This window comes from Corythoichthys intestinalis, chromosome 3, assembly GCF_030265065.1.
Source record: "Corythoichthys intestinalis isolate RoL2023-P3 chromosome 3, ASM3026506v1, whole genome shotgun sequence".
NCBI classification, from domain to species: Eukaryota; Metazoa; Chordata; class Actinopteri; order Syngnathiformes; family Syngnathidae; genus Corythoichthys; species Corythoichthys intestinalis.
This window is the reverse complement of record NC_080397.1, coordinates 5847064-5991242: the sequence shown is the minus strand read 5'-3', so window position 1 is coordinate 5991242 and position 144179 is coordinate 5847064. Positions and strand designations below refer to the sequence as shown.

At 39.4% G+C, this 144179-nt stretch overlaps 4 protein-coding genes, 1 long non-coding RNA gene and 2 other non-coding genes across 12 annotated transcripts; 3 read left to right on the top strand and 4 right to left on the bottom strand.

The window, feature by feature from the left end:
• Positions 1 to 8456: 8456 nt before the first annotated feature.
• Positions 8457 to 8528, bottom strand: trnac-gca (transfer RNA cysteine (anticodon GCA)). Its single transcript has one exon. It is a non-coding gene; the product is annotated as a tRNA-Cys (tRNA).
• Positions 8529 to 14697: 6169 nt separating this feature from the next.
• trnaw-cca (transfer RNA tryptophan (anticodon CCA)) lies at positions 14698 to 14769 on the bottom strand. Its single transcript has one exon. It is a non-coding gene; the product is annotated as a tRNA-Trp (tRNA).
• Positions 14770 to 25877: 11108 nt separating this feature from the next.
• Positions 25878 to 26498, bottom strand: LOC130913572 (uncharacterized). Its single transcript, XR_009062782.1, has 2 exons — positions 26209 to 26498; positions 25878 to 26084 (listed from the first exon to the last, which is right to left on the bottom strand). It is a non-coding gene; the product is annotated as an uncharacterized LOC130913572 (long non-coding RNA).
• A 445-nt stretch (positions 26499 to 26943) lies between these two features.
• LOC130913571 (uncharacterized) lies at positions 26944 to 33092 on the top strand. Of its 4 annotated transcripts, none has more exons than XM_057832267.1 (3): positions 26944 to 27068; positions 27870 to 28430; positions 32311 to 33091. In XM_057832267.1, exons 1-3 carry the CDS (start codon positions 27020 to 27022, stop codon positions 32787 to 32789), a joined length of 1089 nt encoding a protein of 362 aa, XP_057688250.1. In that variant the 5' UTR covers positions 26944 to 27019; the 3' UTR covers positions 32790 to 33091. The 4 variants fall into 4 exon arrangements, with proteins under 4 accessions (XP_057688250.1, XP_057688251.1, XP_057688252.1 ...); XM_057832268.1 differs by having other exon boundaries at positions 32335 to 33083; XM_057832269.1 differs by lacking the exon at positions 26944 to 27068 and adding an exon at positions 27289 to 27410.
• A 1907-nt stretch (positions 33093 to 34999) lies between these two features.
• On the top strand, positions 35000 to 70524 carry rasgef1ba (RasGEF domain family, member 1Ba). The gene is made up of 14 exons (XM_057832477.1): positions 35000 to 35235; positions 41375 to 41548; positions 43506 to 43628; positions 43712 to 43849; positions 52936 to 53151; positions 59037 to 59111; positions 59727 to 59822; positions 60727 to 60829; positions 62855 to 62934; positions 63036 to 63131; positions 65363 to 65458; positions 69332 to 69455; positions 69629 to 69701; positions 69856 to 70524. Exons 2-14 carry the CDS (start codon positions 41387 to 41389, stop codon positions 69878 to 69880), a joined length of 1407 nt encoding a protein of 468 aa, XP_057688460.1. The 5' UTR covers positions 35000 to 35235; positions 41375 to 41386; the 3' UTR covers positions 69881 to 70524.
• Positions 70525 to 74831: 4307 nt separating this feature from the next.
• On the top strand, positions 74832 to 105715 carry prkg2 (protein kinase cGMP-dependent 2). Of its 3 annotated transcripts, none has more exons than XR_009062830.1 (19): positions 74832 to 74975; positions 83664 to 84029; positions 87038 to 87204; positions 89167 to 89280; positions 90376 to 90484; positions 91276 to 91339; positions 91471 to 91548; positions 91623 to 91717; positions 91773 to 91844; positions 94246 to 94344; positions 94408 to 94558; positions 96180 to 96316; positions 101967 to 102056; positions 102130 to 102271; positions 102331 to 102494; positions 102573 to 102681; positions 102760 to 102822; positions 104663 to 104729; positions 104805 to 104883. XR_009062830.1 is itself a non-coding variant. In XM_057832894.1 (19 exons), exons 2-19 carry the CDS (start codon positions 83665 to 83667, stop codon positions 104898 to 104900), a joined length of 2193 nt encoding a protein of 730 aa, XP_057688877.1. In that variant the 5' UTR covers positions 74832 to 74975; position 83664; the 3' UTR covers positions 104901 to 105715. The 3 variants fall into 3 exon arrangements, 2 of the variants coding, with proteins under 2 accessions (XP_057688877.1, XP_057688876.1); XM_057832894.1 differs by having other exon boundaries at positions 90379 to 90484; positions 102559 to 102681; positions 104805 to 105715; XM_057832893.1 differs by having other exon boundaries at positions 102559 to 102681; positions 104805 to 105714.
• A 1151-nt stretch (positions 105716 to 106866) lies between these two features.
• On the bottom strand, positions 106867 to 124937 carry bmp3 (bone morphogenetic protein 3). The gene is made up of 3 exons (XM_057830946.1): positions 124416 to 124937; positions 121536 to 122440; positions 106867 to 111163 (listed from the first exon to the last, which is right to left on the bottom strand). Exons 1-3 carry the CDS (start codon positions 124771 to 124773, stop codon positions 110972 to 110974), a joined length of 1455 nt encoding a protein of 484 aa, XP_057686929.1. The 5' UTR covers positions 124774 to 124937; the 3' UTR covers positions 106867 to 110971.
• Between the last annotated feature and the right edge of the window lie 19242 nt (positions 124938 to 144179).

Below are 144179 nucleotides of genomic sequence, written 5' to 3'. Positions count from 1 at the left end.
TTGATGATATGGGGCTGCATGTCAGGCAAAGGCACTGGGGAGATACGTAGTTAAGTCTTTAATAAATCCACAAGTTTACATTGAAATTTAGACAGCTTTCTTATCCCTTCAATTGAAAATATGTTTGTCATTTTCCAAATGATGTGGCACGGTGGCTGAGTGGTTAGCACATCCGGATCACAGTTCTGAGATCAAAGGTTCAATCCCGGCCTTCCTGTGTGGAGTTTGCATGTTCTCCCCGTGCCTGCGTGGGTTTCCTCCGGGAACTCCGGTTTCCTCCCACATCCCAAAAACATGCATGGTAGGCTAATTGAACACTCAAAATTGTCCGTAGGTATGAGTGCGTGCATGAATGGTTGTATGTCTCGTTGTGCCCTGCGACTGGCTGGCAACCAGTTCAGGGTGTACCCTGCCATCTGCCCGTAGTTAGCTGGGATAGGCTCCAGCACCTCCGCGACCCTCGTGGGGAAAAGCGGCATGGAAAATGAATGAATTAATTTTCCAAATGACAATGCATCATGCCACAGACCTAAAACTGTTAAAGCATTCCTTGGAGAAAGACTCATCCAGTCAATGTCATGGCCTGCAAATAGCCCAGATCTCAACCCCATTGATGACCTATGGTGGAAATGGAAAAAAATGGTCCACAGCAAGGCTCTGACCTGCAAGGATGATCTGGCAACTGCAATCAAAGAGAGTTGGCACCAAATTGATGAAGAATACTCATCAAGTCCATGCCTTAGAGACTGCAAGCTGTCATAAAAGCCAGAGGTGGTGCTACTAAGTACTAGAGATGTATTTGGATTGTTATTTCTTTGTTTGTTTCTCATGATTCCATAATTTTTTCCTCAGAATGGAGTGATTCCATGTATACTGTATTTCCCTGCACTTGCTCTATAAAAGTAACATTTACTGACCACCACAATGTTTTTTTATTCATTTCTTTTAGTGTTCCTGAATGCTAAAGAGTTGCACTTTTGAACTAATTCATTATTTTTTCAAACTTTTTATCTGAGTTTGTTCTACATGATAAAATGTCCGAGTGAGTGCTTGTCTGAGACTGGTGATTCCATAATTTTTGCTAGGAGTTGAAGCTATTCTATTCTGTATGATTGTCTCCAGCACTTTAGAAAGCACACTGGCCAAAGCAATTGGTCTGTAGTTATCTTTACTATTGATTTTACCCGTCTTATCTTTTATAATAGGCACAAGTTGTACTGCCATCATAGAATCGGGTAGAATGCCATGTTTAAAGAAACCATAAAACACAAGGCAAGGAGACGAATTACCTTCCGACTGGCATGTTTTAAATGCTCAGCGGTAATGCAACCGACACCAAAGGTCTTATTATTCTCTGGATCAATAATGGCTTTATGGATTTCAGCCGGTGTTATCACTAAAATCTCATTGAGGTCACCATTATCGAGTATGAATATTACTCTTAATACAGTTGAACAGCTTGTAGTCCTGCTCTCTCCATAATTCCGCAATGTTATTCGGGCCACACACTCCATTGATATTAAATCACAAGGGTGCTTTACAATTATTTAATGCTTTCACCTCCTTCCAAACGTCACAGTAGATATGATTAATAAGTTTGCCAGCAAGGGAGTCTGCCCTCAAGGGATTCTGCCCTCATACTGGCTTCATTTCTACGGCCCTTTGTGGAATAGTTTGCCCACCCTTGACATAGACCAATGTTTAGATCAGGACTGGAGTCTACTGTATACACAGACCGGGGTTAGACCAAAACAAGGGCGTACCTCAGGACCAAGACTTATACCAGAGGCTAAGGTGCTGGGCCCTAACATGCTTTGTAGGTTTACTTCCCTGGATTTCATCTATACAGTGGTGCCTGGACGTACGATCGCTTCGACACACAATTTTTTTGACATCTGAAAATTTGACTCACCATTTGTTTCAACATCTGATGAGATGCTCGAAATACGACGATTTACGACAACACCGCAGTTTCTTTGTTTTCCCGCAAGACGAACGTACAGCCAGGGGTGAAAGTGGGCCAGAACGATCAGGAATGCAGTTCCGGTATATGATTCAGGGCCGGAATGCTGTTCCAGTACATGGTGCTTTGATTCCAAAAATATGATGGCAACTGTCAAAACGCTAAAAAAAAAAAAAAAAAAAAAAAAATGCTAAGCTGCCACACATGCATTTCATCTCCAAGAAGAAAACAATCTACCAACATCAGATTCACATATACAAGTGTTAACAACAAGCATAATAAAAGTCCTTGTGTAGTGTAATCCGTTTCTACCAATATTTATTATTTATATTATTCCACGGATGGCATGTAGGTTTCCCCAGTTGCAACAGTTATCTGAGTCTGACGATGATGAGTCACATCAATGCGCGAATGCACGCAGAAAAGCAAAACGCCTGGACTCATTTATCCATTCAATTGGCTGACATACTGACATGTGATCAGCAGAAATAGTTAGCTCTGATTGGTTCAAATGTGCATGTTTTCTAGAACAGCAAAAAAAAAAAAGTTTGTTGAATTGATGCGACAGAAAAGGGCAATGCAACAGAAAATGGATCAGATCTTTAAGAGCAAGGAAAAAGTTGAGGAGGCTTATTTTTCATATTTAGATTAATTTGCCCTGATGGGGAGGTTCAGAACATCTTAGCTGTCAGTGTGCACTTTGGACCTATATTTGTTCATTTATGTTAGGCTACTTATTCATTTCCTTATGAGTTAAAAAAAAGTCAATGTTTGCGCGATCTTCAAAATATATTCTATTTCTCCCTGCATAATATGTCTTTTGTACTTATTTTTCTGAATGTATGTTACTTATCTTTATTATTTTAAAAACCCAAAAAACAAAAGTAAATATTTACATTAACTTCAATTTTAATATGCATCCTATGTTCTGAAGTAGTTAAAATTGAGATTTGGCATTTAGTATGTGAGGAAATGAGGAAAAATAAAAAATTAGGAGATGGAAGTTGGGATTATTGCTGTTTTTGTTAACTTTTTTTTGCAAATCATTGCAAAATTTTGAATGAAAATCATTTTTTGTATGTGTTATAGAAATAACTGTGCCAAAAGAGTTTTCTTTGCATTTCAGTAGTTTTAGGAAAAAGGAAAATAAATAAATAAATAAATAAATAAATATATAAATAACATTTCTGGCTCTGTTGCGACTTTCACGTCGGGGAGTTCCGGCAAGAAATTCTAGCCGCTTTCACCCTTGCGTACAGCGGATTTTCTTCTGAGAGAAATCAACATGGGTTCCAAAAATGTTAATGCAGGTGGTGGAAAAAGGAAAAAGGTGAGGCTTACCATTGAAATGAAGATGAAAATGATAGAAAAATATGAGCCTGGTGTGCGCGTCCTTGAACTGGCTCAACCATATGACCGTGGAATGTCTACGATCTCGACGGTCCTCCTCCGACCTCCATTCGCTAGCCTTTAGTAGTTCAGGTGACAATTATTATTGTGGTAACATCGCCCAAAAATCGCCAGCTTCGTCAGGTTTTTAATTATTTATTTCAGAACTTCTGCAACGCAACATGCCTGTCTGCCGCAGCTGAACATGAAAAGTGAAAGTAAAAAGTCCTCTCTCACTCTGTCAAGTCAGCCATGCGGTGCGGTAAGGTACACTGAGTAAAACACATCCGCCACATTAGAATCCAATTCGTTACATAACGTAATTACAGGTATTATTATTAGTATTATTATATTATATCATTATTCCGATTTTTATTCATAATTTATCTGTTTTGCTCAGTGTAATTGCTATTTGCAATAGCACCAGCAGCATTTATTAAGGATTTAGTGTAGGTTTTTGGGCTGTGGAACGAATTCATGGAATTATAATGTATTCTTATGGGAAACTCCTGCTCGACATTAGACCATTTCGACTTACAAACAAGGTCCTGGAACGAATAACCTTCGTATGTAGAGGTACGATTGTACCTTGTTTCTGGTCTAGGTCCAGGTTTAGACACTGTCCCTGGTGCAATGCTGCTCTAAGGTCCTTTTCAAGGGTCTATTCCTGATTTTTTTTTTTTTAATGGTGTACTCTTGATCAATGTACAACAGGTCATTCCACATAGTATAACATTATGAACAGAGACTGTGTCTATGGTTTGACCTACATTCATTTATGTAAAGTTCTTATGTAAGAAATCACTGTGTTTTTTCCCTCTCAAAGCAAAGACCAAACATAGTGTGTGTTTGTCCTCTGTGTAAATTTAGAACTTTTCTTTCCACTTTTAGCAGCTCACTTCCTGTTTTCAGCACAGTAGGAAGGGAGACGTCAAGGTGGAAATTCCTGTACCTAGTGTTCTAGACGTTGTGCAAGATGGAATGCCTTTTTCGTGGGTATCACTGATACGAATTGAGGGTTTGAAGTGCGCCTGGCAGTTTTCCCTTCTTTTGGGGTTGTAATAAGGCCTTAAAAGAGGCAGGACAAAGTTTGACCAATCAATATTAGAATAGATCAGAATGTAGGTTCTGTTTGTTGGTTAAACAGAGAGATCAGTAGATGAGAACCTGAAGGTAGATAACGTTGGCAGATCGATGTATTAAATATTTTTGGTCGATAATAATTGGATTTGATTATTAAGTAGATTTGGCAAATACTTCAATGATGATAAATATATGGGTAGATTAGAATTGTTTTTAGCTGGATAGATGAATAAGCAATGTAGGCAAGTAAATATTGGGTAATAGGTTGGTTGGTAAGATTTGATAGGTAGGTTTACAAATGAGACAAACAGGCTTGCTATTTGAAGTGTACTGTATTTGAAACAGCTGTGTTTTGTCCACTTGATCTTTAAAAGAAGGTGCGCGACTGCCAAGTTATTTAGGAAGTGTTTCGCTTTGAAGGCAGCATACCACGTGTGTGTTTAAGGCCTAATTCACCACAAGTCTCCCCAGATGGGTCTTCATCTCCAGACGGCTGACCGCTACATAGCCATGTGTTTTATTTTTCACCGGAAGATGTTAGAAGGCAAAATCTTGAGTTAAGCATCTGGATAAGTTGCCCCTGCAAATTGGCGGCTGCTATAAAGAATGGCAGGCAAATTAGAGGAGGGCCGGATTCTTCTGAGGAGGTCTCTCAGTCGGGCATCCCTGGTGCTACAGCACATGTTTGGCAGCTGGAAAGAGGATGTTATTAGCAGGAAGGTAGGGGGGCACAAAAGGACAGGACGTTTCCTCAAAATGTTGCTTTGGAGATAACATCGGAGGTGGGACAGTGAGCAGGTGAAAGGGGGAACGGAAAGCTAGATCGTGGGTGTGAAGTTTAACACCTGACATCCAGTTCTCCCGGTTTGGTGGGGCACTGCTTCAGAACCCAACCACTGCATGTGGTACATCGACTGAATACTCGTTTTGCATCCAGAACAAAAGATTGTGTGCTTGACTTATTTCAGTCATTTCTTTTGGTGCTCAGAAATCTGATTGTGATAAAGTTACAACAACTGGTAACATAGCAAACACACTAGTGACAAAAATTGACCAGTGGTCACGTTTCTGCCTGCTACCTTGAAGATTTGCTTTCCTTAAAAACCTCTAAACCAGGGGTCGGGGACCCTTTTGATCGGGAGAGCCAAAACACCCAACATATTTTAAAATATGATTCCATGAGAGCCATACAGTCTGTGGGTGTCTATATACCGCATGTATACAGTGTATCACAAAAGTGAGTAAACCCCTCGCATTTCTGCAGATATTTAAGTATATCTTTTCATGGACAACACTGACAAAATGACACTTTGACACCATGAAAAATAGTCTGTGTGCAGCTTATATAATTGGGTTAATTTATTTTCCCCTCAAAATAACTCAAAATATAGCCATTAATATCTAAACCCCTGCCAACAAAAGTGAGTACACCCCTTAGAAACTACGTACATCCTTAAATGTCCAAATTGAGTACTGCTTGTCATTTTCCCTCCAAAATGTCATGTGACTCATTGCAGGAGTGCTGCAGCATTGCTGCAGATTGAAGAGGTGGTGGTGGTGGTGGTGGTGGTGGGGGGGGGGGTCAGCCTGTTAGTGCTCAGACTATACACCGCACTCTACACCAAATTGATGTGCATGGCTGTCACCCTAGGAGGAAGCCTCTTCTGAAGACAGTACACAAGAAAGCCCGTCCGTCTCATCAGGCCATAGGACATGGTTCCAGTAATCCATGTGCTTCGTTGACATGTCTTCAGCAAACTGTTTGCGGGGTTACTTGTGTATCATCTTCAGAAGAGGCTTCCTCCAGGGGTGACAGCCATGCACACCAATTTGATGTAGAGTGCGGCATATGGTCTGAGCACTAACAGGCTGACCCCCACCTCTTCAATCTCTGCAGCAATGCTGACAGCACTCCTGTATGTATATATATATATATATATATATATATATATATATATATATATACATATACATACAGTGGGAAAACCCATTGGCAGTGTATCAAAAACTTGTTCTCCCCACAATGTATATACATGTGTATATATATATATATATATATATATATATATATATATATATATATATATATATATATATATATATATATATTAGGGCTGTCAAAATCATCGCGTTAACGGGCGGTAGTTAATTTTTAAAATTAATCACGTTAAAATATTTGACGCAATTAACGCACATGGCCCGCTCAGACAGATTTAAATGACAGTAAAGTGAAATGCACCCATGTTAATTGTGTTATATGGAGTTTTGCCGCCCTCTGCTGGCGCTTGGGTGCGACTGATTTTATAGGTTTCAGCACCCATGAGCATTGTGTAAGTAATTATTGACATAGACAATGGCGGGCTACTAGTTTATTTTTTGATTGAAATTTTTACAAATTTTATTAAAACGAAAACATTAAGAGGGGTTTTAATATAAAATTTCTATAACTTGTACTAACATTTATCTTTAAAGAACTACAAGTCTTTCTATTCATGGATCGCTTTAACAGAATGTTGATAATATTAATGCCATCTTGTTGATTTATTGTTATAATAGACAAATACGGTCCCTATGTACCGTATGTTGAATGTATATATCCATCTTGTGTCTTATCTTTCCATTCCAACAATAATTAACAGAAAAATATGGCATATTTCATAGATGGTTTGAATTGCGATTAATTGCGATTAATTACGATGAATTAATTTTTGTAATGTAATTAACTGTAATTAACTCGATTAAAAATGTTAATCGTTTGACAGCCCTAATATATATATATATATATATATATATATATATATATATATATATATATATATATATATTTACTTATTCTGTTGCTAGCTTGTCCGAGTCGGCTTTGTGATCACTGTTTTTTTTTTCGTGAGCACATTTGAACGCATCATGCGGGGAGTAAGAGTGAGGGATCACTTGGCTTTTACGAGCAGTCGCCGAGTTGTGATTGAAATAAATCTTTAGAAGAAAACAACAAAAGCCAGACATCGTTACTTGGTATGTTACAATCGTTGCGCACTCACCACTTGGAAAATAACAAATAGAATCATGGTGTGGCACTGCATATATTTCTTGGAAATGGAAATCGCAACCAGAGAACTTGTAAATAACAGTGGCCGAGACAGGTGGAGCCTCTCGGAGCAGCTATTTCGTGAGTCTCGCTCTCCTGGAAGAGGCAACAATTTTGGTAGGCGAAAATGTCATGGAAGTCAAACCGATTGTGCACCACTATGACTTGAGGGACCATTCGGCTTACTTTCGTGGTTTAATTTTCCCTCATGGCCTCTTATATACTCCAGATCGCTCAGCATTGAGTTGGGTGGGGACAACCCCGCTGCTGGCTGAGCGGAGACTTAAAGCGCGAGACAAGCTCTGTACTAATGCTCACCTCCATGCAATCCGCGACGGGAAAACCACCAATGGAAGCATATTATTGCGACGTATGTTTGAAGGTCCAAAAAAATGTGTGAATGTACCATCAGCTCATCACAGCTCGTTCAAGTCAAACGAGATGGCCGATTCCACATTTAAAATTACGGGTTGGCGGAGAGCCAGATGCACTCATCAAAAGAGCCAGATATGGCTTACAAGACCTAGGTTCTGGATCTCTGCTCTAAACAGTGGAACAAATACTAGGAATAACGCTCCTCAAGTAGGGCATTTTCAACAGAGAGCGTCTGGTTTACATCCAATGAAGGAAAAAGTAACCCTCACTTGGTTTGAAGACACAACCTTCTTATCTGGAGTCAGACACACTACCATTTCAGAGATATCTTTCTCTGGAAATGCTGTATGATTGCACTGTCGGATACCTAGGAAGAAGGGTTCCTTTTTTCATGGATCAGACAACCAGAGCATCTAATCTGCTGATAGAAAATACCTACGCTGTGATATAATTGAGAAGTGGACAACATTTTTCCAACTCTCAAGGGTGGGAGGTCCTGTATTGATTGTAACAAACCAGATGAGTGACAAGCTTTGCTAATTTAGAACAAAATTCAATTGAAGGGGGCATCCGGATTTGAACCGGAGACCTCTTGATCTGCAGTCAAATGCTCTACCGCTGAGCTATACCCCCATGCAACAAATTGTTAACTGGTTGTCCAATCATTGTTCAAACAGCTCTTGTCTAGAATTTAGAAATCATTTACACTATGGAGTCAAATTTCCAAATCAGAAGTTTTTTTTTCTTTAACTCCAGAGAACATTAACACTGATAATGTGCTATTTTCATGGAAATGAAGACTCTTAAACAAGCTGTGATTTAAAAATGCAACCTTCTAATCCAGTGACGGAGAACTGCTTTGCTTTATTTTGGAAGAATGACTGTTGGAGGTAACAAAACTGAAAGGTATCAAGGTAACCAAAAAACTGGCTAGTGATTTCTCCTCAGAAGAGACTAGATTGTGTACGGACGTAATATAAGGGTACCTATGCAGGCAAGGTGTCATCTTATCACATTTGAATAGAGCAAACATGATATTTGATAAAATTCTGCTGCAGTGAAATTTCTCAGTACACAAATCAGACAAAAGTCCTGTTCATTCAAATAATCCAAAAAAGTGCTGCTGATTGCTGATTTTTTTTTCTTGTGGGCAAAGCGCTGATATAAATTTTGTGAATGACTCATTCATTTCTTTAAACAAACTAAACAACAAAATCGAACGAGGATGTCAGTTGTCAGTTGATATCAGTTGTTTTTTTTCATCAGTTGTTCATCAATACAATCCAAATCCAATTTCAAAGCACGTATGACAATTTACAATTTGAATGAGAGTTTGTGTTGAGTGGAGACTCTAAGCTGTTATATGAATGTGGTTTCATAATAAAAATAAATGAGCACCACAGACAGTTTAACCAATGAAGGAGAGCTGCAACTAACGATTATTTTTTTATAAACGACTAATCGGGCGATTAATTAAACAATTATTTCCCTTCACTGTCACTGTCACTTTTTTGATTACCTTCAGAATTTAACATGTTTTAGGTATGTTGTTAGTTGCAATGAAGACAAAATGAATGACTATTTAATATTTTATGACAGCTTCCTGACTTAACCGTTAGTCTACAACTGTACTGTTTTAAGCAATTAAAGTTTTTAATAAAGGTTTTGAGTATAAAACATTAAAATAATTACTCAGTACACAAATCAGACAAAAGTCCTGATCATTTTCTTATGGGCAAAGCGCTGATATAAATTGTGTCAATGACTCATTTATTTCTTCATACAAACTAAACAACAAAATTGAATAAGGAGGCAGACAAATGAATGTCTTCTTTCTTCAATTTCAAAGCACACTCTTGTATGACAATTTATGAGTTTGTTTTGAAAGGTGACCCCAAGCTGTTATATGAAGTGGTTATTTGTGTGGTTTCTTTATAAAAAGAAATGAGACAACTTAATAATTCCAGTTCTAATTTGCTTCTCCGAAACACAATACAAACAGACACTTAAGACACTGATTAGCATCATCACTAACTGGCTTAGCACTCGGTGCTCAGTCGTAACGTCTCATCAACAAAGAATATAAACAACTTGGGCTGTCAAAATTATCGCGTTAACGGGCTGTAATAAATTTTTTTAATTAATCACGTTAAAATTAGGGCTGTCAAAATTATCGCGTTAACGCGCGTTAATTAATTTTTTAAATTAATCATGTTAAAATATTTGACGCAATTAACGCACTAGGCCCGCTCAGACAGATTTAAATGTCAGTACAGTGAAAGGCCAACTTGTTAATTGTGTTTTATGGAGTTTTTCCGCCCTCTGCTGGCGCTTGGGTGTGACTTGCATATGTTATCTGGAGTAATGTCGCCCTCTGCTGGCGATTCAGTGCAGCTGATTATTTGGGTTTCGGCGTGCTTTTCTGACGTGATTATATGTCGACGCGAACTCACACTAATAGACAGTGCTATTCAGACCAGCTAACGTCCGCATCCAGTATTCAGTGGCAGTTCTCATAGCCCCATCACACTGTTTGTGTCTAATACATGCATCGCTTGTGAGTTATATTCCTCCTTTGTTAATATTCATGAGCATTAGATAGTTATTGATGATGTGTATTTGAATTTGTTCACATATATGGTGAAATGCAGTTACATTGTTAGATGCTTGTGAGCTAATTGGCTAGTGCTACTGCTCAAATGGACACGTGCGTGTACATTTTATGTTATTTTGTGATTTATGCAAGTTATTGACACATTGCCTTGTTATTTTCAGTTTTACAAAAATACAAGAAACATGCTCCTGTCAAAAAGAGATGACTTCAGTAAAGCCCATGCAACTTTGCCACACCGTCTGATTTCTTTTTGGAATTTATGTTCGCTATCTGTCAATTTGTGTACTCACACACATTGAGGACAGAATAGGGCTACTAGTTTATTTTTTGATTGAAAATTTTACAAATTTTATTAAAACGAAAACATTAAGAGGCGTTTTAATATAACATTTCTATAACGTGTACTAATATTAATCTTTTAAGAACTACAAGTCTTTCTATCCATGGATCACTTTAACAGAATGTTAATAATCTTAATGCCATCTTGTTGATTTATTGTTATAATTAACAAATGCAGTCCTTATGTACCGTATGTTGAATGTATATATCCATCTTGTCTTATCTTTCCATTCCAACAATAATTTACAGAAAAATATGGCATATTTTATAGATGGTTTGAATTGCGATTAATTGCGATAAATTACGATTAATTAATTTTTAAGCTGTAATTAACTCGATTAAAAATTTTAATCGTTTGACAGCCCTAGTTAAAATATTTGACGCATTTAACGCACATGCCCCGCTCAAACAGATTGAAATGACAGCACAGTGTCATGTGCACTTGTTACTTGGGTTTTTTTGTGTTTTGTCGCCCTCTGCCGACGCTTGGGTGCAACTGGAGTAATTATTGACATCAACAATGGCGAGCTACTAGTTTATTTTTCGATTGAAAGTTTTACCAATTTTATTAAAACGAAAACATTAAGAGGGGTTTTAATACAACATTTCTATAACTTGTACTAACATTTATCTTTTAAGAACGACAAGTCTTTCTGTGCATGGATCAATTTAACAGAATGTTAATAATGTTAATGCCATCTTGTTGATTTATTGTTATAATAAACAAATACAGTACTTATGTACAGTATGTTGAATGTATATATCTGTCTTGTGTCTTATCTTTCCATTCCAACAATAATTTACTGAAAAATAGGGCATATATTATAGATGGTTTGAATTGCGATTAATTACGATTAATTAATTTTAAAGCTGTGATTAACTCGATTAAAAATTTTAATCGTTTGACAGCCCTACAAACAATACAATTGGCTTAATTTATTCACGTTTGACGAGGCTCACTGGACCTAACAACACACACGCCTCCAGACAATCTCTCACGTAAATAACTGAACTATACCTGAGTGTAGCAGTGAACTCTCTCTCTTGCTCTAATCACTGGTGTGCACACGCAGCTTCATGTTACACAAAAACAAGGACCCAAACGGGACTGCTCATAGCGACAGGCAAAAATCGATCATCAAATTCATTGGGAACTAATTTATTAATCAATTTTAATTGTGCATTCTTGCATAATTTCTCGATAAGGCATATACAGTCATGTGAAAAAATTAGGACACCCTATGTAAGCCTGTGTGTTTTCTAACATTTTTGGTCATATGGATATTTAATATCAATTTTAACAATCTTGAAAGATTCAAGTAAAAGAACTAAAGAATTAAAACTGAAAAAAAAAATACATATATATTTAACTTTCGGTAACGTGATTTTAAATAAATGCCATTTCTGTTCAGGAATAAATTAGGACACCCCCACATTCAATCCCACTTAAAATGGCTAAAATCACACACAGGGGTATCACATCAGGTGCACATGATTAGAACATCATGACCCAGTGTTTTGAAGGAGGCTTGCCTTACTTAAACCTCACATTTAGTTTGGTGTGCCACTGATGGTTGAAGTGAGAGAAAACACCATGGGGTGATCAAAGGAGCTGTCTGAGGCCTTCAGAAAGAAGATTGTAGACACTTATGAGTCTGGTAAGGGATTTCATAAGCTCTCAAAAGAATATAAAATCAGCCATTCCACTGTCCAGAATATAATCTACACGTGGAGGACATTCAAAACAACTGCCAACATGCCCGGGTCTGGCTGTCCAAGCAAGTTCACTCCGAGAGCAGACCGCAAGATGCTAAAAGAAGTCTCCAAAAACCCTAAAATGTCATCATGCGACCTACAGCAGGCTCGTGCTGCTGTTGATGTGAAAGTGCATGTCTCAACAATCAGAAAGAGACTTCACAAGTTTAACCTTCATGGGAGGTGAGCAAGGAGGACATTTGCTCTCCAAGAAATACATGAAGGCCAGATTGAAGTTTGCCAGAGTGAATGTAGACAGATACCAGGATTTCTGGAAAAATGTTCTTTAGACAGATGAATCTAAAATTGAATTATTTAGACACCAGAACAGGGGACATGTTTGGCGTAAACCCAATATAGCATTCCAGGAAAAGAACCTCATACCAACTATGAAGCATGGAGGTGGAAGTATCAGGCTTTGCTGCAGCAGGACCTGGCCAGCTAATCATCATAGAATCCACCATGAATTCTATTGTGTATCAGAAGGTGCTTGAGGAACATGTGAGATCATCAGTGAAAAAATGTAAAGCTGAAGTGAAACTGGACCCTGCAACATGACAATAACCCAAACATACCAGTAAATCAACCAAGGACTGGAGAAAAGTCCTGGAATGGCTGAGTCAAAGCCCAGATCTTATTCCCATTGAGATAATGTGGGGTGACTTGAAATGGGCTGTACATGCAAGAAACCCCTTAAACGTCTCACAGCTGAAAGTCTTCTGGGTTGAGGAGTGAGCAAACTTTTTTCAGACCGATGTCAAAGACTGGTAGATGGCTACAAAAAGCGTATCGCTGAAGTTATTTCAGCCAAAGGGGGTAACTAGCTATTAGGCGGTAGGGTGTCCTAACTTTTTCCTCAGTTAGAATATGCATTTTTGTTGATATATTTGGTTTAATGAGTAAAACAATGTTAATTTTTGTTGTTTACCAGCAATTAAATCGCTTCCTTTTCCAAAGATAAAGAAAAACAAAATCAGACATTGATATGTGAACATTTCTTAACAAACTGAATATTTCATGGGGGTCCTAATTTTTACACATGACTGTAGATTTGAAGCGGAGAGCTCTTATTTTCCCCCCAGTGACAAGAGAAACAACTCTGTCATGATCTGAACACCCAATATTCTGAACTGGAATCGAACACTACTGCAGTAGGGCAATTAGTGATTTGGCACTCTTGACTAACAGAGCTGCACATCACAGACAGAAACCATTTTAGCACCACAGCATGGGAAAAAAAGCCAACTAATTTAATAATAAAAGTAAGCAGAGGACTTTCTGTGGTAGGGTCTTGATAGTGTTATAGCCATTCTGTCCTGATCTTTTCAAATTTCCGTCAACTTGCAGGGAAGAAAGAGGGTGGTTAACACTGAGACCTCACATGTTGCATTCAGACTAGTTGGTGCCTCTGGTCAAAATTGTACTTTCCATTTTTCTAGGCCTAACCTGCTTTCTGTAAATTATAAATGGACTTACATTACAATTCTCTATCACTGAGCTATACCCCCTTGAACATACTGTAGGATATTTTTCATTTGTCTTGTGATCTGGCTCTCAGGTTCAGTTAAAGTGCTCTGCAACACAGTAAATTTGGTATAGTTTGTAAGCTTTAGAACATCTTGATCTTTTGCCGTAAGCTTCATTTATCTGTAAGAATTCCATGGAGGTCTGCTGGTCATGGTCTGTGTCTGCGGTGGACACTTTATCCAAACAAGGCTTCTGAAAATTGGACCGAGCATCAGAAACAGCAGAAGGAATCCGTCCGGCATCCCCGGGTTATTTAACAGACCTCGTCCTGACTTGCTGACCTCCTTTTCTTATGCAAGAGTGACTTGGAAAGGACAAAATTTCCACTAGCTGAGCAATTAGCTATTTATTGTCTCCAGCAATGGAACACAATTTCATGTAGCATGAAACAGGCAGCTGACTGTCAACAAGAAATGTATAGCATTTTGTGCTGAAAAAAAAAAAACAGCCACAGATTGATTCGCATCTGTTGCTACTTTTGTACACAAGGCAAAATATTCAGCACACAGTCCAATGTATGGAAGCGATGCAAGAAATCCACTGTTTGTTGGCTATACACAAAAGAATTGACCCTGACGTGATTTGAACACGCAACCTTCTGATCTGGAGTCAGACGCGCTACCGTTGCGCCACAGAGTCTATTTTAAGTGCTAGCAGTTTCCCACACTTTCCCAGCAAGTCTATCAGTCTTATCGACTGTTTTCGCAAGTCTGACCGCAAATATGCTCCCTGGTTAGCGCCAGAAGTGAGATGAAGGAAAGATACTGGGGATAAAATGTCACTTTAAACCTGTAATCTCAAAGCTCAATAAGTGTCATCTTCCCACTGCAAGAAAGAATGAGTGAGGACGGAGCTCCATTACATCATCCGTCATCCTGCTGCTCGGCCCAGTTCGAATCCAGTTTCAACAGCAAACACACTAAGACCTCAAGACATTCTTGGAATTATTTCAGAGCTTACAGCTAATTGCCGAAGCTCCTGCAGAACATCAATGAAATCTAATCTAAAGAATCTACACAGAATGGTTGAACCTGATTTATTCGTTTGAATCGAGGTCAAGTTTGATTAGAATATTGACCAATCTGTGTTGCTTCACGAAATACGGATGTGCATGAATTATGTAACTTCTGACCGAAATGTTGGATGACAGGGCATTCAGATTTAAACTGGAGACCTCCTAAGCTGCAGTCAAATGCTCTGCCACTGAGCTACAACCCCAACACAGAGTTTCAGAGATGACAATTGTTCAAGTAGTGTTTCAAAGTAAAGATTCTCATGCAGATTGACATCCAATATGCTATCAGCACAAAAGCTAATGAACATGCAAATGTTGTGACAGGACATCAGACATACCCACACCTCCCACTGTTTGTGGAAAGAGGAGTTTGCTGTGGGGGGTATAAAGCGGCAAGTGGGGGTTGCAGTCGGGAAGTGCACCAGAAATGGAGGGACATGTCACAGACATCCAGAGATGAGGTGTTAACGCCCCAGGTGAGGTATTTCCTCTGCATCTCTTCTTGTTTTTTGTTCAAAATACACATTTTCTAGTGTCTGAAGACATTAGCTTCACACTTTGTAACACAATGCAAATACACAATGCTGGCATTCTTGTGGTTCTACATTTCAAAGAAACTTTCTTCCTGAGTACGGCTTCTAATATTTGGACCTAATTGTGTAAATCAGGCAAAATTTTAAAAAGGCTGAATTTTCTGTTTCTGTTTGTTATTTAACCCTTAGATGCACAAGTGACTGGACCCTACTGTTCCATAAGTGGGTCAAAAATGACCTATATTTGAATCAATGTGTTTTATGACATTTTGGCGAAGAGAAGTCACTTGTATAATATTTAGTAGGGCCACAAAAGAATGATTTAATGTTTGAAATCTTTATTTTTCACTTAACATTTTTGAAAAAAAATTACCCGAAAGAGCAATAGACTTTATCCCCTCTTATACTGTATTATATCATCAGTGATGAAGAGCTCCCATGAATCTTTTTGGTGAGACAGTGGTGCTCAGCCCTTGTGTAGGCCCTGACTGACTTTTGAGGATATTGTGGCTCTGTGTTCTGCCCTGGGTATGGGGTAACTCGCTCCAGTAAGAGCCCTACCAACTCATTCTGTTGGCCATGATTTGGTACTTTCTTTTTCAGAGGACACATGCAGTGGGGGCAAATAAGTATTTTGTCAACCACCAATTGTGTAAGTTCTCCTACTTACAAAGATTAGAGAGGCCTGTAATTGTCAACACGGGTAAACCTCAAGCATGAGAGACAGAATGTGGAAAAAAAAAACATTGTTTGATTTTTAAAGAATTTATTCGTAAATCACGGTGGAAAATAAGTATTTGGTCAATACCAAAAGTTCATCTCAATACTTTGTTATGTACCCTTTGTTGGCAATAACGGAGGCCAAACGTTTTCTGTAACTCTTCACACAATGTGCAGAAAAAAAAAAACTGAAAATCACATTGTTTGATTTTTAAAGAATTTATTTCCAAATTAGGGGAAAATAAGTATTTGGTCACTGACAAACAAGCAAGATTTCTGGCTGTCAAAGAAGTCTAACTTCTTCTAACAAGGTCTAACAAGGCTCCACTCTTTACCTGTATTAATGGCACCTGTTTTAACTCATTATCGGTATAAAAGACACCTGTCCACAATCTCCCTCGATCTGGGGCTCCATGCAAGATCTCACCCCGTGGCGTCAAAATGATAACAAGAACGGTGAGCAAAAATCCCAGAACCACACGGGGGGACGTAGTGAATGACCTACAGAAAGCTGGGACCAAAGGAACAAAGGCTACTATCAGTAACACAATGCACCGCCAGGGACTCAAATCCTGCACTGCCAGACGTGTCCCTGTGCTGAAGCCAGTACACATCCAGGCCCGTCTGCGGTTCGCTAGAGAGCATTTTGGATGATCCAGAAGAGGACTGGGAGAATGTGTTATGGCCAAATGAAACCAAAATAGAACTTTTTGGTAGAAACACAGGTTCTTGTGTTTGGAGGAGAAAGAATACTGAATCGCATCCGAAGAACACAATACCCACTGTGAAGCATGGGGGTGGAAACATCATGCTCTGGGGCTGTTTTACTGCAAAGGGATCAGGACGACTGATCTGTGTAAAGGAAAGAATGAATGGGGCCATGTATCGAGAGATTTTGAGTGAAAATCTCCTTCCATCAGCAATGGCATTGAAGATGAGACGTGGCTGGGTCTTTCAGCATGACAATGATCCCAAACACAAAGCCAGGGCAACAAAGGAGTGGCTTCGTAAGAAGCATTTCAAGGTCCTGGAGTGGCCTAGCCAGTCTCCAGATCTCAACCCCATAGAAAATCTGTGGTGGGGAGGGAGTTGAAAGTCCATGTTGCCCAATGACAGCCCCAAAACATCAATGCTCTAGAGGAGATCTGTATGGAGGAATGGTACAAAATACCAGCAACAGTGTGTGAAAAGCTTGTGAACAGTTACAGAAAACGTTTGACCTCCGTTATTGCCAACAAAGGGTACAGAACAAAGTATTGAGATGAACTTTTGGTATTGACCAAATACATACTGTGATTTTCTCGTTTTTTTTCCACATTCTGTCTCTCATGGTTGAGGTTTACCCATGTTGACAATTACAGGCCTCTCTAATATTTTCAAGTGGGAGAACTTGCACAATTAGTGGTTGACTAAATACTTTTTTGCCCCACTGTAAGTGGAATCTTTTGAGTCAGATTGATCCTGTTCAGTTTGAATTCCAGGTGGACGACTGCCACTGCCACCCGGACAATAGTCTGGGTCCTCATCATCAAAAATCAGACTCTTGGGTCCAACCCTGTTAATGCCTGTAGGACCATTTCACCTGTGTATTTAGCAGCCATGACATATTGGATAAGCAATAGATCAATATGTAGCTATATAAATAAACACATGCTAAATATACAGTAATCTCAGCTAATTTAATTATCTAGCTACCGTAATTTTCGCACCATAAGCCGCACCTGACTATAAGCCGCCACCCACCAAACGACATTTGTTTATAGATAGGCCGCACTGGACTATAAACCGCAGCAGTCCTCACTGTATTATGAGATATTTAAACCCAAAGATATTAACCGGTAACACTTTATTTGACAGCGGCATCATATGACTGTCATAAGACCCAATGAACCACAATGAAGCTTTGAACCAATTGGCTGCCAATCTTCATTGCTTCAAGAAGCTTTATTTGGCCATCACTGCTCCCTTGGGGGAGACAGTCAAACTCTTCTGCCACCTGCTGTCAACACTGTTGTTGTCCAACATGCCTCCTAGCATTCATTGTAGTGCTACAGATGTAAATGACAATCAGAATTCATGTTTTGTGCTAATTTTTTCTTCAGTTGCTGTTCCAGTTGTTTCATTAATTGCTAGTTATGGTGTTTGGTAACACTTTGACAATGGCGCCATAAGACTGTCATTAGACATTCATAGTTATGAAATGACACTGTCATGAGCATTAATGAATGCTTATAACAGATGTCATTTAGTGTTATCCAGCAAATTACTTCACTATTGATTGGATTTAAAAGATCCGAGCTGGACATAACTGGAGTAAGTGACATAATTTGCCTGATAACACTCAATGACATCCGTCATAAGCATTTAGTAATGCCAATGATGGTGTCATGTCATAATTATGACTGTCTTATGACACCACAGTGAAAAACATTCTTACCTATTAACCCAAATAAATCAACAAATAAGCTGCACTGGACTATAAGGCGCACGATGCAAAATGAGGGGGCAAAGTAGCGGCTTATAGTCCGAAAATTACGGTAGTTATGAAGTACGCTAATTTGTTGATCAATGATAGCAACAGTCATGAAAGACACACGCAAAATTCTATATTAGGATAATACAGGAATAATTTCTTGCTGTGTAAAATACTATTCCTGAGGGGTGACACTTATTATATACCTAGTCTGTGTGGTCCATAGTTAATTTCTTCCTGAGAGCCCAAGTAGATAAGAATCACAGGTTCACATTGGATTCCATTGAAAATTATGTGGGTCATTTTTGACCCACTTGTGGAAGCTTGGGGTAGTAATAAAAAAATTACAATTTCTACAAATGTATAAAAAAATCTTGAAAAAATTGAATGACCTTATATCAAAAAACTGTTGTTTGAGGATAGCATTTTTTCATTACCAAGATATTTAAAAAAAAAAAAAAAAAAAAACAATCTCACCAGGTCATTTTTGACCCACGGATGCATCTAAGGGTATTAAAAAAAAGATTGGTCTTCGATTGCACTTTTCATTATACTCAAAGATGCTTGTCAGAAGTGCAATAATAAAAAACATCTTAAAACTCAAACTGTAAGTGTATGATTGTAAACAAAGATCTGAATGAAATGGGAAAAGAAATAAGAAATATTAATCATAGTTTGAAGCAAGAATGGAAGAATGAAATATGGTCTCATTTCTTGCATTCGGATAAAAACAACAAAAACCTTTGTACTTAATTCAAACTTGTATGCATACAAACATCTGCTTCACAAAGCAGTTGACAAAAAATTGACACATACAGATGCAATCAACACTGTTACGTTATCATTGCAAAATACAGTGATAAAATAAAAGAACATAGTTTAACATGTAAAAACAATATAGAAATTTTATCCAGAGGCTTCAGGGAAAACCCCATCACATATTCTTATCAGTTTACATTATTACTTTTTTTTTTTTTTTTTTTTTTTTAATTGCTAATTAGTCTTATTGAGTCCTGTGTATAAGCTATTTCTGATTGGAGAAAAAGCAAATATCGGAGGTTTCTTTGCAAACATTTGTTCATGAATAACAAATTTAACATACAGAATCAAATGCATTAAATATTCAAAACTATTATCTTTTGGGTAAGTAGTAACAAATAAATAATGTCTCTTAAATTCCAATTTTAGGGGCCAGTGGAATCATGACAAAAAGTTTTCAAAAGCAGTCCAAATTGTTTTGATTTCACACCTTCAAAAAAATGAATGCATTATTGTTTCCTTGTCATTCCACAGAAAACCCACAAATCATTAATACCAAGAAATTTAGCAAGGGAAAGATTAGTTGTATATATTTTATGTAAAATATATAAATGTACCACCTTTCTTTTATAGGATATACAGTATTTGTATGGTAACAGCCAAGCTTTTCTCCAGTTTCAACATTCAATTTGGGAAAACACTGCTTTTTTTAAAAAACTAAAAACAAATTTTTAAAAAACTTTATTAACTACAAATACAACTATACAAAAATAGGACATGACAATTCACATACAATCAACAATTTACAACCACCAGCTAAAACAGTCATCTACTGCAGGCTTTATTGCAGCAATTAAAGATGAACAAGGGCGTATATTAACAGACCAAAAAGCCATCAATACAGAATTTAAATCATTTTATGAAAAGCTCTACTCCTCCACAGTATTTGACCAAACTTCAACTGAATCTTTTTTTAATGACATTAACTTACCCACGCTACAGGAGGTGGATAAAAAATCACTTGAATCTGATATTACACAGTCCGAAATTAGTGATGCCATCAGAAAAATGAAACCTGGGACTGCTCCTGGCCCGGATGGTTTTCCTATAAGCTTCTTTAAAAAATTTAAAACCAAACTAGTTCCACTCTTGTTTAAGGTTTGCGAAGAGATTCTTGATAAAAAAGTCCTTCCGGAAACTATGACACAAGCAACAATTTCTCTCCTATTAAAAAAGGAGAGAGACCCTTTGCTCTGCGAATCATACCGCCCAATTAGCCTCCTGAACTGTGATTATAAAATAATATCAAAAGTGTTAGCAAGTAGGTTAGAAAAAGTATTATCAAAACTAATACACCCCGATCAGACAGGATTTATGACTGGTAGGCAAATTTCTGACAATCTGTGTCGTGTCTTGAATGTAACTTATCAACGAAACGACGCCTCACCACAAGTTGTCATCTCTCTAGATGCGCAAAAAGCATTTGACAGAATTGAATACAATTTCCTATTTGCTGCACTTAAGGAATTTGGATTTGGCCCAGTATTTCGGTCTTGGATTTGTATTTTATATGCGACACCGCAGGCTTCAATACGAACAAACAAAACCGCGTCAGATTTCTTCCCTCTTTTCCGTGGGACAAGGCAGGGCTGCCCATTAAGTCCCTTGCTTTTTAATATCGCTATTGAACCTTTGGCAATTATGCTTAGAGAAACTGCCCAGTTGACTGGAATACAAAGAGGAGGACAAATCAACAAATTATCTTTATATGCAGATGATCTTCTTCTCTTTCTTTTCTAATCCACTCAACACTATCCCTTTAGCTCTTGCTGTTATTACTAAATATGGACTATTGTCCGGCTATAAGTTAAATCTGTCCAAAAGCGTACTATTTCCAATTAACGAAAAAGCCCAACAATTGAATTTCCAAGGCTTCCCATTTAAGGTAAATAAAGACCACTTTACTTACCTAGGTGTGGAGGTTACTTATAACTATAAAAGATTATTTGAGAATAATTTCACTAAAGTACTTAATAAGGTCAAACAAGATTTAAAGAGATGGTCAAATCTGCCTCTGTCCCTGGTGGGAAGGATTAATTCGGTAAAAATGTATATATTGCCCAAATTTCTTTATCTGTTTAAAATTATTCCAGTTTTCATCCCTAAAGCCTATTTTAAAGAATTGGATAAACACCTGTCAATGTTCATTTGGAATAAAACTACACCTCGAATTAGGAGAGAGTTCCTGGAAAGAAAAAAAGAACATGGTGGCCTTGCGTTACCAAATTTCCTCTACTACTACTGGGCTGCAAACATTCAAATGCTATTATTCTGGCTTGAAGATGGCTCAGAGCCTGATTCCCCACCATGGGTCATGATGGAAAAACATTCCAGCGAGCCAGTCTCTCTTGGTTCCCTAATATGTAGCTCTTTGCCACTGAGTAAAAATAATTGGACAAACAATGAAATTGTACGTGGCTCCTTAAAAATCTGGTTTCAGTTTAGAAGACATTTTCAATTCAGGTGCGCTTTAACTGCAACACCCATTACTTCCAATGTCCACTTCGCACCATCACTTATTGATCAGTCTTTTCAGCGATGGAAAAAGGGAGGTCTATCGTGCATAAAAGATCTCTTTAGAAATGACAAATTTGTTGCTTTTAACCAACTAAGAGAAGATTTCGGCCTGTCACAATCAGATTTCTTTAGATATGTACAAGTTCGTAGTTATGTGAAAGAAACATTCTCACTTACTTTACCACCGAAAACCTGGCTTGACGACTGTTTAGAATTGGACCCCTCCATTAAAGGTGTCGTCTCAGCTCTTTACGACAGGATTCAGAGTGCGGCATCTCCATCATTAAATCATTTGAAACTCAAATGGGAGGAAGAGTTGGGCGAGCAGCTTACTGATAACACCTGGCAAGCTGCTATTAGTTCAATCCATTCATCATCTATATGTATAAGACATGGTTTAATCCAGTTCAAGATTCTTCATAGGTTACACTGGCCACCAAGTAAAATTTCAAAACTGCATACAGGTGCCGATCCAGCATGTCCAAGATGTGGCCTTACCCCAGCTAATTTGAGCCATATGTTTTGGTTGTGTCCCAAGCTTTATGCATTCTGGAGAGAGATTTTCAATGCACTGTCCTCCTTATGCAACAAGGATATTGCGCCAAACTGCACAACAGCGTTGTTTGGGATTGTCCCATCAAATATGTTAGTTTCATTTCACCAGGCCAGTGCAATAGCTTTTATTACTTTACTCGCTAGGCGCATGATTTTATTTAATTGGAAAAAAACTGAGCCTCCATATTTTAAGAGCTTGATTGAAGACGTCATGGCCAACCTAAAATTGGAACACTTGAGACATGTTTCTAATGGCTCTCTCCAGACCTATGGAAAAACATGGCATCCATTTATAACCTTTTTTCAGACTGAATTTAAAACCTAGCTTTAGCGACCACCCAATGTGTAACAACCTTGCTTCCCCTTTATTTATTTATTTACTCATTCTATAATGAGTTCTCGGCTTTATATTCCAAGGTATTCAGATTCCCATATATTGTTTTGAAAATAATGCTGAACTTATGTGCCCCTCATGAAATACTCTTGGGTGCTGCCCAGTTCTTCCTACCTACCCATAGAGCCTGTGCTCCCCCTGAATCTTTGGAGTGGAATCATCAAATTAAGTAGCCGTATCTGATATCCCAGACTATGTACTTGTGTATGGTTAGTCTATGTTGTTTGAGTGTGTGCACTGATTGCTGCTTCAGTGTCAGTTTTTGGATAGCATTAATAGTCTGTTTTTGTTTATTCTATGTTGTTCTATATTGTTTATTATATGTTGCTTTGTTATGGAAAAACCATTAAAAAAGATTTGAAACAACAAACAATTTACAACAACAAAAATAATAAATAAAAGAGTCAGCGTTATTTCCACCACAAGCTGTATAGTTTGCAAAGTCCTTATAGCCTTGGGGTTCAAAGAGGAACTTAAATCGTTCAAATTTAAAGAAAACATTTTCCCCAAAAATATGAAAATTTGGTCCTTAATTCGCATATTTTACACAGTGAACATGAAATTTTGCCAAAATTAAAATAAGAATTTATAACATATCTTTTATCTATTATTGGTTCTTCAATATTGGATAGGCCAACCAAAATATGTCTAAAAACTATTTTCAATGATGGCTCAACTTTTGAGTTGATGAAGTTGTTCAGGTCAATCCAAAAGATGTAAGAGTACATTCCCAAGACAAATGGGAATGTTTCCTCTGCATTTGCACAAAAAGAACATAACGTATCAATATTAATTTTAAATTTCACCATTGTTGTCTTTACAGGATAACACCTGTGAAGTATTTTGGGTGTGATTTCTTTAACTTTATTTCTTAATATGTATTTTCTAGGCAGAAGTTTCCATTCAATATTTTCGTATAAATTATTCCAATAATAAATCGCTGCAGGTTTGGAGACTATCTCTCTTTGAAGAAGTCCTCTCAAACATTGGTTTGAGGCTTCAGATCTTAATAATGCACATTTATAACCAATGAAGAGAGACTTTGTATCAAAGATTGGAATGTTACAATTTCTACCTTTAGAATTTTGTAATAATCTTCCAGAGAGCCCTCTGGTATAGCATCAAACACAATAGAATATTCACGAGGTGTAACAGCAATAGGGAATGGGACATACTACGTCATTGTTTGGACCCGCCTCCATGCTGGCAATATAATTCACTTCCGGGCCGGCAGAGTCAATGCGGATTGTAACGTGTGATAGTGCTAAGCTAACTCTTTCGGTGTTTTAGAAAGAAAATATGGGTGCTTTATTGTTGCGTTACCGGGTGCAACAGCGTCTCCTACGACAAAAAAAGGGGTGAGGAAAAATGGACTCACTTTTCACCGTTTTCCTGCATGGAGGACCAAATATCAGATCACGAAGGTACGACGGATGGCTGGATTGCAGCGGTTCGTCGGAAAAGCATTTCTTATGATCATATTTCTGCTGGAATGAGAGTGTGTTCCTGTCATCTCTACTCTTGTAAATTGAACGATTTATCCACTTTTGGTTTCAATACGTTTTTGTTTTTTTACACCGTTGTGTAAATCTGCCTCGGTAGCAATGCTCGCCTACTACGACTCACCTACCTGTTGTGTTCCTAGGTAAACCTGCTGACAACACATCCCGATTGGTCACCATCTCTCTTCTTGGATCATTTGACAAAGAAAATTTGTTCAATGGAGTGGTTCCATTTGTCCTGTGTCGGACTCAAACAAGCCCCTGCAGCAGACGCCATCTGGGTCTGCCCTTCTCGTCGATGAACTGCGGGCTTTTAACTTAGTGAAAATGCAAGAACTTTAATGCACATATTTATTCTGCCTGGCTATTTAACTATGGCCAGTGACGTTTTTTTTAACCACTTTGACAAAGACACGTTTCATTGTAATGTTGAATTTATATATTCTATTATTTTTTTTAATTTATAATATTCTTATTTGCAATAATGTAGACTTTAGACTGTCAATTCAAATAGTGTTGGAAAAGTTGCAATACCTAAAATAGAAATGCAAGAACTGTAAAGTACATATTTATACACGTTTATTTACCTAAGGCCACTGGATGTTTTTTAACTGCTTTGAAAAATACAGGTTTTGTTGTGATCTTGTATTTATATAGTATATAGCTTTTTATAATGTATTATGTATTATAATATTTGCTGCCCCCTGCAAGAGTGTGGGCCATTTTGTACTAAAAGGATTTTAAACTGTCAGTTCAAATACTGTGTTGGAGACTAGTACTTGCAATACTTAAAATGGAAATGCAAGAACTTTAAAGCACATATTTATCCTGTCTGGCAATTTACCCAAGGCCAGTAAATAGTGTTTTAAACTGCTTTGACAAAGACACGTTTATTGTGATCTTGTATTTGTGTATTACTTATAATTATATAATATTTGCTGCCACCGTCAGAGGGTGGGCCTTGTTTGCACTAATTTAAAGATTTTAAACTGTCAATTCAAATATCGTATTGGAGAAATTGCATTACTTGAAATAAATCTATTGCAACTTATCAGTCCCAGTTCTTGTCTACAACACTGTCCAAAAATTGTCAATGCATATTCCAAATAGAATAACAAAATTAAGTCACCTGACTTTGTAATTATTACACCTGTTTATTATGAAGACCTGAAGTAAACAACAAGCAGTTACAGTTTGTCAAGAAGTTGTTCAAGTCATGTTTTGGTATTCATATTTTATTGACTTTTCATAACAACACTTGGGATTGTGTTTGTAAGAGCAGAGCAAACTGAAGTTTCAGCGTGCACTCTTCGCCTTTCCAACCTCTCATAACGCTCCGATGTGGTGCGCTTGACCTCAGAATAACCCAAGAAGAGATATGGTGACCAATCGGGATGTGTTGTCAGCATTTCATATGCAGGTTTTCCTAGTAACACAACAGGTAGGTGAGGAGGAGTAGGTTAGCATTGCTACCGAGGCAGATTTACACAACAGTAAAGAAAAAAACAAAAAACGTATTGAAACCAAAACGGATAAATCGTTCAATTTACAAGAGTAGAGATGAGGGGAATACACTCTCATTCCAGCAGAAATATGATCATAAGAAATGCTTTTCCGACGAACCGCTGCAATCCAGCCATCCGTCGTACCTTCGTGATCTGATATTTGGTCCTCCATGCAGGAAAACGGTGAAAAGTGAGTCCATTTTTCCTAACCCCTTTTTTTGTCGTAGGAGACGCTGTTGCACCCGGTAACGCAACAATAAGCACCCATATTTTCTTTCTAAAACACCGAAAGAGTTAGCTTAGCACTACCACACGTTACAATCCGCATTGACTCTGCCGGCCCGGAAGTGAATTATATTGCCAGCATGGAGGCGGGTCCAAACAATGACGTAGTACGTCCCATTCCCTATACTATAAATTGAACAAAATTCTTGATAAGTGAAAAGTTGACCTTCATCGTTCAATCATTGACTAAGCAAATGTTATTTTTGACCCATCTTTCAACATATAAAGATTTATTTCGATATTGTATATTTTGATTGTTCCAAATGTAATATCTACGTGGTGAAAAATTGTTTTTTTGTGTTTCATTGACCAAGACATAAGAAATTTAGTGTGGAATTTGGCTAATTGAACTGGTAATTTAGAAATGTAATTACACCTCAACAGAAAATCTATACCTACAGATTTAAACATATGTGTAGTGATGAAATTCAATATTGAGTTTTTCCAAATATAATCAAAAAAACATTTGTATTTCTTAATCCCGTCGAAAAGACGATGACGTCATGCTCACCTCCCTCACCCGGAAGTGGCGGCGTTATTGTTTACATTACCGCAACTTTGTCGTCAAAAAATGAATCTACCGATCATCAACTCAACCACTTCTGAGCCCACCACAAGGCGTAAGATTTTTAAAAAAATAAATTGAATTATGAAACACATCTTGTGTCTGTTATACCGATGTATATATACTGCAGGCTATCTATGCTAACAGCAAACAAACACTGCTACTTCCCGTTTCGTTTTTCACAATTTATCATTAATCTATCGATCCACCCAGGCTGCTTGATTAGGGTTGATCTCTATGTGATTTTACATTGTTTTTAATTGGTTTTGAAACGGGCCGAATTCCTGTGAGAAACAGGTGTACTCTTTTAAGATAATTGGCTAGCAGCTGTCAACAGCTTGTTATGGAAGCTGTTATGGTAGAATTCCTCTAAATTGCCATTAATCTATGATGAAAAGTAAGTAAAGTACGTTTAAATAGCACTTTTGACATTCAGGTTCACATTTCAGCACATACCGGAGTAAATAAGGTATTTCAAAACCTTTTTTTGGTGTCAGTTTTAGTTAGATTTTTGGCACACTATGAAATTAATACCTTACAAAATTCTCCTGCTTGTGCATAAAATATGGTTTCCCTCAGAGTGTTTTTTAGGTGAGAATGCAACACAAGGAAAGTTTTGACATCACAAGAAAGTAACTTTAAACGTTTCACTTGGAAACCTATTTAAAAACTTGATTTAGAGTACAGAGATTTGAATTCATGGCTTCATCGACTTGTACTATACTGTTGTAGTTGACATCATTCTGAAAATTCCTGGTGTATCCTGTTCATTTCCATTCGTTCCCATGCAAACTCTTAAATTTGTAGGGAATTTTGGAAGTCTACTCTGAACACTTGTTGTTTTTCTTCGTTGAAGGTAAACGTGAGGCTGAGCGCTCTGTCAACTGGACGGTAGAGGAGACACAGGTGCTGCTTTGTGCTTGGAGCGACCGGCGCGTTCAGAAGAGTTTGTCGGAAAACCTGCGCAATCGGCATGTTTTTAAGCACCTCTCTGCCCGGATGAGTGACATGGGCTTCTCCCGGAGTCCGCACCAATGTCGACTTCGCGTCAAAACCCTCAAGGCTAACTACACTCGAGCCAAACTGCAAAAGAGCTTGGACACATCTCAGGGATGCACCTTTAAGTACTTTGAAGAGATGGACCGGGTGTTGGGGCGGCCAACGGACAGTTTGGGAGCGGGTCCTCACTTCCGAGCCCCTGTCGCAAATTTCGACGATCGTTCTTTTAGCTCCCCTAGAAGAGACCACCTGAGCTCTTCTGAGGAGCAGGGAAGCAAAGCCCCTTGGCAGTTGGACTTGCATCTCAAGATGGAGAACGATGAAGATTCAAATTGTAGCGATGCCAGATTTCCCGCACCGCCGCAAAAGAGACGCGAGGAGGTTTGCTCAGCATCACCTGTCCATCCTGAACCTGCTGGTACGTTTGCTGTGATTTTAGGAAAACTAAAACACATTTTGAAATTGAAAGAAAGTTGTAATGAAGTCAGTGGCACTGAAACAATTATGCACTACAAGCCCCTCCCAGTTCAAATTGTGGAAAATCCGATTTCTCATTTTCTTATTTAAAATCAGATTATTTAAAAAAAAAATTTTTTTTAGGAGGTTTACTTTTTTCTGTAATAGTGAAAGATAGTTAGAGTGTTACGAGTGCTTCAAATTCCGAACGAAGTCATGGAAAAAATAAACATGAAACCTCAATAAAACCATAGACTTAACAATGTATTGACGGGGTACGGGAAAATCGTAAAATCCAAACGTTTTAGTCCAAAAATAAATGAAGGTTTCCAATAATTTCGAATGAACATTAGACAAGCACATATTGTAGCGTCTACAAGGACAATGCCATTTTGGTGTTGATAATAAACACTCAGCGGGAAAAGCAGTACATTTTCAATTAAACCCACCTAGAAGCCATGTAAAAAAAGCCTGTATGTAAAAATATTTTGTCCAAGCGTTTAACACTGGGAAGTCTGGGATTTTTTTTTTCTATTCTTCGAGTCTAGCCAGAAATTGCAAGCAATCAGTAATTCCCAGTAATTGATCATTTACCTAAAGAAACAGCTAAAATGGGCTAATAGCTGAATGCCATTTCGCCAAATGGCTCTCCTCTAGACTTACTGACTTACTGACCACAATACGAGACAATAAGCTACAGTTTTTGTGGGTCTGTTTCCTGTAATTTCTGCCATTGATATCAAAAACACAGTTTAACCAAGAAAATTGAGGACATAGTCTGTATTGTGGAGTATACCACTGCAATGCGTGGATGCAAGAAAAGGAAGAAAATCTCCCATATTTACTTCTGAAATTTACCTTCTCCATGGCAGGAGTGCACATTTTATCCAAGTAGAGACTATGCGAATAAGAAATCGGGGAAATGGATGCGGCACAGAAAAAAATTCTAGCACAAAAAGCATTATGGTCAATAGGCGGGCTCTACCATTTTTAAGTGGAAAATAACGGCGCTGGGTTGTTTGAAATGGTCTCTTTAAATGATAGTAACTGTCACAAGGCTTTGTTGTTAATGACAAAATGAATATTAAATGATGTCACATGATTTGTCAGCAATGATATGTCTGAAGGAAAGAGTTAGAGAACGCATCATCCGTATAAATACCATCGCCTGTCCAAAATAAGTTTGATTACAACATGAACACTGAAATGATTAGGGCTAAAGCCAAGAAGCTTGCAAACAGCACTGGTACGTTTGTTCTGTGATATTTATTGAGTCTTTGTTTTGTAGATGTCATGTGTTGTTGAGTGGTTGTTTTGAAAAAGCTGTAGATTGACCTGTATTTCCATATGCTCACGAGCTGTGGGTCGTGACCGACGAGGCGACTTCATAGATACAAAATTAGAAAACATAGTCTGCTGTTTGTCTTTCTTGGTTGGGAATGGGCTAACTGGGTATTTTTTATTTGTGTAGATATGCCTGGACTCAGAGTAGAGCCAGTGCGCCTCTGCAATAAGCTAAACCTATTTAGGATGCATCTAGAATCCGAGTGATTCTGATGATTTTGGACAGCTCCCTGGTAAGATGTTCCGCAAAGGTGCTACCAGGAGATCCTCCAACTATCAACCTGCGCCATCTACCGCTAAACAGCCGTATCATCTATTTAGCCTTGCTAGCCCCAAGGAAGACCCGTGAATGCCGGAAAGAATGTCTTGGCCACCTTGGGAACTGCTTGGGATCAGCCCTGCACAGTGACCGAGGACCGGGAAATCTTGCACAAGAAAAAGTGAACCCCTGAATTACGACTTAGATTACACTTGAATTACCCTGCTAGCATTGCCGGTTCTTGCCCGCTTGGCCTGATTGTGTGTGAACCTTGGTCACTACAAATAGAAGTCAGTGGCACTTCGCAGAAAAGTAGAGGTCGACTGATATGGGATTTTCAGATGCCGATTGGCGAATCCTAAGCCGATATTTGAGGCTGATACACTTTTATTTATTTATTTTTATTATGCACGTAGATTATGAAAAGCAAAAAAAAAAAAAAAATACATCAACAGCTTCAAATTTAAAATGAAGCCCTGAGACTTAAAGGATTAATTTGATCTAGCTCTAGCAGCTCTATTTGTGGTTATACACTTTCAGCAAGAACAGTATATTATTTTCAAATAATTAAACTCACAAGGATGTCACGACGAGATGTAAACAAGTGAGAGTTGAAGATGATGTTCAACATGCTAAACTAATTTCAACTTGAATGCTACGCTAACACTACGAGTTACATTTAGAGTGTAAGGATCACCCAGTAAACACCTTAAAAGGCTAAAGCAACATTGCATATTCTTTCATGCAAGATAAAAAAAAAATCTTAGAATATTTACAAAACAGGCAAGCCTGAAGCTTCCTGTAGCAGCCTGCCTTCAAGCGAGAAGGATCTGACTGCAGCCCAGAGTGTAGCGACCGACAGCTGCTACAAACCACACCTCATACAAGCCACGCCTGCTGTTGGTTCAGTGACGCGAAGAATGCATTTACAATGTGAAGTATAAAGAGTTTTTGGGACAATAGGCCGTAGCCCAATTCCTTACCCTAAACTTAACTAGATATTGGCATGCGTAAATATACCTACTCTAGATTGTAACCTTTGCTATGTTTGAAAGTCATTTAATGTTGTGAATCAACTGTTAAAATTGGTAAAATTGCTCCCGTTATTGCATTCTTGCTTTATTTCCCTTCCGTCTACTTTCAACATGTGAAAGTATTAGAACTGTTTAAGCATTTAAAGATAGATTCAAGTCAAGATTTTGCCGATTTAGGTGTACAGTATTTTAGATAAAAAATTACTCACCTTTGGTTCGCTACAACAGAGCCTGCCTGAGAAGTCTACTGTTACTGTTGTTGTCTACTGTTTACGAACGCCACAGTCTTTCATTTCGCATCTAGTTCTATATACATGTGATATCTATGAGAAGCTTTAGACGCTACCACCGTAGCATCATGTGGGTGTAGTTTTTAGGGAAGTGGTTTGTACAAGGTGGTGTTGGCAGCGGCTGTTGCTTGGCTCTGGGCTGCAGTGAGGTATGATTGTTTCAAGCTGCTGCAGGGTCCTACCGTCAGTCAGCGACGGCCACAGTTGCCCACACAGATGCCTGATAAAATCCTTTTTTATCAGCTTTTTTCTTTGTTAATTGGCGGATATTGGAAAAAAGTCCATATATTGGTCAACCTCTACAGGGAAGCGCTGACAGTAACAGAGTAGTAGAAGTCTCAATAAAACTTGATGTTCATATACCTTGTTTTTGGCTGTGTACAAAGAGCATATGCCTCTGAGTGTTATTATTTGTTCTATGAACGGTCTTGTGTATGAATTGTCTTTCTTTTGAGAGTACTGCAACACCATGCTAATTCATGCTAATATAGTTAGCGTGTGAATGTTGTGAATTGTCTTCCCATGTACATTAGCATTTAGCTAACAGTTTTTGGGAAGAAAAGTAAGCTAGGCGTTGTCATATTTAATGCACCGGATGTGTAATTTTCTTTGTTTAGTTTTACAGTTGACCTTCAAGTGTACAGTAATAAATGGTTTCAAAACCATGTTTTCTCCAAAGTGTAGTCAGACTGCTTTTGCACCATGTTTTTTTTTTTAAATTATGAATTTTTGAAATTATGAATTTGCCCAGGCCCACCGTGGATAGACAAGAGACAGAACTGAACAAAGTGCCTTTTTTTCGAAGTCACAAAGGTCAAAACAGCCAGAACTTGACAACCCATATTTACGTTTGTTTGCAGTTGTAAAATACCAAACGAATACTTCAATTTTGAATTTGATTCATTCTAACCTTAGCATCCCTGGCCTGTATCATCACAGCACCGTCTCTGGAAAAGCCCTGCTCTCCTCCCCAACCCTGTGTCGTGGCCAGCGCCCCAGTGACTGCACCTGAAGAGGGGGTGCCGATCAAGCCATTTCCCGACAATGCCTCCCTCCGCATGGAACCGGCCCTCCAGCACCTGGCGCAGTGCTACCAGCAACTCCTGACGGAAACACGGGTCCTCCTGGCGCAACTGGAGCGCCAACGGCAGGAGCAGGCCACGTGGCACCAGGAGCTCCTGGGTCAGTGGGTCCAGAGACAGCGGGAGTCAGCGGAGAGGGAAGAGAGACGCGAGAAAGCTCACATGGAGCACCAGATTCAAGTGCTAGAACTCCTCACCTGTCTGGTCAGGGAGCAGTCGTCGTGCAAGTGCGGAGCTGGGATGACCACAACCGCGCGAGCTGCGGAGGTCTCACGTGAACTCCATCACATATTCACCAAAGGAGAAAATTGAGACTGGAGGTGTAATTTATTTCTTGTAAAACCTCACTTCAATGTCGTTTCAAGACATTAAAAAAAACAAAAAACACGCCAAACTATTTGCTTATGCTGTTTTGTTGCTGTTCATAACTCAATTGATTCATTGAGTGTTTGAGTTGTTGGAGGTCACGAAAAAGTTAGTTTCCTTGAGCAGCTTGAAATATGGGCAACACTGTATGGTGGTATGGATTTCTATGAGGTATATTAAAAAAGAACTTTCTGGCTCCCATTGATGGCAATTAAGGAATTATGAGAACTGGGCAGGATGTCAATAAATGATCATGTTTTAGTGCCATTGATGGCAATAAAAGTCCAATCCATTTGAACTGAGATCGGTACCTGACCCCTCCCAGTTCAAGTGGTTTGGATGTCGATTGCCATCAAGAGTTAAAAAGGCACAGAAAATTGTCATTGTTTATTTGTAATTGGCAATTTAGGCTCACTTTGGTTGTTTTTTTTTTGGGGGGGGGGGGCTGTAATTTTTCAAAATATACTATTTGACTTATTGAAAATTTGTCAGCCATGTCTAATTTGAAGAGCAGAACCATAACCATGCCACCAAAGACACATGAAGTGACTCAGTCTCTGTCATTTCCAGGTCTCATCGCTGACAGCAGGAACATAATGTGTGTTTATGTCTAGCCCACATCATTCTGAGAAAACAGATTATAGAGAAAATTTAAATCTGCATTCATGCGTAATCCCACTTTACATAACATGGAAACTTGAATGACAGGCTGCCCTGCTTAGTATGAATGCGATGTATCAAAATGAGATTTTAATAGCGTACCGCACGAATGCTATTTATAGACCGTTACGTCGCCATCATAACGCGGAAGTGGGTCATTATAGACATGTCCTCGCATACAATCCATGTTATTTCTGCTTGTTTTCTCCGGTAATCTTTCAAGAAAGAACATGCAGATCAAACACTGCTGCTATGGAACTTGAAATGACTCTAGACATTACAACATATGAAGGATGTTTTCTTCATAAGTTTCCCGAAACCAAAAACTTGGAGGAAAAATGTGAAGAATGGATCAACATGCGCGGACGTCCAAAAGACCAGTTTAACGCCGGCAAGGTGACGGCATTCACATTTCATAAGAACTAAACATTTTTACAAAGGACGAAGAGGTAAGCCATTTTGATGTTTTAACTATTTTTTAGCGTGGCGTTTTGCCGTGCTGCTTCTGTTTGACAATGAATGACCTGAAAAAAATTTAAATGGTGTCTGACACTGTTACATTTTCTGTTGTAAAAAAAAACAACTTTAGTAAGGGGGAAGTGTAAAGAACTTATATAGAATTAAGATTTGTTATTAATGATATTGTTATTATGAATGTATAATAATGTTATTAATGAAAAAAAATTAAGTTCGTTGGCTGTCACTGAGTAGCATTTGCGATCGCTACACAAAAATAGCAATGTAAATTGCCTACAAGAACGGTCAGAGACGTAGGACAACCAGAGGATATAATATATAAAAAAGACAGGGCATATGGTGGTAAAGGATACATTGTTGTAACAGGAGAATGTCATTGTCAGTGGCGTAAGGCAATGCACACAAGAAAAAGGTGTAGATAAAAAAGCCAACTCTGGATCAGTCTTTTTCAGCCCTCGACACTCAAGCCAACGTTTGTATGTTCTTCCACATCTTTACCAGTGAATTTTGCACCAGGGACATAATTTGCGGACAGAATTGGCATGTTTAGCTCAGTAAACATCTCGTTCGTACACTAGTTCCATGCATTTACTATTAGGGACAAACGGGAGGTTGACCCGTCTAGCAACAATCTCTAACGTCATGAATATTAATGAGCAAAAGTAACGTGTTGCTTGCGGTACGCCATTCTCTTTTCCCCTCAGGAAATAATGAAGATCACACATTTTCTTTACATGACTTTTAGCAAAGCCAAAAAACTCAAACGCCCCTCCCAATTTGTAATTCAGATTTTATTTTCTGTGAAAACCGTAACGAGTAAGTGGTATGTAAGGAAAAAATGATGTGAAAGTAGTAAGTACGTACATGAAAACTCAACGGCGTGGGAGGGAAACCAGAAACTAGAAAGAGAAACCAAATTGAGCTAAGAGGGGCGTGGCTAGTGGCGCAACTCTCCTCTGATTGGCTGCTCGCCTCAAATTTAACAGCGGGCACCCCCAACTCTCAACTCCGAGCTCACATTGAGTCAGCGAACCAAACGGTAAACGTCAGTCATTCACGCCGGAGATCACGCGCCTTCACGCGGCTTCCACTGCGCGGCCAACCCACCAACTGGTCTGGATCTTTTTTTGAGTTTTTCTTTTTTGGCGTCCTCGGCCTCGCTGTTGATTTGAGTCGGACGGGAGGTGGACAAAAGTATTGGGACATTAGGAGAGATTGTTTTTAAGAGGGGAAAGGACGCGCACCTGGAACTGAGGTAACCTAAATACACTTTGTCCGTGCGTATGTGCGCGTCAAAGCACTTTGCGGTTTGACACTATTGTGTATCATCATATAACTAATGTCACGCAGCATCCAGACGGGTTGTGTGGGGTTCTGTATCCTCCTCAAAGATACCTATACGAGGTCACCAGAGCATCTGGGTTGGGGAACGACAACTCTACCACTGAGCTACGCCCCCCCCCCCCCCCCCCCCCCCCCAATAAATGAATTAAAAAGACATTGCAATAGTAGTCGAGAGGGAAAAAAGAGAGAATGTAGTGGAGAAAAAATAAGGAAAATGGATTTTAAAGTTAAAAAACATAATTTAAAAAAATGCTACAGAAAGGGAAAATAATAATTGAATAAAATATGGCAAACGTGCTTAAGGAAAATGTGACAAATTTATAAAAAGAACAACTAATAAAGTAAATTGAAAATAAACAACCAACACAAATATTATTTTTTAAATTAAAAAAATAGTGAGGGTGGAAGAGAAAAGTATCCATTATAAACAATTGACAGTATCCAGTACCAAATGGGGGAAAATACAAAAATTCAGTAAATCTTGCTGGTGGAAGTGGTGGTGATTGATTAATTGCCTGTAGTAAAATTGCGCTAACTAACCGCAGCTCACTTGTGATTCAAATTTCACACTGATTTGAATCAATGGTTGTGCGTTTGTTTGGAGGGCACGCACGCACACCTTCTGGCTAAGAGGATTTCCGCCGCCTCTCCTGCAAGATCAACTTAATCCCTAACGTCCTTTTGACTTGCACACATTTCATTTTGACCACTGGTGGCTTGCAAATGAAGAGAACAGATGATTTCATGTGTTGGGGGTGCAGGTGACTTTGATGTCAAATTCCAATTTCAGTATTGGATGTCATTGCTGTGCCTAATGCAGTTGTGGAATTTAACGAAGTAAAAGTACTTCGTTGCCGTACTTAAGTGCTGTACGTTATTTGAGTTCAAACATAAAGTGGTACTTTCTACTTCTCTACATTTTACAGCAGGTATCCGTACTTTTTACTCCACTACTTCCCAAATGGTCGCCTGCGTTACACGTTGCTTTTGTTTGTGTTCTTTTTTCTCATTGTGAATTGATAGTTTTGTTTTCACGCCTCCGGCGCCATCGATAAGCCCCGTGCAACTATACCGTAATTGAGTACTAGAGGCAAGTAAGAGTAGAGTACAAGTAAGATTAGGCAGGTGAACAAGATATTGATCAATAAAAACCAGCAGTGAGAGCAGCGCGCCTTTAGATTGGTGCTGCACACACTTGTCGAGTAGGTGGCGGTATGCACCTGATAGTTGCTTGCAATCCACCATTAAGCTAAATTTAGGAGTTTTTGAGCTTGTGAAGTTTCTGTTTACAGTGCAGTCAATTTTATTGCTTTCCCCCCCCATTATGCACAGTTTTAAATAAAACTGAGCAGTCAATGAATTCTCTGGTTCTTTCTTTGAATATTGACTTAGATCTCTGTGTATATTAAAAAAATATAATATTTTTGCATCGGGAGAAAATATTTTTACTTTTTCCGCATAAAGTAAATTTGAAATCAAGTACTTTTTTACTCAAGTCATTTTTATCTTTGATACCAGTTCTTAAGTCATTTTTGCACTTCTAGTTGCACTTTTACTTAAGTAAAAAAAAAATTGAGTACGTCATCCACCACTGGCCTAATGGTGTGGTCCAAGTGGAGGATGCCTGCCTGCCTAGTGGGCTCTATTGTAGTCAGTGATGGCGATAGACGTCCAATCCATTTAAACTCCAGTTAAAATGGATTGGACTTCTACTAGTGGTGACAAACTAATTTATATGCATTGGAAATGGATGAAAAGAACCACAGGATTGGATGTCTGTCATTGTCAATTGCACTGAAAGAGCTAATATCTATTACAGTATATCATTTTCAATTTCTTTTTTAATATTGGAATGCACATTTCCATAAAAACATGCGAACTGTTTCTACCAGTCCTATTTTACTACAATTTTAATTAACAAAGTTTTTATAACTAAACATTTTTCATTTGAATTCAAATGTTAAGTATATATTTCCAGTAAAATTGTCATTTTATTCATATTTTAAATCAAGTTAAATGTATATAATTTACACTTTATAAATGTTTAACCTCAGTACTTAATTTTTTAACTTTTCATTTTAATTGTAATATTCAATTTTTTGTTGTATTTTTTTTTTTATTATGAAATGCTTTTTAAAATTTCAGTGAAATTTTCTATGTATATTTTAGATAAAAAATATTTTAAATTTAACCTTAGCTACATCATTCACACTTGTATTAAATTGTAATTGGAAAATTAAAAAATAAAATAATTTTCATTTTAAGTATAATATACGGTACATTTATTTTTAATATATTTTTGAAATATTGTATGTGGTTACAGGACACATTATAGATACAGTATACTCAATATAAGTTTTTCCCTTATAGTTCTATGTCTCATGTTCCTCAGTTTCTTCAAATTTCAAATGAAGTCAGTTTTTTAGTGTGTGTATAAATGGATTGTTGACGCTAGTGTAACACTTTAATCTTGTTTTCAATCAGATGTTCTCTTTGCTAGCGCAATGTTGTTGCTTAGTTTGTTTGTTTGTGTGCAGCAGAAATGTGACTGTGAGTCACCACAGCAGTGTCCCATGTTGTCTGGCTACCTGCGGGGGGCGACAGCATCAACGTCCCTCTGTGCATGCAAAATACTTACTTCAGGATGAAAAATAAATCTGTATTTTAGAATTATGTAATTATGTATTCTCAATTGAAAGTAAATTCGCTTCACATCTGAATCTGTTTGGTCAATCAGTAAAAGTTATAGCCACATATAATTTGAAGTGTTCACATACACATGAAAAGTTCGACTTGGCCATCTCGCCAATGTCTTCAATCACTTGGAAACGGTGCCACTGCATGCAAGATTTACGTGTCACTCCTATTCTGACATCCCTCCACTGTCTGTCGGTGCATTTGAGTTTTATTGTAAAAGGTTTTATATTCTTTTCATTTGTAAAAAAGCGCCATCAGATACAATGGAATAAATAATATAGACTTATTTTTTGTGCAGCACGAGGCCTTCCTTCATTGACATGTGGTCTGTGATGCATTTGATCAAAGTACGACACCTGATCCAATACAAGGAGGGTCGTGTCGTGTGTCTTCAGAAGTACTTTTATCTAGACGTGAGCTCATCCCGCCTTGGGCATTTTGGGTATGTTCCTGTTTGATCTGCAGACTGATCTCACACATCACGTTCCCTTTTGGGGTTTTTATACTTGGCACGATCAAACAATTAGACAACAATGCGACTCCTGATACCATGTCATAAGAACCATTCATGTCTAAGAAAATTCAGCCCCTGAATTCAGTTTCACTTGGCATGCTTATGACCAGAAAGTAGTCATAAGAAACCTTTGAAGCGCTCGTTAAGAGTCCTTTTTGAAGGGTTGAAAATTCAGCTACTGAATACTAGGGATGTCCCGACCTGATCATGTGATCGTAAATCCGGCCGATCGCGCCATTTTTTTTGGAGGGCCGGAATCTGGTGAAAAGGATCGGGTTTTTAATTAGGAAAAATATCCAGTGGTACCTTAACATACGATCGCATCGACATCCGACGTAAAGTTTGACTCGTCATTTGTCTCGACATATGATGACATGCTCGAAATACGATGATTTATGACAGTGTCGCAAGTTCATTGTTTTCCCGCAAAACGAACGCAGAGGTTTTCCTGAGAGAAATCAAAATAGGTCTCAAGAAGGTTGGTGCTGCATAGTGCAGGTGGTGAAAAAAGGAAAAAGGGGACGCTTACCATTGAAATGAAGAAGGAAATGGTAGAAAATTATGAGCGTGCACAACCGCTGTCTCCTCCCTCGGACCTCTGTTCACCAGTATGTTAAGAGGACAATGAAAGCGCTTTTGTTATACCTTGTTTTTTCATAATGTTTGTTTTACATGTGTTTTATTTGATGCATTTGTTAAATTAGAACATGGATCACTGTATCCGCATGTACCCGCCGTCTCCTCCCACTTCTGTTCGCCAGTCTCTATAAGTTAAAGTGACAATAAAAACGCTTTTTTATATTTTCATTTATGATTATTATTCCGATTTGTATTAATAATTCAATTGTTTTGCTATGTGTAATTACTATTAGAAATTGTAGCGGCAGTATTTATTAAGCATTTAGCGTAGGTTTTTGGGCTGTGGAACGAATGAGTTGAATTATAATGTACTCTTATGGTAAAATCCCGCTCGACATGCGACCATTTTAACTTCCAAACAAGGTCCTGGAACAAATTAAAGTCATATGTAGAGGTACCACTTTATTTGTTTTTCTGCTTCATGCTCATACAGCCTCACTCTCCTTCCTGCTGCCCTTCATTTTGCCAGAGAAGCTAGGCAGCTCTCCCATCAAAGCATCACATGTGTCAATCATCATTTAGCTTGTTAAACACTAGCGGGAGTGTGCTGTGGAAACTCATTGCATAAGTGAGAGGCTTTTCTCAGCAGCGTGAGTGTCAAAGTGTGAGTTTATTTGAGTGGACTCACTCAATGAAGCATTTGATAAAGACAAGCATTTTTCTACGTTATTCTTGTTTAAAAATAATTCACATTATGAAGGCGACACGGTGGGACAGTAACATGTTTAAAACTTTTTTTTTTTTTTTTCCCGATATCTAATTGGGACTCTCTACGGGCATATTTCGAAAATCAGGTGACTTGGACTCTGGTGCAAAAATATGCGATTAGGACATCTCTACTGAATGCAATCCCACTTAACAACATGAAGTTTGGTAGGTGTCTCAACCACAAGTAAACCCCAAAAAAAGTCTCAGAAAGCCCTGATCTAAATTGAACAGAAAGTCTACCATTTTGGTTTGAAGCGTCCACTGTTGTGAATTTGATCATATTCGGGACGCGTATAAAAACTCATGAATCAATTTTCACTTTGGTCCGTGTTTGGTAAACATGTCTACCTTGAGTAAACCCACCAAATAAGTCTGACTTGGCACTGGGGACGTTGATTGTCTCTCTTGCCACAAATCAATTCTCAAGAAGGTATACTCAAAAACACTTGGAAAGAGTGACCACTTTGGGGCCATTTTGCTTCGAAAGCCAACTCCTGCATGTCTAAAACGGAACACCTCATTTCAACAAATTCAAAAACAACGTGAGGAAACACATGCGTTACACCCACATCTTTTTAATTTCACACACACGCCCTCATATTAAGTCCACGTGCATCTCCACTATTCATGAACACAAGGGCGGGACATTTCCATGAGAAAAGAGAACCGGGTGGCGGGAACATCTGCTGCGCCATGTGGCATTCACGCTACGCAGACTGATAAAAACACTTCATGCAAAAAAGACTAGCTTTGTTTACATTCTAGCCTTTAGCTTGTTAGCCAAATTATTGACACGGTTTATTATTACTGCTGACAAAGAGCATTATTTATGTTCAGTCTAAATTTTCTGTCCTGATTGTCTTCCAAAGTATGAAACGGAAAAAACTGATTTCTTGCATTTATCCATATAAAATGTCTTTGTTTAAAAGACCTTTGTTGTAAAATGCCATTTTTATTCTTTTTAACACTAAAACATACTTTTAAATATTAATTCTTATCTCATTGTTCATTGTTTGATGCCTAGCAGGATTGAAGTTTTGGGATTAATTGAAGCAAAAAAAAAAAATCCTTAAGTCATTTTCTAGGTTCCAGTGTCACAAAGGACAAACAATGTCTAAAAGCAGCACTGTGGTCTCTCACCATTTTCTATCTTAAGTCATATTTCATTTTCTTTAGCCTCTGCATTTGTTTTTCTTTTTCGGGGTGTCGGCCAACGCTTGCTCTGTGGCTCTCGGTGAGGTCGTCGAGGGTTCAGTGTCATGGGATGTCTCTGAGGCATAATAGGGCTAATCTCTAATCTGGTGTGGTGTTGCTGCTCTTGTGGACTGTGGTTTCCTTTACAGCGCTCGCGTCCAAACAAAGCAAAGCCAAACAGTAGTTTGCTTTAAAATGGTCCACTGTCCATTCTAAACAGAAACGTCTACGCTGACTGCTCATTTTTTGACCGTCCTGCGTCAGCGTCTGCGGTCCTAACTCGTCTTGCTTTTTGCAGGGCAACAACACCATGCCTCAGACACCACACAGCACCGGAGGCTACAACAAAAACCTCTATCAGGCCAAGGATGAAGTCTACTCTGGACTCTACTACCATGACAATAACCTGGTGTCCGGATCCTTGGAGGCCCTTATTCGACACCTACTCCCCACAGTCGACTATTATCCTGATGTGAGTATCATCCGACTGCAAGTTTTCTTCTGTGATTCAGCCCTAGAAGCTTATTTGACTTGGAAGCAGGAAATTTATAGAGGAGACTTACAAATACAGTCTCAAGGAGCAATACCTAAGAAGACACTTGGTTGGAAGCAGCTTTTTCGAAACTCGAAATTTCAATAATTATTTTGAAAAGGCCCCAAATTTAGTTTCACTAAGCAAAATGAAATTTGATTGCATGTCTATCATGAATACTCACAAAAAAGTATCTTGTAGCCATAACCCACAAGTATTTTGGTTTGAAGTGGCGATGCCAATCCTTTGGAGTTTTTGACAATTCAGACCTTCAAAGTCAGTATGAATCTGCCTCAGAAAAGCCATGACCCAAAACTAATGTTCCCTCTAATTTTTCATGTGTCTGTGTAGACACACAAGCTCCCTGAGCACACTGAGGACCATTGTGAGCAACATCAAATGTCTAAGCTGTGGTCACACACTAGTATCACACCTGTTCAAAACCTTGGATCATTGCAAGTTACATGGCTTACTAGAAGAATGAAATTACAGCTGCAACTTTCATTAGTTTACTTTTAATATAATTGATTTGGCCCTCTTAAAATGAAAAAGACAAAAATCTTGTTCATGAGATGTGTACTATGTTATATGTGAGAGTCCTGCTTTAACCATAGGAAGAGTCCTGCTTTGGCCTGAGTAAGGTCCAGTTGTGCCATGGGTGAGTTGATAAATAAAACATACTGAACAGCCACAATGGGAGTACAGTGATCCCTCGTTTTTTGCGGTTAATGGGGACCAGAACCCGCCGCTATACGTAAAAAACTGCGAAGTAGAGCAACCAAAAAAATTATTTTTATTTGTGTGTGTGTTCAGTGTATTTATTCAGATTTAGCATTATAAATAGATACATATAAGACATGTTTTTTCATTTTTTTCCCGCAAAGTACAGTATATTAAAAAAAATATGTATACATATATTTTAATAAATGGTTTTTAAGCACTTCAAATGTAATAATTATGATGTTTTAAACATGTTAATGTCCCACCGAATTACTTTTAAACAAGAATAAAGTAGTAGAAAAATGCTTGTCTTTATTAAATGCTTCATTGAGTGAGTCCACTCAAATCTGCTCAAACGGCTAACTTACAGTGAGTTGCCACAGCAACTGTTTAACAAGTTAAACGATGATTGATGCATGCAGCGCTTTGAAGTTCGTGTCTCTGGCAACGTCAAACCCAAACATCTGTCAATGGCTATTTGTTAGCTTTAATAAGTAACTCCAGTCCACTGACACCAACAAAGAGCAGGGAGAGGGAGAGTGAGACTACGAGATCTGCTCGGGACAGCTCATCTGTATATATTTATTTTTTAATTGGAAAATAAATCTGTGATAGACTGAGGGCGCGAAGTTTGAAGCGCGAAGTAGTGAGGGATCACTGTATATCAAACTCCCACATTAAAACTGTTCGGACAATAAGGGCTCTCAAGATTCCTATTCCCCGTGTCTAAGCATGCGTGTGTCGAGGATCCCCCATATTAAAAAAACAAACAAACAAAAAAAAAACGCCGGTTTTGCTAGCAGATGGAAACCATTCCCTTCAAACATGCAAGAATTGCTGCTGGATCCTTGATGGTCTCCATTTCGTGGTTTATCGTTCAGCTTAGTTTTCACTGTTTTATTTTGCCCGAGGTGGGTGTGGCAAGTAAATAATGCGTTACTGGCGCAGACTACAGCATCACAGCAGTTCGTATCAGGTGCATTACCATGTGCGAACATGACTGCCTGGTGTAGGATCGGTCCTCTAACTACTGGAGAGGTCTGTAGTTATAGGAACTAAGTACTCAGGTTCCTACAGTCCTAAATCGGCTATACTTGTATCTATTTATTCCAAAACCTACTATAAGTTTGTTGTCAAGTGGCCTCTTCAAATTTCTCCATTTCTATCTCTTCCACAGAGAACATACATCTTCACATTCCTGTTGAGCTCGCGCCTCTTCATCCACCCGTACGAGCTCATGTCCAAAGTGTGCCACCTGTGCGTGGAACAGCAACGACTCGGCGATCACCAAGCAGATAAGGTGGGCGTTGCACTCCTGACCTTGGACTTAAAACACTTCCCGTTTAGCCATTCTGTTACTCACAGAATTTGGTACCTTCACAGACACGACTGAGGAAGATTGCACCAAAGATTCTTCAACTGTTGACAGAGTGGGCGGAAACCTTTCCGTATGACTTCCGGGACGAGCGGATGATGCGCAGCCTGAAGGAGCTAACGCATCGGCTTTCCACAGGAGACGAGGTGGGAAACCTGCAAAACCTGACGCTAATGCTAATCTTGCTTGCTTATTTAATGTAATTGCAGGGTTAAATTGTAAAACAAAATGTAGACCCATTCATCTGTTAGCGTAGTAATGTCAATTGTAGCCTAGTACAAGAAATTACTCTATTTTGGGATTAGCATAGCACACCGGTTAACATGTGCTACTAGTCAGCAAAACATACACTAGTCTGACTTGCACTGTTTTTGTATCATGGGAACTTTTTGTTTTTGCTGTCAACAATAAAGAAGCAGAAGGAGCTTGTAAAGAGCAGACAGAGAAGGCAACCATCCATCTGTCCCCATGAGAGAATCCCCTACCCCACCATTTGCACCACTAAACCAGCCCCCCTTCCTACCTCATTGTTTGCCATGTCGGTTTCACGTGACTCATCATTAGCGTGAAACTCTTTTAATCTGAAAATCGATACGTGACACCATGACACATTAACAGCAATGTCATTCGATGGACTTTCATTCCCTTAACATGCCAGTATTGTGTTTCACATGTGCATACTTTTTTTTAATGTTTAAAAAAATTTAATTAATTATTTGAAAAATTCATATTTGAAATATGCAATTTTTCCAAATTTTAGAAGGGCGGTTCGTTCATTATATGTATTTAAGTTAATTAAATATAATCACGTTAAATATACAAATTTGAACAATTGTATTTGTATATAATATTGGCATGTTTGCCATCTTGTAATATTATATTATAAATGTGTAAGTTCTCTAAAAAGTTTTTTTTTTTTTTTTTTTTTTTTTTTTTTTTTTTTGGGTTTGGATTTATAGTTTTACAAAATAAAGTTTACATTAATACAATCATAAAAATCTTTTTTAAAATCACTATTGGTAATTATTAAAAAAAAACCTTTTAAAACAACTTTAAAAATGTAATCATTTAATTTTAGTTTTTATATATATGAAAATGTAAACATGCAATTTCCTTTTAGTTATACAGTGGTATCTCTAATTACGAACATCTCTACAGAATTTCTAGGTTAGGACACGCCTCAACTTGGAAAATATTGCTTCTTGTTATGAAAGAAATAAAATACGGAATGACTAGTACTCAGAGCTCCCAGAGTTTACTGAACGTAACCTACTTATAGCTGCTTTGCTATTGGCTATTGCCTAGCATTCCTGGCATTCAACTGGCTCAGAGGGATCGCTACTGTATGTGTATGTGTGTATCCCAGCGTCCTCTTCATTCTCTCCTCGTGTTCCGACAGCTTTACATGAGTGAATTAACTTTTATTCTTTATATTTGTTTTTTTTTTAACATGATGCAGAACTGATTTTATGTTTATTGTGCAATAATCTTATTGTAAAAATGCACTTGTTACATGTTTTGATGCATGTCTGAATTTGGGGGGTCTTGGAACGGATTAGGGCATTTACATGAATAACGAGTCTCTACTTATGAAATTTTCAGGTTGCTCCTTCTACAACCAATTAATTTCGCAAGTAGAAGTACCACTGTAATAATTTTCAGTAAGGCTGAACGATATTAGAAAAAACTGACATTGTGACTTTTGCGGACTTTGCGGTATATTGAGATATTAAAACTACTATAATTTTCACCAAATGACTTGAATAGATTTGTATGGGAAGACTTTGGTTGACTCGCCATGATCACTATGTATTCATATAATACTGTTTCTTCCAGGCTAAGGGCGTTCATTAGTGAATGATGCCATACTGTCCAGCTTGCGTTTGGTACTTAAAGTAAACGATGATTGACAGGTTTATATCTTTGATCTTGCCAGAGAAGCTTGGTAGCTCTACGATCAAAGGCACACATTTGTCAATCATTGTTAAACTTGCATGAGTGTGCTGTGTAGGCATGCGAACCTTAGGGCACCTCACGATACAATACGATTCGCGATACAAGGCTCACTATAATGATTATCTCACTATATCTCGATACAGTGATTATCGATATATTGGTCAGAAAATCGATATATGATATTGTACGATACAACTGTTGAAACGAAAAACAGAATAGACAACAAAATGGAAAAATATACTGTTTAACTCCTTTTTTAAACCGTGACACCTTTTCTGTGCAACATTGCTGTAAAATATAAATCTACTCCAAATTTTGAACCTGCACATATAGAGGGAACTAACCACAACCACTGATATCTCGTGGAGAGATCGTGATGAATGGCACCCTTTTAAATTCTTTTTATATTTCTAACAGTGCTGTAGGTGTCAGTTAGCAGTTGAGCTGCTGGGCAATGATAGAATTGGTGGGTCTTTTTTCTTCATATATGACCTGTGTTGCCACAAGCATTGGTTTGAGGACTTCCACCATCTGCGTCAGCATTTGAGATGTTGGACTCAGTCAATCACATTCTTCCTCACCTTTAAAACCACAAAATAAAACAAAAAATATTGGCTACTTAATAGCTTTTGAGTTGAAATCCTGATTTTTTTTGTGTTGGAAATATTGAGTGAATTAAAAAAAAATGAATTAAATGTATAGAAATTAAAAATGCAATAATTACAATTTTTTAATTTGGAGGCTACATCATTCAACATGCACATTATATATCCTGAAAGCTGTTCAAACCATTTTTTAATAGCTTATTGTTGTATCAAAATGGCAGTAATAACAGTTTGTGTAGTAAACTAGATGAAAAGTGGTTCTCAAATAATATCAAATAAATCAGTGAATTAATGTAGGCTTGTTTGATATCCATGTTCATCCAATTTAGGGTCCTGGTTTATATCAAAACTTTCCTATCTCAGAAAGCGAAGCAGTGATGGCAGTGAAGAAATCCGGTGACGACTTGCGCGCACTTTACCTTCACCGCCACTCTTGAGCGCCCCTAATGGACTGCCAAGGAATTGCTCAACAAACATTGAATGAGCAGTTCACTGCATCCATCCTCCATTGTATGGCCAATATGTCAAATAAAAGTATCGATACTTGGCGGGAGCATATCAATAACCGATTGGGTTGCAAAATATTGGATATATCGCCATATCGAGATATTGTCACACGGTTAGTGCTGTGGCAACTCATTGTCTAAGTGAGAGGCTGTTCTCAGCAGCGTGAGCGTCAAAGCGTGAGTGGATTTTAGTGGACTCACTCAATGAAGCATTTAATAAAGAAAAGCATTTTCCTATGTTATTCTGGTTTAAAAATAATTCGCATTATGAATGTTGCACAGTGGAACAGTAACATGTTTAGAACTTTTTTTTTTGAACAAATAACTTTTTTTTTTTTTCCCCCTGGTGTTGCATCAGGTCTCAGTATCTGCAGATTGTCAAAATCAGGTGACTGTGACTCTGGTGCAAAAATAATGCGATCGGGACATCTCTAAAAGATTGCTGTATATAAAAGGGATCCAGGAGGCCTTGTCTCTGCACACTTTCTGGACTATCGCACATGCGCACATTGCGATGGCAATGTTCAAACGATATATTGTGCAGGCCTAATTACAGAATTAAAAAAAAAAACACACAAATTCAATTTAATGCACTGATAGCAATATTAAAAAAGGTAAGAATACAAATTATAATGAATCGGATAACTCGATAGTATTAGGTTTTGTCATATGAAAATGGGGACGGTCACTTTTTTGTGGAAGCAAAGTCTGGAAATCATATGAAAAGTGTAATTGGAATCATACAAAGCAGCCTTTCAGATGCTAGTTATTTGTTTCCCCGTCTAACCACGTAAGCATGAAGTTCTCACCAAAGTTCAAAGATAGCCTGGAGCTAATCCAGCTCATCACATTTGTCCTTGTTGTCTCTTTAGAACATTTTGTGCATCTTGTTGAGGTGAAAGACAAATTTGGAAAATGACATCTGCGGCAAAGTGGATCCAGAACACTCTGCTTGCATTCTGGTCCTTTCAAACTTTAGTCATAATAGATGTGGTTGCACAAATAAAGAAAGAAACGAATGAAACACCTATAAAATATACAAAACAGAGGCTTCTTATTTCAAGCCAAGCAAACAACAAATAGGTGGTTTTATAGATATTGTGAAAAAAAAATGACTTTGGCAATTATTGTTAGTTCAATATACAATGGTATGAAAAAGTATCTAAACCTTCTTGGAATTTCTCAGATTTTTGCATAAAATCTCCATCAAATGTGATCTGATCTTTGTCAAAATCACACAGATGAAAAAACAGAGCCTGCTTTTCCTAAAACCACCCAAAATTGATAGATTTTCATATATTAATGAGGATAGTATGCAAACAATGACAGAAGGGGAAAAAATAAGTAAGTGAACCATCACATTTAATATTTTGTGCTCCCTACCCCCCCTTTGGCAGCATTGACTTCAACCGGACGCTTCCTGTAGCTGCAGATCAGTCTGGCACACCTATCAGGACTAATCTTGGCCCATTCTTCTCTATATAACTGCTGTAGTTCAGTCAGATTCCTGGGATGTTTGGCATGAATCGCTGTCTTTAGGACATGCCACAGCATCTCAATGGGGTTCAAGTCTGGACTTTGACTTGGCCACTGCAGAACGTGTATTTTGTTCGTCTGAAACCATTCTGAAGGGGATTTACTTCTGTGTTTTGGATCATTGTCTTGTTGCAGCATCCATTCTCTTTTTAGCTTCAATTGTCTGACAGACGGCCTTAGGTTTTGCTGCAAAATATCCTGATAAACTTTTGAATTCAGTTGTCCAGACGTTGAGGTAGCAAAACTGCCCCAAATCATGATGCTCCCTCCACCATGCTTCACGGTGGGGATGAGGTGTTGATGTTGGTGAGCTGTTCAATTTTTCCTACACACACGACATTGTGTGTTACTCCCAAACAGTTCAACTTTGGTTTCGTCAGTCCACAAAATATTTTGCCAAAACTTATATGGAGTGTCCAAGTGCCTTTTTGCAAACATTAAACGAGCAACAATATTTTTTGAGACAGCAGTGGCTTCCTCTGTGGAGTCCTCCCATGAACACCCTTCTTGGCCATAGTTTTACATATAGTTTATGTGTGCACAGCGATATTGGACTGTGCAAGTGATTTCTGTAAGTCTTTAGCAGACACTCAAGGGTTGTTTTTTATCTGAGTATTCTGTGCTGAACTCTTGGCGTCATCTTTGGTGGACGGTCACTCCTTGGGAGAGAAGCAACATTGCCAAACTCTCTCCATTTGTAGATAACTTCTCTGAATGTCGATTGATGAACAGATGGTTTTGTATCCTTTCCCAGCTTTATACAAATCAACAATCCTTGATTGCAGGTCTTCAGACAGCTGTTTTGCCCAAGCCATGGTGCACATTAGACAATACTTCTCATCAAGACATTTCTTACCAGGTGTGTTTATAGTGGGCAGGGCAGCTTTAAACCGCTCATCAGTGATTGGGCACACACCTGACCTAAAATGTTCGGTAAAAATTGGTTTCAATTGCTCTTCAAGTCTCCTTAGGCAGTGGGTTCACGTACTCATTTCCCCCCCTTCTGTCATTATTCGCATGCTATCATCTAAATTTGAAAACCTATAAATGTTTCAGTGATTTTAGTTAAAACACTGTATTTTCATCTGTGTGATTTTGACAAAGAACGGATCACATTTGATGAGGATTTTATACAGAAATGTGAGAAATTCCAAAAGGTTCAGATACTTTTTCATACCACTGTAGTTCACTATATTATGAAAATGAAACCGCTTTTCACTTGACGTGAAATCAACGAATCTTGTTCTTTTCACTCAAGTTCATTTTGAAGTCATCGATTGTTTTTGTCTCACAGCACTGGAATCCAGTCTGGCCACAACTGATTGGGTCAAAATGTCATCACATGGTCACACCCTGGAAATGAGTTGTGGCTGTTGGTTCCTCCCTGGTGAAGGTTGTTGTTGACATTGTTGCGAGGGTTTGTTTTTGCAGACTTTGGAAAGACTGACTTGGCCTCAAAAGTAGTGAAGGATGTGGTGGTGAGAAATCCACCAAGTCAAACATATGTGCACCCCCGCCCTTTTTTCAACCCCCTTATGTAACTAAGTTAAGTGTGTCAGTGCAGGAATGATTATCTAATCTTGGCCTCTCCAGAGTGCAGGCCACTGGAGCCCGTTTGGCCCCAAAGGCCAGGAAGCCAAAGGTCTGCTGTCCACTGTAGAATCGCAACCAATAAGACAAGAAGCTTGTGTAATGGACCGCATTTCGCTGTGCAAACACGGGTGGCGACGCAATGTGCGAGTGGTTTTCGCGGTTTTGGCCCAATTGGCTTTACATGTCAACACTTTCTAAGTATGCTTGTCAGAAACAAACGCCCTTAAGGTTCTTTTAGGAGGCGTGGCTTTGCCAATCGTCCAAAACACCTTGAGCTGAGCCAAAACGCCAAAACACCTTAACCTGAGCCGAAACCCCAAAGCCTGGATGCTCTCGAAACAGTGTTGTTTTTGGCAGCACTTTTCATTTTTGTCTGTCTTTTGGACGAAAATACTTTTAGTCTGTCATATTTTAGTCATTTAAAAATGTTTTCTTCTAGTTTTTAATCGACGAAATCTCATACAAATTCCATCTAGTTTTGGTCTACAGTTACTCAAAATATTTTCATCTGTAAAATTTAAAGTTTTAGTCCAAAAATAAGTTTCCAACAATTTCAAATGAAAGTAAACAGACAAGCACATATTGAAGCATCTACAAGGACAACGGCAACTTTATGATGATAATACTACACACTTGGCAGGAAAAGCAGTACATTGTTTTCAGTTAAAACTACCTAGATGCTGCAAACTGTATGGGGAAAAAAATGTTGTCCAAGCATTTAACGTCCTATAGATTTACTGACCAGAGGACGCTCGCCATTCTGGAGCTAATGCTAACGCCAATGCAATGCTGACGCTAGGATTTACATTTATTGTCTGATGATCACTCAGCAAGGCAAATTAATTTTTACAGCACAATTCAACACAAGGCAATTCAAAGTGCTTTACATCACATGAAGGTCATAAAAATCACATTAAATCAAAAGAACGTTAAAACAAAGGCAATCGAAACAGGAAATAAAGTTATACATGAAAATCGCATTAAATTGAAATCAGAAATGGAAATAAAGCAAATAAGGAATAAAAAGCAAATAGCTTGAAGTTTGAAATATGTAGACAGTTATGGATATACTTTGATAAACAAAAGTGTTTTTAGCCCTGATTTAAAGGAGCTAACAGTTTTAGCACGCTTCAGATCTTCAGGTAATTTTTTTCCAGAGGTGAGAAGCATAATAACTAAATGCTGCCTCACCCTGTATGGTTCTTGTTCTTAGAACATACAGGAGACCGGTTCCAGACGACTTTAGTGGTCTAAATGTTTCATAGGGATCCAACAAATCAAGCATGTATTTTGGTCCAAGGCCATAAAGTGTTTTGTAGACGAGCAGTAGTATTTTATAGTCTATCCTTTGGCTCACTGGAATCCAGTGTAACGATTTCAAAACCGGTGTAATGTGGTCCAGTTTCCTTGTATTTGTAAGGATGATGGCAGTAGCATTCTGTACTAGCTGCAGCTTCCTGACTGATTTTTTAAAAATCAAGACCTTTACATATACTATTGCAATAGTCCGTCCGATTTACTGGAAATGAATGAATGCGTAAGTTTTTTCATGTCTTGTTGAGTCAGAAGCACCTTAATTCTAGCTATATTTTTTAGGTGATAATAAGCAGATTGAGTGACAGAGTTGATGGCTATCAAATATTAGGTCTGAGTCAATACGCCAAGATTTATGACTCTATTTGTAGCTGTAAGTGACATTGTGCTAAGGTCTCTGACCTTTCCTTTTTTTTGGCCCAAAAATGATCATTTCTGTCTTCTCCACATTTAGTTAAACAAAATTCTGACACATCCATTCATTGATTTGATTAATTTACGCAGGGAGACTAGGGGACTATAATCATGTGGGGACACAGAAATAGAGAGTTGTGTGTCATCTGCATAGGTGTGATAGGAGATGTCATACTGTTCCATAATCTGAGCTAGGGGAAACATATAGATGTTAAATAAGAGTGGTCCAAGAATGGACCCTTGAGGGACTCCACACGTTAATTTGGTTCGTTCTGACTGATGGTTTCCCATTGACACAAAAAAATCCCCATCACGTAAATAAGATGTGAACCAAGTGTCAGTGAGCCCTACCCGCTTTTCCAACTTTCTTAATAGTATGTTGTGCTCAACCATGTCGAATGCGCCGTTGAGATCCAACAATAGCAGAACAGAGGATTTGCCTGCATCAGTTTTCCCATTAATATCATTTAGGACTTTGATGAGCACGGTCTTGGTGCTGTTACCGAAATCCAGACTGAAATGAGTTTAAAAGGTTGCTTTGCATCATAAAAACCTGGATCAGTTAGAACAAAACCCTCTCGATAATTTTCCCCAGGAATGTCAGATTGATATTGCCATATGTTTACTAATGGTTGAGGCATCTAGATTAGCACAGACCTTTAAAGGCTAAAGCAACATTGCATATTCTCTTGCCAAGATAAAAAAACAAATCTTACCGTGTGTGTCTCACAAGAAGCAAGATAGAGTGCAGTCTAGCTTGAGACATCCTAAACTCCGGTTAGGAGTGAGAGGTGCAGCACATCTCACATAAAGTGACAGGATAGAAACACTGCTACGATGCAAGCTGACGTACTCCACGTACAATATGAAAATGTCACGCACGGTAAACATATCACAGAAACGATGTCTCATTTCGTCTCGTCAAACGAAAACAGGCATTTGTCTTGTCATGTTTTAGTTTCCAAAGACATGTTTTTAGAACAGAATAGCTTGTCATGGAGGGTCTTAAGGATAGGGGATACCCAGGACTTGAACTGCATCTATTCATCTTTGTTGCTTCATTTCTAATTGTGTATCATATTGCCTCTGTAAAGCCCTTTGAGACTTCTGTTGTGATTGAGGGCTATACAAATAAAATTGAATTGAATTGTCATTGTCATGAAAAAATTGTTCATCAAATCATTTTTCCCCCAAAAGTCCTGCTGTCTGTGCAAATCCTTGACAAGATCCAAATCCACCTCTATGGATGATCAAATTTCTGGAATAAAATGTAATCACTTGACTCACTGGATGCGTTTCCTCTGTCAGATTTACAGGAAGGCTGTGAGCCAGCTGAGCCAGGGTTTAATCCGGAGGTTGACTGTACTCAGCCAGTACGAAGAGGCTCTGGTCAAGATCAATACCACGGTAGCCGAGCGCCTCACTGTCCTCAAGGCCAAACCCCAGGCCGCTCTCCAGAGGGACATCTTGTCCATTTGTAACGACCCTTTCACCGTGGCCCAGCAGTTGACTCACATAGAACTGGTGAGAATCAAAACCGCTTTCTGTGATGTGAATGTCCTGATATGGGCAAAAAATGTGGTTGATGCCATATCGTGTCAAAAATGTTTTTCTGTTGATGAGCTAAGGGTTCTAAGTAGGGATGCCCTGATCACGAAGCTTGTCGCAATATGCAATATATCAGTTAATCGCACGGTGAATAAAAATGAGGGCGGTAATTTTTCCGGCCGCGATTTATCGCCACGAGCGTGCATGCATCCATTGGCGTTTGCGTGTGCTGCGTGCACACGGCACACTAACGAAGCTGGCGACTTTCTTGCCAATAATAATAATAATAATAATAATTAATAAATGATGATAATGATAAATCGTAAACAAATATACCCTTTTTATTGCCATCTTAATTTATCGAAACTGGCAAACGGAGGTCTGAGGAGACGGTCATATTGTTGAGCCAATTCACTCACACGAACACCATGCTCATATTTTTCTATCATTTCCTTCTTAGTTTCAATGGTAAGCGTCACATTTTTCCTTTTTTCACCACCTGCACTAACCTTCGTGTGACCATGTTGATTTCTCTCACTGTCTGTCCGTCTGGTGGGAAAACAATGAAAATGCGACGCTGTCATAAATCGTCGTATTTCGACAGTGGTGGATGAAGTACTCAATTTTTTTTCTACTTAAGTACAGATACAGGCGCAAAAAATACTTAAGTAAAAGTACAGGTATCTAAAAAACTACTCACACGGACAAAAGTACTTGATTTAAAATTTATAAGTAAAAAGTATTTTCTCCCGATGCCAAAATATAATATAATTTTCAATATACAGTGGAATAAAAGGAACTGACCCTTTTGGAATTTCTCACATTTCTGCATAAAATCATCATCAAATGTGATCTGATCTTTGTCAAAAGCACATAGATAAAAATACAGTATCTGCTTTAACTAAAACCACCCAAACACTTATAGGTTTTCATATTTTAATGAGAATAGCATGCAAACAATGAGAGAATGGGGAAAAATAAGTAAGTGAACCATCTGCCTAAGGAAACTTAAAGAGCAATTGAAACCAATTTTTACTTAACATTTTAAGTCAGGTGTGTGCCCAATCACTGACGAGTGGTTTAAAGCTGCCCTGCCCACTATAAAACACGCACCTGGTAAGAAATGTCTTGATGAGAAGCATTGCCTGATGTGCATCATGGCTCGGTTAAAAGACCTGTCTGAAGACCTGCGATCGAGGATTGTTCATTTGTATAAAGCTGGGAAAGGATACAAAATCATCTCTAAAAGTTCGGATGTTCATCAATCGACAGTCAGAGAAGTCTACAAATGGAGAGAGTTTGGCACTGTTGCTTCTCTCACAAGGAGTGGCCGTCCACAAAAGATGACGCCAAGAGTTCAGCGCAGAATACTCAGAGAGGTAAAATATAATCCTCGAGTGTCTGCTAAAGACTTCAGAAATCACTGACACAGTCCAATATCTCTGTGCACACACCAACTATATGTAAAACTATGGCCAAGAATGGTTTGTATGGGAGGATCCACAGAGGAAGCCACTGCTGTCTAAAAAAAACATTGATGCTCGTTTAATGTTCGCAAAAAGACACTTGGACACTCCACAGAAGTTTTGGCTAAATATTTTGTGGACTGATGAAACCAAAGTTGAACCGTTTGGGAGTAATACACAATGTGATGTGTGGAGGAAAAATGAAATGGAACAGCTCACCAACATCAACACCTCATCCCCACCGTGAAGCATGGTGGAGGGAGCATCATGATTTGGGGCTGTTTTGCTGCTTCAGGGCCTGGAAAACTTGCAATCATTCATGGAAGAATGAATTCAAAAGTTTATCAGGATGTTTTGCAGGAAAACCTGAGGCCGTCTGTCAGACAGTTGAAGCTAAAAAGAGGATGGCAGTTAATGCTAAAAAGAGGATGGATGCTGCAACAAGACAATGATCCAAAACACAGAAGTAAATCAACTTGGAATGGTTTCAGAAGAACAAAATACATGTTCTGGAGTGGCCAAGTCGAAGTCCAGACTTAAACCCCATTGAGATGCTGTGGCATAAACTAAAGACAGCGATTAATGCCAGACATCTCAGGAATCTGACTGAACTACAGCAGTTTTGTAAAGAAGAACGGGCCAAGATTAGTCCTGATTGATGTGCTGGACTGATCTGCAGCTACAGTTATTGCTGATAAAGGGGGTGGGGGGGGCACAAGAAATTAAATCTGATGGTCCATTTACTTATTTTTCCCCCTTCTGTCATTGTTTGCATACTATCATCATTAAAATATGAAAACCTACAAATGTTTGGGTGGTTTCAGTTAAAGTAGACTGTTTTTTTTCATCTGTGTGATTTTGACAAAGATCAGATCACATTTTATGGTGATTTAATGCAGAAATGTGAGAAATTCCAAAAGGTTCAGGTACTTTCATACCACTGTACATACGGAGATCTGAGTCAATATTCAAAGAACCCGAAAGTTCATTGACTGCTCAGTGTTATTTAAAACTTGCAGAATTGGAAAAAAAATTACAAACAAAAATGCACTGTAAACAGAAGGTTAATAAGCTCAAAAACTCAAAAAAATAGCTTAATGGCAGATTGCAAGCAACTATCGGGCGCATACCACCACCTACTATACAAGAGTGTATGGTGTCGTGCCAATGTAGTTACTCCCGTCAAAAATTGTATCCACTAGGTGGAGCACTGATTAGCTTGATTTCCGTGTCTTGGTGATGTAGTTATCTACGAGGTTTTAAAACATGGCCCATCCATCATAAAAAAACAAACAAAAAAACCCCACCTTTTTTTTCTGTCGAACAACATAACATACATACTGAATAGGCCTGAACGATATTGGAAAAAACTATTGTTGCGATTTTTTTGAGGTGTGCAATATATTGCGATATTATATTGCGATAGTAAAAAAAAAAAAAAAAATATATATATATATATATATATATATATATATATACAATTTTTTATTTTTTTTAAAAGAAATTTTCACTAGATGACTTGAATAGCTGTTTGGAAATACTTTGCATGACACACCGTGACCACAGTGTATTCATATAATACCGTTTCATTTGTGAATGATTAAGATTGCTGTATTATTATGAAGGGATCCAGGAAGCAATGTCTGCACAAAATAGATAATTTATTGAACACAATATTTGACACTTCAACAGCAGCAAATACATTAAATGACAAATAAAAGAGCAGGTGCATTCGTCCCCTAAGTTTTTGACAAAATATAACAATAAATAAAAACTTCTGTAAAATAATAACAAAGTTGTAAACATAGTTGAACAAAAATATTAAATATGACAAATAAGAGTTGTTCACAAACTATAACAATAAATAAAAACCTCAGTAAAACAATAAAGTTGTCAACATATTTGAACTTAAATATTAAATCTGTCAAATAAAAGTGCAAGTGAATTAGTCCCCTGAGTTGTTTACACAAAATATAACAAGATAAAACTGCAAAACTGCAACAAAGTTGTAAAAATATTTAAAAAATATTAAGTATCAAAACTTTATGTGCAGCTGTACTATAGTTATTTGAAAAATACGATTTACAATTAATTTAAATATAAAAGAAACAGAAACTCAATTGAACTTGTAAATAATTGAACTGAATAACAGCAAATAACTGATGAATAACAGAACCATTTTAACTCCCAAATTTCCTGCCTTCCTGATAGCTGTCACATGAATGAAAAGAAAAGACATTCCTGCAGCTGTGTTATGTATTTGTCTGCATATCGTCCACCTTCCTTGCTCAGCAATTCTCAACTGGGTCTCATAGGTTTTTGGCCAAGACTACTAGTTTATCCACCATTGCAGGCTTGAGACAACAACGTTGGCACGTAACAATGTTCCCACCTGTACTAAAAAGCCTCTGATGGGAAGCTCGTAGCAGGAATGCATAGATACCTGCGTTTTAAATGGTCCCACATGTTCGACGGATTACTTCTTGTTGAGGCAACCATGGCGAGGCACTGTCAACAGGGCTGTTTTTTGTTCCTTATATTCTTGTCGATAGCCAAAATACTTCCAAAACTCCTTTTGGAGACAGTCTTCGCTATTCAACGTGTTGCTTGCTTTCACTTTGAAAACGGCCCCTCCTCCCTCCGCTCTGCTGTTCGGCCCCTCCTCCCTCCACTCCGCTGTAGCAGGGGAGGGGGAGGAGCCGATGACTGCGAGTTGGAGGGAATGAGATGAGAGGCTGTGCGCTCTCCTTCGCGCTCCTTCCTCAAAACAAACGTTTGTGGATTTAAAAAAATGAAATGAAAAAACTATCGCACGTCCTTGCGATGGGACTATTGCGCATGCGCACATCGCGATGGCGATGTTTAAACGATATATCGTTCAGGCCTAATACTGAACGTAAAAAAAAAAAGAATGTTTTACTGTTTTACTTGTAGGATGACCTATAACTGTTATTACTGTAATTCAAATCCTGTATGGAGTTTTTTCAGTTTAATAAACGTCGATGTCCAAATTATATAACTGTGGTTCTTTTCTGGCTTCAATTAATTAAGTCGACATAACTCATAACTAATGTGTGTGTGCGTGTGTGTGTGTCTGTGCGTGTGTGTGTGTATGTGTGTGTGTGTGCGCTCCCGCGGCCAGTGGATACGATTTTTGACGGGGGTAACTACATTGGCAAGACACCGGTTGTAGCTCTGTTGTACAATTAGCGTTGGGCACATTGAAACTCCGCTCACCATTTTGGCGTGCTGTCTAGCGTTTCATGGTCCACATTTTCAATCCTTGGTTCTTCCTCAGTAGTTGTTGTCGCTTTTGAATGCTTAGGTTTAAAAAAAATTACGTATATCAATCTTGCCTCTTCGGTCCTCAGGTGGTTTTGGCTAAGCAAAGCAAATGACCGTCTAAGGTGCTAGTCACATGATCTGTTTGAAAAATAATCTTGCAAATGACTGTCTAAGGTGCTAGTCACATGATCTGTTTGAAAAATAATCTTGACCCATTACAAAAATAACTTTTTTTTTTTTTTGTTCATTTCATTCATTTTTGTTGTTTTATTGCTTTACAACTTTTATAGACATTTTACTGGAAAACTCTTGATTTTAAAATCATTTATAGGAAAGTCAATTACATGCAATGACACTTTTCGGCCACGTGGCCCTGCGTATGATTGGACGTCTATTGCCGTGAATGGCAGCTAATGAATTAATGTTTAAGAGTAAAAATCACTGCATTTTAGAAAACCTGATCTTTTATACTCGATTCCAATCCTCTGAAAATGACCTGACCGAGACCAATTCCCGATCGTAATCGGGGAAATCCCATGTTTTAAGTGGTTCTGCTGACCCACCACTGCCTCAATTTGGGGTCCCTAGCTTCCTATAAGGACCACCTACAGTTTTTTGTACCCTAACTCTAATCCTCAAACTTAAAAGCCATTAATTTCCCCTGTTGGTGTAAATCGATCTTGAAACTGGAAGGGAAATGAGTAAAAAGGACCTTAGATCTTGATATTTTCTTTAGGATTTTCTGGTCCTATGTTTAGAGTGTTTGTCATAACAAAAGTTCTTGACAAAACAATGGTTAATCTCTGATTGACACCTTTGTCGTCCATGTTCCTGTCTGTCCTGAGGCTAAAAAAACACCCCCAAACTTTTGAACCCAGAAGGAACCATACTTGAGCCCCCCTGAAAAGCCTATTATAGACTCGAAGTTTCCCAACAAGACCACCCATGCCTCTCCGTTTTACTCCAACTCTTGAAACGAACAGGGGCATCAGTTTTAGTGCTTTTTCTGTTGCATGTTTCTCTTGAAACTGAACAGATCCCCAAGTAAAAATCCGAGGAATTTATTGGGTTTTATTCCATGATTGAGGAGGTTGTTCTTCCTTTTCACAGGAGAGACTCAGCTACATCGGGCCTGAGGAGTTTGTCCAGGCATTTGTCCAGAAAGATCTGGTTGACAACGACAAGGTAAAAAAAAAGTCTATTCCTAAATAAATCAACAGATAAGACATCTATTATGCAATGTTGTGGCTGCGGGTTGACCCACATTTCAGGGTCCAGACAGATGCGGAGTTTGCACAACGCAGGACAACTGTCTCGGGTTCACACTGGGGTCGTGTAACGCCAACAGAGAAAAAAAATCTGCAGCCGAGCTCATAAAACAGAAAAAAACAAAGCGACCTCGCGCACCAATTTACTTCAAGTTCCGGCAGGGTCTTGGATTAGACGAGGCGTCGCTTAGCAACCGCGGTTGCCGCGGGGGGTAGAAGGACGAGTGGGAATGAGTTAGTCTGCTCGGGCTCTCGGGCTGCTAGGCAACAGGCTGATTTGGGATGCGAGTTAACTAGGAGAGAGGCAAGGTTACCATTGTGCCTTGGGCCAGCCTGTCTCGGACCCTCAAAGGGCCCAGAAAATGGAGGGGAACCCCCCCAATAAGGATTGGGGCTCCTACATGGGCTGAGTGGCGTAAGGCCAAAGGAATGTGTGGAATTAAATCAAGGAGATTCCACACACAAAGTAATTATGCTGGCCTCTGGCTAAGTAGCTTTGCTGAAACTAAAGTGTTTGTTGTTTTTATCACAGAGTCGTTTCATTGAGCACAAGAAGGTCACCAACCTGGAGGCCTATGTGGATTGGTTCAACAGGCTCAGCTACCTGGTGGCTACAGAGATCTGCACGGTGAGTGGCTAAAGCTCTTAGCGCTCAAGCTAAGGATTATTTTCTGTGCAAAGTATAAAACGTTTTTTTTTTCTCTCAATCACAAATTCAAATGGACTTTTGTCACTCAAACGCGGTACATTGAGCTTTCAGTTCTGGCGAGTGTTAGATAATGTTTCGCATTAACTTGAGATGTTAGTTTTTGAGCTAACGGTCGTCACAAGTAGGGCTGCAGCTATCGATTATTTAGGTAATCGATTTATCTATCAATTAGTTAGTTCGAACAATCAAGTAATCAGATTACAAAGATTTAATGAGTTGCAGAATACATTTTAGGATATGTAAAACAAGTGTTTATGCTTGCAATAATATTTAGTTAGTTTCGTTAGTAGTTTTAATTAGAATATCACTTTCATTTCACAAGAGCAATAAATGCATTAAAAAAATGATTTAAAATACCGGAGTTTAGCCTCAAACGATATAAAAAAATAATAAATAAGGATCGATTTAAAAAAACATTTTTTATACAATGGTACAAATCGTTCAAATACGTATTCCCACAAAAAACTGCTAAATAAACAAATGAATGTAATAAACATATTAGCTCAAACCAAAACATACCTTATGGTGGTCTTAACAGGGAGCGGCTGGATTCAGCCATGTTAGACGAGTTATTGCATATTCACTATTGCCACTAGAGGATTTCGTGTTGAACCAAATCATTAAAACTAAATGCAACACTTTGAAAACAAACCATTAAAACATCACTTGAATTAAACGAGTCCTCGAAGCAGCAAAATTTGATCAGAAGCTTTTTTCTAATCGAACGACTCAAGTTAATCGATTAATTGTTGCAGCATTAGTCACTTGCGACTTTTCTTTGACTGATGTTGTATTTTCTTTTTTTTTTCTTTTTTCTTGGCAGCCTATAAAGAAGAAGCAGCGTGCGCGGGTGATGGATTTCTTTATTGACGTGGCGCGCGAATGCTTCAACATTGGCAACTTCAACTCACTTATGGCCATTATCTGTAAGTTCCTTGTCTATGTTGATGTACCCTCTCTCACTTTTTTGTACAAAAAACAACAACTAAACAGTATGGAAAACACATGAAGGTAAGGTTCACACACTTGGTACTGACTTTTTGTTCAAAAGATGGTCCTGGGATTAGGAGGAGGACGTGTGATTTTGGGGGGCATCTGGTCAACCAGCGCTGTGTGGTGCGGGGGTGGGGGTGTGCAAACAATCAAAGCAGATGGTCAATACTGACCAGAGAAAGTCCGATCACACGGAAGACGGGTTGAGATGTTTTTCTTTTTTGGATGGGGGTGTTGATTGGAGGCAGGGCTATAGAAACCCCAGCTGTCATTTGCCCATTAGTGATTAAGCAGGACGCCAGCAAAATGTCTCCTGGGAAGTGTGGGATAAAATATGTGGAGATGAGTTTTTCCCAGACCATTTGCACGCACGCCCTTCAGTACCATGGTTATCTTTACTGACTTACCCCCAAATTCCACTATCTCCGTGTGCGCTGTGCTTGGTTCCAATGCAGACCACCTGCGTGCGGGCCGCGATGCCCACTGCATACTGCTCTCATGCGGTCTGTACTAGAGGTAGCCGATATATCGGACCGAAGTATTGACTTTTTTCCCCAACATCTGCCACTGGGCGATTAACAAAAAAACTAAGCTGATAAAAATGGATTTTTATAAGGCATCTATGTGGTCAACTGTGGCCGCCGTTGACTGACGTTAGGACCCCGAAAGGACTCTGCACCAGCTTGAAGGCAGGCTGCTACAGGAAGCTTCCGGCTTGCCTGTCTTGTAAATAGTGTATAATTTTTTTAATCTTGCATGAGAGAATATGCAGTGATGCTTTAGCTTTTTAATGTATTTACTGAGTGATCAATAAACTCTAAATGTAACTCGTAGCGTTAGCGTAGTATTCATGTTAGCGTTCTCTCAGTTGTTTACATCTCATCGTGACGTGCTGGTAGGTTTAATTATTTGAAAATAATGTACTGTTCTTGCTGAGTGTGAAAAATCAAAGAAGTGCCGCCTTTGTTGTTTGGTAGCACGAGACCGAATGAATCCTTTCAGTCCCAGGTTATCATTGTAAATTTGAAGCTGTTGAAGCAATTGCCTTTCATGATCTATGTGCTTTGAAAAGTTTTGGCCTCAAATATCGAAATACAAAATCGCCAATGGGCCGAAAATTTTTTTGGGTATCTGTGTCTGCATCAGCATTTGAAAATGTCATATTCGTTGACCTATAGTCCGTACACCCGCGGACTCTATACGTGCATGCGCGAAATGTAGGAAACCATGTGATCAGATCAACATAGTTTATTATTGTGACTTTTTTCAGGAAACAAAACTCCCAATATGGGCCAAAAATGCACATTTTTGGCAATAGTAGCCAAATAGTCAATAGGCAATATTAGTTTAGCTACAGTTGAATTCCTTTCAACACACACAAAAGCACACAACAACCCATGGAAGCATTGATCTGTTGACTAGCTTTTAACACTCAAAACAAGATGGAAAAAATTATTCAACTAGATTTAAGAAAAATTAACCAGTTATGAATTTGCAGTGTGAAAGTTAGTATAAGTCAATACAGATTTACAGTATTTTGCATTGATCATTTAGCCTATCAATTCATTAGGTTCATTTTTGTGAGAAATGTAGCACGTGTTCACCCAATCTGTTTCGTCTTATTAATGTCCCGTCCCCAGCAAAAATTGTACATGCAGGCTATGCTTTTATATCGTCCCTACCAATATTGAGACCAACCCTACGCCCTTGCCACACATTAAGTCCCCACGTTAGCTTCCAGAACATTTTCCTAGTAGGGCTGTTTACAGTACTTCTTTTCTTTAAAAAAAAAAAAAAAAAAAAAAATTGCAAAACTTTTTTTTTTTTTTTTTTTAATCAAAACCCTGACCGATCCTTTTCACCTAATTCCGATCCTCTGAAAATTGGCCCGATTTTTGATCATGTGATTACATCGGGGACATCCCTAATATACAGTTTATATTTTTTCCCCATTGTAGCTGGGATGAACATGAGTGCCGTGTCCCGCCTGAAGAAAACTTGGAGCAAAGTCAAGACGGCCAAGTTTGACATCCTTGAGGTACTGCGTTGATATTTTTTTTTTTTTTTTTGTCCTTGTGTTAACATGGTAGTACTTTAATACTTTTGCTCACACGTCGTGTTTTTAATGCTTCTCTACAGCACCAGATGGATCCGTCCGGAAACTTCTACAACTACAGGACTGCGCTTCGCGGCGCCACCCAGCGGTCCGTAACTGCTAACAGCAGCAGAGAGAAAGTCAGTAGTGTTGTTTTAATTTTTTCTTTTTTTTAATTAATGAAATTTCGAGTCTATTGTTCTTTTTAACCCTTTATTAGATTATTTTTGGTAATCTAACGAAAAATCTGGCGTTCATTTACGTGGACAAGACATTTTGAGTCATGTAGCCCCCAATATTAGCATTTTGATATACAAGAGTGGCCTACATATATTTGATATTCACAGAGGTGTCACCAGACCTAATACAATACTGGGGCACTGGCAAGCGAGCAAAAATTGTTTTAGCACTTATCGCTCATAAAAAGTCAGAATTGGTGCTTTAAATGATACAGTATATAATCAAACCAAAATACAAGTTTCTGTTAAAAAGTTACCTAGCTTACCACTCGCATTCTTCCTTGCTGATTCATCCTTGCTGCGAGCAAATAACCTTCTAATATCTATTTGCAAGATTCAATTCATTCTGGATCATCACATTGGATCATTCGCTAACAGCCTTTCCCAGTCAAAATGGATTGGACGTCTAGTCACGTCAGTGGCAGCTACGGAGTTAAATCAGTGTTCTGTAAAAAGTTAGTTTTATTTTTTTTTAGTGTTTGTGTACGTGCAAGAGAAAGGGTGTCTGATGCGGTTGTTTGTCATGTTGCGGCTATCGTTCTGGTCCGGAATGTCCTTTGAGGACAGGAGTGTGACATAAGTTTGGAGTGATCGCCGTGTCTGAGTTGTGAACGGGTCACGCAAAGCTTCATCTCGGAAAAGCAAACATGGCGTCCGTCCAGATCACATTGCGTTCCAAATGCTTCTTAGCGCAACATTAGGATGCAAAGAGGAATGTTAGCTTTGTTTGTGGAGATTAGGTTACGCAAGCAGGCGAGAGGTCAGGGGTCGCCAAGTGGAAAGTTCCAGCATGTCTGGAATGTTGCTGCCTCTGTCACCTCTCACCCGTGGAGGGGGGTCTTGCGCTCCCAGCAGACCTCCACGGGTTTCATGTGTTTTCAGTTGTTGTTATTTCTTTTAGGCATTATAAAAGTCAACAGAAGGACAGTTTGTTTCGCTTTTTGCTGGAAAATGATCAATAAATTATGAGTAAATATTTATAAAATGATTTAAATTTATTTATTTTTTAAACCAATTGTCCTTTTCACCCTTTCAGGTACAGTACAGTGGTCAGCGCAGGGAACAGTTGACTAGTGACTATTTTTGGTAATTGAAATATACTGGTATGTGGCGGAAAACACTCAGGTGACATGAAGTTCCGCTCTGAGACCCCCAAATTGGCCAAATTTCAAAATTGTCCTTTATGCATGTATGATACATCATTGGAAAGCTTAAAATCTCAATTTTCAGGGGGGAAGAAAAACTTTGAACAGGAGGGCATTTAAAAAAAAAAAAAAAAAACAACAACATAATTTAAACAGCAAAACTGTGAGTGAACGCGAGAGCATAATTAAAGACTGCACGATTTTAACGAAGTATTATAGCATACTTAACGCTTTAGGATCCAAAAACTCCATGTAGCACGTATCACCGAGTGTCAATACACAGCTGTGAATGGCCACAGCCAGATTTTTGGGGGATTTCATGGGGGATTTATATTTTTTTCATATTTTTTCACACTTGAAACCGAAGCACACTGAATAAAGAAGTGATGTCCACTCAGTCTCTGTCTTAAATGTACTTAGATCGAGGAAGTACATAACAAAATTTAACCCCTAACCCATTATAGGGCAAGTGACTATTTTTGGTCATTTAAAAAAACTGAAATATTAGCAGTTATTATACAAGACGACCCCTCCTTTGAAGATCATGACAATATACTATATATGATATATATATATTAAGTAAATAAAATAAAATAACGGTTCAAATATGTTTTAAATTGGTTAGTTTTAGTTAAAGAAATTTAAGTTACTTCTAACCTGTTGTTTCGCTTTCCAGTCCTGTTTTGCCGACTACAACATTTCAGAGCAAGGATAATTGCTAGTCGCTGTTTGTTGTTTCTTGTTTTGTCGTTTGGTCGAGCGGCAACAGCACGGCGTCTGCTCTGGTTACGCAACCCGCTGTCCTCTCATGCGGCCTTTTCTTCATATTAAGAACAACACGTATCACAAAAGCACGCAGCGCCTCTGTGGAATGATGCAACCACCATGACTAAACAACATTTGCCTCTTCAAATCAGATGAAATGTAAAAACATGATACATTGCACTGATGTTTTTGTTGCTTTCCTGTTGCCTTTTCTGGGTGCAGATTGTCATCCCATTCTTCAGCCTGCTCATCAAAGACATCTATTTCTTGAATGAAAGCTGCGCCACGCGGCTGCACAACGGGCACATCAACTTTCAGGTGAAAAATCTCCACCCCAATAATGGAAAGGACAGCAGGGGCGACTTGACTCCAGTTTCTTAAAATGTCAACTTCCCGAAAGAACACATATTAATAGAAAAGAGAAGTAATACGCACATTTTAGTCACACTTTGGGTAATTCCCAACCTTTTCAACTTTTGGCAGCTGTAGTCATGGGTTGGCAGCGAATGAACGAATGTCAATTAAATGAGTTTATCACTAGTAGACGTCTTATTGGGGTGGCAGCGAATGAATTGCATTGGTACCTCAATTTACAACTTTAACTGGTTCTGGAAGTAGTCTCGTTACCCGAAGTTTCCATAAATAGAGACGAATTATACATGCAAATGCCCTAATCCGTTCCAAGCACTACTGAAACGCCACATTAAATTTTATAATTGTGGTAAAACCAGTGTATAACAACAGCCAAACACATTGGAATCATTCCATAACCTAACCTAACCTAACCTAACCTAACCTAACCTAACCTAACCTAACCTAACCTAACCTAACCTAACCTAACCTAACCTAACCTAACCTAACCTAACCTAACCTAACCTAACCTAACCTAACCTAACCTAACCTAACCATTAATACCTGTAATGAAGTAGATAATGGAACAAAATGCAAAGACAAAAAGAAAAATGTAAATCTTACCTTTCGAGTGAGGCAATGTCCTCTTTCACGAGATCGATGGTGCCTATCGCCTATCTCAATCTTTGTGACACAAAAACGCAGGGAGACCTGTGCTCTAACGTGCTACTGATGTAATTAAGGCTGCAACAACTAATCTGTTAATTGGCAACTAATTTATTAATTGAGTTAATTTGATAATCTATTTTTGCCCTGTTTAGGTCCTTGTTTGTGTGTAATGCAAGGCTGCGCACGTGCGCGCCAATGATTAGGGCAAGAGAGAGAGTTCGCGGCTGCAACTGCTGCTGCAACTACTGCTGCTGCTGTTGGGCTGCTAAATCAATAATATTACTAATTATCAAGAGCAAACTATATTGTTTGTATTCTTTTGTTGATGAGATGTCACTACTTAGCACCAGTGTTGTTAATAACGGCGTTAGAGTATAACGGCATTACAAACAGTGTTATTTTTTTCAGTAGTGCGTAATCTAGTTAATTACTTTTCTCATCTTTGAAACGCCGTTACCGTTACTGAGGATGTAAAGGTGTGCGTTACTTCGTTGGTTGAATGACGCAAGAAAAGTCTGAGAGACATGGACTCACAGAGCCAAGAGAGCAGAGCGGGAGCGGGGAGGAGGCAAGGGAGTTGTGACGCCGTTGCAAACACAACGCTAGGTGGCTCCAATAATACCTGACTGTAGCTGATAGCCTACAAACTACCCCCACATGATGCTACTGTAGATATCACATATATATAGAACTAGATGTGAAATGACAGACACGGTGGCGTTAGCACATGCATAGAGAACCAGATGCGAAATGATTGACTCACCGGCGTTAGTAAACAGCCGCCATCTTAAAGCAGTAGATTTCTCAGGAATGCTCTGTTGTAGAGAACCTTCCTAGCAAACCTAAGTAACTTTTTATCTAAAATACTACTAATTCAGCAAAATCTTGACTTGAAGCCATCTTTAACTGATGAAACCGTTTTAAAACTTTCACATGTCGAAAGTAGACAGAAGGGAACTAATGCAATAACAGGAGCAATTTTAACAACGTTAACGGTTGATTCACAACGTTAAATGACTTCCAAACATAGCAAAGGTTACTATCTAGTTATCGCAATATCCGCAATACCCCTGTGTCTAGTTAAATTTAGGGTAAAGAATTGGGCTAGGGCTAGGGTCCCAAAAACCCTTCGAACTTCACATAGTGTGACCTGTTTTTTTTGGGGGTGGGACAAAACATGAAAAGTAACACCAGTTACTTTGCCAAGTAAGTAATTACTCTTACATTCAGGTAACTGAGTTACTAACACAATTACTTTTTGGGAGTAATTTGTAACTGTAATTCATTTTTTAAAGTAAGATTAACAAAACTGCTTAGCACTTAGCACTAGGCTAGTTAGTGATTATGCTAATTAGTGTCTTCGGTGTCCGTTTGTATTGTGTTTTGGAGAAGCATATTAGCATTTTAGTTATTGTTGGATGGTAAAGTTGTCTCATTTCTTTTTATAAAGAAGCCACACAAATAACCACTACATATACCAGTTTAGTCTCCTTTCAACACGGACTCGAACTATATTCTCATACAAAAGTGTGCTTTGCAATTGGATTCTAAAAACAACAGTTTGATAAGAAAACTGATTTCTTACAGTTTGCCTCCTCCTTATTCGATTTCGTTGTTTAGATTTTATAAAGAAATGAGTCATTGACACAATTTGTCAGCGCTTTGCCGACAAGAAAAAATGTCAATCAGCAGCACTTTTTTAAAAAAAAATTTGAGTAAACAGGACTTCTGTCTCATTTGTCTACTGAGAAATTCTTTTAATGTTTTATCATAGACTTCATAATTGCTCTTTGTCATTATAAGGTCTGTGGTTTTATACTGAAAGCCTTTCATAAAAACGTTGTTTCATGTACTTAAAACGGTACAGTTGTCATAAGATAATAGCTTTTGAAGGAAATAGTCATCCATTTTGTCTTCATGGTTACTTACAACATGCTTAAAACAACTTCAAGTTAAATTTAAAAGTACCGGTAATTGAAAAAAGTGACATTTATCCGATTTTTCTGATTAATCAATTATAAAAAAAATAATCGTTAGTTGCAGCCCTAAATGTAATGAAGTGTAATGTGGGCTTTAAAAAAAAAACTCAAGGAGTTAAAACAAAAACACAAGGAGCCTTGTGCTGATTTGGCTCAGACATCGACCCACTATATCAATAATAACAACGCTGTGCAATGTAGCAATGTGGGGTTTAGTATCTTGCTCACGGATACTAAGACGATGTCATCGGGACTTTCTTTTCTGTGAAAAAATTTCAGAAAGCTATTTATTTTACCTTTTATTCAACTTTATAAGAGATGTTTCGGAGTCTAGGAAATTCAGGCACTTCTGCAGCCATTATTTTCTATTTGTGTGATTCAATAAACATGCTATAGGTATTTCAATGAAGTTCAGTGCTTGCATTATTAAATTTTTTTAACATGTATTTTTAATTTTACTGCAAATAAATAACGGCTCCAAAGGTCGTTTATCGGCCCCTCTAACTACTAATAATTGGTATCAGTCCTGAAAAACCGTAGATCTCTAGTACATATGTATCTTTTACAGTATTGTATACTATTTTTGCTTCTTGTAACTTGAAATTTCTTTCTTAACAAGAGGCAATATTTTCCCCGTTTAAACGTGTGGTAAACTAAAGATTACGTTTGTAGAGATGTTCCGAAGTAGAGGGACCACTGTACTTCATTCGCTGCCTCCCTCCCACTTTAAATGGATTGGACGTCTAGCAATATACTCATTGAAATTCATAACACAAGGATGAAAGGAACCACATGATTGGACATTTATCATCGTCAGTGGCACAGAGTTAAAATGTATTTTTACAAGATGACAGAATGTTATGAGAAAGTTATTTTTCAATATTCTAAAATTGTGTAAATGTAGTTGTACTATGATATGAAATTTTAAAATGTACAAGGAAAAAAGTTTTCACGTTGGTCCAGTGGCATCTAAAAATTGAGAAAAATCCAATTTTATTTTGAAACTTTTGCATGGATAGATATTTATTAAAGAAAAATCTAAATTTTAAAATTTGCAATTGTGCCAGAATAAAAAAAGACCATAATAATTAAGAATCATTATTATGAGCCATTTATTTTGTACGTAGTATGCAACGATGAATGCGGGGGAGAAAAAAAATGACCTTATAGATTCTGTTTGTGGATTTTATAGAAATTGTGGGAGTTGGCCAAACAAGTCAGCGAGTTCATGAGCTGGAAGAAGGTCGAGTGTCCCTTTGACAAGGACCGCAAGATTCTGCACTATCTGCTCACGGCACCCGTCTACACTGAAGATGGTATGCACATACATAGTAGCATCCAATCAGCGTTTTATCAGAGACTGGACAAAGAAGTGTCAGAGAAAGCCTACTAGAAAAACTGAACTTTTTGGGGGGATTGAACAAAAGCACTTAAAATGGTGGTAGGTGCGCGCTGACATCTTTCAATGCTGTTTTCTTGTTATTTGTAGCTTTGTATCTGGCGTCGTACGAGAGCGAAGGTCCGGACAACAACATGGAAAAAGACAGATGGAAGTCTCTCAGGTACAGTAACATCACACGGGATCAAATAATAGAATACACGCTACGTATGTACTGTACATATAGCCTTCTGTTACATTTTTCATTTAACTAAATTCTACTAATTTCCATAATTGATTGAATTGTTGAATTTAGCTGCCTTTTTTCCCTCGTGCAGATCCACGCTGCTAAATCGAGCATAAACATCTAACATGGAGAAGACCCAAGAAAGTTAAACGTGTGTGTGTGTGTGTGGGGGGGGGTATCCTCCATGTGTGCGAGGAAACCCCACAGGCTACTTTTTGCGTTACGCACATTGCTACTACGCCAATGGCGTTTTTTTCCAATTCTTTGTAAGACTTTTGAGTCTCCTTTTCTACAATGTTATCTCATTTTGAGTGTGCGGGGCTATGCGCTAGCTGCTGGTTGGCTAACGCGCCCGATGCCACTTTTTCCCCCTTCTTTGTATTCTTCGATGCGCGGGCTGCATTTCTTAAGACTGTGACGCTAGCATGTTAGCATTATAACACAGTGCATAAGCTACACACGTCAGCATTTTGATGCTCATTATTGTTGTCTTTTCACCTGCTTGAGTTGTTCAAAAGACATTCTTTACACAAGTATACATTTTATTTATGCAGCCATCATTATTTACCTTATTTAATTATGATGTCAAATATGAGATTATGATTTCAGGTTCAAACTCCTGTGAAGCTTTTATGTTGTGACTTTTTTGTGGGCATAATGCAAACTTTTTCCCTTTGTTATCCTCACCTGTGTCCAAATTATCTTTTTGTCACCATGTGAAAGAATAAAAACATGTATGGTTACATTTTGGTCTCATTATTATTGCAAATGTTTGTCAAACCGTCAAATATGTATAATTACAGTCAGAGCTGTCAACAGACTTGCAGGGGCCCGGGGACAAGAGACCATTATAGGAGCCCCCCCACCCCCGACCCCACCCCAGCCACCAGCTTGCCACGACAACATACGCAGTACCTTAATGCTTTGCAAGAAATGAAAGTGTAAATGTTCAAATTATTTAATTTGAGATGGACAGTTAAATTTAACAGACTGTAATGTGATGTGACACAATATAAACAATTTCCATCTATTGTCCCATGTAAGCTACAATACAAACTCTCTCCCTCGTTTTCAATTAAAACTCAAAACTCACCTGTTCAGACTCTAAGACCATAACAATCCCTGATTTCTTTGTGTTTACACTTCTCCTAATTTATTTCATAGATTAGAACGTTTAAAACAATAAAATACTATACTTATTGTTTTTGGTCTTTGTCTAGTTGTTTTTTTAAATGATTATACGGCGACCTTAGGTGTCAGAAAGGCGACTTCAACTAAAATGTGTTATTATTAATACAACTGAGATTGCTATGCCTAGCAACAAAACAGTGTAACTAAACATCCTGTGCCTGCCCCCTCCACATCCCTGGGGTTAGCAAGCCCTCAAACAGTGATGCGCCTAGATTTTTTGACGTCAAAGTCATTTATAACATCAGTGAAATCCACTTTTTGAGCAAGGTCACGTTCAATGGAGAGCGTGGTGTTACCGGCATCCCCAAGGGGACGCTGTCCCCTACAATATGACCGGCTTTACCAATTTGGTGCAGACGAAGAGGTGGGCAATCGTAAGGGGATGAGAGAGGACTTGTTGAGAGTTGTTGCGCGGTATTGCAGGATTAATGGTTACTGTTGGCCGCAACCACGCCGAACAAGCAATCACCAAAACAAGCTGTTTTTCCAACCTCGTTTGTTATCCGCGCTCTTCTTCTCTCTCCTCCGGACACATTCTCGCAGTCGGACATCCGGGCAATAATGACGTCACCAGCCACAACAAAGCGTCGCCATATTGAAATGGGGGCAAAACAGGAGTCACAAGCAGTTGCTCTGTCGTGCATTGTAGTACAAACGCGGTGAACTTTTGTCTTATTTGCAGTCTTTTTTTCAGTCGGAATGACTAAAAGTTGCTGTGTTGCGGGTTGTAACACAAGGAAGAGTTCGGAGCCGCATTTGAAGTTCTTCATTCTTCCTTGTGAGAAGAAAAGGACAAGTAAATGGCTGAAAGCAATCAATCGAGGAACAGTAAAAGAAGACTGTTCTGTGGACCGTTCCCGCCAGTGGGAACCTAAATCCAGGCACATACAGTGCCTTGCAAAAGTATTCATCCCCCTTGAATCTTGCAACTTTTCGCCACATTTAAGGCTTCAAACATAAAGATATGAAATTTAATTTTTTTTGTCAAGAATCAACAACAAGTGGGACACAATCGTGAAGTGGAACAACATTTATTGGATAATTTAAACTTTTTTTAACAAATAAAAAACTGAAAAGTGAGGCGTGCAATATTATTCGGCCCCTTTACTTTCAGTGCAGCAAACTCACTCCAGAAGTTCAGTGAGGATCTCTGAATGATCCAATGTTGTCCTAAATGACCGATGATGATAAATAGAATCCACCTGTGTGTAATCAAGTCTCCGTATAAATGCACCTGCTCTGTGATAGTCTCAGGGTTCTGTTTAAAGTGCAGAGAACATTATGAAAACCAAGGAACACACCAGGCAGGTCCGAGATACTGTTGTGGAGAAGTTTAAAGCCGGATTTGGATACAAAAAGATTTCCCAAGCTTTAAACATCTCAAGGAGCACTGTGCAAGCCATCATATTGAAATGGAAGGAGCATCAGACCACTGCAAATTTACCAAGACCCGGCCGTCCTTCCAAACTTTCTTCTCAAACAAGGAGAAAACTGATCAGAGATGCAGCCAAGAGGACCATGATCACTCTGGATGAACTGCAGAGATCTACAGCTGAAGTGGGAGAGTCTGTCCATAGGACAACAATCAGTCGTACACTGCACAAATCTGGCCTTTATGGAAGAGTGGCAAGAAGAAAGCCATTTATCAAAGATATCCATAAAAAGTCTCGTTTAAAGTTTGCCACAAGCCACCTGGGAGACACACCAAACATATGGAAGAAGGTGCTCTGGTCAGATGAAACCGAAATTGAACTTTTTGGCCACAATGCAAAACGATATGTTTGGCGTAAAAGCAACACAGCTCATCACCCTGAACACACCATCCCCACTGTCAAACATGGTGGTGGCAGCAGCATGGTTTGGGCCTGCTTTTCTTCAGCAGGGACAGGGAAGATGGTTAAAATTGGCGGGAAGATGGATGCAGCCAAATACAGGAATATTCTGGAAGAAAACCTGTTGGTATCTGCACAAGACCTGGGACGGAGATTTATCTTCCAACAGGACAATGATCCAAAACATAAAGCCAAATCTACAATGGAATGGTTCAGAAATAAACGTATCCAGGTGTTAGAATGGCCAAGTCAAAGTCCAGACCTGAATCCAATCGAGAATCTGTGGAAAGAGCTGAAGACAGCTGTTCACAAACACTCTCCATCCAACCTCACTGAGCTCGAGCTGTTTTGCAAGAAAGAATGGGCAAGAATGTCAGTCTCTTGATGTGCAAAACTGATAGAAACATACCCCAAGCGACTTGCAGCTGTAATTGGAGCAAAAGGTGGCGCTACAAAGTATTAACGCAAGGGGGCTGAATAATATTGCACGCCCCACTTTTCAGTTTTTTATTTGTTAAAAAAGTTTAAATTATCCAATATATTTTGTTCCACTTCACGATTGTGTCCCACTTGTTGTTGATTCTTGACAAAAAATTAAAATTTTATATCTTTATGTTTGAAGCCTGAAATGTGGCGAAAGGTTGCAAGGTTCAAGGGGGCCGAATACTTTTGCAAGGCACTGTATACCTTTGCAGCTGATATTTTATTACTGGTGAATAAACTTTAATCAACCCCCCCCCCCCCCCCACCCCCATTAGCTGCTACGATTCAACTGCTAGGACGTGTTCAAGGCAGAAATAATCACTCCGTATACACTACCAGTTTTCTTAGTTCTATTACATATTCCACGTAATTGATAAAGGTCAACTTACTGGGTGACTTTATGAGGTAGTTGTAGATGTTTCCGAACTCCCCTGCAGGGAATTCCTTTGGATTGTTTATCCAGCTATCAGCTGCGACTTTGTATGGGCAGATTTGCAGGCCAATACACGCTAATTTTAAGTTATATCGCCTTCTCGCGTCTGTCGGCAGTGACTCGTGATAATAATAAGTCATGTTTAAGACGTTTTTATGAAAAAAAAGACGCAAAACACAGCTGAAATATATGAATTTAAGACGTTTGTCTTCGGATGTTTACCTGTGCGTGCCCCCATCTCAAAATGGCGACACGTTGCTATGCAAGGTGACGTCATCGTGACATCACGCCGACTGCGGGAATAAGTAGACAGATGAATGAAAAAAAAACAAACAAATAAACCCCCACAAAATGAATGCAGCCTCAACGGGACACAAGCCAGTGTCCTACTTGCGCTGGTCCCAAACCAGGAGAAATGCAGAGCGTAAAAAAAAAAGCCTGCATTGGGGGTGCCCCCTCAAGATTTCTTAGTGCGCACTCTGGTGGGTAAACCTAGATCCGGGCCTGATATTTAATTAGACAATGATTTAAATACAAAAGAAATATGTGAATGTAAAGTAAAATAAATTAAGGGTCATTCAGGGGCCCCTATGGTTCTGAGGCCCGGGACCACATACCAAGCTGACCCCCCCTCCCCCACCCCGTCGACGGGTTTGACTACAGTACATCACAAAATGGTTAAACATTCAAATTCAAGTGACTGCTGAATGCGTGAAATGGATACTTGGCGCCCTCGTGAGGCCGAATTATGTCACTGCTTTCAAGCGGACTCGTCTCCAATTGTCTCTCCAAATTTCATCTTGTTCCTCAAAGTTCTTGTTCTGACACCTGCCGTAAGCCTAAATTAGGTTCCTTACAGATGCCTTCCGCCCTCAAAGTTCTTGTTCCTGGCTTGTAACTGTTCTCTGGAGCATAACGATACATTGATTGAGCTCCAGTGACCTGATTGCATGCAGCGTCATCTTTGGCCACCAGCCACCTTGTTGTGGTCATCCGTGGAATGCACACGCATAGGGGATAGAAGAGTCATGTAATATTAATGATGACTTTTCCTGTTGATTTCTAACGTTTTTTGGGTTCTTTTTTTTCTCCCTGATTTTTCATCTCGCTTCTAACAGCACGTGATTTTACCCTCGCGTGGGCGCGCATTACAGTAGCGCGCTCATACCGTTCTGGCAGTCGCACTGAGTATAAATAAAAGCGAGGGAGCGGCAAAGAGCGCACCGGACCCCGGTCGGGTGGAAATCGAACCGAGCAGTCACCACTCTGCAGGTAAGACTCCTGTCAGGCTGCCGCTGTTAATTTGACGCTCTCATATTGGCAGCTCGTGACATCATTGCGTCGTGGTTGGTTTGTGTGACGTCATTAGACAGTGAAGGCTGGTTCACGTGTGGGTACTGATTGTGTTCGTTTGTCTATGTTTTCTGATGCCAGTCTTCAGACTTCAAGTGGATTGGTCAGCTGGGATAGGCTACTGCCAGTGGCAGGACTAATCAGACGTTGGCGCAGGTGGTTGAGCGGGTTGTCCGTTGATCGACGGAAGGGGCTTGCCTTTGTGCTAGATGGTGGTCAGAAGGGCCATTAGTGCAAATTGGCTGCCTCACATCAGTCAGGCTGCCCCTTATGTGACAATAATGGCATACCACCATCTACAGGGGTCAACAATATAAGTGGCCCAGACATACTTTTTAAAACGTTAGGGCCACCAGAACGTTGAGCCAGAACTGGTGAGGCCGGTAAAAATAACACATTGATTAAAAAAAAAACCTTCTGTCACATGAATTCCCAGTGATTCCGTGTTTTGACGACGTTGCGCTATCCTGAGCAAAGACAACCTTACAGTCTGTGCCAATGTTTTTCAACCTTTTCTGAGTCACAGCACGTTTTTACATTGAAAAAAAAATCTGGCACATCACAAACCAAAACTGTTCCGAAATTTCTTTCTCTACAGTATATTAAAATATAAATTTATTCATATTTATATTGTATATTTGATATTATATTTATATGATATTACTCCGCCTGAACGCAAAGCTGATATCCTAGCAGGTATCTTTTTTTCAATCTCAGTCTTTCTCAGTTTTTATTTTTTATGGCAGTTAGGCTTGAAAATCTCAGAATTATAAGACAGTTGTACATTAGCAACGTCTTTAACCGCATTGGGGCTGAGCATCTCCCTGACACTGGCTTTGCAGGCAGGTAGTATTAATGTCTCTGCCACAGTGTGGGACTTTTTGGATTTAGCAACAAGTTCAGCAGCAAGTTAACTGGCTTTGAGGGTTTTCTCCTTGTTACCTTTGTAGTTTTTCTCAAAAAAGTTGTTTGATTCTGTTTTCACAAAAAAGTCCATTGATTTGCTTTCAAGCGACAGGTGTTTCGTTTGGAGATTACGTTTAAGCTTGCTTGGCACCATGGCGCTGTTGGAGAGCGGCTCATGTCTTGTTCAAGAACTTGTTCAAAAACAGGGGGGGAGATTGACTGTCGTCACATATGGGAAGGACACTTTCATGTATATCGACACTTGACGAGTCAATCAAATGATTTACAGTGGAGGCGCTGGGGTCTGCAAGGTTGTGGACAGCAAGGTGACTGAGCGCTTCTTGAATATGACAGGAGCAATACCTCTCTCATCTGCACACGGCCACAACCTTCTACCTCAGGGGTCAACAACCCAAAATGTTGAAAGAACCGTATTGGTCACCCCCACCCAAAAAAAAAAAAAAAAAAAATTATATACATATATATATATATATATATATATATATATATATATATATATATATATATTAAGGGTGTAACGGTACATGTATTCGTATTGAACCGTTTCGGTACATGGTGCTCGGTTCGGAACAGAGGCGTACCGAACGAGTTTCTGACGTAATGTTACCCTTACTTTTCGAGGCTGTGAGTCGATCGGGTTACAGTTTCTTTGTGTAGATTATATTTACTCCGTCTTCTTTACTATAATGAGGACCAACACGGTAGGACAGTAAGTAACGTCAATGGCGCGACAACGTGGCCGCTGCGAGAACGCAGTGAAACGCGGCCGTTAAAGTGAGTCAGCCAATGCACACCAGTCGCAGTGCGGCCGCGTGTTAGACGCGTCCCAGAGGCGGCTCAACGCGATGCACGCGAGAAGAATGGCAGAGTTTATTATTTGACGCGAGACGCGGCCCTCCTGCGTCAATACTACTAGCTAGCAGACCGGGCAGACCGGAAGTCACTTGTGTAAAAATACGGTGGATCCGGTCAAATTTCAAACTAATATGCAATCGTAACCCACTTTTTGAGTCCATCAGATCTCTTGAGTGGTAGATCGGGGCACAGTTGACTTGTCTATGTTGATTTACAGTTGTCTTCTCTGCTATAATAATAACTAACACGGCCCCGTGTTCAATACAAAACCCTCCTACCACAACAAAACAAGTAGGAACTAAAGTTATACGACATAAAATATACAATATACTGTATATATATATATATATATATATATATATATATATATATATATATATATTAGGGCTGTCAAACGATTAAAATTTTTAATCGAGTTAATTACTGCTTAAAAATTAATTAATTGTAATTAAATCGCAATTAATCGCAATTCAAACCATCTATAAAATATGCCATATTTTTCTGTATATTATTGTTGGAATGGAAAGATAAGACACAAGATGGATATATACATTCAACATACGGTACACAAGTACTGTATTTGTTTACAATAAATCAACAAGATGGCAATAACATTATTAACATTCTGTTAAAGTGATCCATGGATAGAAAGACTTGTAGCTGTTAAAGATGAATATTAGTATAGTATAGTATAGTTATAGAAATTTTATATTAAAACCCCTCTTAATGTTTTCGTTTTAATAAAATTTGTAAAATTTTAAATCCAAAAATAAACTAGTAGCCCGCCATTGTTGATGTCAATAACTACTTACACAATGGTAATGGATGCTGAAGCCAATAAAAGCAGTCGCACCCGAGCGCCAGCAGAGGGCGGAAAAACTCCATAAAACACAATTAACAAGTTAGCCTTTCTCTATACTGACATTTAAATCTGTCTGAGCGGGGCTAGTGCGTTAATTGCGTCAAATATTTTAACGTGATTAATTAAAAAAATTAATTACCGCCCGTTAACGCGATAATTTTGACAGCCCTAATATATATATATATATATATATATATATATATATGTCGGCAACCGCAAAAATTCAAAATCCTTATACAAGCCTTATAATGAAGGCAACACATGCTGTATGTATCGCTATTAGCCATATTAGCCTACTATCAAAATGACCCTCAAAAACCCTCAGCACCCGGGCAAGCACCGGAGGGAAAAAGACCACTCAACAAAGAGAAAATCACCAGAGAAGCTTAGGGAATGCAAAATCCAATATGAAAAGAAAAGCTACAAAAAGTTTCAACCTCAGTGGCGAGACCGCTGGAATTGGCTTTGCTACGAGGAGACAAAAAACAAGGTTTACGCTGAGGTGAACAGATCAATGCCCACAGATGCAGACAAGTAAGTTAGAGAAAGTTAACTAGTATAAAACCTTTGGTACGAACATAACATGATAATTCATCCGCTTGACTACGGTGAAAATAATATCGCCATAACGATGGTCTAGCTTGAAAATCGTTAGCCATCTCTTTGACTTCTAAATCAGTAAAATTGCCACGACAACCGAACCGGGGGACATTTCCACAGGGCGGTAAGGGGAAGACAGGAAAGTTTCGCCCAGGCACAGGGTTCTCTCGCGGGCCAGCCTCCCTCTGGATGTCCCAAGAATAAATGTTGGCTATACTGGAGTGATTATGGAATTGAAATAGGATTATTTGCACGAGATTCATGTTTTTGCACCGTTTTGCTGTACTTTTCATTAAATCTACCTAATAAAAAAAATACATATTATTCATTTTATTTAAGCAAATTGTTGTTTTTCGTGATTATTGGGATCAATAACTGACACGTTGACCAGAGCCAATGTTTTTTATAGTGGGGCCGGTGAACTTCAAAAGCCACTGGCCCACTGGGATAGTGGATAATTTCCCTTATTTTCTACCCCTCATCTAGTCTGGAGTGAAAGAGTAATGTAGTGTAAAGGGTCTTTAAGTGTCCTGAAAAGGGCTATATAAATCCAATGCACTATTATTATTAAAAGGGTCAAATGCAAGGAATATTACTGGGCCACTTAAACCTAAATAATAAAGATCATCATAATATCATACACAACAGCGTGGCCTACAAGCTTCAGCTTCACCTCACCTCCACAGAGAACAAAATGAGTAAGCCCTAATAATAAAACAACACAAATACAGAGCAATTCAGGATCACAGACAGTGACCACATCATTGTGAGACACTTGAACTATTTTAACACACGAGAACGTTGTAAGCTGCTAGCCTACTGTACAGTAAAATATATCACAATGTTCTGGCTCTACCTTTGAGCAGCTAGCATTTGCTAAGTAACATCGCTGCTTGCAAGTTAATATGAGAAAGACGGCTTTTGTTAAGATTTTGTTGGCGTCAGGCTACTACAATAACAGTCGTCAACAGTTTACACCTCAATTGACACAATGAGCTGCTTTTACAGTACGTATCCAGTCAAAATCTACACCAGGGCACGTCTGCGCCCCTAGAAATGGTGTGTTGTACCAGGTTTTGGTCACAATTAAAAATGCCATTTTCTACAGTATGGCGCGATTCGGCTAAATCACAAGCACTGTGCCAGTACGCCAATATAATAATGATGGAATCCGGGCTACTAAACTCCAAAACCTGTGCGACCATGACCATGACTGAGCGTTCCCGCAGGTCCTTAAAAAGTCTTAAAATCTCTTAAATTTAAAGTCCAGATATCAATGTCTTAAATTGTCTTAAATTTAATAGAAAATTATAGTAGGTATTGAATTCCCAGACGATGTGTTTTATGCCAGGGTAATCACTGCGGTCTGCCGTAAAACTTCTAATGGTGTGTATTTGTTTTGTTAATGGCCGTGCACTAAATACAAGATTTTGTTTTTTGTTTTAAATAACCTGTCCTCATTAGCTGCTTTACACAGAAAATGGCGATCTGAGTGACCAATTGGTCTAAACAGTTTTAATGTATCACATGGGAGTATAACATACTCCCATTGTGATCATTCATGCCTCGTTTATTAGTAGAAAGCAGAGAACAGGAAGGAGTTATGAGGGGACAGAAGAAAAGAAGGAGAGAGAGACAGCGCAGCCCATCCCTCCTCCTGCAGCCTAGCAAGGGGGCCGCCGTCATCCTCCCGGAATCCTGGTTGGTCCCCCGGGCCATCCGTGCCCCCATTACCTGGCCTTCAGGGATGGGACAAGGGGACAGGCCACCCCCCCCACGCCCATCACCACCATCACCAGGCCAAGGGATACCCACCCCACTAGCAGGGGAAAACAAGCCCCACCCCAGGCCCCACGGGGCCCTAGGAAGCTCCACTGACACAAGGGCAGCGGCAGCTGGCGCAGGCCTGGAGGGGCGGACGGAGTCGGAGACAGGCAAATTGGACAGAGACGCCCTAATCCCCCCACCCGCCCCACCCCCGGGCTGGGAGGGGCGTGAGGATTGACACCGGGGAGCACCTCCACGGCACCCAGTACAAAGAGACGTGGCCCAAGCCGGGCCGACCTAGGAGGGCACCGTGGCCGTCGGGGCACCCGTGCAGCACCTATGAAGCCGATAGAAGGGATAGGTTTAGCAAGGACCCACAGATGTGTGCCGAGGACCGGTGAAGGGTATTATTTAAACATAGTTCCGCTATTAATTTGGATATTTATATACTATATGACTGTTTCCCATTGTTGTTCATAGCTGTCCAATTTATTTGTCCGTTTTGCAGATATTTTCTCTAACGTTATATGTTCAATGACTAGATTAAGCCATTGGCTCGTGTTAGTGTTTAATTTGTTTTTCCAATTTAGTAATATTGTTTTTTTGCTGGACGGGCTTGATTATTTGAGGTATTCACCGTATTCAGACCGCCAAGCAAAAAAAGATTTGGAGACAATGGAATCCTGCAATTCAAAAGGAATGAGAGTTCCTTCGTTACCTACAACCAGAACTACTGTACAGGTTTACATTGCCAAAAAGCATGCAAGTATGTATCTGGAGTATCTTCGTTACAGTTTGTACATTTGTCGGATTGGGAAAACCCCATTTTGTACATATTAGACTGAGTTATATGCCATTTGTGCAGTATTTTAAACTCTATAAGTTGAAGATTCTTATTCTTAGTCATTGTAAATGTATTTTTACAAATGTGGGAGCAGTAATTAGTATCTAATGTTACCGAAAGGTCGTTACTCCATTTTTCGATTGGTAGACAGGTGGAGTTCTTCCATGAGAAGGCTTTATACACTTTTGAGAGTTTTTTGTTGTTGCTGGTGGTGTGGTTGGATGTTTACTATTTTATTTACGAAAGGAGGTGGATCTAAGGTAGTCGCAGGTGATGGGATTTGCTTTTGATGGCTGCACTAATTTTATTGTATTAAAGAATACTGACCCTTCTGATTTGGAAATCTTGTAGTATTTTTTTCATATGACATATCTTTAAACAAATGCTGTAACTGGTTTATTCCCTCCTTCCTCCCATGTGCTAAAATAAATAGGAATTTTATTAACCCCAAAGTCAGGGTTGTGCCAGATTGATGAAAATTTACATGGCGCTAGTTGTGACGCCTAATTTCCATTCCTTTCCATTTCCTTTCAGGGTACATGCTATCATTTGATTCTTGAAGCAGCTATGTCGCTTGATATTGGAACTAATAAAGGGGAGGGTTCCCAGTTGTATTTGATTGCAGTCTGTTTGCTCTAATTCTAGCCATGATTGTTGTTCAGTGTTAAGGTGTAACCACTTATTGAGGTATTGTATTTGAGTTGCTAGATGATAATGTTCTAAGTTGGGAGCATCCTAGCCCCCCTCTAGTTTGTTTCTCTGCAGGTTGGAGAGGCTAATTCTGTTTTTCTTGTGCTTAAAGTAGGGTTTTAATGGAGGAGTAATATATGTTGTAGTACGGTACGTTGTCCGCAACCTCAGCGTATGTCAGCAACCCGTACCCCAAAAGGCTATCGATATGCTCCCACCAAGAATCGATATATCGTTCTCAAAAGGTGTCACTGTTTTAAAAAAGGAACCATGAGGTTGTTAGCGAAATCTTCCATTAGAATAGTGTCTACGTTAGCTCAATGGCTGCCATTGTAGGCACTTGACATTACATTCATTTTGACTGGATTGGACGTCTAGCGCTGTCATGGCACTGAAACCAGAGCATTCACAGCCAGTCTTTTTTAGGCATTTACAAATCACTTCCTGTACATTTTAGGGCATTTGCAGGTTACTTCCTGTTGATTTTGATTCACTTCCTATTCATTTGGGGACATTCTTCAGTCACTTCCTTTTCAGTAACCCAAAATCAACAGGAAGTGCCCTATAAATGCCTCAATAGGAAAAGGAATTGATCGAAAATGGCCGGAAAATGACATCAAGTGCCCCAAAATGAGCTTGTTGCCTGGCATTGGCTGTCACTGACGGCCATGGGTGTCCAAACCTGTCCTCAAGGGCCGCTGTGGGTCCTGGTTTTTGTTCCTACCAATGGAGCACGGATAGTTTAACCAATGAAGTCTGTGTTAAAACAAGCAGCACCTGACTGCAATCAACTGATTACACTTGTGAGACACCACATTGGTGAAAAGATGTCCTCTTGTTTTGTAGGAATGAAATCCAGCACCCACCGCGGCCCTATGTGGAATAGTTTCGACACCACTGCTGATGGACATAGACGTCCAATCTATTTGAAGGGGGAGGGATGGCATCTTCCCAGTTCAAATACATTCGACGTCGAGGAGTGATAAACTCATTGCAATTCACAGCTTGTTTTTCTGTTTATTATTTGTTCTGTAGAATATCCTAGAATGATTTCCTAACCAGTGTTGACCTAGAATGAGCCTTGTATCGCAAATCATTCCCACTCCCACTTCCAAGATTTTTTCGTCAGGGACAATGGGGGTAAAAGCCGTCGAGTCAAACTGGAGAGGAGAAAAGCACCAGTTACAGTGAAATAAAATGATTTTTTTTCTTCATCAGAAGTTGTGACATGTTTTGTTCTTAAATTATATTTTAAGGTCTGGAAAATGTCTTAAAAAGCAATACATTTCACGTGTAAAAGGGTGCAAGAACCCTGTTGCATCCTCTGGGAAAATTGAGGTCATTGTGTACACCTGTGGTCATAAGTTTGGAGACTTTTCAGCAATCAATTAAATGAGTCAGAGTCTCAAAACGTTTGCCCGAGGGTGTATATTGTAGTGTTTGTTATCGTACCTACCTGAAGATCAGTGTTGTCAAAGACATTGCTGTGTTGATCTCCCAGAGGACACACAAAATACGTGTTCAAATTAGGCAACAAGACATTTTTATTATTCTCATTTCCCACTTTATTTTCCCCTTGACGCTCCACTTTTATCTTGCATGTTTTGAGTTTGTATGACCTCGGGTTACCTGTTCAAATTGATAGTTTCAACACTCTGGGGACAATGTTTTTTCCACTCAAGTGACTGATAGAGCGCCTTGAAAGGTGGAAAAGCGCTATATAAGTATAACACCATTTACCATTTACCATAATGTTGATGGCTGGTAGACGAATGACAATATTACACAAAATGCATTTGGAGACAAAGAAAAGAGCTGTCCCTGCTTGGGAGGGTTGGCAGCGAACGATGCTGCTGCCAGGCTCTCCTAGTTCAAGTGGGTTGGCCAGCTGGGATAGGTTCCAACACCCTTGCGACACTCCTGAAGATCAGCAGTACAGATAATTGATTTGTATGTTTGTGATTGATTGTGTAACCTAACACTTCCCACCTCCTGAATTATATATGACAACAAAGCTCTCCATCTTCCACTTTCTCCGACATTCCTGTTCCCACTCCCGAAGGATGGGCAATGTCTCAGCCAAAGCCAAACGCTCCAAGAGGGCCTCGTCGGATTGCCTGAGAGTGCACGTGGATGAGCTGGAGCGGGAGTTGCGCAACAAGGACAGGGAACTGGCTGCTAAAGAACAGCTGCTCAAAAGTCTCGAGGAGAAGCTGGCCACTCAGGAACAGACACTGGCGCTCCTAGGACAAGGGATGCGAGAAAAGCAACAGAACGGGGATCAAACGACTGGCGGCGTCAAGGAAACCCTGGATAAGAGGAAGGGTGCAAAAGCCGGAGTTTCTGCAGAACCGACGTCCAGAACGTATGACGGGAGCCTCCTACCAAAGTTCAACTTTGACAAGGCCCGAGTACCCAAAGATTCCAGGTGAGAACAGAAGCACAACCAGTGGTGAAATGTAACAAAGTAAAAGTAATTTGTTCCTGTACTCAAGTATATTTTTGTATATCTGTGCTTTACTTGAGTACAAATACGAAGTAGTACTTTTTACCTTTACAGCACACATCTGTAGTTTTTATTCCACTACTAATTGGCGCTTGCGTTCCACGTTATTTTTGTCTCTTTTCCTTTTTTTCCTCGTAGTGAATTAATAAATCGATAAGCCCAGTGTAACTATGAACTAAAGCCCCTTTCACATACACCTGAACATTGTTTAAATCCCAGGATTTAAACGGGCAGGCCTTGTATGTGAAAGCAATTTCCCGGATTGACTGTCACAGAGATTACGCGGACATTCAACGGGGTCTTAGTATAATGTCCGGGACTTTCCCGGGACGAGGCGTATGTGAAAGCAAGCGTTAAATCGCCGGGTCACAGCACGATGGTTAAATATCATGGCGGGCAGATCGCCGCTTCCTCTTTCTTTGCAGTAAGACGAAAAGCGGTAAATAAACATCGCAATTATCAAAATAGCAAGCTGGAAATGCCTAAATTAAACTGAAAACATAACTAAATTAAATTGCTACTGGATCATAGAGCCGAGGAAGAGAGTCCATCGTCCATCTTTGGAAATGTGCGGTTTATTTTGGTGCCAATGTTTGGGTCCGCAACTGCGGAAATAAGGTTGTACAGTGATACCTCAGCTCACGAACATAATTGGTTCCCAGAAAGTGTGTGTAAGGCGAAAACAATTATTTCCCATAAGAAACCATTAAGATGAGAATAATCCGTTCCCAGGTCCCCATAAAACATAATTTTCTACTAAATAAGCCTTAAAACTACACAAAAATATACCTTATTTTATGTATAATAAATGTGCTATTGTATTGTAATTAAAGAAATAAACTGTACTGTATAATAAAGTCGTTTTATTTACCTTTGTGATGGTAGTTGATGGCTTGATGGAATGGAGTGGGAGGAGGAGGGAGGGAGGGAGTTACTGTTTGGAAGGAGAGTCACCTTCCATAAGGACTGTAGGTAACTCTTTTTCGGTCCCATAATAGCAAAAGTACACTCAATATGGTCCAAAATGTCTATCAAACACAAACCACGTCCGCACTCAACGAAAGGGAGGGGACGAACTGGGATGCCGTGAGCGTGCGTCAGCTTCTCGTGGCGCTGTTCGACCGCGTGGTTTGGTTCGTCCGCCGAAAACTAGTTCGTCAGCAGAGACTATATGCTCGCGAATTTAATGTTCTTGAGGCGAAAAGTTCGTGAGCTTAAGCGTTCGTGAGCTGAGGTATCACTGTACCTCAACGCAGAAAACAATGGAGGGATGCGTTGGGTGTATTAAATACAAACAAAAATACACGCGATCGCGGAAAAGGGAAAATAACACAATGGGTCCGCGACAGTAGGTCGACGGGGATCAATAATACTAACTTACAGTGTATCACAAAAGTGAGTACACCCCTTGCATTTCTGGAGATATCTAAGTATATCTTTTCATGGGACAACACTGACAAAATGAGACTTTGACAAAATGAAAAGTAGTCTGTGTGCAGCTTATTTAATAGAGTTAAATTATTTTCCCCTCAAAATAACTCAAAATATAGCCATTAACATCCAAACCCCTGGCAACAAAAGTGAGTACACCACTTAGAAACTACGTACATCCCTAAATGTCCAAATTGAGTACTGCTTGTCATTTTCCCTCCAAAAGGTCACATGACTCGTTACAGGAGTGCTGTCAGCATTGCAGCAGAGATTGAAGAGGTGGGGAGTCGTTCCCATCACCATGCTTGACTGTAGGCATGACACACTGATCTTTGTACTCCTCACCTGGTCACCGCCACACATGCTTGAGACCATCGAACCAAACAAATTAATCTCATCAGACCACAGGACATGATTCCAGTAATCCATGTGCTTTGTTGACATGTCTTCAGCAAACAGTTTGTAGGCTTTCTTGTGTACCGTCTTCAGAAGAGGCTTCCTCCTGAGGTGACAGCCATGCACACCAATTTGATATAGAGTGCGGCGTATGGTCTGAGCACTAACAGGCTGACCCCCCACCTCTTCAATCTTTGCAGCAATGCTGACAGCACTCCTGTAATGAGTCACATGACATTTTGGAGGGAAAATGAAAAGCATTACTCAATTTGGACATTTAGGGATGTACGTTTTTTCAAAGGGGCGTACTCACTTTTGGTTGCCAGGGGTTTAGATATTAATGGCTATATTTTGAGTCATTTGGAGGGGAAAATAAATTAACTCTATTATATAAGCTGCACACAGACTACGTTTCATTGTGTCAAAGTGTCATTTTGTCAGTGTTGTCCCATGACAAGATATTATCTGCAAAAATGTGAGGGGTGTATTCACTTTTGTGATACACTGTAGGTCGACGGGATCAACAATACTAACCTAAGCGATTCAATACCAAACAATACAAATAGTCAAATACCACCACAACGTATGGGATTTCAAAACAATGGCGCCTGACGAACAAGCTTGCAAATGCACGAGATTCGAGAGTAGTGCTGAATGGACGCCAGCAAGTTAATATCTATAATAATAAGCTAATATCTTTGCAGCTAGGTCCTGGTCGTCGAGAGCCACTATCAGAGGCTACCAGGGTTGCAGACCCCTGAGCTAGGTTTAGCAAATTTCATCTTCCTGTCAGATGATTTTTCTGAAGTACTTTCTCATTAGGATTTTTTTTTTCTACCAAGAAAATGGACTGCCTGAATGTTAAGGTCTCATTATCACACATCCAGGAAGTGACACCTTCTCACCAAAACTGTGATTTTATGTTTTATTTTACGCATCTTTTCACAGCAGACAATTTTTCACATTGCCAAAGAAATGATGAGTCATGCCGAGTGGGTGACCATTTGAAACTTCGAAATTGAACTTATTCCTTCATGTTTGAGTGTTTGTTAAAGACATTAAAATCAATAGAAATTAACAGTATTTTTTTGTGTGTGGGATAGTGTGACGAAGCAGCTGGTGGAGGCTTTGAACAAGAACCAGTACCTGAAGTGCCTGGAGCTGCAGCAGCTCAGAGACATGGTTGAGTGCATGTACCAACGTAGTTACAAGGAGGGGGAGTACGTCATACAGCAAGGAGAACCTGGAAACCACCTCTTTGTCCTGGCGGGTATATTCTTTGTTTTTGTTCATCACAATGCACTCTGCTCAAAGTTCTGGCTCATGACAGCTCAATTGAATGAAATCCTTGATCATGATAAGTGACACGATGGCTATGATGTTGATGAGTTGCTGGAATCCAGTGTTCGAATTTTATTACATGTAATAACGCTTAGGTTGTGTTCATTCGCCCCTCTCAGTCAAAAATGGATTGGGCGTCTAGCGCTGTCAATGGCAGCCAATGAGTTCAATGAGTGCCCCCTGAGTGTTAAAAAACAAAGAAATCATAATTGTTAAATCCTTATATCGGTTTGTTACTGTAAATGCAATTGCTAGCAAGGTTTGTTATGGTATATATTAGGCCTGCACAATATATCATTTCAACATCGCCATCGCAATGTGCACATGCGCAATAGTCCCATCACAGGACATTCGAATGTTTTTTTTTTTTTTTTTATGTAAACTTTTGTTTCTTCATAAAAGCAGTAATTGTGCAGAGACATGGCTTCAATCTGTATCATTCACAGATAAACCCCCTTAGCCTTGATTAAACTGTATTATATGAATACTAGGGATGTCCCAATCGCATATTTTTGCCCCTGAGTCTGAGTCACCTGATTTTGAGAATCTGCCGATACCGAGTCCCGATCGAATACTGAAAAAAAGTCATTTTTTTGCTTTGACGATCACGCTGCTGAGAACAGCCGCTTACTTCCACAATGAATGAGTTGCACAGCACAGTTTAGACAGTGTACCAAGCTTAACGATGATTAACACATTTGTGGCTTTGATTGTAGAGTTACCGAGGCGTGTCTGGTCAGATCAAAGTTACAAACCTGTCGATCATCGTTAACTGTAAGTACCAAACGCCAGCTGCACTGGTGACCAAGAAAAACAGTTCGGTTGCGCTGCTTAGCAGGAAGGAGGGTGAGAGGCTGTACAAGCACGAAGAAGAAAAACATAAAACCCGATCCTTTTCAGCTAGATGTATTTCCGGTTGACACCATGTGGGGGGCCTGTTGACCAGGGAAAGAAGGGGGGGTCTATAACATAACTGATTGGGAGGGGTGGAGTGTACACAATTCAGCCCTGTGATCTAGAAACCAGTAATCATGTGAATCCCTTGAGAGTATAAGCCCGTTGGCAACCGACCCTACGCTGCCCCATCACCAATCCCGGCACAGAGGCCCCCAATCCCCAAACACATCCAGCCGTGCGCGAGCCTCACCAAACATGCGACAGCCACGCAGATGAATAGAGAAGGGCGCCACCCCAGAGCCACGGCCCCCACCCAGCCAGCCCCCGGGGGGTGCCCAGCAAAGGGGCCATCGTCACCCACCAGGGATCCAGGGTGATCCACCGGGCCACCCGCACCCCCATCAACCGGCCTTTAAGGATGGGAAGATAGGACGCGGGCCGGGACCGTAAGTCCCCGTCCCGACTCTCTCCGGAGGAATGAATGAGTATGAAGGTGCCAGGGTGAAAGATATTTACAGTGAAAAGTGAGGAATGCGTAAAATAAGAGGCATGCTCCCGCAGGCGTGGCCCTGTTCGCCAGAACCACTGGCCGCAGGGCGGGGAAAGCGCCAGAGCCCGAGCAACCCCCCTCCAATGTCGCAATGTCAGGGTTTTTTCCCAATATAGTTAAGCTATTATACAGTGGGGAGAACAAGTATTTGATACACTGCCAATGGATTTTCCCATTGACTGTGTATCAAATACTTGTTCTCCCCACTGTATATAGTAGTATAGTATTGTAATAGTATAATAGTAATAAAAAAACTGAAAGTGTAACAGTTATTGGGCTGGCCGGGTCTACCAATACAATAATACAATTTACAACCAGCCAACTCATCTCCATTAAACACTCAAACGTGAACAAACACACTCACACACACATTACATAACATAATACTGCATGGTGATGTGTGATTATGCCTGGTCCAATAATCTATTGTGTGTGTTTTGGCAGACGGCAAGCTAACAGTGTTTCAAGAGGACATGCTGCTTTCGTCGATGGCACCGTGGACGGTGTTTGGCGAGCTGGCTGTCCTCTACAACTGCACACGCACTGCTTCCGTGCGAGGTAAACACTTGCACAGTTTTGCTGCAGTTCTTATACTTGATAAACTTGCTTAGCTCTCTCATAGCTAATGCTAATTTTCCATCATGTGCTTTGTTCTCTAAAAAGCTTTCTATCCAAATCAAGGGTTTCCTCCACAAGTCCAGTGATCCCTCGCTATATTGCGCTTCAAACTTCGCGCCGTCAGTCCATGGCTGATATTTTTTCAATTGAAAAAAATAAAATAAATACAGTATTTTAATTTAAAATGTTAAGATGTACAGTTTGCATGTATACATCTACAAAAATTGTTTTCTTTTATATATACATATAATCCCTGGGTTACGAACGAGTTCCGATCCTATGCTGGCAACGTAACCCGAATTTCTGCATAAATCAGTATTAAGAATACCCCTAAATACCCCTCCAAATCTCAAAATAAATATCCAAAAACATGCTTTGCACGGCGTTGTACCGTTTTTGCAACCCTTTGAGTACCCCTAAATACCCTCTAAATCTCAAAATAACTATCCAAAAACATGTATTATACATCCTTGTACGGTACTCGACAAGATGTTGAAGCTAAGTCCTAGCTAGACAGCGAGCTAAGCTCTGAAATGACAATGTCAGACGTCAGTTTGGTTTACTGACTTTATGCAAATGCTAATGACATCAACACTTGCAGAATGAAACTAAAATAAACATGAAATTAAATCAGTTTCATTTTCAATAACAGCAATTCAAATTTGCGTTTATAACTACCTGCTGATACAGCAATAACAATCCACACAAACGATTAGCATGTATAAGTTTGCGTCCGCACATCATCAAAAACTATCACATAAATTCGCCCCAAGTATTCGACCACAACTGAAAGACTCAAATCATTTGTTTTTGCACTAAAAATAGTCAAAAGCGTATTCCTTTGTTCACTTTTTTTTCAAAACCAGTCAGCTCAATACCAAATTTATGAACAAAAACAGTTTGACTTAAAAATCAGTCCTGATTTGTTAACAAACCATTACAAGTCTTTTCTGTTGAAAAAGCTCTTTTTTTCTAAACCAAAAATAAGACAATGCACATCCAAATCCAACATGTGTGCTTGCGTAATTTCCACAGCAGCTGTGAGCCCTGTACATACCTGGGCTTTGGACCGAGAGGCTTTCCAGAACATCATGAGGCGAACGGCGGAGACGAGCCATGACCGCTACCGGAACTTTCTGCGCAGGTTGGTCGCCAATTGATATGACGACCATGTATGCAAAGTATATCAATTAGGGGTGTCAAACGATTAAAATTTGTAATCGAGTTAATTAAAGCTTAAAAATTAATTAATCGTAATTAATCGCAATTAATCGCAATTCAAACCATCTATAAAATATGCCATATTTTTATGTAAATTATTGTTGGAATGGAAAGATAAGACACAAGATGGATAAATACTACATTCAACATACGGTACATAAGTACTGTATTTCTTTATTATAACAATAAATCAACAAGATGGCATTGCCATTATTAACATTCTGTTAAAGCGATCCATGGATAGAAAGACTTGTAGTTCTTAAAAGATAAATGTTAGTACAAGTTATAGAAATTCTATATCAAAACCCCTCTTCATGTTTTCGTTTTAATAAAATTTGTAAAATTTTCAATCAAAAAATAAACTAGTAGCCCGCCATTGTTGATGTCAATAATTACTTACACAATGCTCATGGGTGCTGAAGCCTATAAAATCAGTCTCACCTAAGCGCCAGCAGAGGGCAGCAAAACTCCGAAAAACACAACAAGTAAAGCTTTCACTGTGCTCTCATTTTAATCTGTTTGAGCTGGGCATTTGTGCATTAATTGCGTCAAATATTTTAACGGGATTAATAAAAAAAAAAAAATTACCGCTTGTGACAGCCCTAATATCAATATGTTTAATAATTGGATTTTATGTTACGTTTACACAGATTTTAAATCCGGATCTGATCTAGATTCAAATTTGCTTGACATTTGTTATCATTTTTCCATCAGTGTGTCACTTCTGGCTAATCTGCCTGACGACAAGCTCAGTAAGATCGTGGACTGTCTGGAGGTGGTGAGTTACTCTAACAAGTCAAAGGGTCGGATTTAGGGTTTCAAGCGAGGGTTGTTTTTTAATTATTATTTTTTTAGGATTACACATTTGGTTTGTATGGTCCTTGATAGTTAACCTTTCCTCACGTGTAGGAATACTACAAGAAGGGCGACTATGTGATCCGTGAGGGTGAGGAGGGCAGCACCTTCTATATCATCGCTCGAGGAAAGGTATCTCTATTCGTATCTCTATTGTCAATGCGTACTGGCCCAGTCCGGGCCACAAAGTGAACACTGTACCGCAGGTGAAGGTGACGCAGAGCACAGAGGGGCGCGCGAGCCCTCGGCTCATCAATACGCTTCGCACGGGCGATTACTTCGGAGAGAAGGCCCTCATAAGGTAACCCTAAGCATCCGTATGCTATAACTGAGGCTAACACTAACGTTTGCTTCAGCGACGATGTCCGCTCCGCGAACATCGTTGCGGACAGCGATGATGGAGTGGAATGCCTGCTCATCGACAGACAGTAAGTGAAACAACAGTAGGATTAGGAATTTAGAAAATTAAGATTTCAAAGTCTTGATTTTGGACTAATTCTTGTTGATTTTGGGGCTATTCTAGATTATTTCATGTGGTCTGTGTGCCACTTCCTATTGATTTGAACTATTTTCAAAAGGACTTGGGTTTCAAATCAGCTTTCAGAACTGCGGTCTTTTCCCCCAATCATTTTGTGTTTACATTAAGATGTTTGTTGTAGCTCGATATATGCAGTTCTAGAGACAAAAAAATACATTAGCGTAATTTATTATTTAGCAAAGTAATTCAGCATGCATTATTATTGTTATTATTATTATTATTGTTATAGTAATTACATTTTTACTGTTTTTATTTTTCGTACAGTGGTATGAAAATGTATCTGAACCTTTTGGAATTTCTCACATTTCTGTGTAAAATCACCATCAAATGTAATCTGATCTCTGTCAAAATCACACAGATGAAAAAACAGTGTCTGCTTTAACTAAAACCACCCAAACATTTATAGGTTTTCATATTTTAATGAGGATAGTATGCAAACAATGACAGAAGCGGGAAAATAAGTAAGTAAAGCATCACATTTAATATTTTGTGCCCCCCCTTTGGCAGCAATAACTTCGACCAAACGCTTTCTGAAGCTGCAGATCAGTCTGACACATTGATCAGGACTAATCTTGGCCGATTTTTCTCTACAAAACTGCTGTAGTTCAGTCAGATTCCTGGGATGTCTGGCATCAATCACTGTCTTTAGGTCATGCCACAGCATCTCACTGGGGTTCATGTCTGGACTTGACTTGGCCACCCCAGAACATGTATTTTGTTCTTCTGAAACCATTCTAAAGTTGATTTACTTCTGTTTTGGACCATTGTCTAGTTGCAGCATTCATCCTTTTTTTAGTTTCAACTGTCTGACAGATGGCCTCAGGTTTTCCTGCAAAACATCCTAATAAACGTTTGAATTCATTCATCCAATAATGACTGCAAGTTGTCCAGGCCCTGAGGCAGGAAACAGCCGCATATCATGATGCTCCCTCCACCATGCATCACGGTGGGGATGAGGGGTTGATGTTGGTGAGCTGTTCCATTTTTCCTCCACACATGACGTTGTGTGTTACTCCCAAACAATTCAACTTTGGTTTCATCAGTCCACAAAATATTCTGCCAAAACATTGCTAACAAACAGCAATGTTTTTTTTAGACAACAGTGGCTTCCTTCTTGGAGTCCTCCCATGAAAACCAATCTTGACCAAAGTTTTACATATAGATGATGTGTGCACAGAGATATTGTACTGTGCCAGGGATTTCTGTAAGTCTTTAGCAGACACGCTAGGGTTCTTTTTTACCTCTCTGAGTATTCTGCGCTGAACTTTTGGCGTCATCTTTGGTGGACGGCCACTCCTTGGGAGAGAAGCAACAGTGCAGACTTTTAAAGAGTTTTTTTTTTTAAATCCTTTCCCAGCTTTATACTAATCAGCAATCCTTGATCGCAGGTCTTCAGACAGCTTTTTTGACCGGGCCATGATGCACATCAGACAATGCTTCTCATCAAGACAATTCTTACCAAGTGTGTGTTTTATAGTGGGCAGGGTAGCTTTAAACCACTCATCAGTGATTGGGCACACACCTGACTTAAAATGTTTGGTAAAAAAAAAATTGTTCCATTTGTTCTTTTAGTCTCCTTAGGCAGAGGGTTCACTCACTTATTGTCCCCCTTCTGTCATTGTTTGCATCAGATCACATTTGATGGTGATTTTATACAGAAATGTGAGAAATTCAAAAGGTTCAGATATTGTTTCATACCACTGTATAATTCCCGAGATGAAATATACATTAGTTCATCATTCATTCATTTTCAACACCGCTCATCCTTGTCAGGCTTGCAGAGGTATCAGTATCAAACAAGAGCTGTCACGTGATTGATAACATTTGAATAAAATGAGATAAATCATCGAAGAAATATTCCCTGAACGTTTATTTATCATGAATGGATCTAACAGCCACATGTTCACACACCTCTACCCACATCAAATATTTTATAAGTAAATGGCAGCAGGTCATAGGTGACGACTCTGCTGGTTACAATTGGCCTCATTCATCAAGAATGATGGCTTTGACTGAATGATAGGCCATCATTCCCTGTGGGAGGAGGGAGAAAAGAAAAGTAAGAGCGCAGGAGAGGAAAGGAGACATCTGATGGGCGTAACTGGAACAGCAGCCTTCAAAAAAATGGTTGGGTGCTTTTTGAATAGGGTAAGGCTGAAATGATGTTCAAATGACATTTTCTTGGAGTGATTTAATAAAAAAAAAGATAGAGTGAAGTAAAACAAGCAGTTTTAAGAAAAGTTATGAAAGCATCAACGGTCTTAATAGTGTTGATGATGATGTTATTGCAGGACCTTCAATCGGACAGTGGGAACGTTCGCTGAGCTCCACGACTTCCTCCGAGGTTACGTTGCAACACTCGATCGGGACGATGCCGAGCGCCGTGCCAAGTACGTGGCTCATTGACCACCGTTGATGTTACGTCTGCGTGACGGTTATCACGTCCCGTACAGGAAGTCGACGTCTCGCCGCCGTAGCGAAACACCCCCACCCGACGTACTCCGCCTCAAGAACGCAGCTGCCACCTTGTCCCCGTCCAACCCGCTGGAGCGCTTGGATGTCGTCGCCACGCTGGGCGTCGGTGGATTCGGCCGAGTTGAACTGGTAAACACAGAATAAAAAACTACAAAGGAATATACAGTGGGGCAAATAAGTATTTAGTCAACCACTAATTTTGCAAGTTCTCCCACTTGAAAATATTGAGAGGCCTGTAATTTTCAACTTGGGTAAACCTCAACCATGAGAGACAGAATGTGGGAAAAAAAACAGAAAATCACATTGTTTGATTTTTAAAGATTTTATTTGCAAATCATGGTGGAAAATAAGTATTTGGTCAATACCAAAAGTTCATCTCAATACTTTGTTATGTACCCTTTGTTGGCAATAACGAAGGCCAAACGTTTTCTGTAACTCTTCACAAGCTTTTCACACACTGTTGCTGGTATTTTGGCCCATCCTCCATGCAGATCTCCTCTAGAGCAGCGATGTTTTAGGGCTGTCGTTGGGCAACACGGACTTTCAACTCCCTCCACAGATTTTCTATGGGGTTGAGATCTGGAGACTGGCTAGGCCACTCCAGGACCTTGAAATGCTTCTTACGAAGCCACTCCTTTGTTGCCCTGGCTGTGTGTTTGGGATCATTGCCATGTTGAAAGACCCAGCCATGTCTCATCTTCGATGCCCTTGCTGATGGAAGGAGATTTTCCCTCAAAATCTCTCGATACATGGCCCCATTCATTCTTTCCTTTACACAGAACAGTCGTTCTGGTCCCCTTGCAGAAAAACAGCCCCAAAGCATGATGTTTCCACCCCCATGCTTCACAGTGGGTATGGTGTTCTTCGGATACAATTCAGTATTCTTTCTCCTCCAAACACGAGAACCTGTGTTTCTACCAATAACTTCTATTTTGATTTCATCTCACCATAACACATTCTCCCAGTCCTCTTCTGGATCATTAAGATGCTCTCTCACGAACTGCAGAGCGGCCTGGACGTGTACTTTCTTCAGCAGGTGGACACGTCTGGCAGTGCAGGATTTGAGTTACTGACGGCGCATTGTGTCACTGATAGTAGCCTTTGTTACTGTGGTCCCAGCTCTCTGTAGGTCATTCACTAGGTCCCCCCGTGTGGTTCTGGGATTTTTGCTCACCATTCTTGTTATAATTTTGATGCCACGGGGTGAGATCTTGCATGGAGCCCCAGATCGAGGGAGATTATCAGTGGTCTTGTATGTCTTCCATTTTCTAATAATTGCTCCCACAGTTGATTTCTTTACACCAAGGTTTTTACCTATTGCAGATTCATTCTTCCCGGCCTGGTGCAGGTCTACAATTTTGTCTCTGGTGTCCTTTCACTGCTCTTTGGTCTTTGCCATCGTGGAGTTTGGAGTGTGACTGACTGAGGTTTTTGACAGATGTCTTTTATACCGATAATGAGTTATAACAGGTGCCATTAATACAGGTAACGAGTGGAGCCTTGTTAGACCTCGTTAGACTTCGTTAGAAGAACTTAGACGTAAGTAAGTTAAATTCTTTAAAAATCAAACAACGTGATTTTCTGTTTTTCTTTTTTTCACATTCTGTCTCTCATGGTTGAGGTTTACCCATGTTGACGATTACAGGCCTTTTTCAAGTAGGAGAACTTGCACAATTGGTGGTTGACTAAATAATTACTTGCCTCACTGTACATCCAGAAAAGCTTAAGGGATGACTCGCTGTGTTTGTAGGTGAAAGTGAAGGGTGAGGATGTGACATTTGCGTTGAAAGTGATGAAGAAGCAGCATGTGGTAGCCTACCGGCAGGAGGAGCACGTCCACTCAGAGCGCTGCATCCTTGCTGAGGCTCGCTCGCCGTTTGTCGTACGGTCGGTACTGTCGCTTGGAATGTCACTGTTGTACGGCCTCCAAAGCGGATTTTATTTGGCTTACTTAGTCCTCTGTGCTGTGGTATTTAGTAAAAGAAGATGTTAAAAAACACACATTTCCTCAACGAGAAAGTGGAACCCTGTTATGTATTCACTTCCACATGTCCGTATGTTTGTGATAAGATAACTCAAGAACGAATAAAGGCAATTTTACTTGCTAACAGGTCAAAGGTCACAATTCCATGCTAATTTAATAACAGATTAGCCCAATGCTTCTCAATTATTTTCTGTTCTTCCCCCTCCAGGAAGATGTAAACGTTTCACGCCCCCCCCCTACTCTCTGTCGCCACTGTAAATAATATAATTTGTCTATAAAATCATTATTATTATAAGTACGCCTCTGCATAACGTTGTCTTTTTTAATATTAAAGAAAAAAATATAGATCAATTTACAGTAAAGTATAACTTTATTAACATTGTTTTGTTTGTAACAGAAAAGACTTAAAGCGCATCACTTTGCCTGAATAAAAAAAAAAAAGAGTCACATGTAAACTGTAAAAATACACTGAAGGTATTTTTTTCGACCATTTAATAATGGAAAATAAAAATTAATAAAATCAATTTATAATGATAAATTCAAATTGGATACTATGCGAGGATACTATGCGAAACAATTTGACCGAAAAAACAAAAATTTATAGAACAAAATGACAGTGTCATTGGACAAAGGGACAATTTTTATTTTTGCTGCAGGCAATATCAGCTCCTTTGCTGCCATGTGGGGTTATTTTGCAACTTGGTATGCCACCTTATATGATGCTAACAGTTAGGGCTGCAACTGATTGCTGCAAATGATTATTTTATAGGCGATTAATCAGACAATTAATTCAATGGTTAATCGGATAAATGTCACTTTTTTTTTAGTTACCTGCACAATTTAACTTGGCGTTGTTTTAGGCATGTGGTAAGTAACAATGAAGACAAAATTGATGACTATTTCCTTTAAAAATACTATTTTATTACAGGTTCCTGACTCAACTGTAGTCTACAGCTGTGCTGTTTTAAGTACATAAAATGTATTGAAGTTTTTAATACAGGTTTTGAGTATAAAATAGTTTTTTGTTGTTTTTTTTTATGGGCAAAGTGCTGATATAAATTGTGTCAATGAGTCATTTCTCTATCCAAACTAAACAACAAATTCGAATAGGGAGGAGGCAGACTGTAATGAATCAGTTCACTTTATCAAACTGTTATTCTTAAATACAATCCAAATCCAATTTAGAAGCACACTCTTGAATGACCATATAGTTTGAGTTTGTGTTAAACGGAGACTAAGCTGTTATATGTAGTTGATATTTGTGTGGTTTCTTTATGAAAAGAAATGAGACAACTTTATTATCTAACAATAACTCAAGTGCTAATATGCTTCCCAAAAACACAATACAAAAGAACATTTAAGACAGTAATTAGCATTATCGCCATCTGGTGAAGGAATCTAGCCAGACCGCCGAAATCACCCGCCCTGACGCAGCTCCAACGGGCCAGGCCGGCGGGATTCCGGCAATTGGGCCAGAAGGCCAAACTCCGCCAGTTCACCGTAGTCTTAACCCTTTGTACTGACTCCATTTTGAAAGGTTTAAAGAAGGCTCACCGAGAACAAGTTGACAATTTATTCGGGTCGACAGCAAAACAGCAAGGCGAAACAGAAACACTTAGGCGAGGAGGCAAACTTGTTCCTAGGTCACCATATCAGAAGTCAATAAAAGGTTCCCAAGAAAAACGACAACGCTTAGTTAAACATTCAGTCTTTTGAAGGCTCTCACGGGGCGGGCCGTGGGCAGGAAGAAGGGTGTGTTTGGGTATTGTTGGGCGTGTGTTCAGAATAATTTTTCGGTTGCAGATTTGGGCGGTCAGGCTCGTGCATCACCTTTCGTTGCTGGGTTGTGGTTGCTAAGGCAACCGAGGGGTGGTTTGGCCTGCTTTGACATCAGTGCTGTCCTTCTGCTTTGTGAGGAGTGCGTCTGTGTATTATAGCTTATATTATAGCAGACATGTCCAAAGTGCGGCCCGGGGGCCAAATGCGGCCCGTGTTCAAATTTCATCCGGCCCCCTGCCTCTGTCATAAGATTTATAACATCTGACCCGCACACAGACTTAATAAATTGGACAGTAGTACTGCTACCAGCATATGAAGTAGCTAACACATTAAATGCTGCTCATTTACCCACGAAAACGCAGCAGCACTCTAAGCAACATTACCCCATGTGACCCTTCCATCCATCCATCCATCCATCCATCCATTATCTTCCGCTTGTTCCGGGGTCGGGTCGCGGGGGCAACAGCTTTAACAGGGAAGCCCAGACTTCCCTCTCCCCAGCCACTTCAACCAGCTCCTCCGGCGGGATCCCAAGGCGTTCCCAGGCCAGCCGAGAGACATAGTCTCTCCAGCGTGTCCTGGGTCGTCCCCGGGGCCTAAAATGGCGACAATCAACAACAAAAAAAAGAAAGTTGACTGTGACGGCCGATGCTTCAAGGATAGGTGGAAATTGGATTATTTCCTCACTAAAATACGCAACAACTGTGTCTGCCTCAATTGCAAGATCGTAAGATCCCGAGAGTCGACACAAAGGCTAGTTGCGTGATTGTTGAAATTATTATTTAAAAAAAATAAAAAATAAAGCAAATGTGACACACAGAATGGCTTGCTAAAATTTGCTTAAATATATTGTTCTACGTAAAGGACGTCACCCAAGGTCGGCCCCCCACGTTTTTACCAAACCAAATCTGGCCCCCTTTGCAAAAAGTTTGGACACCCCTGTATTATAGTTCTTATATCATAATATTAAACTATGGTTAAATGTCTCTTTTATTATATCAAGTGTGTTAGAATAATGCAAACAGCTAGACGGTGCCTACGAGAAAAGGTACTACTGTATCTCCTTCACTAGATTAGCGCTCCGTGCTAAGTAGTAACGTCTAATCAACAAAGTATACAAACAATACAATTGGCTTCACATACTCACCTCTGACGGAGGCACTGTGGATCTAACAACACAAAAGACAATCTCACTCTCGACACTTCGTAATATTATTTATTCAGCAACCAACCCAACAGCAACAGTTGCAGCAGTGAACTCTGTCTTGCTCAAATCACTGGAGCGTGCGGAGCGTTACATTACAGACAAACAACGACCCAATCAGGGCAAAAATAGATTATAATATTAGTTGGCAACTAGTTGTTTCAGCTCGTTGGTTTACTGATGATCATGTAACACTGACAAAGCGGGATGATTTTTGGCAATATTCAGCACTTTTTCGCTGAAAAAAAATCAAGCCGCTAATCGATGTGATTGGGCTCCAAAGTCGTCGGAATTGATTTGGCTTCCTGCTGTCTGCTGCAAACATTTTTAGACACAATAAACAGACCTCGTCTCCCACTGTATTAAAAGTCAAAGCCAAACGCTACATACTCTTCGTCATATTTCCTCATCTTAGCACTTCATATCTTCAGTGCTCCTTGCTGTGTGCTCTTGTTTGGTTCAAAAATGCTGCTCATACACTGAAAATGAGACCACCCACTGAGTGGATGTGCCATTACACTTTATTCTAGCATTAGTAAGTATTGAAGGAACCTGACCTTTTAGCCAGATTGCCGGATTCACGCCAGCCAAACTGCCTGAACCGCAGTAACGGAGCTCCAACGACCCGGGCCGGCGGAACTACGACAACCTGGCCAAAAGGCCAAACACCGCGCGTTCATCTTAGTTGGAAAAAGGCTTCAAAACACAAGTTGACTATTTATTTCAAGTCAACAGCGATCTAACGGCAAGGCAAAACAGCGACAGACCCGGGCGAGGAGGCAGACTGATTCCAGGGTCACCATATCACAAGTCAACAAAAGATTCCCAAGAAAAAATGACAACGATTAGTTCAACATTCAGTCTTTTAAAGGCTCTGGTGAGGTGGGCTGTGGTCCGGAAGAGGGGTGTGTTTGGGCGTTGTTTAGGGTAATATTCTATTGCAGTTTGGGCTGAATAGTTTGTGCGTCACAGTTGCTGAGTCACCATTACTGAGGCAACCGGACTGGGAGGTTTTGCCCGCCTCAGCGTCAAAGGGGCGCTTGGAGTCTTATCAGTCTTGTTATCAGTTATGTTGAAATTCGCCTCACCAGACAAGCCGCATGGAAACAGCGACAGCGGAACAAAGTGCCGTTCTGCCGATGCTGCCTCCACGCGCGCCAACCGCGAAGGTTGAACTTCGTGCGATCATCTCTGATATTAACCCTTTGTACTGACTCCATGTTCCAAAAGTTTGAAAAAGACTCGCAGGTTGACAATTTATTCGTCGACAATGGTCAAAAACAAGGCAAAAACAGACGACGGAGGGACAATTCTGGATCCAAAACAAGGCTACATGTTTCCGAGCAGCAAAATCTGTCTTATCTCAGTGTCCAGTGTTTTTTAAGTCCGTGGGGCTGCCGGGGGTGTGTCCAGGCGTTGCTTTGGTATCATCCCTCTCTGGCCGGTTTCGGGCTGTTTAGGTTCATGCGTGGATGGGATGTGGTTGCCACAGCGACCGACTGGTCATGATGTCACAAGCACCTGCTATCAACTTTATTATCCGGGCTGGCACTACTTGTTTTAGGACAAAGCGCGCTGGTCTTTGTCTTTGTTCGTTTGTCGGGAGGACTGATTCCCAGAGTTTGGTGCATCAATCTTGCTCGTGGCGCACACATTTTGGGCTTCTGTGATAAGATGGCGTTGTGTATCTATTCTGTTTCTTTAAGCTATGGTGTGCTATTTATTTTACATTAGGTGTGTTTGAGTAGTGCAGTCCTACAGTGAATATGAGAAATGATACTATTCCCTGATTGATTATATTACGTGTGTTCGAGTAATGCAGTTAGACGGTGCCTACGAGAAACGGTACCATTTTTCCTTTTCCCCCTCATGAGCGCCGATAAGGTGATTCACTTTACTGTGTTCAAGTCCACTGAGTGGAGTCTGCCTAAACTATAGTTCAATGAATGTGTTATACTAATGCAAACAATTATATGGTGTGTGCGAGAACGATACCTTTTCCCTTCAGTTAGATATCAGGCATTGTGTGTGGTGTTCCTTGTGGTAAGACAGGACGTCCCGCCATTTGTTCTGGACTGTCCTGAAGAGCTGATTGTGGGATTTAGTGTTGCAGACGTGGGCTTGTAGATGTCTTGCCTATCACCCGGTTGTCAGCGTCACACTTGCTCAGCCAGCTCCATGATGTGCGCGTTGGGCTTCCGTGGTCGGAAGGCGTCCTGTATTTTTTATGCTCTATTTCAAACATATTCTGCTTGTTTTCCCTAAACTATTATATAAATGCTATTTATTTTATATTGTGGGTGTTGGAGTAATACAAACAGTAAAAACGAAAAAAGATACTATTTCCTTCAGTATGTTCCCCGAGGTCACATGCACCACCCCCGGCGCCCCACTGTACTGGATTAGCCTATTTAACTCAAATTTTCAGAGTAGGTGATATGAGAAGGGAAAGGGTCAAACATCACACAGGTCAGAAATAAGGCAATATTTTGAATTTGACTGCTTATTGATGATTTTTTTTGTTTTTGCTTCGGGGAAAAATTTAAATGTCAACTGTTTTTGCTTGCCAGACTGTTCCAAACATTCCGAGATGACAAATATGTCTACATGCTGCTGGAGGCATGTCTCGGAGGAGAAGTCTGGAGTCTTCTGCGAGACCGGTAGGGTTGGAGATGCTCCATTTTAACAGGGTGCTACTTTGATCTAGTTTATTATTCTTTAATTACCCATTAGGGGGAGATTTGACGAGGCCACCGCCAAGTTCTGCGTGTCCTGCGTCACCGAGGCTTTGGAGTACCTGCACCGCGAAGGAATCTTATACCGAGACCTCAAGCCGGAGAACCTCATGATGGACTCCGAAGGATACATCAAACTGGTGAGTACTGGACGCATCTGAGGGGCAAAGCGGAGACTGTGACTTACGCATGTCTTCAGGTGGACTTTGGTTTTGCAAAGAAGTTGCGCGGAGGCCAGAAGACGTGGACTTTCTGCGGAACCCCTGAGTACGTGGCACCGGAGATCATCCTCAACAAGGGTCATAATTTCAGTGTGGATTTCTGGTCTTTGGGTATACTGTTGTTCGAGCTTCTGACTGGCAGGTGTGCGCTTGTCAAGATTTAATTCATAAAGGACTTCAAATAACTTCCTGTGCTGGGTGACCAGTCCTCCTTTCGCAGGAAGCGACCAGATGGCCACGTACACAAGTGTCTTGAAAGGTTTGGACAAGATGGAGTTCCCCAGGAGCATCAGCAAGAGGCCCGAAGACCTCATACGCAAGTTGTGCAGGTACAAAATCAATTGATTACACACCATTTGGAAAAAGTTTTCTACCAGATGCTTGATCATTTTGTCAAATGTCCTCAGGGAGAATCCGTCTGAGCGACTCGGAAACTTGAAAGGCGGAATCGGCGACATCAAGAAGCACAGGTCATGTGAAGCCTTGTCACTTTTTCGGTTTAGAAAAATAAAAATAGCACATTTTATAAAGTAACTACAGTGAAAAAAAGGAACACTATATTCAAGTTTTATTTTATTTTTTTAACTTTTTTTGGGGGGGGGGGGGTATGATAAAAATCCCATTACAAAAATCTTTTTACACATCTCTTCACATCTCCTTTAATTCTCGCCTTAGTCTTAGTCTTTTGGACGATTACTTATTAGTCTTAGTCCATAGGCGGAGTTTGACTTTTGGGGAAGGGGGGGCACAACATGTTGATGACCCCAAAACGCAGTGTCAGCAATAAAATTAACTTACAAGAATATTTATAATAAGTTGACAATGAGTGTTTTTTTGTTTCCCATCATTCTTGAGGGAAATTCTAAATCAGGCTGCTTAAGCAATACTTTTCGCCAAGCTCGTCATCCATTGAATATGGTATGCCCGCCGGTGTCGTGCCAATGTAGTTACCCGAGTCAAAAATTCTATCCCCTTCACGGCTCCATATGGAGGTAGATTTGTTTCTTTATTATTCAATCAAAAAAAAGTTGCTTCAATGAAAAAATAGTTGCTCTAATCAAAATATATATTTTCAATCAAAAAAAGGCACTTAAATTAAAAAAAAAAAGTTTGAATGCAAAAATAAATTTGAAACTCAAAAAACTAAAAAATATGCATGTGAAAGCATTTTTTCTTTGATTGATTCTTTTTTTGATTGAAGCAACTTTTTTTTGGTTCGAATCTTTTTTTTTGATTGTAGTAATGTTGATGTTTGTTTGGCCCACATTTTGGCTAGAACATTTTTGTCTTTATTATTCAATATAAAAATAAGTTGCTTCAAAAAATATATATATTTTCAAAAAGAAAAATTCACTTCAATTAAAAAAAAAAAAAAAAAAGAAACATTTCAATCAGAAAAAGTTTTTGAATGCTAAAAAATATTTGAGATTGAAAAATATGCATCTGAACACTTAATTTTTCATTGAAAGAGTTTTCTTTTAATGAAGCAATACTTTTTGTGTTAGGGCCTTATTACGGGTAGGACATTTGTGTCTAAATCATTCAATCCCCCAAAAGTTGCTTCATTTAAAAAAAATATTTTCAATCAAAGAAAAAAAAAAAAAATAAATAAATATTTTTTTTCAAATGTTTTATTTTATTTTTTTTAACTATATGCAAAGCAAATGACCGCCTAAGGTGCTTGAAAAATCAATATGACCCATTACAAAAATATATTTTTATGTTCATTTCATTCATTTTTGTTGCAGTTTCATTGCTTTACAACTTTTATATGTATAGGAAAGTCAATTACATGCTGCCCCCCCCCCTAAAATCCGCTCATGTCTTAGTCATATTATAGTCATCTCAAAATGTGTTTGTCTTCGTCTAATTTTTGTTTACGAAAACACAAGACTAATTTTGTCTAGTTGTAGTCGATGTTTACTAAAAATGTTTTCGTCTGTAAAATCAAAAATACTGTATTGTACCACCTAGATGCCACGAACTGTATGTTAAAAAAAGTTGCCTTGTTTGCTGTCTGTAAAGATAAACAACTTCACATTTAGTGTGGACAAAACACGTCATATTAATAAAGTAAAAAATAAGATACTGTGAGGTACAATAAGGTACTGTTTATGCGACAAAACAAAACAAAAATAAAAAACGACTGGAGACAAAATGGCGGACAAGACTGGTGTCATAAAGTCGAAATCACGTAAGGCAAATACGTCATAACCCGGAGACTACCGGTATATTCATTTTTGGGCATCTGAGGGTGTTTTTTTTTTTTTTTAAACACCACTCGACTTGAAAGTTTATTTTTGTGTGCAGGTGGTTCAGTGGCTTCAACTGGGCGGGGCTAAAGGCTCGCACGCTGGCATCTCCCATCAAGAGACATGTAAGCCTGTTTACTCTTAGCAAAAATGGGCTGACCCAATACTGAACTGAGTTGTTTTTTTTTCTTTTATTTGAGGTGTCGGGTCCTCTGGACCACAGTCATTTTGACGTTTATCCTCCCGATGACAAGATTCCTCCAGATGAGCACTCAGGATGGGACGCTGATTTCTGAGCGACGAAATGCTTGTCGTCGTCATGCTCGTAAAAGCAACAACAACAACAACAACAACAAAAAGAAACTATGGGGAATTGTGTTGCCTTCATTTACTGTATGCTTTTCTGGTGAAATCGTAAAACAAGTTTTGTAAATATCACTGTACATTTGATAAAAATGTTTTTATGTGGTTTCATGACATACAGTTAATATGATAAAAACTTAATAAAAACTCAATGACACTGTTGTACCATTGAACTTATTTAAGGCCCATTTGAAACATAAAAAGTAATCTGTGGCTGGCTATGAATACATTGACAAGTATGATTTGAGTTAGAGGCTCTCACTCAAGAGAGAGTGTTGATATGGTATGTGGTATTTGAACTGTATCAATATTGATCCTATTTATTTATACGACCAAAATGATTAGAATCAATCTGTATGAATTTATTGCCTAACTTTGGGATGTAACCTCTAACAATTTTGTATGTGTGTTGATCATAATAATTTTTATCTGTTTTACAAGCATTTTATTTGTTACTGCATTCCCTGTAATCTGTAACAAGATGTCTTTTTTTTTATTTATTTCCATTTGACTCAAACAGCATTACGTTTGCAAATGAGTATTAGAAGTTTTTTTGCAGGTAAGCTAGGTAACCCACCTAGGCAACATAAACCACTTTTAGGTCACAACCTACAAGTTGACCCCAATTTAGCCAACTTTTACAATTGTCCGATATGCATGTGTGATACATCATTGGAAAGCTTAAAACTGTTTTGAACAGGACGGCATTAAAAAAAAAAAAAAATCAACAGCAAAACCCTATCTGGAGGTGAGACCACGAGAGAACAGAATTACAGACGCAATGACTTTAACCAGATATTATCGCGTACTTATCTTGTTTCGATCCAAAAACTCCATGTAGCATGTATCACTGATTGTCAAGACACAGCTGTGAATATATATATATATATATATATATATATATATATATATATATATATATATATATATATATATATATATATATATATATATATATATATATATATATAATGATTAGAGGTATAGGCGGGGTTATTGTTCATCTGTTCATCTATATTAAAGCGGAAATTCGGAATTTCTTAATCTTCGAGTTAGTGGGGGTTTAATTAGTTGTCAGAGTTCATTTCAACAAATTCTGTGTTCTCTGGAAGGGCTAAGCTAGCGTGAGTCAATGGTTTCGTCTTAGCATGCTAATAAAAAAACAATATATGAATGCATGAAAATAACAGATGACCCATACAATCAATAGTGTTGGATGTTTTCAGGATAAAGTTATTAAACTTACAATTGCATGTCAATAACTGTAGTATGACCAGCAACATTTGAAATCCAGCAGCTCTGCGGGGAACAGGCTGCAGAGCGAAGTGATATTTTTTCCACCGGTGTATTTATGTCGTATCCAGCAGCAAGTAACTACAGTTCATATTGTTCCTTGTTTATCATAGGGAATTTGTGGAAACTTTCATTTGCCCATTTCTTCTGTCTGTTTCTACAGCCTCTAAATGCACATTTCACCCAAGACTCAGTAGACTGATGCTGCATTCGAGGAAGGTGGGAAGTCGGAGTTTTCCAAACTCCGACCAGGAAAAGTATCATTGGAACGCCACTCAAACTGGGAGGCCCTAGTCGCGGAATCAGAAAAATACAAGTACCTAACTTTACAAGTTGCTCCAGTCTGATGTCACTTGAGAAAATGGAGCTACCCATCGAAAAGCAGACAGTCAATAGTAAAACTAAACAAGGCAGTTTACAGTGTTTGCTATTTACCTTAGCCGTCAGTTTTCCTCCACTATTTGATCGCCTACGAGAAGGTAGGTTTACTGGAGGTCAAAATGTCTTTTGATGGCCAAAATAAACAACCACCTTTTGGAACCCTACCTTTCAGTTTAAAACCTTAATTTGGACTCCTAACCTACTTATCAAAGCATTCCCATAATAAAGTTACGGAATTGTTTATTTATTTATTTTCTTAAACATCATTACAATTTCTCCTAATAAGTGACTTTTCACCTCAAACAACATTAAAAAAAATCTATACACATATACACAAAATCAATGCTTGAAAAAAAAAGTACTTTTGCATAGTTTTATTCATTTCTCTGAAAGCTTTGCGAGTTGGAGGCATTGTCGCCTGTGCTCAGGGTCAGAGGTCAAATGTCCATCACTTGTCAAGACCCCGCCTTCTTACTTCGCAGGCCACGCCCCCGCCATCACATTGACAAAAATAAATAGTTTCAAGACATTTCCATATACAAATATACTTACGGAAGCTTATTGTACAAGCATTTTCTTTCTTTTCGAGCTAACATTTACACAAAACAAAAAAATAAAACTCCACAGTGTTTCTATGGCATGCATTGCTAACAAAAAGTACAAAATATATAGAAAAGGTACCAAAAAAATCTATTGACACAAAATAAATGTCTCTGAAATATCAAAATGATTTGAAATATATATATAATTTTTTAAAGAATAAATTCTACAATAATAGACTTTTATTACAAACATATTCCCAAGATTTGGAAACATAAGGCACTTGTCAGTTACAGTACGTATATACAGGACAATGTACAATAGAAGGCAGAAGGCAAGTATTCAGCATAAATACTTGTTTTGGTTTCGATCTCACAAAAAAAAAACACCTGAGGATGTGTTTTGTCTGCTTTTAACCCTTTATGGGACGCTTATTTAACTCACTGGCTGCCAATGACGGCGATGGCGGTCCAAAATACATGTATCGTGAGAATAATATTTAAAACTACAGTAATGGTAAATGACAATAAAAATATATGTTGAGACAACAATTTGGGTCATTGGGTTAATACTGTGGCCAAAATGACCCATGACATTCACTTATGTGGACGCCAGGTCTTGATGGTTTTTGCCCTTTATAGGGTACTCGTTTAATTCATTGGCTGCCAGTGCCGGCGCTAGGAGGGCGAATGAACGAAGGTTCAATCAATGGCATTTCTTAGTCAAAATGGATTGGGGGTGAAGCGCCGCCAAAGGCACTGAAGCATGCTAGTCTTCCTGGATTAAATGAATTGGACATCTATTGGCGTTAATGGCATTCAATTAGGTAGATACTATGAAAAAAAAACATCACAAGATTTGAAATTGGGCCAGTTACGGCATTTTTCAGAGGATCTGAATTGAGTGAAAAGGGTTCTATATACAGGGGTTGGGCAAAATAATGGAAACACCTAAAAAAATCAACAAAAGCTAATTTAATATGGTGCCTTTTGCAGCAATTACAGCCTCAATTCTCAGAGATTGATTCATACTACTTGTAAATTGTTTTAAAATTAATTTTAAGCCATTCTTCATTAGAAAACCCTCTAACTCTTTTAGAGACGATGGCGGTTGAAATCAACGTCTTAATTGAATCCCTACAACTGACAATAAATGCTCAATAATGTTGAGGTCTGGGGATTGTGCCGGCCATACGAGATGCTCAACTTCATTAGAATTTTCCTCATGCCATTATTTTACAATTATTTTTTAATGATTATGATGCAAAAATGTAAGGTGTTTCCATTATTTTGTCCACCCCCTGTATACTTATATACAGCTAGTCCTCTGGTTACGATGTACCCGACTTCTGTGATTTCAACTTTACGACACTGGAGTCTCGTTCGCCATTTTGTCTCCAGTTGTTGTTTTTTGTTTTTAAATAATGTTGACTTTTGTTTTGTGATGCATGCTTTTATTTTGGCGCAGGAAGCATAGAGCAGGTAGTGCTTCCACAGAAGAGTAAGGGCGCATCTACAAAGGACCTAGAACGTATTTGCGCAAACATGAGGAAGATTACAGCTGCAAGCCTGCGCGCACATTTGCTGCTTGTGAAGCATCCATAGAGGCAACACCTGTATATAAAACTGTTTATTGTGTTTTCAATTGTGGTCTAATACTCGAGGCGAGCTTATGTGATTGTTTTTGATTATGTTTGGACACTGATTGATACATGCTAATCATTTTTGTGTATTGTTATTGCTGTATCAACAGCTAAATATGAACGCAAATTTGAATTGCTGTAATTGAAAATGAAACTGAATTAATTTCAGTTTTATTTTAGTTTCATTCTGCAAGAGTTGATGTCATGAGTAGCTGAAAAAATTCAGCAAACCACACAGACGTCTGACATCGTCATTTCGGAGCTTAGCTAGCTGTCAAAGTCTTGGTGAGGACAGTACAATGACGTACAATATAGAGTTTTGGATTGTTATTTTTGAGATTTGGAGTGTATTTAGAGGTACCTAAAGGCTTTATTGTGATTTACGTGGAAATTCGTGTACATCACCAGCGTACGAATGGATCGTGTTCGTAACTAGTGGACTACCTATATACAGTGGGGAGAACAAGTATTTGATACACTGTCAATGGGTTTTCCCATTGGCAGCATATCAAATACTTGTTCTCCCCACTGTATATATATATATTTATCTAAGGGCTAAAAGGTAACAAAATACTCCAGAAATACAATGCCATTGCCAAAAGAAACAAAAATATATACGTTTTATACGACGCAACACTCCCGGAAAAAGCGAAAGAGAGAGTACCGTCCTGTTTACAGTACTTCCTCTTCCGCTTGTAACACGTTTGGAACTTTTAAGACTTTTTTTCCCCTTGGTATCGGATCGGGACTCGGAATTGGCAGATTCTCAAACTCAGGTGACTCTGACTCTGGTGCTAAATTATGCGTTCGAGACATCCCTACTTTAGTGTATTACTTAGGGATGTTACTAGAGTGTATATCTGTTTTTCATTCATTTTCATTTCATTAATTTAGCTTTTCTTAACATTGTTTTCATTTCTAAATGTATTCAACCATACAAAACAATAATACAAATACAGGTTGTCCCCGAGTTACGACGTAGCCGACTTAGGTGATTTTGACTCTACGACGCCGGAGTCTCGTCCGCCATTTTGTCTCCAGTTGTTTTTTTAGTCATGTAGTCACAGTATCTTTTTTTTTTAACTTTATTTTATTAATATGATTGTTCTGGTCTTTGGTGAAATGTGTATTTTATTTATAATGTTGACTTTTGTTTTGTGATGCATGCTTTTATTTTGGAGCAGGAAGTTCCAAAAGACACTACCGCACGCGTCTGAGAGCGCATGTACACACAAAGAAGAAAATATTTGCGCTCAAGAAGAAGAGCGCACGCACAAACACACGAGGAAGAGTTACTTACAGGGTTAATTCTGGATTACGCGGAAATTCGGGTTACATCGCCAGAGTAGGAATGGTAACTCATTAGTAACCCAGGGACTACATGTATATAATGTAATTGTAATAATTGCTCATAATTAATCTTTTTTAATGACTGAAAATAATCAATTGCCCCATAAAGGGTGAAAGTGTCACATTTTGAATAGCTGTACACTGTAGTGACCACTGTTCTTGAAAGCGTTAACCATAGTGCCTTGAATTGGCTTTGTGTGTATTTTTACCTTTTTTTTATAGGGTGTGCAAGGTGTGTGTGCCTTTTTAAGGTTGGCGAAGAATTGGTAGGGTGTGTTCCGTGCATCTCAAGGTGTGCATTATGATATATATTTTTAAATTGCACTTGACTATGTTGCACATATAAACCATATGCTTTCAATCTTTGTGTTGTGAGGCCTTACAAGTTTGAGAAAGACTGATTTGACTGATATGATGAGGTGCACCACCAGTTTAGCTTGGGAATCCATAAGGTTACACAAGAAAAATACACACTTACATACTTGTGCTACGTATAACCCCGGAGGTGTTAATGGAGAATGTCATTTTAATTCCACTAGTAAATTAATAGCTAGCACATTTTAAAGGGGTTTGTCACAATGTGTAAGGTGGTGCGTGGTTTTTAAAGTTCGAGATGGAAGGTGCGCGGCTTCAAAAGTTCCTGCCATCACACCCCTTTCAATTGTTGAGCACCACCTTCCAGTGGGATTGAGGAACACCGGGCCCGTTGTTGATGTAAGAGATTAAAAAAAAAAAAAAAAAAAAAACAGAAGACATGAGCATCTTTTCTGGACAAGCTTCCAGTGTGCGCCAAGGTAACTATCTGCACGCGCACGAATCCACCGTCATGTTGGGGTAAACCTTGAGCACCACATTTTTGTCCTCGTCGAAAAACAGGATGCTGAGGGATGACATTTTCTCCGGGACGCAGCATGGCTCCGGGATGCCGGGCACCACACCGACCGCCCGCACGATGCTCTGGATGGTTGCATGGTTCGAAGGCTTCAGCGCCTGAATGTAAAAAACAGCCCCACAAAAAAAAAAAAAAAGGCATGAGCGAAAGAACATTTTCCATACATTTTTTAGAAGCTTTGTAAGAAGTTCCTATTTGGTTTTAGTTTAAAAATCACTGACATTGATCAAAAGACAGCCTTAGAATCACCTTTGGCGGTGCGTTTGAAAAACCTGTATTCCAACTTCACTTGATTAAAAATGGTACTTTTGCCAATAAGGGTGTGACAATATTTTAAAATGGTGATATATCGCAATACCATGGGCGTAGGTTTGCATAGGGATGGTACGAACATAACACTACTAACTTTTCAGGATGCTCAAATTGTCCCCACCAACTTTTAAACAACCTTATTTGAATTATATAATGACTACAGATATATAGGTAATTTAAATTGTCTTCCTATATGTTATTTCATTATTTTCTGATTAATACCCTTTGCCTTGGCATTGTTTCTACAACCCCGGAGGCTTGAGAGAGACATATACAGTGGTACCTCGACATACGATCCCTTCAACACACCATCTTTTCGACATCCGACGTAAAATTTGACTCGCCATTTGTTTCTAAATCCGACGACATGCTCGAAATACGACGATATACTGTATGACAGCGTTGGAGTTACTTTGTTTTCCCGCAAGACAGACACATGGCAGATTTTCTTGTGACAAAAATCAACATGGGTTCCAAAAATGTAAGTGCAGGTGGTGAAAAAAAAGGAAAAGGGGATGCTTTCCATTGACATAAAGATGGATATGATAGAAAAATATGAGCGTGGGGTGCGCATCCATGATATGGCTCAATGAAGGTATTCAGCCTCCCGGCCAAACCGCACGAGAACAGTACTCCGCTGAGACCGCTCCGTGAGTCAACCGGGAGGATCCAAAATTCCGCGCGTTCCCCTCCTGTGTTAAGCCTTTGTACTGACTCCATATTCCACAAGTCTGAAGAAGGCTCACCGAAAGCAGGTTGTCAATTTATTCGTTGACAGTGGTCAAAAAACAAGGCAAAACAGACGACGGAGGGGCAATTCTGGATCCAGGGTCGTCAAAACAACGGCTACATAGCATTGATCCCGAACAGCTACCGTTTGTTATCTCAGTGTCCAGTCTTTTTGAAAGCTGCGGTGGAGTGGGCCAGGCCGAAGGTGTGGCTAGGTGTTGTCTTGGGATCATCCCTCTGTGGTTAGGTTCATGCGTCATCTTTCGTGGCTTGGACGTGGTTGCCACAGCGACCTACACCGTTCTTGACGTCCCAAGCGCCCGCTATCAACTTGTTATCCTGGCTGGGCGAGATGTTACTTGTTTGGAGTGGCCGGGAGAACTGATTGCGAGAGTTGGTGCGTCAATCTTACTCGTGACGCACACATTGGGCTTCTGTGATAAGATGGCATTGTGTATCTATTCTGTTTCTTTTCATTAAACTATGGTGTAAGTGCTATTTATTTTATATTAGGTGTGTTAGAGTAGTACAAACAGTCCTACAGTACATATGAGAAACGATGCTATTCCCTGATTGATTATATTAAGTGTGTTAGAGTAATGCAAACAGTTATATGGTGTGTGCGAGAAAGGTAACTATTCCCGTCATTATTCATATTCATTATTCATATTCCAATACACGTCCTCTTCTGTTGACCAGTCTTTATTAGTCAACGAGGCAATTATTATTGTGGTAACATCGCCGAAGAAATCGCCAGCTTTCTAATCATTTATTCCATCAACTTGTGCAACACAACAGCCTAGTGTCGCCCGCATCACGAAAAAACAAAGTGAAAGTAAGGACCCAAATAAATCTTCGTTCCGGGTCTGGCACGGCTCTGTGTTGACTGCGTACCCCGTAGTACTTCAAAAATAGGCAAAAAATACCGGCTGCCCACGGCTGCGGGGCCAACTCCTTCCCGTCATAATGTGGCATTCAAAACAAAGACAAACACACAGAGTCTGTACTCATCAGAGAAGCAGAGAGAGAGAAAGAGGTGGACTTTTTTGTTTTGTTTTGTTGCTTTAACCATGAGTTTGCGACACTATTTAATTACTGTTTTAAATTACATAACTTACGCATAAAAACTCCCCGTCCATCCTCATAGCTTCTACTATGGCGTTCCATGTGTAATATTCTGATTGGATGTTTTCCGAGGCACCCTGAAGTGCATGCTACGGTGATGTTGTTTTGTTCATGTGATGCGGGAGTGAGCGAGACAGTCTACCCAGAGATTGAGGAAGTGTTGTTAGCGCAATGTGTTAATAAAAACAAAGTTGTCAGCACATCGTGTGTTTGATATTATTGCCAGAAAAACACACATAATAGGACTCCTTGCAGCTTTCTTTTGAATGTTGTCCTTATAATAATGATCTGCTGCATCCTAAATCACTTTGTGACTTTCCACCTCCATGATGAAACGTTCTTCGTCCATGTTCGCTGGTGTTTAAACCGTGAATAACCAACTTGGCTGCTGACTCCAGGCCTGGCTACGCCCATTTTGACGAATGAAAAAATAGCATAAACCGGAGCCCGCCGGAAATGGTCCGTAGTCAATCCAGAGCACTGACGCTGCGGGTATACTTTGAACAATAGGATATAATGGGAATGGATTGGCTCCGGCGTTATTTTTTGCCGGACTCGGACCAAACCCGGAACAAAGATGCATCTGGTGTATTTGGGCCCTAAGGCTCACTCCGTCAAATCAGCCTCGCGATGCAATCAGGGGCACCACGAAAACACATTCGCCACATTCGAACCCGGTTTGTTACATTATTACAGGTATTATTATTAGTATTATTCCAATTTTTATTCAAAATTTGTTTTGCTCTTTGTATTTGACATTTGCAATCGTAACATCAGTATTTATTAAGAATTTAGTATAGGTTTTCAGGCTGTGGAACGAATTAATGGAATTATAATGTATTCTTCTGGGAAAATTCTGCTTGGCATACGACCATTTCGACTTACAAACAATGTCCTGGAACAAATTAACTTCGTATGTAGAGGTAACACTGTAGTTTAAAAGGTGCGAATTCTGAAACCCCATTGGAGGGTGCGTTCCATGTGGTCTGCTAGATTTTAGACTCACGGCAAGTTTAGACACTCAAAAAATGGGTCTCACGCCTCCAATTGCTAAGCTAAATGAGATGTCAATTTACGTTTGTGTGGAACTGTAGTTCTCAACAACAACAAAAAGCTATTCCGTTTTCGCTGAAACTAGTGGGCTAGTAGTAGGCTATTACTATCTATCCCTACGCCTTTAAATAAGACTTGGTGTTTTCTTGTGCAACAAGTGGAACTGATGGAGAGCCAGGAGAGTGGGCCGATTTGTAGTGGCAACCAAGCCAAGTGAAGTCGCTTCCTGCCGGATTAATATGCGACTGGCAGAAGGGTTGTGAAAGTCGTGGAAAAACAGCGATAAAAAGAGGAAATGATCGTTCGATAAACATATTGTACTAAACCACAGCAAATGCACATGTATTCATTTAAATACAACTTTAATCAGGTGAACAGAATACAAATGAACTCCAAACTGCACAATTACGGACTCAAATGCAGTGTACTCAATGTGACACAGGACATCAATGTAAAGCAACTTCAGAACGAGCGTGTAAATGAAGCAAATATTTTTTTTTTTCTTCCTTTAATAGTTTCTCTATTTCTTTGATATCTCAAAATACTTCCAAACCGCGGACATGTTGACTGTGAGCCAGTAGTGTTAGCTCACTATGTTAGCTCACTGTATTTTGATTACATCATCACAAGAGAACTAAGGTTCTTCACACCTTTCGGTGGTAAACTTTGGCATTTAAAAACCGAAAAAAACAAATTGTAGCTCTTTGCAGCCGAATGTTTTCGGCGCCAAATTTTCGGTCACGTCTCTAAAAAGACGTCATTGTTGTGGGGGTTGAGGAACACACCACTAATTCTGTTACTGAAAGTCCGACCTGCGTCAGAGTTAGCATAACACTAAACTGTGTGAACTAGCTAACCTGTGAAGGAGACTAACTGTTTGCATTACTCTAACACACTTAATATAATTAATCAGGGGATAGTATCGTTTCTCTTATTTACTGTTTGAGTGTTTGTATTACTCTAACACACACAATATAAAATAAATAGCACTTATACCATAGTTTAAGGAAAACAAGCAGAATATAGAGCATAAAAGATACACGACGCCTTCTTATCACAGAAGCTCAACGTGTGCATCATGAGCAAGATTGAAGCACCAACTCTCGCAATCAGTTCTCCCGGACCGTCCAAAACAAATGGCGGGACGCTCTGTCCTAAAACAACTCATACCACGACGACAAAAGTCCAAGAGCACCTTTGACGCTGAGGTGGCAAAATCCACAACCCTCGTTGCCCGAACAACAATAACTCCTGAATCCTCCTGTCCAATCCAAAAACACACAATAATCCTAAACACACCCTTCTTCCTGCCCACAGCCTGCCCCGTGAGAGCCTTCAAATGACTGAATGTTTAACTAATCGTGGTCATATTTTCTCAGGAACCTTTTGTTGACTTCTGATATGGTGACCTTGGAACGAGTTTACCTCCTCGCCTGAGTCTGTGCCTGTTTCGCCTTTCTGTTTGATCACTGTCGATCCGAATAAATTGTGAACTTGTTCTCGGTGAGCTTTCTTTAAACCGTTCAAAATGGAGTCAGTACAAAGGGTTATGACTAAGCGCGGCGTTTGCCTTTCTGGCCTGATTGCCTGGGTCCCGCCAGGCCCGGGTTATTGGAGCTGTGTCACTGCAGGTTCGGCGGTTCGGCTAACGCGATTCAGGCGGTCTGGCTAGAAGGTCAGATTCCTTCACCGGCAAAACTACTCCAGTCAGTCCAGTCTCCACAAGGAACAACGAAGTCAGGCTAGCCATCCCTCATTTGGATTATTGTTTGCATTATGTGCATTACGGTAATGCAATACAGAGGCTTCAGAGTGCAAGTCCCTTTATTTAAAAAAAAAAAAAATACAGGGAGCTATTTAAGAATCAGTCCACTTCAGGGGAACAGTGACATGAACATGAACATGAAGTGACACCCCGAAAAAAAAAAAAAATCTGTGAAATGAAATCATACATCAGAATTTCATGAGAGTACTTTGGTTCAAGTCTTGTGGTAGTCTAGTATGCCTCAGATGTAAATTGGTCCTTGGATATCTGAGATTTTTTTCATTCATTTGTTTTCCCCAAATCAGTCTTATATTACAATGCTTTAGTTTAAGTCTAGGGGTGCTCCAGTGTCCCCCAGAAGTGGACCCATTGTTGGATAGCTCCCCATTGTTTTAATAAAGGGACTTGCACTTCAAAATGTTTCTTAAGTAGTTTTTGAAAACAAAGGTTTGAATCAAACGTTGTATCACCTGAAGACATGAAAGTTAATATAAGTCAATAGAGATTTATTTTGTATTGGTTCCTTAGCCTACCAATGACCTAGGTTCATATTCGTGAGAAATGTAGCCCTGACCCCCGTTCAATAATGTGTTTGGTTTTATTAATGTCCCGTTCCCAGCAAAAAATGTACATACACAAGTTATGCTATTATTTTATCCCAGTCAATGTTGAGACCAAACCTACGCCTTTGCACGATACTTTGTATGGTAAAAGATTCTGCCAAGATTCGATATATCCTTTTAAAAAGGTGTCATTGTTTATAATAACAACAAAAAAGTAACAAAGAGGTTGCCATCAAAATCTTCCACTAGATGTGTGTCTATGTTAGCTAATTGGCTGTCATTGATAGCGCTAGACGACCAACCCATTTTGATAGGGAGTGGGCGACTAAACGTTCATTCGTTTTCACAGCCAGTCTTCCAGGTTTTGAGAGCATTTATAGGTTGCTTCCTTTTAATTTTGCGTCACTTCCTGTCAGTGGCGTGGGAATTGGGGTGCTGAGGGTGCTGCAGCACCTCTTGGTGTTGGGGTGAAAAAGAAGTTTTGGTAGATCCTTTTCTTGTTGTTGTTGTTAATACAACATATATTAAATAAATGTTAATAAATAAATAAAACATATTGAAACAATAGTATATTTATGTTTTGGTGATTAAATATAGTATATGACGGAAAACACAGACAAGGCTGAAAAAGCAGTGTCTGCTCTTCCACCCCTCTTTAAAATAAACTGCTGTATTTTAAGCTAAAAGGACTGTTGTGTTTGATAGAACAATATGTCTGTATGCTGCCATAGCAGACTCATGGCGCATAAAGTCCCCGAACTATTTTTAATTTGTCCGTTTTACCCTGGAAACCCCCGTTTACAGACGTTGCGCAACCGCATTTCTTTCAACCTAGCCATAAAAAGAAGGTAAGTAATTGTATTTATTATTCGAAATGTCTGTCATTTTTAGCTCAGAATCATTAATTGCTGTCTAATATTTAGCTTAAAAAAAAAAAACGACTTTAAAAATATATTCACTCGTATATTTTAAACTTTTAAACAAATTACGTCACAATGAAAATATTAGCGTCTGTAAAAAGACGTCATTGATGTGACTTAATTGTATATATTTTTTTTTATTCTGTCCCATTTCCCCCAATATTTTAGATGATAAATAATTGATCCAATCAAAGACAAAAAAAACAAAAACAAACAAACAAACAAACAAACAAACAAACAAAAAAAGTTTAAAAGGGTAAATATATGAAAATGAAAATGTTGACCACTGCTTAATGTCTGCAATTTCTGCATCACGACCCTTGTTATATTACCATGTTTCACCCATAAAATCCCCCCAAAATCTGACTGTGGCCATTCACAGCTGTGTCTTGACACTCGGTGATCACAACCCTTGGTATATTACCATGTTTCACACATAAAATCCCTCCAAAATCCGGCTGTGGCCATTCACAGCTGTGTCTTGACATTCGGTGATACATGCTACATGGAGTTTTTGGATTGAAAAGTACGCGATAATTTCTCATTAAAATCATGGCGTCTTTAATTATGCTCTCATCAAGACAATTCTTACCAGGTGTGTGTTTTATAGTGGGCAGGGCAGCTTTAAACCATTTATCAGTGGTTAGGCACACACTTGACTTAAATTGTTTGGTAAAAGTTAATTTCAATTGCTCTTTAAGTCTCCTTAAGCAGAGGGTTCACTTACTTATTTTTCCCCCTTCTGTCATTATTTGCATGCTATCCTCATTAAAATATGAAAACCTAAAAATGTTTAGGTGGTTTAAGTTAAAGCAGACACTGTATTTTCATCTGTGTGACTTTGACAAAGATCAGATCAAATATGATGGCGATTTTATGCAGAAATGCGAGAAATTTCAAAAGGTTCAGATACTTTTTCATACCACTGTAAATTTACAGCAGAAGGATGTATTGCCATATCGTGAGAGAATCGTGAGCCTTGTATCACAACGGTATCGTATCATGAGGTACCCAGAGTTTTCCCCAGCCCTATTCAATAACTTTGGCGGGATGCTAAAGCTAAAGCAGTTTCTAATGCCTTGAAAAAACTGAATTAAACTTTTTCATAGTGTATATGTGTGTGTGTACCAAGGAGATGGTGGTGTGCCAACTCCTTTAAAAAGTCAAAGGGGGTGAACATCTTTAAAACTTTGGGGAAGGCTACACAATGTTTTTCACCATGCGAACGGGGAAGAAGGAGTGCATCAACTCCAATTAAATGTTAAACAGGTGCACATCTTCTCAAATCTTTGATGATAGTAAACTTTTTTGGAGGCGTTTAGGTGAAATAACGAGTTTTTTGAGGGGGAAAATCAGGAGTTTTCCGGAATGCAGTAAGTGGATCTCTGAACGTCTTTCCCGCAGAGCGACGACCTTAAAAAGGGGCGTGCCCACTCTTTTAAACAGCAACCCCTGCAGGCGAGGAGGAGTGCCATGGATGCCTCGGGCAACTTCTGGGAATAATTAGCGTGCACTACAAAGGCCGGGAATGCCAGGAGGGAGAGAATTGAGTGGTGTGCATTCCAGGCCACGTTGAGAATGTTTGTAATCTTATCAGATCGGAAGCAAGTTTGTGTTTTTTAAAGCATTTTAAATAGAAACATTACATGGTGCCTTCAAGAACCTTTTGACTACGTTGATAGAATCTTTGCATAATGTCAACCACATTTGCTGTAGGAGGAAATAAGGCATAGGTGGGACTATCCCCAAGGTTAGATCCGGGTTAGCTATCTACCTGCTGGCATTAACCCCTTGCTACCTAAATTTATATGTAACACTTTTGGTGCCGTTGACGATACAATACGTCCAATCGTGTGATGCCCAATCATCCTTTTACAGTGAATTAAAATGTGTTTGTCACTAGTATACGTCCAATCTGCTTTAAGTGGGTGGATGGCAGCGAATGAGAGAATGTTTACTCCAAAAGCATAGGAGGAATATACATTACTTTCAAATTATTTTCACATTATTTTCAAATAATTAAACCCCCCAGGACGTCACGACGACATGTAAACAAGTGAGAGGGTTCTCGCCATGCTAAAGCTAGCAAATATTACGCTAACGCTACTACAAATTACGTTTAGAGTTTATTGATCACTCAGTAAACACCTTAAAAGGCTAAAGCATCACTGCATATTCTGTCAAGCACGATACTTTTTTTTTTTTTTTTTTTTTACAATATATACAAAACAGGCGAGCCTGATAGGTTCTGTAGCAGCTGCCTTCAAGCTGCTGCAGGGTCCTTCCGGGGTCCTACCGTCAGTCTGCGGCGGCCAAAGTTGACCACACAGATGCCTGATCAAAATCCATTTTATCGGCTCATTTGTTTTTGTTAATCAGCCAATGGCTCGATGTATTGGCCGGCCGATATATCGGTCGATCTCTAATAAATAGATAAAAATTGTGTTGATTGAAAGAAAACTAAATATAGAAAATTAAATTGAAAAATACAGCTAAAAAATGAGAATATCCCAATATTTATATATATACTTTTAAAAATAATAAAACATAGAATATTAATAAAAATAAAAGCTATGTATTTAATAAAAAATAATTTTAAAAAATGACAAACAAGGAATTTATTCATAATTTTTTTATATGATACTTTCCCCAAAATTATATAATAAAAAAATAAATAAATAAATAAAAATAAAAACATTGATTCATTTTCTTCTTTTATTTCTTTTTAAAATCTTATTTCTTTTAATTATGTTTTATTTACTTAGCATTTAAAAATATATATACGGCGGAAAACACAGACAAGGCTAAAAAAGCAGTTTCTGCACTCCTCTTTAAAATAAACTGCTATATTTTAAGCCAAAAGAACTGTTGTGTTTGATAGAACAATATGTCTATATGCTGCCATAGCAGTTTCATGGCGCATTAAGCCCCCAAACAATTTTTAATTGGTCCATTTTACCCAGGAAATCCCAGTTTACAGACGTCGTGCAACCTCTTTTATTTCAACCCAGCCATAAACTGAAGGTATGTAATTATATTTATTATTCAAAATGTCTGTCATTTTTAGCTATGAATTATGTTATCATTATTATGATGTCTAATATTTGGTTTAAAAAAAAAAAAAAGACTTTGTAAAATCATTCACTCGCATATTTTAAATTTTTAAACAAGGCACATCACAATGAAAAAAAGGGTGTCTGTAAATAGGTCAAGAATATCTGCCTCATAACTATCATATCATTTTTTAAAATTTTTTTTTTGTGACTGTCGCATTGTCCCCGATTCTTTAGATGATAAAAAAATCGATCCAAACAAAAAAAAAATCTCAACCACTCCTTGATGTCTGCGATTTCTGCATTGCGATATTACCGTGTTTCACCCATTAAATCCCCAAAAAGTCCGGCTGTGGCCATTCACAGCTGTGTCTTTAAACTCAGGGAGACATGCTCCACGGAGTTTTTGGATCGAAACAAGGTAAGTAAGTGATAACATCTCGTCAAAATCATGGTGTCTCTAATTATGCTCTCTCATGCTCTCGCCAGGAGTTAGAGTTTAGGGGTTTAAAAAAAAAATTTATTTTAAAAATGCCCTCCTGTTTAAAAAGTTTTCTTCCTCCAGAAAATTGAGATTTTAAGCTTTCCAATGATGTATCACACATGCATATAGGACAATGAAATTTGGCCAAATCAGGGGTCTCTGAGCAGAACTTCAAGTCACCTGAGTGTTTTCCGCCGTATATTTGTAATCAGTCTTCAAAAATTCCTTACATTTTCTCTAGTTTAACTTATTTTTTAAGGATTTTATTTTTATTTAGGATTTTCCTTTTTTTTCATTGTATTTGTCATTTCAATTTTACACATATTCTTTTTGATTATGACGGTATAATTATTTTTGTGCACTTATGTATTTCTCCTAATGCTTTTTGACATATATTTGTCAGATTTAAATTCAGGCATCAAGGGGGTAATACTGTAATCCTGAAATGGCTGGTTAAAAGTCTCACCTTGGGCATGGGGAACTGGCAGGACCCGGAGCAATAGTAGGCGTCAAAAGACTTTGGCGAAATAATCCACTCGCTCCAGCCGATGTCGGCAAAGTCCACTTTGAGGTAGCGACGCGCACAGTTCCGGGGCTCGTTCCATTGCTTCTTCCGGGCCTTCTTAATGGTGTGCTCGTCAAACTGCAGCAGGGGCATCTTGTGCCTCGGGTTCTTGCGGCTCTTTTTGCGCGAGGGCCGGCGAGCCTGCTTGCTCTGGAAGGGTTCGTAGGGACTGGACTCGTCCCAACCGGTGGTCTCGTAGGGGTACTCGGGTCCGGGGAGCTCGTTGTTCTGTAGGGGGAGCAGGACATTGACGGAACGCTTGGGTCTGGACGAGCTCCTCTGCGCTTCTGTGGCGTTCCGCCCTCGTTGCCCCGCTTTCAGATCTTTCGCTGAGGGGTTCCTCCGGAGGGTGGCTACAACACTCTCAGGCTCCGAGATGGCCGAGTCATTGGCGTACACCAGGATGTAAGGGGAGCGGTTGGCCAAGAGCTCCTTCCAGGGCCGGGGTCCCCGCGAGGCCACCTCGATGCCGATTAGGAGCTGGTGGTGCGCCTTGGCCTGGTTCACCACCCGGGTGATGTCCTTCCACTGCCAGGAGATGAAGTCCCGGTAGTGCGTGGACACGTTGATGCGGAACTGGCCCAGAGTCCTCATCCGATCGACCTCTGGAGCAAAGCTCCAGATGACGGCGTGGATGTGGCTGTGCCTGCGCGGGCCGTGGAGCGCGCAGCCTCGAGAGCCGGAGCAAGATCGGCTGCCATTGTGGAGGTCTCCGATGTAGTAGTGCAGCGTAGCAGAGAGGACGTCCTCGGACTTGGTGAGGGACGTCAAGTTGAAGATCTGAAGCTGTTTCTTGTTGATCACGCCTGAAAGTACAAACACAAAAATAAGAGAAGGCAGCCGGGACGAAAAGTCATGCCAGAAACTTCAACTTTTGGGTTAGAATTCTAGGTAGTAACCAATCAAAAAATATTGCACCCAACCAGGGATGTCCCAATCCGATCACGTTATTGGAAATGGGGCCAATCGCGCCATTTTTAAGAGGATCGGAATCGTGTGAAAAGGACTGGGTTTTTAATTAAAAAAAATATTTTTTAATGTTTTTCTGCTACATGCTCGTACAGCCTCTCACACTTTTCTTGGTCAGCAGTGCTCTGGAGTTACTTAAAGTTAACGATGATTGACAGGTTTGTAGCTTTGATCTAACCATGGAAGCTTGGTAGCTCTACCATAGACTTCATAATGGTATTTACGGGTCAGATCGGTCATGCACTGCGCCTCTTCTGAAGACGGTACACAAGAAAGCCCGCAAACAGTTTGCTGAAGACATGTCAGCAAAGCACATGGGCGGACTTTCTTGTGTACCGTCTTCAGAAGAGGCTTCCTCCTGGGGTGACAACCATGCACACCAATTTGATGTAGAGTGCGGCGTATGGTCTGAGCACTAACAGGCTGACCCCCCACCTCTTCAATCTCTGCAGCAATGCTGACAGCACTCCTGTAACGAGTCACATGACATTTTGGAGGGAAAATGACAAGCAGTACTCTATTTGGACATTTAGGGATGTACGTAGTTTCTAAGGGGTGTACTCACTTTTGTTTTCATGGGTTTGGTTATTAATGGCTATATTTTGAGTTATTTTCAGGGGAAAATAAATGAACTCTATTATATAGGCTGCACACAGACTACTTTTCATTGTGTCAGTGTTGTTCCGTGAAAAGATATACTTCAATATCTGCAGAAATGCGCGCAGTGTACTCACTTTTGTGATAAACTGTACCAAGCAACCTGCCAAACTTAGAGCCTCACCACCTGCAAACCACCTGTTTCTGCCAACATCCGAATCTACCTATGTGGAATATTTTATAACCACATTTGAAAAATGTGACATTGCAAAACAAGCACACAATCATGACTATTTTAATCATGTTTTTGTGTTATCAAAGAGAGGGAAAGATCAGCTCTAAACACGAACTCACTGTGAAATTTACACTTTTTCATTACTGTTTGTACACACCTACTGTATAGGCCAAAAGTTTGGACACACTTTCTCATCCGTGCGTTGTCTTTATTTTCATGACTATTTACATTATAAATTCTCATTGAAAGCAATAAAACTATGAATTAACACGTGTGGAATTATGTACTTATCAAAATAGGTGAAATAACTAAAAACGTAAAATATTCTAGTATCTTCAAAGTAGCCACCCTTTGCTGTGATTACTTTTTTGCACACTCTTACCACTCTCTTCATGAGCTTCAAAAGGGAGTCACCTAAAATGTTTATGACTTCACAGGTATGCTTTTTCAGGGTTAATTAGTGGAACCTATTGCTTCATCAATGGGGTTGGGACAGTCATTTGTGTTGCATTGAATGAGGTGTGTCCAAACCTTTGGCCTGAACTGTGCACTGATGAAGGGGTCCTATCCGCATGTCTTATAATATCCAACAGGGGGCGGCAAAGGCCAACAACCCCAAAAGCCTACTGCGCTTTCACGGTTTCATGACAAAGTTGGGTGACCAAAATACATTTACGGGGATTAAAAAAAAAAAAACTTACAAAAGTAAACAAAACTAAGTCGTAGGACTCATTATAGATAACAAGGAATTGGATTAACTTGAGGATCAACATAAAAAATGTGAGGCTGCTTTTGATTTATTTTTAAGGGGAAAAAATCTTTCAGCCTTGCTGGTAAAAGTTGTTCTGAAGGCTCCATGTTCCAAAAGGTGATTTATGTCCAATTTTAACGATTTAATGTACGTTGAAAAGTATTATTATGCTGCATTTCGCGCAACCAATTGTCAGTGCGTAAAATAAACGATCTAGAGTGGTACGTACCCCAATGCGCCTTAAAGCTGCGCACCGTGTTCCCATCCTTGAAAGGGAACCCCGCCTTGTTGTACTTGTCGTACAGCATGTGCATGTGCTCCGTCACAGTGTCCTGGGACAGCCGCTCCCGGTCCCCCACTACCGGGACCCCCGGTGCCGAGTTCCCTCGCCCAGCCGCTTGTGTAAAATCCGCTTCAGATCGGACGAGGGCGCAGTATCCGAGGTGCGCGCAGCAGGTCCATACGGAGAGCCCGAGAAGAACCAAAAGAGCCATCCTGGTGGAGGTTGCAAAGACGACCTGAAGGACTTTCAAGAAACTTCCAACAAGTTCCCACGAGCGTTTCCTATCTCCGACAGGAATGAGCATTACCCGAGTGGGGAACCATCACAACGAGGGTGAGGCACAGTCCAGTGCGGTTGGCCGAAAAACAGACGCGATGCTCGGCTGTGACTCCCAGGAAGCTTCGTGTTGATGTGAGGAGCAAGCAGTGAGGCAGTCAACTAGGCTCAGCTTTCATTGAAACTCCAGGATGTTGAGCTCGCTATTATAAGGCTGCTGGGACCAGCTGGGTATTCCTCTCCCTCGCTCTCTCTCTGTCTCTCTCTCTCTTTCTCTCTCACTCACGCGCGCATATGCACGCACACTCTGAGTGAGTGAGCGAGCGAGTTTCCTGTTCAGGAGACTTTTACACACATACACGTCCAAACCCTGGAAAGAAGCAGCCGATTCTTTACGTTGAATTCAGACAGCGACATTCCATATACATCATTCTTTCCGAGATGTGCACCCAGTGGCGCTCCTTGCCTACATGGTGCCTTGGGCGATAAGACCCCCCGCTGCACCCCAAAAAGTCGCAAACAACACTCCAACCAAAACACAGTATTTGCTAAGAATGTTACATTTATTAACTATAAAACCAGTTGAAAGTGCACAGCAATATGTGCGAGAGAAAATTAATTTATTATCACAAACATTAATAAAACGTTGAAGAAAAAATAATTTAAAAAAAAAAGTGTGGAAAACTCTACTTGTGACTAGTAGGATCAGATGTGTTGACCACAACAGGGGCTCCAAGTACAGATCACAGGAGATGAAATCAAATACGTTTTCGGGCTGTTGTGCAGGTGTGCATACATGCAGGGCTGTCAACAGACTTGCAGGGGCCTGGGGACAAGAGACCATTATAGGGCCCCTCCACCCCTCCCCTGCCACCGGCTTGTCATGACAACATACGCAATACTTTTAACGCTTTGCAAGCAATGACAGCATATATAAATTTTCAAACTATTTAATATGAGGTGGACAGTTAAATTTAACAGACCGTAATGTGATGTTACACAATATTAACAAACAATTTCCATCTATTGTCCCATGTAAGCTACAATACAATACAACTGAGAGTGCTATGCCTGCCTGCTTAGCAACAAAACAGTATAACTAAACATCCCTGGGGTTATCAAGCCCTCAAACAGTGATGTGCCTAGATTTTTTTTTTGACAGCAAAGTCATTTATAACATTAGTGGAATCCAGTTTTTGAGCAAGCTCACGCTTAATGGAGAGAATGGCTAGGTTGCCCTGTACTATGGTGGAGCGTAGGTAGTTTTTTTTTTTTTTTTAATTTTTTTTTAAAAATTATTTTCATTTTACTGAAGGCTCGCTCTCCTCCAGCTATAGTCACTGGCAATAAGGCATTATATTGCTGCCTCTATTCTGAGCAAACAATAATAGATTTTGAGCACAGAAAACACCCCTCCTGTTCTAGCTCAATTTCTGCACACCTGTGCTGCCTCTATTCTGAGGGAGCAAGAATGGATTTTGAGCACACCTCCTGATCTCGCTAAATTTCTCAACTCCATCGCTCGTCAGTTTTTTTCCCTCCGCGCGCTCAGTTGAGCACACGCTACTAACGTGTCACGAAGCCAACCAATCAGAGAGCTAGCGGAGGGCAAACAGCCAAATATTTAATATTTTTACAGTATATATCGAGAAGAACATAATATTTAATCAGACAATGATTTCAATAAAAAAGAAATATGTGAATGTAAAGTAAAATAAATTAAGGGTCATTCAGGGGCCCCTATGGTCCTGAGGCCCGGGACAACATACCCGGTTGCCTCCCCCCCTCGACGGGCTTGCATACATTTATATGTATCTAGTGAATAACATACATACATATAGTAAAAATTCACAGACCTCTTCATGTGTTTAGCTTAGTAAACATTAACTTTCTAAAACACTAGGACTACCAAGGGTGCACCATTTGATACAAATCCCTTTTGTATCCAGAGAAGGGTCATCTGACCCTAATCAGCTTATCTTTTCTGAGCATTGAGGTCCTCATTATTCATTCGCATTCACACTCGCAAAACCACAGGTTGGATTGCTCCAATTTGCATCTTAAGTGTTTGCAGGGCAGGGCTGCCTTGGCTTTGTCGGACAGTGGACCGCTCAGGCAGGCAATCGGACGGACAACCTTTTTACACATTCTAAAAGCTGCAGTTTGCCTACAGTACAAGGGGCGGTGTAATAAAAAACAAAACAAAACATTTTTTATGTGGTGACATAGGACACTTCGCCCTTTTCCCGGGGCTAGGTTTTGGACATTTTTCCCCAAGCAATTTTTCCTTCTGCGCCTCCTTTGCGCCCACATGAGAGTGGGCCAATTCCTTTGCAAGACCCACCAAGAAGTCCACCCGTCTCTCTTGCCTTCCGGTGCATGCTTGATACAACCATAGGCGGATCTACTATTCAGGCGAAGTAGGCGATCACCTTAGGCCCCCAACCAGTAGGGGGCCCCCAACCAGCTGCCCTTGCCCCAACGAGCAAGGGCTTGGGCCACCGGAGCCAGCAGCACCACCAATTATTCGTCATGAATAATTATGTCAGCATACCAAATAAACAAATAACAAAACAAAAAAGAAAGCCATTTGAATGCTGCATTTATATTACCCCCCCCCCCCACACACACACACACACACGCACTATAATGGACTGTTCCACGACGACGGACTGAGTATCAGTCATTTAGTTAAATTTAGCGCTGTTTAGCTTCGCTGTGACAACATTACAAAGACTGTTCTGTCCCAGCAAAAGCCGGGGCCCTATGGAGTACAGTCTGTATGCTCAACAATCCCAGTGGTGATAAACAACACAAAAAGGGCTAGATTGGTGAGAAATAAAAAACGTTCAATCAACTCTGCCAACCTGTTAAGCATAGTATGTCATTCCCAAAACTCACCAGTGAATCCAGTCTGGCATCTCCAATTGGCTCTGCTAAATATAAGATCTTTAGCTGGCAAATCTTTCTTAATTAATGATTTTATCAGCAAACATAACCTTGACATGATGTTCCTAACAGAAACTTGGTTAGATAAAGATAAGAGCTCGACAGTTCTGATTGAGGCAACCCCCGAAAACTTCAATTTCTTTAATGCGCCAAGAACCCATAAGAAAGGAGGTGGGGTTGCCAGTCTGATCAGGGACAGTTTCCAATGCACAAATATTTCATGTGGTCAGTTTGATTCCTTTGAATATATTGTCATTCAGCTAAAAAGCCCTTGCAGAGCTGCCTTGGTAACACTTTACAGACCACCAAAGTATAACACAATGTTTTTTGATGAGTTTACCAAAATGCTGTCTTCTGTCTGCATGGACTTTGATTGTGTTGTTCTAGTGGGTGACTTTAACATTCATGTTGATAATCCTGAAGAAGGATGTGCTATAGAGCTTTTAAATATTTTGGATACATTTGGTTTATCTCAGCATGTCACAGTTCCAACACATAACAGAGGGCACATACTGGATTTAATAATATCCAAAGGTCTTAACATCTCTGAGGTCACAGTGAATGATGTTGCTCTGTCTGATCATTACTGCATTATGTTTAAAATGACCACCCCTGTCCATCCTCTGAAAAGGGAAACAGAGGTGATTAGGAAGCGTTACATAAGTGATAACACTTGTGCGTTATTCACACAGGCCTATGCCTCACCATTAACCCCTACAATAGCTCCAGTGGAAGAACTTGTAAATAGTTTCAGTTCCAGTGTGATGACTGTAATTGACACTATTGCCCCGATTAAGACAAAATCTTTGTCAAGAAAGAAGAGGTCACCCTGGAGAAATGCCATACTAGCTATAAAACAAAAGCAAGTTTGTAGACGAGCAGAACGCAGATGGCGAAAAAACAAACTCCTAGTTTTTTATGATATCTACAAAGACAGTCTTCGCAAATACAACCAGGAACTGAAAAATGCTAGACAGTCATATTTTTCAGAGATCATTAGTAGAAACACTAACAATACCCGCACACTATTTTCTGTTGTTGACAAACTGACAAACCCACAAGCATCAATACCTCAGGAATTGGCATCTGAGGTGTCCTGTAATAATTTCGCAGCATTCTTTACACACAAAGTACTAAAGATTAGACAGACTGTGTGCAACTCCAGATTAACAAATGTTACACTAAATGCCTCCCAAAATGTCCCCCACGTCAATCTTAGAGAGTTTAGCCTCTTGGACTATGCCACTTTAACAGAAATTGTGTCGAAATTAAAGCCCACAACATGCTGCCTTGACATCCTTCCTTCAAACTTTTTCAAAACTGTTTTTCATTGCATAGCCCCAGACATACTTCAGATTATAAATACTTCTCTCCAAACAGGAGAGTTTCCTCAGACTTTAAAAACTGCAGTAATAAAACCTCTCCTAAAAAAACCTAATCTGGATGCCTCAACCATTAGTAATTACAGGCCAATATCAAATCTGACATTCCTGGGGAAAATTATCGAAAGGGTTGTGTTCGAACAAATCCAGAATTATATGATGCAAAACAATCTTTTTAACTCATTTCAGTCTGGATTTCGACCACAACACAGCACCGAGACTGTGCTTATCAAAGTCCTAAATGATATTCGTCGGAATACCGATGCAGGCAAATCATCTGTTCTGCTACTATTGGATCTCAGCGCCGCATTTGACACGGTTGATCACAACATACTACTCAGCAGATTGGAACAGTGGGTAGGGCTTACTGACACTATTCTTCAGTGGTTCACATCCTATCTACATGATAGGGATTTCTTTGTGTCAATCGGAAACCATCAGTCAGAACGAACCAAATTCACGTGTGGAGTCCCTCAAGGGTCAATTCTTGGACCACTCTTATTTAACATCTATATGCTTCCGTTAGCTCAGATAATGGAACAGTATGACATCTCCTATCACGCCTATGCAGATGACACACAACTGTACATTTCTGTGTCCCCACATGATTATAGTCCCTTAGTCACCCTGAGCAAATGCATTCATCAAATCAATGAATGGATGTGCCAGAATTTTCTCCAGTTAAATGTGCAGAAGACAGAGGTGATCATTTTTGGGCCAAAAAAGGAAAGGTCAAAGATAAGCAGCCAACTTAGCACAATGTCACTTACAGCTACAAATCAAGTCAGAAACCTTGGCGTAATTATTGACTCAGACCTAAAATTTGATAGCCATTTAAAGTCCGTCACTAAATCCGCTTATTACCACCTAAAAAATATAACCAGAATTAAGGGGCTTCTGACTCAACAAGACATGGAAAAACTTATGCATGCATTCATTTTCAGCAGATTGGACTATTGCAACGGTATATTTACAGGTCTTGATAAAAAATCAGTCAGGAAGTTGCAGCTGGTACAGAATGCTGCAGCCAGAGTCCTCACAAATACAAGGAAGCTGGACCACATTACACCAGTTTTGAAATCGCTACACTGGCTTCCAGTAAGTCAAAGGATAGACTATAAAATACTACTGCTCGTCTACAAAACACTTAATGGCCTTGGACCAAAATACATGCTTGACTTGTTAGAGTCCTATGAGACATCTAGACCCCTAAGGTCGTCTGGAACCGGTCTTCTGCATGTTCCAAGAACAAGAACCAAGCAGGGTGAGGCAGCATTTAGTTATTATGCTCCTCACCTCTGGAACAAGTTACCCGAACGTCTGAAGTATGCTCAAACTGTTAGCTCTTTTAAATCAGGGCTAAAAACGCTTTTGTTTAGCACTGCATATCTATAACTGTCTATATATTTCAATCTACCTGCTTTCTATTCCTCTTGTTTTTATCTCCATTGCTGATTTCAATTATCATTATTTGTAGTAGTTTTTGTTTTATTTTTATTTTATTTATTTATTTTTATTCTGTGATTAAATGCGATCTTTTGTCTTCGTTTCTACGTTGTGTTGATTTAAATGTGATTTTTATGATCTTCATGTGATGTAAAGCACTTTCAATTGCCTTGTGTTGAATTGTGCTATATAAATAAATTTGCCTTGCCTTGCCTTGCCTTGCTTAGCTCCGTTTAGCATCGCTTAGCTGTTCGTTAGCTTCACTTAGCTCTCCCGCGTTTTTCAAGCCACTAAGCTCGCTATTTTTACAGCTCACATGCTACTTTGCACGTCGCCTATCGTTTATTTCGAACACATGAGCGAACGTGCTCTCCATGTGACCCAAAGTGCAGTGAGGGAAAAGTTGAGAACAGGCCACTAATGCGTCTTTTAACTTTCTTCTTCTTGTTCTTCACACCGAACATAAAATACACGACAGCACACCCTGTGGCGAAACAATGCAGTACAGTTGGTTAACAGCATTTGCTAACAAAAAAAAAAAAAAATCTATTAGTGACACCACAAGCAATGACGAAGAATGTTTTTTTACGGAATGTAAAGCTTTCAGTTAGCGGTTTAGCGAACTTACCTCCGGTGAACATTTCAAAATAAAAGCACGTCATGTTCGTCATATAAATAACGATTTCTGGAGGTAATCCCACATACTTCAGAATTAATATTATAATATATCGAGTAAATACTACAGAATACAGATTATACACTAAGAATAGCTTTCAAATGACACTCTTGATGACTATGATTGGCAATGAATAATTATTATAATTATTATACTACTATTATATATACTAGTATACTATAATAATAATTCTAGATTTTTTTAAAGAATTGTTTTGAATAATGTTGGAAAGGCAAAGTCAGAGTTCTGAATCTGTTTACTTTCCATTGTTTTGCACTAGTAAATACTATCAGCATTTAACCTCATTGTTTATTTGTGATTAATTATTGTTATTTACATGATGATTTGTACTTTAATAAAAAATTTAAGTGTTCTAAAATGGTTTTGTGAATTAATAAGCATCAACAAAAATTTCACTGCTAAATTAGTAAAAAAAAAAAGAAAATTATTAGATTAGTCAACTAATCGTAAAACTAGTCGGCTGACTGATCAGAAGAAAATTTGTCGTTTAGGACAGCTCTAGTGTACCGGAACATATTTACTCCACACCCTTCTCACCTTTTTAACCCCTGACCCATGAAGGGGGCCCCTGGATATGTTCGCCTTTAGCCCCAAAATTGCCAAGTCCGCCACTGCATACAACACATACGCATTCAGTGCTTCCATGTCAATCATTTTGTAGAACACGGCGACAGGCCATCTCCGTGTTCCTCCGTGTTTGATAAAGCCAAGGAAGCCCTGGATTTGCAAATATTCAAGATGCAAATTGCAGCTATCCAGAGAGAAACCCCCAATTTGTATATAGTTGTCTGTGTTTAAGAAACTCTATTGTATGTATGCTTTGATAACGTGATGTGTGCAATACCTAACCTCACAAAAAGGAATCCTCCAAACACTTTTTGTGTTAGATTGTACAGTGCCTTGCAAAAGTATTCGGCCCCCTTGAACCTTGCAACCTTTCGTCACATTTCAGGCTTCAAACATAAAGATATAAAATTTAAATTTTTTGTCAAGAATCAACAACAAGTGGGACACAATCGTGAAGTGGAACAAAATTTATTGGATAATTTAAACTTTTTTAACAAATAAAAAACTGAAAAGTGTGGCGTGCAATATTATTCGGCCCCCTTGCGATAATACTTTGTAGCGCCACCTTTTGCTCCAATTACAGCTGCAAGTCGCTTGGGGTATGTTTCTATCAGTTTTGCACATCGAGAGACTGACATTCTTGCCCATTCTTCCTTGCAAAACAGCTCGAGCTCAGTGAGGTTGGATGGAGAGTGTTTGCGAACAGCAGTCTTCAGCTCTTTCCACAGATTCTCGATTGGATTCAGGTCTGGACTTTGACTTGGCCATTCTAACACCTGGATACGTTTATTTTTGAACCATTCCATTGTAGATTTGGCTTTATGTTTTGGATCATTGTCCTGTTGGAAGATAAATCTCCGTCCCAGTCTCAGGTCTTGTGCAGATACCAACAGGTTTTCTTCCAGAATGTTCCCGTATTTGGCTGCATCCATCTTCCCGTCAATTTTAACCATCTTCCCTGTCCCTGCTGAAGAAAAGCAGGCCCAAACCATGATGCTGCCACCACCATGTTTGACAGTGGGGATGGTGTGTTCAGGGTGATGAGCTGTGTTGCTTTTACGCCAAACATATCGTTTTGCATTGTGGCCAAAAAGTTCAATTTTGGTTTCATCTGACCAGAGCACCTTCTTCCACATGTTTGGTGTGTCTCCCAGGTGGCCTGTGGCAAACTTTAAACGAGACTTTTTATGGATATCTTTGAGAAATGGCTTTCTTCTTGCCACTCTTCCATAAAGGCCAGATTTGTGCAGTGTACGACTGATTGTTGTCCTATGGACAGACTCTCCCACCTCAGCTGTAGATCTCTGCAGTTCATCCAGAGTGATCATGGGCCTCTTGGCTGCATCTCTGATCAGTTTTCTCCTTGTTTGAGAAGAAAGTTTGGAAGGACGGCCGGGTCTTGGTAGATTTGCAGTGGTCTGATGCTCCTTCCATTTCAATATGATGGCTTGTACAGTGCTCCTTGAGATGTTTAAAGCTCGGGAAATCTTTTTGTATCCAAATCCGGCTTTAAACTTCTCCACAACAGTATCTCGGACCTGCCTGGTGTGTTCCTTGGTTTTCATAATGCTCTCTGCACTTTAAACAGAACCCTGAGACTATCACAGAGCAGGTGCATTTATACGGAGACTTGATTACACACAGTTGGATTCTATTTATCGTCATTGGTCATTTAGGACAACATTGGATCATTCAGAGATCCTCACTGAACTTGTGGAGTGAGTTTGCTGCACTGAAAGTAAAGGGGCCGAATAATATTGCACGCCCCACTTTTCAATTTTTTATTTGTTAAAAAAGTTGAAATTATCCAATAAATGTTGTTCCACTTCACGATTGTGTCCCACTTGTTGTTGATTCTTGACAAAAAAATTAAATTTCATATCTTTATGTTTGAAGCCTGAAATGTGGCGAAAGGTTGCAAGATTCAAGGGGGCCGAATACTTTTGCAAGGCACTGTATATACTGTATATACTGTGTGTATATATATATATATATATATATATATATATATATATATATATATATATATATATATATATATATATATATATATATATATATATATGTATATATATAGGTATAAAACATTATTGAAACAATAGCGTATTTAACTTTATGGGTTAAATATGTTTTTTTGTTGTTACAGTTTTTCTCGATTGCTAAAGCACAATTTCTTGATCTATGAGCACAATGACCAGTTGCCTGAACACATATATTAAATCAGGGCGCCAGTTGGCTTAACTATAAACACATTTCACCTCAATCTCCAATTTCACAAAACTCTAAACACAATTGTAATTCTCTAAACACATTCAAATTTTGGCTAAACACTTTCGCACTTGCTAAAACACACTTTGCGCAATCATATGAACACGTTCTCATTCGCTGAACACATTTTGCTCACACAATACAAAATGATAGACTCAGACATCAAAAGTTGAACACAATGAAAGCACGGGCGTCATTGCTTAAACACGGTAACTCAAAATTGAAGACACATTAGACTATCCACGTTGGCCTCTTGAGAATGCACAACGACTCAAAATTGATGCTCTCCTTCAACAACCAGTGTCTCCTCACATTCTTGGGAGAGCTACAGGACATCCTGATTGACTGTGAGCAGCAGAATCTGGTTCCAGCACAGCCTCCTCGTATCTATGTCATCATCTGGGACAACATTGGCTTTCACCGCACCAACCAGATTAGAGAGTGGTTCAATATGCACCAACATTCCTCAACCGACCAATATCTATTCTGCCTACCCTTTCCAAGGTATTGGAAAGAGTAGTCTACAACAAACTCAGTAACTATCTAGACAAGCTAGACATCATTGTACCATTGCAGTATGGATTCAGAAAGAAAAATAGACCATATATGGCAGTACTTGATCTAACAGAAAAAATCCACGATACAATTGACAAAGGTGACTACGGAGTCGGCGTTTTTCTGGACCTATCCAAAGCATTTGACACTATTAAGACCGATATATTAATTTAAAAAACTACAACATTATGGGATTAGAGGCCTAGCACTAGAGTGGTTCAGTAGCTATCTATCTGGAAGACATCAGTATGTCAAGATTAACAATTCCGAATCATCATACAAACTCCTCAATCATGGAGTCCCCCAGGGCTCCATCTTAGGGCCACTCCTCTTCATCCTTTACATTAATGACTTTGTTAATTCCTCATCTGTTTTTTATAAAGTACTATTTGCTGATGATACAAATTTATTCTTTTCCCATAAACATCCCTCTGCACTTGAGCAAATCATAAATAGTGAACTAAAGAAAATAGACACATGGTTCAAATGTAATAAACTCTCTCTAAATATCAATAAAACAAATTACATTGTGTTTCGCTCCAATAAAAAACAGCCCATCACACAAATCTGCTTAAACATAAATGGAGAAACCATTGAAAGAGTCTGCTCTACAAAATTCCTGGGAGTCCATATTGATGAGTACCTTAATTTTAAAAAACATATTGATGAGCTCACAAATAAACTGTCGAAATATGCTGCGCTGTTTTTTAAACTGCGACATTATATCCCACTATCTGCACTTCTCACCCTGTATAAATCTTTATTTGAGCCACATTTACAATATTGTAATATCATATGGTGCAACACATTTCCAACCTATCTAAAAAAGCTTGAAATCCTACAGAAAAAAGTCATACGTGCCATAACGTGGTCTGGGTTCAATGCTCCTACTAAATTTATATTTCACCACCACCACCTTCTGAGGCTAAAAGAACACAACTACTTTCAAAATGCTTGCATAATGTATCAGGTCATCCATAAACTAAACCGTAAATTAAGTGATCTTATCCCAATCAGTACTCCTCAGCACACATATACTACTAGAAGAAAACATCACATCACAGGAAAAACCAGAAGTCTAAAGTCTACAAGCTTTGGGATTGTATGCAGAGGACCACAGATCTGGAATGAATTGGACGAAACACTTAAAATGTCACACTCCATCTCTATTTTTAAGAAAAAACTGAAAACACATCTCCTTGCTATGTATGATTAATATGCTGTCTTTGAATAACATTCCTAAGGTATCACATGTCAAATCCGATGTAATCAGAATTTTGAAATTTCCCATAGTTAATTGCATGTATGTGTATGAATGAGTGTATGTGTGTGTTGTTTGACTGGGCCCCTACTAAAAGCTTTAAATAGCTTATTCGGAGTGTCCCTTTCATACATCTTGTCAGATGAATTGCTTGTATATATGACCATGTTCATGTGTGTACCATGATACGATGTGTGAATAAACTAAACTAAACTAAACTAAATGTATGTCTGCTACGCTACACACCTTTCCTCAACCCCATAGAGGAGTTCTTCTCATCATAGCGGTGAAAGGTATATGACTAGGAACCATATAGTAGAGAGAACCTCCTCAGGGCCATAGACCTGGCCTGTGATGATGTGGGGGATTACTCATGCCAGAACTTTCTTCCCCCGCTGCCTGGCGAGGGAAAACATAGCCTGCAATGTGGACGAGGTCCTGTGGCTTGACCCCACCCGACGACGTGATGCGCAGGCCCCCGCACAGGCCCTCCCGCAGACACAATATAGTACCTCTTTACTGTACATACAAGAATTTGTGACATGTATCTCCATGTATGCTTTTGTTCTCTTTTGAAATATTTGTTTTGGGAAAAGTACATTTGTACAGGTTGTCATCAATAAATGGGGTTCAATTCCCCTAAAAATAATCTGACTTACTATTGATTACTATACAGATGATGGGGTACTTAGAACATCACACCCTGAACATTGTGTTTTCAATTTTTATTGAAGTGTGCGATAGATATCCGATAGTGTGTACATTTTTGAAAGCTGTAAGGACCAGTTTGTTGTCAAAGTTTAGTCTTGGCCATAGGAGCAACAGTTTTGTGGTGAAAGTTTGGGTTTTGGATTGAGAGTTTCGTTTTGCAAAGAGAATGCGAGTTTTTGTGGAGCTAGCTTGAGAAAAGTGTTTTGTGTTTAGAGTTTAGAGAAAACAGAGGGCAGTTTCTTGAAATGTGTTCTGACTAGAGATGCATCCCGATCGATCGGGTCCGATCACGTCATTTTCAAAGTATCGGAATCGGCAAAAAAATATCGGCCATGCCTTTTTGTAATATATATATATTTTTTAATTGAATCGTTTTCTCATTGTATTTAACGTTACAGACATGATATGTTACACTCATCCAGAGTCTTTAATTTAGGCTTAAGGTAGGGTTATCAAAAATATCCTGATGACGGCGGCAATTATTTTATTAAAAAATGTGTCACGTTAAAATATTTAACGCTATTAATATATGCGCTGCACGACCCTCTCACTCATTGTCACGCTCAATCTGTAATGACGTCGTTTTACCTATATAGAGAGATAATAGTCAGTGCAAAATGGGTAGAGTGAATTTTGGCAGCCTCTGAAGCCTTTCTTCATTTGGCTAAAACATTGCAATACCTCTCCCTATGATTAGAAATAACATGGGAAGCAATGTGGGGAAGCACGGTGGCAATTGATCTTTGTCTTAACACCTTAAGTTATCTCCCATAGCAGAGAAGATATATCCATTGGTAGCACGACGCACAGTCATGGTTTTACTTCCCCATCATGGTTCCACTTCCCATCATGCATTGGGGCATGGCCACAGTATCATTTACTGAAAGCTCAACAAATACACTAGATGGCAATATTTAGTCACAATATACAGTCACAAGTCTTTCTAGCCATGGATCCCTCTCACAGAAAGAATGTTAATAATGTAAATGCCATCTTGAGGATTTATTGTTATAATAACAAATACAGTACTTATGTACTGTATGTTGAATGTATACATTCGTCCGAGTTGTATTATTTTTTTCTTAATGCATTGCCAAAATGTATATGATCGGGAAAAATTATCGGGAATGATTGGAATTGAATCGGGAGCAAAAAAAAACAAAAAAACAATCGGATCAGGAAATATCGGGATCGGTAGATACTCAAACTAAAACGATCGGATCGGGAGCAAAAAAACATGATCGGAACAACCCTAGTTCTGATATACGAGAAAAACTGTAATAACACCACCTGACACCTAGACATGTGCCGGTTACCGGTTTCAAGGTATACCGTGGTATGAAAACGTCACGGTATCAAAACCACTGAAATTTTCCATCATACCGTTCCTACGGTATTAGCTGTTTTTTATGTCCCAAAAATGCAGGGAGAAATCCCTCACTACAGCTGCAAGGTTCACCCCTCCCCCCTCTGGTTGTTACTCATTGAGCCAGCTGTGCTACACCATGGCTGGAGAAGGTGAAACACCTGAACTTTTTCCCCCATCGGAGAAAACAAATTCGCTGGTATGGGAATACTTTGGCTACAAAATTTACAGGCTTAGTGGAAGAGGGCCAAACGACATGTAAAACATACTCACAGAAGGTGGGTGCCGGAGGAGGCAACACCTTCAATATGATTTCATATATATGTGAATACCGCCCATCGCTTTATACAAAATGAAAGGTTAGTAAACACTGTCATAAATGTTTCGTGGCTAATTAGAATGCCAAAACAGCTAGCTAGTTTTGTGTCTAACATTAGCCTACTTTTGTTTAAGTCTTTCACCATTGTAAACATCTGTTCAATATAACATTTTCATAATACAGCCTGTCATGTTTTTTTCTCTCTGGTGACTGTGTGCTGAGAGAGAGAGAGAGAGAGAGAGAGAGAGAGAGAGAGAGAGAGAGAAGAGAGAGAGAGAGAGAGAGAGAGAGAGAGAGAGTGTATAATGTAAACATTATGCGAGTCATATACACGTGCTTTTTATGGAAAATAATTCAATCATTTTTGTTCTGATGATAATATTGAATAGCTGTGGCTGTGGATTTAGACTCACCTAAAGGACTGCATTTATTTATTTAGAATATTTCAGTTATTCTTCTTCTTATTTTTTTAAATTAATTTTAGCTTCCCATGATACTTACGTTCCAGTTTGCTAATAAGTTGTTTTGAAAAAATATTTTTTTAACCCACACATCTCAAAATAACACATTTTAGAGATGTAAATGCAATACTGTGATACCGTGAAACTTTTGCTTAAGGTTATCATACCATCAGAATTTTATAACGACACGTGCCTACTGACATCTTTCTTGCTACCGGGTCACGTTAAATAAGGCACTATTAGAACAGAAAAGTAAACTGTTGACAAAGGCACAAAAACGAATTAGCAAAATTTTCTAAAATTCAATTTGAGGGCCAAAATAAGGATGATTGTCCTTTGGTGTCTTCAAATAGGTAAGACATCCTTGCATTGTAGCCATATTATTGAGCTCCTGCTATGCAGAGCACTGTTGGATATTCGTGTGCAATTTATTTGAGTGTTGATCTTTAACCCAATGCTTATTGTTGAAGGTGATTTTAAGGAGAGGGCGCATTCTTTTGAAGCAGCACACCTGATGCATGAAAATGAAAATATCAATTTCACAATGAGGAAAAACATACAAAAGTAATGTGTAACGCAGGCGACAATTTAGTAGTACAGTAACAAGTAATGACATGTGCTGTAAAATGTAGTGAAGTAAAAGTAAAAAGTACCACTTTATATTTCTACGCAAGTCAAGTACAGATACACAAAAATGTACTTAAGTACAGTGACGAAGTACTTTTACTTCGTTATGTTCCACCACTGATTCTGGGTGTGAAGTCATCTTCAATGGAGATTTTTTTTGTGGGAACGGCCAAGGCAGCTGAGAATGAAAGACTAATTAGGCTCTAATTTCCTTATTAAGCCTTTCATGTCACTTTTTAGATGGATTTGGATCTCAAATATAGCTTAATATCATTTTAAAGTCACGTGTCAGTACGGGTAGCCCCCAGGTTATGACCAAGTTCTGTTCCTACGCTGGTGACGTAAACAGAATTTCTGCGTAAGTCCGAATTAACCCTTAAGTACCCCAAAATAAATAAATAAATAAATAAATATATATATATATATATATATATATATATATATATATATATATATATATATATATATATATATATATATATATATATATATATATATATACCAGGGGTCGCGTTAACCGAATATTTTCCGTCGTTGACCGGTTTTTTAAAACGGTGACGGAAAAAACTGAAGTCCATCCGTCATTTTGATAGGTTGCAATTCACACCCCAGACCACAGGATAGCGAGTGAGCATATTGTAGCGTCGCCGGGGCTGTCATCAATGGGTTAATTTATGCACCAACAAGGTGCTGTCATTGGTGTGCTGGTGCACCAGCGTGACGCTCCGATTGGTGGACTAGATTGCGTCAGTGTATATCGTTGTTGTTGTTTTTGCACTGGTGAGGTGGCGGGAAGTTTATAAAGGAAAAGAGGAAAAAGGCTCGTGTGTTGTTTTCGCGGCCAAACTTCCGCTTAGCAAACGCTACAATATTAATAAGCTATTGTCTCTCTTGATGCATGACGTCGCTGGCCTTACTCGGAAAAATGTCCGAACTAGCATTCAGGTGTAGCAAACACGGAAACGTTAGGAAGCTTTGGAGAGCATTGTCTAAGGCTACGTTCATTCTACAGGTCTTAATGCATGAATCCAATTTTTTCGAGTTTTTCCGACTCGAGTCAGGCATTAACTTGACGGTCGGAACGGGACAAGTCGCATAGAAGTGGACCATTTCAAATCCGATCTGGGTCATTTTTTTATGTGGTTCAAATCCGATCTGGGCCACATTTTTCCAGACTGTCGCGGTGGTCTGTACCGTCCAGTGTCCCAAATCCGATTTCAGTTGTGCGTTATTAGCGCCTAGCTTGCAGTGAACACGGCTTTTGGGGAAGGGCCGGGCTTGACAACAGTCATAAAAAAATAAAAATGGGTTGCGGATAAGCATGAGAATGATCGGTTTTCTCTCTGCTCTATGTGAGCTATATTTCAACATTTCCTACACGGCCAAGAGTCGGGAGAGGGGTCTGGCTGCAGCCCGTCTTGGAGAGTCAGGTATGTGTGTGTCTGCCCGTATGTGTGTGTGACATGCACGGACAGTGCGTACATGCTATCGATCCATATAAACTGTGAATATAAGCCTAAACGGGGATTATTTATGTCTGTTATTTGTGTCCTCCTTTTGAAAAGCAAAATATGATAGCCCTGGAATGACGGATGACTTGTCATTTGTTTTGATGCTTCTGCGCACCGGCGCGTGTCGGACTGCGAATTAGAGTGCATGCGTAATACTTGAATAGTCTCAATGGACAAAGGCAGTCTGAACGGGCACGCCAAAAAAACAGATATCACAAAAAAATCGGATTTGCGCATTAAGACCTGTAGTATGAACGTAGCCTAATTGAATGAGCAGGGACAAACAGCTTGGCGTCAGAAGTACGTGCGCTATTCTCAAACCTGAACGCACCCCGAGTCTTGGATGACAAATCAACAGAGCAGAGAGTAGACACAACATGGCTGGTAGTTTCTTCAATTTATTCAGAGTTGAGTAAGTAACGCACCGCTTTTGACCAACACTGCTATTGAATATGTCATTATTATCATTTTAAAAATTTAAGTGACGGGTAAAAATAGATTATGACCGGATTTTTATGACCCTGTCAGTCAAAATGACAGACAACGAAAAAGTCTAGCGCAACCTCTGATATATACACACACATAAATACACATATATAGAAAATATACTTATTTATTTATTTTAACAATGCTATTTTTCTTCTGAGCACAAAGTTATCTATATGGACTATTGTTAAAATGGCTTTACAATAAACCATTACATAAACACATTAAGCCAAAGAAATAAAAAATAAAAAATAAAAGAAATTGTATTCCGGCCAGAGAAAAAAAAATTAAATAAATGAAGCATTATTTGTCCAAAGAGCATGACTGCCCTCTGGTGGAGAAAATATTTCCGAGTTTGAATAGCGAAGCGTTCCTTCATAATTAGTATTATGAAATTAAAAGGATCGTATCTCCGGTTTTCCGTGGTCAGTTGGTGCCAAATAAAAACTGGGAGAGAGGTTAAAATTCGCGCTTTCGAATCATATTGAGGGCAGCGCTCTATGTCAAATACTTCCTATTTTTCGGTGCTTTAAAGACACCACATGATTGAACAGGCTGGCATGAAGATAGAACGGCAAGCTTTCGTCTGATTGGTATAATGGAGTCATGTGATTATTGTTGCGACGTCTCATTGGTGAAATTGGAAGCGCTACCTCGGTAACACACCAGGCACATCTCTACTCTTAGCATTGCTGGCTAAAAAAATAATACATCTAAAATGTAGAATAAAGAGGAAAAATGTAACTCTTGTGTAGCCCAAAGTAGCGGAGTAAAAGTAGCGTTTCTTTTCTTCACAGATCTACTCAAGTAAAAGTAAAAAGTATAGTATAGTAAAACTACTCTTAGAAGTACATTTTTTTCAAAAAGTTACTCAAGTAAATGTAACGGAGTACATGTAACGTGTTACTACCTACCTCTGTGGAGGACATACTGCCCTCTGGTGGCAGCTCTGGGTCTGTCTGGACTATCGCCTTAAGACTGGGGAGCAGACTCTCGTCTGACATGGATAAAGGACAGGTGCTCTCTGGTTTGGCCCACTTAAGGCTGTAAGTTGTTTCAGCTAATATATGTTTGCGTATGAATTGTAATTAGGTTTACAGCTACAGTTTATGGAGTTGCGTGTGAGCGATTTGCAATGAGAATTGTAAATACGTTAGCATTTGTAGCATTGTAGCAAACATTAGCACTAATTAGGCTAATTTATTCAACCAAATTTACATATTGATCAGACTAGATGGACATTTGAACACCAATTGTTTTGTGTCAGGTGTTTTATTGTTAAAATGCGAGTCATTTTGAAGATCAGTGTACATATGTGAGTGTTAGAGCTTTACAAATTGTCAAAAGTGAAGGAAGTCAAAAGCTTCAAAAAGCACAATTGCCTTGTTTGCTGTCTGTAAAGCTGAACAACTTAGACAACAACAACTTGGACAAAGCACGTCATATTAATAAAGTACATTAAAAAAAATAAGATACTGTGAGGTACAATCAGGTACTGTTTATGTGACTAAAGAACAAAACAAAACAAAACACTGGAGACATAATGGCGGACGAGACTCCGGCGTCGTAATGTCAAAGTCAAGGACGTCGTAACCTGAGGACGACCTGTATTTCATAGTATCTTTAAACCTGAGTCTTTTATTCGAAGAACAAAAAAACCTAGATAATCTTTGATTAGCGCACACCTCACCCTAGTTTACAGAATCCAGCTATGGAAGAGGACAAGCCAATAGATAGAGCCCCACCCCAGCCCCCTCTTGGTGCGTGTGGAAGCAGCAGCTTATTGTGTGCATTAAAGGCTCGGCCTCCTATTTAGCGCACCTCAATGGCGTTAAGCACACACATCCTGTAGCATCATGCTCCCGTCCGGATGCTACGCACTCCCCCATAACAACCCCCCCCACCCCCACCCTGACGACTGTCGTTCTTTTTCAGGGGCGCTGGGGAGGAAACGATGAGGCCGTTTCTCCGCCTCCAACATCTGATTGCAATAATATGAACATGCGACGTCGTCCACACACTGAATGCGTTTAAGACCCTCACGAGGCGGGCTTAAGGGGAGTGAAGGGATTTGGGAAGGGGATCCAGCTGGAGCAACTCAAGAGCATCCGTCAGTGATGTACAAAGCACAACAGTGGAAAGCCGCTCAGCTTGTGCAAAATACGCATGAAAATGACGCAATAAAGTACCGTATTTTCCGCACTATAAGGTGTACCTAAAAGCCTTCAGTTTTCTCAATAACAGATAGTACACCTTACAATCCGATGCGCCTTATCTATGGATCAATATTGGTTAATCATGGCATGACATTCTCGGTAGCGCAGCACCATCTAGTCCAGGGGTTTTCAACCCAGTCCTCAAGGCACACTGTGGGTCCTGGTTTTTGTTCCAGCCGATCCAGCAGAGACAGTTGAACCAATGAGGCTTCTGCTAAAACAAGCCACACCTGACTGCAATCAACTGATTGCACTTGTAAAACACCAGATTGGGGAAAAAGTGTTGTCATCTTGTTTGGTAAGAATGAAATCCTGCACCCACAGTGTGCCTTAGTGGAATAGGTTGGGAACCCCTGATCTAGTCAATGTATAACGCAACCCCAACCACCACCACTACTACTATGGCACCTTATAAAGCAGTGCGCCCTATATATGAAAACAGTTTAAATAGGCCATTCCTTGAAGGTGCGCCTTATACTCTGATGTGCCTTATAGTGTGGAAATCACGTTACATAAAATATCAATTAGGATCAACTTCAAAACTGTTTTTTCTTTGTTCTTAAAGTGCGTATGACACCAAAAATCATTTAAATTTCATATTTCATGCGGTAT

What these genes read in the sequence shown, in the direction of transcription:
- rasgef1ba (XM_057832477.1), top strand. Translation starts at nt 41,387, where the DNA reads ATGCCTCAGACACCACACAGCACCGGAGGCTACAACAAAAACCTCTAT. An exon ending in CAGTCGACTATTATCCTGAT is followed by an intron (nt 41,549 to 43,505) that starts GTGAGTATCATC and finishes TCTCTTCCACAG; the next exon opens with AGAACATACATCTTCACATT. An exon ending in ACCCGTCTACACTGAAGATG is followed by an intron (nt 69,456 to 69,628) that starts GTATGCACATAC and finishes TGTTATTTGTAG; the next exon opens with CTTTGTATCTGGCGTCGTAC.
- bmp3 (XM_057830946.1), bottom strand. Translation starts at nt 124,773, where the DNA reads ATGCTCATTCCTGTCGGAGATAGGAAACGCTCGTGGGAACTTGTTGGA. An exon ending in CAGCTTTAAGGCGCATTGGG is followed by an intron (nt 122,441 to 124,415) that starts GTACGTACCACT and finishes TTGTACTTTCAG; the next exon opens with GCGTGATCAACAAGAAACAG. An exon ending in GCCAGTTCCCCATGCCCAAG is followed by an intron (nt 111,164 to 121,535) that starts GTGAGACTTTTA and finishes TTTTACATTCAG; the next exon opens with GCGCTGAAGCCTTCGAACCA.
- prkg2 (XM_057832893.1), top strand. Translation starts at nt 83,665, where the DNA reads ATGGGCAATGTCTCAGCCAAAGCCAAACGCTCCAAGAGGGCCTCGTCG. An exon ending in GGAGAGAAGGCCCTCATAAG is followed by an intron (nt 91,718 to 91,772) that starts GTAACCCTAAGC and finishes CGTTTGCTTCAG; the next exon opens with CGACGATGTCCGCTCCGCGA. An exon ending in TGGAGTCTTCTGCGAGACCG is followed by an intron (nt 102,057 to 102,129) that starts GTAGGGTTGGAG and finishes ATTACCCATTAG; the next exon opens with GGGGAGATTTGACGAGGCCA.
- LOC130913571 (XM_057832267.1), top strand. Translation starts at nt 27,020, where the DNA reads ATGAATCTACCGATCATCAACTCAACCACTTCTGAGCCCACCACAAGG. An exon ending in TTCTGAGCCCACCACAAGGC is followed by an intron (nt 27,069 to 27,869) that starts GTAAGATTTTTA and finishes TCTTCGTTGAAG; the next exon opens with GTAAACGTGAGGCTGAGCGC. An exon ending in TGTCCATCCTGAACCTGCTG is followed by an intron (nt 28,431 to 32,310) that starts GTACGTTTGCTG and finishes TTCTAACCTTAG; the next exon opens with CATCCCTGGCCTGTATCATC.